General features: G+C 41.0%; 4 protein-coding genes and 1 long non-coding RNA gene across 6 annotated transcripts; 3 read left to right on the plus strand and 2 right to left on the minus strand.

Annotated features, from left to right (window-relative positions):
• The first annotated feature begins 8,443 nt into the window (after positions 1-8,443).
• Positions 8,444-19,201, plus strand: LOC124382699. The gene is made up of 4 exons (XR_006925116.1): positions 8,444-8,496; positions 15,224-15,456; positions 15,558-18,371; positions 18,478-19,201. It is a non-coding gene; the product is annotated as an uncharacterized LOC124382699 (long non-coding RNA).
• Positions 19,202-27,607: 8,406 nt separating this feature from the next.
• Positions 27,608-33,443, minus strand: nmi (N-myc (and STAT) interactor). The gene is made up of 9 exons (XM_046844990.1): positions 33,276-33,443; positions 31,269-31,313; positions 30,888-31,046; positions 30,534-30,650; positions 30,198-30,375; positions 29,932-30,038; positions 29,360-29,546; positions 28,514-28,617; positions 27,608-28,147 (listed from the first exon to the last, which is right to left on the minus strand). Exons 1-9 carry the CDS (start codon positions 33,309-33,311, stop codon positions 27,941-27,943), a joined length of 1,140 nt encoding a protein of 379 aa, XP_046700946.1. The 5' UTR covers positions 33,312-33,443; the 3' UTR covers positions 27,608-27,940.
• A 21-nt stretch (positions 33,444-33,464) lies between these two features.
• parp14rs3 (poly(ADP-ribose) polymerase family member 14-related sequence 3) lies at positions 33,465-50,909 on the plus strand. The gene is given in 27 exon segments (XM_046844989.1): positions 33,465-33,797; positions 34,480-34,658; positions 34,912-34,936; positions 35,035-35,193; positions 35,352-35,585; positions 36,982-37,218; positions 37,325-39,378; positions 39,502-39,592; positions 39,693-39,797; positions 40,724-40,786; positions 41,718-41,894; positions 41,990-42,156; positions 42,240-42,276; positions 42,368-42,472; positions 42,715-42,777; positions 43,279-43,455; positions 44,249-44,421; positions 44,873-44,912; positions 44,995-45,114; positions 45,207-45,269; positions 46,104-46,280; positions 46,486-46,668; positions 46,765-46,983; positions 46,986-47,384; positions 47,476-47,630; positions 48,790-48,964; positions 49,045-50,909. Coding segments are annotated over 27 exon segments (6,045 nt in total). The 5' UTR covers positions 33,465-33,625; the 3' UTR covers positions 49,341-50,909.
• A 1,583-nt stretch (positions 50,910-52,492) lies between these two features.
• On the minus strand, positions 52,493-59,115 carry ubxn4 (UBX domain protein 4). Its single transcript, XM_046842457.1, is given in 14 exon segments — positions 52,493-53,121; positions 53,234-53,454; positions 54,086-54,217; positions 54,462-54,564; positions 55,112-55,173; positions 55,176-55,241; positions 55,327-55,491; positions 55,582-55,636; positions 56,224-56,356; positions 56,508-56,646; positions 56,858-56,976; positions 57,082-57,110; positions 57,214-57,316; positions 58,742-59,115. Coding segments are annotated over 14 exon segments (1,548 nt in total). The 5' UTR covers positions 58,824-59,115; the 3' UTR covers positions 52,493-52,982.
• Positions 59,116-59,260: 145 nt separating this feature from the next.
• On the plus strand, positions 59,261-104,526 carry rab3gap1 (RAB3 GTPase activating protein subunit 1). 2 transcript variants are annotated; one of them, XM_046842442.1, is made up of 25 exons: positions 59,261-59,337; positions 59,459-59,514; positions 61,287-61,362; positions 61,963-62,095; positions 62,235-62,313; positions 62,637-62,756; positions 68,109-68,274; positions 68,522-68,621; positions 72,218-72,299; positions 72,917-72,985; positions 74,599-74,672; positions 75,617-75,709; positions 76,727-76,896; positions 78,787-78,894; positions 81,326-81,498; positions 82,556-82,610; positions 84,090-84,383; positions 88,488-88,625; positions 94,879-95,106; positions 96,346-96,442; positions 96,568-96,671; positions 96,776-96,891; positions 98,944-99,046; positions 102,105-102,125; positions 103,096-104,526. In XM_046842442.1, exons 1-25 carry the CDS (start codon positions 59,320-59,322, stop codon positions 103,339-103,341), a joined length of 2,919 nt encoding a protein of 972 aa, XP_046698398.1. In that variant the 5' UTR covers positions 59,261-59,319; the 3' UTR covers positions 103,342-104,526. The 2 variants fall into 2 exon arrangements, with proteins under 2 accessions (XP_046698398.1, XP_046698407.1); XM_046842451.1 differs by lacking the exon at positions 102,105-102,125 and having other exon boundaries at positions 59,262-59,337.
• The last annotated feature ends 39,653 nt before the right edge of the window (positions 104,527-144,179 follow it).

A 144,179-nucleotide genomic window follows, 5' to 3' on the forward strand; every position in this document is an offset into this window, starting at 1 on the left:
CACGTAACACAAGGGGATGTTTTGTTTGTGTGTTGGAGTGAACCTATGCCGTGATATTGCCAAAACGAGAACATAGATGTAATTTGGTGTGTTCGAGTGTTCAAGCTCTTTGCCATACATCACAGATGGCAATTTCCCGTGACTGGGGATGTAACTATGGCAACAGTCTGTTTTTGTTTTGACCTTAAAAGGAAAAAAAAAAAAAAACACGTTTCAACCCTGCAAGTTGCTCAAAATGCCTTTGAGGCTCTTTAGAGTAGAAAAAAAAGCTGTTTGGAGCGATTTAAAATACAAACCTGGATGACGCAGGGCTCGGCGTTCCCCTTAGACCCTCCCAGTCAAAACCTGGCATCGTTTCTGAGCAGAAAACAACGTTTTGGATGTCATCTGGATGATTGTTTTTTTTTTTCCTGTGTGCATCTCAACTGCAAGTAATAATGGTTATAAAAATTTCATGAGGTTCTGCAAGATCAGTGTGAGAAAAGACTATTGACGGATCATCTCCACCTCGGAAATTCGACCGGATCGACAAAAATTATAAACCACCACTACTACTAATACTATTATTATTAACACTACTACTACTACTACTGCAGCTACTAATACTAGTACAATTTCTGCTTCTTTTATCTCTCCTACAGCTACTACCACCACTACTGTTACTTCTAGTACTTTCACTCGTACTTCTATTAATGTTATCGCTGCTATTATTACTACTAATACTAATATTTCTCCTTCCTCTATCGCCCAAACTACTAATACTTTTACAACTACTAGTATTACTAATATTACTACTAAAAACTACTAAATACATCTTCTAATTATACTATTATTTCTACCACTACAACTACTAATGTTACTACTATAGTTAATGCCAGACTACTACAAGTACTACTTCTACCACCTCTACTATTAGTAATGCTTTTACTGCTACCACTGTTACTTCTTGTACTATCATTACTACTACTATTTTTAATATCATTACAGCTACTAAAAATACTTCTACTATTACTACTACAGCTAATACCACTACTACAAGTACTACTTCTACCACCTCTACTTCTACAGTAGTAATACTTTGACTGCTACCACTGTTACTTCTAGTACTATCACTACTAATACTACTACTACTATTTTTAATATCACTACAGCTACTAAAAATACTTCTAGTATTACTACTACAGCTAATACCACTACTACAAGTACTACTTCTACCACCTCTACTACTAGTAATGCTTTTACTGCTACCACTGTTACTTCTAGTACTATCAGTACTTCTACTGCTTTTACTATCACTACAGCTATTTAAAAACTCCTACTATTACTACTATAGTTAATGCCAGTACTACTACAAGATAAGATAAGATAAACCTTTATTTGTCCCACAGTGGGGAAATTTCTTTGTTACAGCAGCATGAAAAAAAATAAATGCAAATATATAAAAGAATAGACGAATAACTACAAGTACTATTTCTACCACCTCTACTATTAGTAATGCTTTTACTGCTACCACTGTTACTTCTTGTACTATCATTACTACTACTACTATTTTTAATATTATTACAGCTACTAAAAATACTTCTAGTATTACTACTACAGCTAATACCACTACTACAAGTACTACTTCTACCACCTCTACTTCTACAGTAGTAATACCTTTACTGCTACCACTGTTACCTACAGCTACTTAAAATCTCACTACTACTACTACTATTATTATTTCTACTGCAAATACTACCACTAATAATGCTATGGACCACTACTGCTAATAATACAAATACTCCCACTACTATTACTTCTAATAATAATAATAATAATAATAATAATAATAATAGTAATAACAGACAATTAAATCATAAACTGGGCAGTGTTTTGACAAATCAGGAAATATCAGCTTTTTTAAAAGAAAGTGAGCAAAAGAGAAGTAACATGGAAAAATTATGCAGTGCAAATAAACCCAAGCCAATATTTAATCAATTGAGTTAAACAATTTCCTCTTCATAGAGATACATTTCCAGACTGGATTTGGTGGCGATCAAGATGACCATAAACGTTTAATAATGTCTGCCCACTCAGGGTTCTGTGGAACACCTGGGATCCCTTGTTGAATCTTCCACCTAAAAAAAACACCTGCTCTCAATACCGAGTGACAAGCGAGAGAGTTGCGCTCTAATAAACCCGCCATTAACATGGACGAGACTCAACAATACATTGGAAGGTCTTAACAACCATGTGACGTTCCCCTTTCTACCAGAAAATTAGACCAGAGCTTTAATGGGAAATAAATTAAAGCCATTTTCCCTGAAAACTCCAGGCGATAGCTCCACTGATATTCTGTCTAACAATGTGATTACACCACCTGAAATTCCCCCAGCTTCCTTCAAACAACTTCAGCGTCACCCTGAGGCACTCGATGGATTGCTGGGAAAGCGTTGGATTAATTACAGTGTGAAACTACTGTGCTGTAAAAATTGCAATAACTGCCAATTATTCTGCTCGTTTTACTGCAACCCAACATTATTACATCATTCGTTTGTCATGAATATTGATCTTGAATGTTCTATTACATTTACGCAACAGTTTACAGAGCAAATAAAATAAAAGCGAAAGAGCAAAAGAGCATATCCATAGCTGCTTCTGCCACAATCACTGGTTCCATTTTGTTGCTATGCAACACGAAACACATTATCGTTATTTGTTATTATCTGTTGGGTTTCTGTATGCAGAAGTATCATGACTGTGTTCAGCTGCCAGGGTGGAAGAAAATTACATTTTTGGCCTCTCGACTCCTCCCTGTGGAGTGTTTTTATCCCTGAGTTTTCAGTCTCAAACTGATTCAAGTCTCCTTATACTATACTGTATACTCCTTATAATACTGTATTGATGCGGTTTTACTTTTGTCCGTCTTCTAGCAGTAAGAATGATTTAGTGTTTAATCTGTGAGGTATAAAATGACAAAACATACTGTATTTGTTGTTGCCGGTTTGGTTTACCCAACACTGCACAAAACATTAACTGTAGGTTTAAACCACCACCACTGTCACCACCACCACCACTACTACTACCACCACCACCTCCACCACCACCACCACCACTACTACTACTACTACTACTACTTTCACCAAAACTACTACTACCACCACTACTATTACTTCTATTAGTACCACTACTACAGCTTCTACTACTACTACTACTACTACCACCACCTCCACTACCACTACTACTACTTCTATTAGTACCACTACTACAGCTTCTACTACTACTACCACTACCTCCACCACCACCGCTGCTCCTGCTACCACCACTACCTCCACCCCCACTACTACTACTATTTACACCAAAACTACTACTACCACATAGTGTTAGATATTTTGTCCAATCAGATTTTAGCCTCTATGTCCTGCCATGGTAATCTAATCTGCCTGGAGCCTTCAAAGTCAGTACTGCTGGCCTTTTTACCATAGCTTTCTTAAGAAATAGCTCTCTTTCTTTAACCAATCAGATTTCATATTCGTATCACAGGGCAGCTAGCTGGCCTAGAATAGTGTCAGCATTTTTCTGTCCTCTGATTGGTTGGTCAGAGGGAAACTGTGTAACTGTGTAAACACGTGTGTAGCTCTGCACACATTAATACATCTGAGATTGACTTTTTTACGCCTACGGAAGAAGAGAAATTGATTTGGTCTCAGACATAATTAAAAATACATTTTCAAGAAAAGCTAGACATCGTGGGGGGTCGGCCGACCACGAAGCTAGCTGGCGTGTCTCAGCCTGGGAAAGGGTTTGTTCTCCACTTCCAGACCAGTGAATACGAGCGGTACCACTGGATCCTAGCCTCTGAGGAGTGCTGCAAATTATGAGCCTGCATCTCTGGTGAGTAGATTGGATTTTATTTACATTTTTATGTTTTTGTCATGTTATTAGAAAAATATTGATTGTGAACTTCTCCAGATGTTGTAGGTGCACAGTTGTGGTTGTAGTGTAGAGGTTTGGAGTCTTAACTGGGTTTCTTGCTTTAGTAAAATGATATTTACCCCTTTATATGTGAAATGTCTCTCTCTCTGTAATGCCACACGTTGTTATATTGCGTTTTTGTACAGTATTGATGGTTTCTATAATTGCGACGTGATAGTATTGGTATTAAGAGGTGGATTAAGTTGGGTACGTCATCACTGAAGGCCCAGGTATCAAATGCGCGGCCCACCACTGACCACCACCACCACTACTACCAGCGGTGGAAAGTAATGAAGTACAAATACTTTGCTATTGTACCTAAGTAGATTTTTCTGGTTTAAATATTCAACTTTTACTTATTTTTTTGACAACTTTTTACTTTCACTCATTACATTTTTTTTACACAAATATCTGTACTTTCTACTTCTTACATTTTCAAACCAGACTCATTACTTTATTTTAATATTTTTTCTTCTCATTGCGCAGCCTTTTCAGTCCATCAACCTGTTTCTTGTCATTGCATGGCTTTTTCAATCTACCGCTGGTGTATCATTTCCTGTCTCTCACACACCACAGACGTAGACTAGTTTCTGAAGCTCACAATGAGCAGGCAGGAGGCAGTAAGAAGTCTGGGGTTAACGTGGATGAGACAGAGGGAGTCAGTGATGAGAACATGACTGAGAACAGAGACATTCCTGATCACATGATCATCTTTTCTCTGCTTGTGTTCTATATGGTGGATGTTCAGTCTGGACACATTCATTAGGAAACAACAATTAAAATTATTTTGTATTAATATGACGTGAGGTTCAGTTACCAGCCTGACACTAAAACAGGTAGTAATAATGATATATAATAAATAATAATAATAACTACTTTTTACTTAAGTACATGCCTGAATCCAAAATTCTTTACTTCAACTAGTGTGGAAAAGGGTAGTCAGAACATTTACCAGAGTCTTTTAAAATCTTTTTGAGTGGAGGATGTGTGTACTTTTGCCACCATGACAACTACCATTAGTACTAACTACTACTCTGTTTTATGAGTAGAAAGCTAAGAAATGTAAAAAATGTTTAGAGTAAAGGAGTCCATACTCACACTATGTTGAAATCTTTGCACTTACAAATTAATTTATGGAAAAAAAAACACCAAATCTGTATTTATTTTAATGATTTCCATTTTTTTTTTATCAGATCATTGAAACGAACTGTTGCGTACTAAACAATAAAACATGGGCATGCCTGTGTGATATTTCTCTTATCGTCGTCTAACTTGACAGTCAGTTTGGAAATGATCTCACTCCCAGCCAGCTGCCTGCAGTGTATATTTAGCATAGCGAGCGATTACTGAGCCGTGTTCCCGGTCCCGGAAAACAACGAACGTCACTCGTGTTTGTTTGAAGGTCGCATATGTTGTGAGGCAGCAACGAGATGATGGCTGTTGTATCAGGACTGCTTTAAAACGCACAGGCATAAAATAAGCGTTTAAATTGCTTCCAGGGTGATGGACGGGAAATAATTACAGTTTTGTGTAAAAATTTAAAGATGCCGAGCCTCGACGCTCAATGGAAATGAAGTCTGTACACTCTGGTGTGTGGGTCCGTAAATGCCACGGGCTTATTATAAATGCTGGGAAAACATCACCTCGAGGCTGTGATCTGTAAAACGTGTCAGTGGGAATGACATTTATTGCACCGGTGAAAATGATATACAGAATAATTGTTAGAAATGCATTGGTATCTTATGCACAATGCAATACGATGCAACAGATACAACACGATGCTATGAAAAATTCTATATGTTACTGATAGTCCACTTTTATGTCTTGAGTTCAGACTTTGGATCGAATCATCAATTTACTTAAGTGCTGTCTGGCTTCTAACGCATAATAACACGCCTTTGTAGTGCGAAAATAAAACATATTAAAGAAAACCAGACGCTCTTTCCCTGTTGTGACTGCAGGAAGGTACAGCTCTACCTCTGCCATGTTAATCTGTATTCTATGTGACTCTCAGGACACGCCTCGTCCTCCTTAGTGTTGTGATATCATATTTCTAAATAATACAAGTAGAGCGCATTTTAAATGAATATCAAATATTTTTTAAATGATGCATCATGATACAAATGCAACTTGTATATGATGCACACTTTCGTAAATTGAGGCATCACATAACGGTCATGCCAATGCACCAATGCTTTTAGATAACCTAATTATCTGTCTAAAGCTGCTTTGAGACCATGTCTATTATATATATTATACAAATGAAGGGATTATTATTATCATATGATCATTGCAACTGTTATTGGAGACACAGATGGTTTGACTACAATGTATGTGAACGTGAAATCACCATGCCAACTCCAGGGCTGTTTGTTAGATCATACGTTCCCAGAATGGCAGCATGTATGAGTCATGTGGCATCATTTCAAGATTGATCAGAAATAGTTCACATAGACGGTGAATATAAACGCAAAGCTCTTGAGTTTATTAAGATAATTAAACATTAATGGAATTGCTGAGGAGCATCAGGAGTAAGTCTGATTTGCTTCAACGATGATTCTGTGATGTTTGATTTTGAGAATTCGACCTAAATATGTGTAGAAATGCAGAACGGATGAAATATCTGGCGCTTTTACCACGGTGACCATTTGTTCCCCTAAAAATCTGTCAAGGAAAAAGACTCTGTCCATAGTAATTACTAACAATCACCAACCAACCGACACGCCGTTTCCAGAAAGCCAACCACACAAAGTGATAGTATTTTTTCTCCATCGTTCTGGTGCCAAACGTTCCTTCTGGATGAGCTATGATTTCCTGCTCCTCCTGCTAACTGTATGATAATCACATGCATTCTAATGCGGTCTGTTCGCACAAGGCTACAATTACCCCCTGACTCTAGACGGCACTTAGAGCTGCATTACACACTCTAACACACACTCTGCACACTGATCAGTCAAAATAATGGGAGCATTTTTTGGGTTGTTGTGTCTGGACATCCTACATATTTTTGTTTGGTTGATAGAACAGTGGAGGAAAATGTTTGTTGTAACCTCCGTCGTCAGCTAGAAAGGCATGCTGTTTTATTAACTGGGTGGTGCATGGTGGTGGTCACGGTCTCCATGTTGGAATGCAAAGCCAAACGACAAATTCCAACGGATTAACTCGAAAGGGCAAAAATGAGACAATTCTCTTGCATGCATTATGGAGCTTTCCACAGCAATTTGGGCCTTTTGACCCAAACCAAAGCATAATTATTTTGAGATGTTTTTTATATAGTGGGTAACAGTTTGCACATTTACTTCCAGATATAAATACAAATGCATAAGGAAAAATGGTAGAAGTATGAGGATGGGTTCCCCTTTTGAGTCTGGTTCCTCTCAAGGTTTCTTCCTCATAACATCTAAGGGAGTTTTTCCGTGTCACAGTCTGGTTCCCCCAGGCTTCATCCTCAGGGATAAACACACATCATTCACCTTCATTCTTAAATTCTTCTTCATTCTCAAAGCTGCTTTGAAGAACCACATATGGTTAAAATGAACAAATGATCTGTTCATTAGGAAGAATATTGAATTATTCAGGTGCATCACCTGAAGTTTTTGTATTGAAGCCTGATATTTTAAAAAAACTGTAATCTACTGAAACATGACCAGACGATTGAATACGATGAGTTCACTTCACAGGTTGTTCTGAGGTCAGCGTCTTTAATCCTATGTAACGGGAATGAAGTTCTCTTGGAGATTTTTGCATCACACCGAGATGACGTGAACGGTTACCGCATCGGTCCAACGTCGAGCGGGAAAAATTATTCCTATCTAAAGACGAGCAGCAGTAATACGGTCATTTTTATCGGAGATCCCAGTCTTTTTTTTTTTTATGCAGGCTGTTCCAGACCTCTATTTAAGACCTCGCTCCATCAAGGGCACCGACATTCACAACATACCATTTTGCTTTTTTTCTTCGGGTTCCCCCCCCACACGTGTTTCTATTTATCTCGACCATAACCTGTAGATCACGTCAAGAGACTGAGACCCGTAGCAAAACAGGCTGAGACAGATGTTTTTGAGGAAGAACATTTTTCCATAACAGATGCTTTTACTCAGCAGAAAGTGATCTCGACAAATATGGTTTTTCACTCACTTATTATCCAAAGCACATTTTTTTTTCTAATACACCAGAAGTTTGTGGACACCTGAGCATAAGATTCTGTGTTTCTAAACACATAACCTTCACCTTTATAGCAGTCTTGGATGAGCTAGTAATCAGATGTACTACATTCTAAGTTCTGTATATTATAAACAATCTACCGAGTGTTTTCTTTCTAATCTCTATAAATCAAATACCAGCAATAGTAAACATTATTTTTTTTCCGAGTGAAAACAAAGTCATTTTCATGGATCGTTAGCATTCGGGGGAGGGGGGTCTTCTCTTTTGCGGCGTATCGTATGGTAATCCTGTGCTCTGACACACAGAGCGCCAGAGGCTCTTTGTTCATGTTCATTGGGTTGCAGATAGAACTGAGATGATATTTCAATCCTGGTGAAGGTAGGTGGCCTTTCATCCTTCTAAATGGGGAGGGAGATGAAGACTTTGGGGAGGGGAAAGAGAGAAACCAAGCATAACTTTTCAAAGTGGAAAGCTTTTGTATCACAGATTTAAAATGATGGTCTGATTCATTAAAAGTGTTAAAGCTGGGTAGGAATCCAATTCATCCCACATACATACTTTGGAAAAATTGAATTTTTAGAAGTATGGATAGAGATTTGGAGAGAAGGATAGAAGGAAGTTCGGAAAGCAGGAATGCTGTATTATTTTATAGTTAGGCTGTGCATCATAACAGTTTCAACAAATTAGGACTGATTTTTTTTTAAAATGTATGAATCCTATATATTTCTTCATATCCATATCCTAAAAAATCCGATGCAGACTTGTTAATGTCATGTTTCAAAGAGACCTTTTGCGTTGACACTGGACTCTGGCTAAGTAAATGGTTTCCTCGCTCCCCGCGTTATGATGGATGTGCCAATTAACCAGCAGAACAAAGAGGGAAAGCTTTTCAGATCCGTCACCTCATTTGTTCAGTCGCCTTTTACACGTGTCGCTCATTAAATTCTAATTAAAACCCGAGTGACAATTAGGCCGTCTGTACATGACAAAGTAGTGAAATGTCACCTCGGTGCTGTGTTAAGGTCCGTGTGGTGACTGGAAATACTGCAAATGACAAACTGGAATATTGGCAATGACTGTGCAACAAAAAAAAGCGTAGTAGCTGACGAAGGATTTAATAATTACTGGAATGGGTAGATCGAGAAATACCTAGGTTGGGTTGTTGTTGCTCTTTTATAAAAATGAACAAACGTACACAAGTTGCAGAGCCAAAACTGCAGGGCGCATTGACAAGTACCCCCTCAAACTTGTTGACCCGCCCCGAGCGATGGAAATACAACATTACTCAAACTGTCATGTCATAATTAAATGGCGAGTCTACCAGCAGGACCTCCCACATGTGAAATAATACATGAGCTTAACTCGAGCATGGATGGCTCTTTCCACACTGATGGATAGGCCAAAGGACCTATGGAATATGCAATGTATATAAAGGTCATGTGGTTTGATGAGTCCAGATTTACCCTGTTTTAAAGTGATGGACTCATCAGGGTAAGAAGAACGGCAGATGATGCACTGATCATGCCTAACCGTATAAGACTGTGGGGGCAGTGATATGATCCGAGGTCGCTTCCGTTGGCCAAACATTACTCATTTAAATTATACAGTAGGTTCACGTTATGTACACAATGAGGTCACCTGATTACCTGATTATACTGAATGGCCAAGTATTTCCATCCATGGATTTTACACCTTCCAGGACATATAAAAAAAGTGGCAGGAACAAAGCTGGTCTCAAAACGTTTAGATACCACCTCCTATATCAGGAATTGGTGGACATTTATTCTTTCAATTTCTTAATTCTGGAAAAACATAATCTTCAGCAAGACAAGATCCTTTTCGCCTTTCATCACTCGCATCCCTCAACTTACATTTTTTCCATTTTGATTTCGTTGGACTTTTTTCTCATGACGCCAGAAATTTGGTAAAGTTTCATGTTTTCTTTCTTTCATTGTGTGTTTGGTTTTATTGTTTCTACATGAACACTTTATTAAAGAACCTCTGCTCTTGCATCCGCTTCCTGTTCGTTACATGCCAAAAAATCCAGATCTCAAATCTTGGTTTTGTTGTGTAGCCTCGGAGCAGACATATTCTTAGGACTATATAATAGTGGTATACCTTTGACAAGCAAATGTTTACCCAGACTTCTCAACATGTAATTTCCATCTGTCTTCGTGTTTCAGTGTAGAGACGAACGGATGACCGGAAAGAAATGTTCTCTAATTTATGGGGAAAAGTGATCCATGTGAACGAATAGGAGGATTGAAAGAAGATGGCCTGAGAGAAGGAGAGTGTTTGGCATCAGCTAGGTTGTTACAAAATCCAGGCATTTACAAGGAAAACAGGATGTTGCTCCATCGGGTAAAACAATTTCCTGGAAATCTTTGGCCCACAAACATGCAGCTTGTAAATCATAGTAATAATGGCAGGAGCAGAGCAGGTACCTCTGTGTTTTGTGTTTGTCATCAGGCTTTCAGGGAAAACTTTCAATAATTGAAACTGTCCTCCTACAAAAGCTCAAGGTTCTAAATGAAACCCAAAATCAATGAGATTATTACAGTGCAAGGGACTATTTTAAAGGTGATAGTGTGCAAACGTGGATGAATAAAGCACTTTCTTGAAAACGGAGCAAGAGCTTTTTGGGACCACCTCGTGGTTCCATCATGGTTGAGGTCACTGATAGACACTTGAGTGCAAAACTCTTCATAGCAATGAACAAACCCCTCAACTGATGATAACTTATAATGTGTAATATGTATATTAGCTGCTTGAAAAGTAGAACTGCATCAGATAAGATGAACGATTGCTTGGTTCGTTGTAATTCCCAATCTTCTTGTCTTTTGGTTGCTAATCCTCGCCAGCAAATTGGCACCCAGACGCAAGAACGCGATATCGTTTCAGGGTTCATTTGAGTTTATCGACCTGTGGTTTGTGAGTCAGAGACGTCCCTGGCTCTTTTGATGCTTGTCTCGTCACTGTCTGGTGGCTACTGCAGAGGTCAAAATCCACTCCATATCTGAGGTTATGCTTTGTTACAGGTCGTGTTTGGAAGGTTTCCAGCGCTCAAGGAGATCTACAAAGGCATCGAGCAAAGTGTGGCCTGCATTTATAAAAGTCTGGCATTGAGAAGGAGATAAAGACTTGGTCAGGACTCAGGGATGAATTAGAGGTTCATGATGAGTAAAGTAAAATATACAAGGCACCATTAATTAGACATTTTGGATCATTATTTCCAAATAAGTGAAAGTGAGGAATCTTGTTGTTGTTGTTGTTGTTGTTGTTGATGAGACAAACTGATTAGGGAAATATCCAACAAAACCTACAAACTATTTACCCCATTCAAAAAATTGCAAAGTGTACACACGGTTCTTGTCTTTTGTTCTTCTGATGATACTAACGCTTGAATTGCGACGGCCTTTTTTGATCCTTTTGTTTTTATTGCTGACTAAGCCTTTTTAAAGTCAAGCCTAGTGTTTTGCTTTTGACCTTGATTTTAACATCGATTCTGGATTTGTTTGTATATCTTGCAGTCTTAAAGTCTTAGTTTCCTGTATTTACATCTGAGAGTAAGTTTTAAAACTTTTGATAGACTAGTGCTTTTTGCTTGTACCTATCGTTCTAATTTCTGCTTTAATAATTGACTTTATTTCCGCTCTCTTTCTTTTCCCCATGTCGCAGCAACCTGTTATGCAGATTAACAATTCACCTTTAAGTGTTGACTTTTACAATAATACCAGACTGCTTTGATCCTGGACTTGGTAGCATTGTTGTGAGGTTTTTTTTTTTTTTTTTTTTAGCAAAAGTGGCGTAACTGCTTTGTTTGCATGGCAAAGGATTGTAGGGGACCAGCCATCCATCCATGCTTTATAATTCCCTCTCTGCAGATATCTTTTAATGCTATCAGCTCTCTCTGAGTTTCACAGAGTCTTAAACTCTCCAGCAGACACGCCAGACATCCAAACCTGCGACCGGGCATGGAATGTATTGTTGTATAAACATTTGAGCCCATTGTGACTAGGACAAGGTACGGACCGGTTCGGAAAGCTGAAACGTGTCCAAATACGAAAAAGAACACACACACGGTCATTGTATCCTGCGATTTTACGTGCCGTTTCATTTTCTCATAATACAGACTCGAATCAGGGGATATTACAGTATGCAATTATGATGCCAACCATATGCTTTGCATTATTGCCCTGAATTACACGTTTTTTCTTTATAACTAAACATTTCTCAAGTGCACAGTCAGTTGGCGAATGTTTGTGGGTTTTATAGCATTGGCATATTTTGGCAACGTTTACTCATCTGGCTTTGGTTAGGAGCCTCGCTGTCCTGACCTCTGATTGTTCAGACATACTCTCATGCTTTTACCAAACAAAGCTCGTGACTCGTCCATTAAAAGTGTCGAAATACAACCCGTTTCTTTTGTCCCTTTTGGCTTGGTTATGAAATCTGTAGATGTCCTAACATCAATGACAATGAATCTTCTGAATTCTTTTTACAATGAATATGAATAAAACAAAGGAATATAATTTTGCAATATAAGAGATACGAATATAAGATCTCAAGAATATGAACTAGTTTTCCCATCAGCCACTAAACCTTCAAATGACATCAAGTCAAGTCGCGCTTTTCACAACAGACATTGTCTCAAAGCAGCTTTACAGAATTTGAGTGAAGGTGAATGGTGTGTGTTTATCCCTGATGAGCAGCCGTGGCAACTGTGGCAAGAAAATCTCCCTTAGATGTTATGAGGAAGAAACCTTGGGAGGAACCAGACTCAAAAGGGGAACCCATCCTCATTTGGGTGATTTATTAAGAATGTGATCATAAATCTTTCAACAATACAGAACACTGGAGAGAACTAACATGAGCACTGGAATGTAATTGAGTATTGTTCTTTCTGACTCATGTCACTAATTACTCACAGCTTTTCCTTGTCATCTTGTTTAGCACTTGTTTATAGCCTCACCTTTTGGAGAGCTCTTTATCTCATGTTTATTTCCCTGGGGGTGCTTCTGGGCCATAGTCTATGGTGTCTTGATCGGTTTATGGGCTCCGTTGTTACTTTTGGACTTTGTTATATACTATATACAAACACTAAATGGACAAAAACATATGGGCGCCTGATATTTCCAACCATATGTGGTTCTTCCCCAAATTGTTTATTATAATAGTGAATAGGGACTAAATGTGGAATGAGATGTTCATATACTAATCCTATGGTCAGGTGTTTCTCTCTGGTCATTATCTGAGCTAAAGGTTAAAAGGAAAAACAGTCAGTGATGTGTTTCTGCTCTTTGGACATGTGTCTACAAAAAAATGGATGAAGTCCAAATCATTGCCTGGGTCCTTTTATTCAAGAGTTTATCAACCTTTAATCAAATGGACAGTATTATTTCCCCTTTAAAACAGCCAAACAGCCGTGAGCTTTTAGGAGGAAAACGGATATTATTTGCTGGCTGCCTTTCTGGAAAATATTCTCTTTGCCTCTGGAGTCATTGACACATGAACGCTTTGCAGAGAACCACAGAATAGAGGGGAAAAAAAATCTACCTCCCTCCCCAGGATCGAGATTGTTCCCAAACCCAGGCCAATGTGAGCTATATATAACCTGGTACTATTTAATGGTTGTGTTTTCACCATGATATCTTCTAAAACAGTCGGAGCAAGATAGTAGATAGGATCAACCTTTCAACACTCCGGCGTACATTGAAACGAGGTTTACATTTGAGGCTTTTGTGAACCTGAGGAGAAAGAATTGCAAACAAATAATTAGATTTTTTAGGCAAACTGATTAGGGGAGGAAATAAGGTCCAAACAATTTCCATTGACCTGGAGTTCCTTGTTGGTTTTGCTCAAAGTTAAACAAAAAACTTGATTTTCTCTTCATTTATTACATTTATAACGTTGACTTGTGATGCGTTATGTGAAAAGCAAAACAACGTTCTGCAACCTCTACTAAAGTGATAGAAAACCCCAATTATGGATAAGGAAAGGATCTGCTCATGATCCACAAAATATGAGCTCAGCTGGAAAACACAGGGGTGGTAGTTTCATAGGTTGAGCTCTGATGGCAATTTATGGAACTAGCTCACTCATTATCTTTTGATGATCATGGAGCTCATGATGGTAGCAGAATGATATCAGAAGTCGACAAAAACATCGTGTTTATGAAATTTAAATGCAAGATAATGACCACTGCCAAAACATGTGTCTGTGGGTTAACTTGGTTAAAAACCTTTTTTAAAAGAATCAACAGAACAAAACAAGTTTCTCTAAGACGGAAAAAGTATTACAGCAAAATATGCTCAATGGAAACATTGACATTTTGGGGACTTTTCTTCTGTGAATAGACATTGATGCTAGTTTTGAGCTAACCGGCATCGTGTGTAAATAATTCGACCTCAGCAATTGTTAAAATGAAAAAAATCTTATTTCGTGTAATTTGTTGTTTAAGCTCTGATCCCATTTCAAATGCCATTTATTTTTAGTGTGTGGATTTATTGTTGGTCTCAGATCTGTGAAAGATATAAAGAATTTTACTGGGTCTATAGATAATGCAAAGGCTATTCAACCAACATGTTCCCATACTTTTGCCTACACACTTTTGCCACTAGAGGTGCCATATTCTGTTGTTCAACACGTCTTGATAAAAATATTCAAATAAATGAAATATAAGCATAGGATCATATTGTTCCATATTCATCTTTTTTTTATTTCAAATCTTCTATCTCCAGGTCTTTACTTTATATCCAGAACAAAAGAATATACTTTTCCAATACTTTTGAAGTTCACTGCATAAAACATTACCGCCTGTTTTCTTGTAGCCCGAATAAAAAACAAAGTTTGACCTTTTAGCTCCTGTTCTGAACCCGGTGTACGCCGTTCCTAACACAAGGATCTACTTGTTGTGCAGCTCTTTAATGCTACGACTCTTCAATTTACACGATTGATCATTTCACATGTCCTTTTAGTGCGTCCCGTCTTTTTCCATCATAACGTTCTTGTGTTTTGAGGAATGCGGCTGCCCGTGGGAACGTCTGGAGCCTCGGCTCGAGTTTCTGCGTCTCGTAAAAAACTCTACTGTGTGGATTTATTACAGAGAGGTTCTACTTCAGGATCTCAGTGCCAGCTCAGGAAAACCTTCCCAACAAACTTCTCATACACAGACGCAGTTTGACTACAGTTAATAAGGAAACTGGTCACAAGGAATATTACTGAGCATCATGTGTCCAACAGATGTTAAAAAGAAGAATATCCACAACTACAAAACAATAACGGAAAGGCTATTCATCATGATGCTTTCTGGTTTTTCTGTTTTGCATAACGCAAGAGGTAAAATGTGCATAATTTTATTGATTCATAAAGTTGTCATTGTTTGTTCGCACCATGTGTCTGTTATTGTGCAGAAATTCTCTGCTGTTTGTTTGTTTCAGATGCAGAATTATAAGAGACCCAGGAGCTGATGATTTATGAGCGTGTGTCTCTTGTAATGTACTGGAGACAATTATTCAAGTCTGAGTTCATTTATAAGGAGTGTTGCATCATACACTTTACAGTGATGCAAACAGAAGAAAAACAAAACAAAAAAAAAAGTTGGGCTTATTTTACAAATGTATGCGTGTTGCTTCAGGTTATACTTCAGTACTACAGTGATTTTCTATGAATTGCACATCCAGGCTGTGAATCTCTCCGACCATCTAGCATTCAAAACATTTTGCTTTGGGTTTAATGACAGTCAGAATATAGAACAACCTACTTGGGAACCATACCCACAAGTGGTTAGTACTTACCCAAAGTGGTTGGTAGATACCAGAAATGGTTGGTACATAGCAAAAGTGGTTAGTATCTACTGCACCAGAAGTGGTTAGTAGATACTAGAAGTGGTTGATTGATACCAGAAATGGCTAGTTTCTCCCAAAAGCAGTTAGTATCTACACAAAAATGGTTAGTACCTACCAAAGGTTGTTGGTAGATACCAGAAATGGTTAGTGCCCACAGAAATTGGATAGTATCTACCAAAAAGTCAGTTGGTATCTACCAAAAGTTGATAGTACCTACCAGAAGTGATTAGTACCTACCAGAAGTTGTTACATAGCAAATTTGCAGCTCTGACTGTACTACCAGATATAATTCATATCACATCTTTTTCAATCAGAAGCATTGAAAAGTTTAGGCAAAACTGTCAATGTAAAGTTCTTCCATATGGACAAATCTTCAGGAAAGAGGATGTACAGTAAATTTTGATGTCTTGTTAACCAAAGAAAAAAAACACTACAGAATTTGCTCTTATTGAAAAATAATCAACTTCAGGGTGGTAAGTGAGTCACAGCGAAAGCCTCGTCAATGATCGTTTTCCCCATAACACCATACCAGGCCATGTTTTCATCCGTCATTATTTTAGAAAGCTCGATTATTTGCTGTTGCTGTTGGAATCCTTTGCACGTTAACTGCCGGATTGTTTACAGTCCGAGGACATAAAGGTCACGGCGGCAACGGCCGCCCACCCGCCGAGTTCAGCACTGTTCTTTCACCATCGACCGGAGAAAGGAATAACAAACACGTCTTTGAGATTTATTATTCTGAGCAGATACATGACGAACTTCTTCAGGACGGATGCAAGAATTAAACCATTATAATTATAAAACACAGAATGACTTGCACTACAGTCGGGACTGCAAATTTTGCTTTAATATACTTCCAATTAGAAATCTGAACACATATTTACAGCTAAAGCAACACTATGATTAAGTGTAATGTAACCACTTTTTGGAGAGCATTTTAGTCAGAAAAAAACACAAGCTAAGCCAAACCTAATCTAGCTAACTCAATCTGAAAATTCCCTTAGCAGTCTGTGTGAGAGAAAGGGATTAGGACCAAGCCATTCGATCAACTTTATCTTGTGTATCAGTGAAATCATGGCACAACAACGAATGCAGCGTAATAAACTCACTAGACGTAACAGGATATTCATGCTAGTTAGGACTCCCTCAACTCTCAAAGCAACCTCAGTTCTTCATAGCATGAAATTTCCGAAACATCTCTCTGAGATTCGGGTTCATATTGATATGCAAATTTCTGCAGTTTCACACCAAGGTTGTGAATCTCTCCTAGCAACTTCTACCTGTTTGGTACCTTTAACCAAAAGTGGTTAGAACTTACCAGAAGTGGTACCTGCCAGAAGTGGTTTGTATCTATCAGATGTTATGCATAACTAACATGGTTAATACCCATTAACCCATTAAGTTTGGTGCCAAAAGTACAGTAATTATTCATCTATCCAATGTGTTACCTGTCAAAAGGGTTAGTATTTACAAATTAGTGGTACCAGTGGTTAGTACCTACCAGAAAGTGGTGCATGTCAAAGTGATTAGTGCCTACCAGAAGTGGTACCTGCCAAAATGATTAGTTCCTGGCAAAGTGGTTTGTATTTACCAGATGTGGTACCTGAAAAAGTGGTACATACCTACTAAAAGTTGTACATACCAAAATTGGTAAATACCCATCAATGTGTGATGCCAAAAGTACCTATCCAGAATGGTACCTACCAAAAGTGGTGCATGTCAAGGTAAAAGTACCTACCAGAAGTGGTACCTGCCAAAATTTGTTAATTCCCATCAACGCCAAAAGTACCTCTCAGGATTAGTACCTACTAAGGCTCATGCATACCAGTGAAACTATTTGTCTATTTTTTTTTCTGTATGCACTTTACAAAGTACAACTATTTGCAGTTTCAACCCAAATATTGGTTTGACCTAAAAATACATATCTGCCCAAAGGGAATTAACGTTTAGTATTCTGTGCAATGCATTCCACATTACGAGATTACTCTTTTTTTCCCAATTTGATTCTGCTTGCTTCAGGACCTCAAGACTGAACGAAACATGAAAACTCAGCAACAGTGAAGCCCAGCAGAGCACTTTTCACACATCCCAGGCTTGTCTTGAAGTGTCGTATTAGCAGTCTGCTTATAGCAGATCGATTGAAATAGCATGGTCTTCTTGTCATTTTTGTTTTAAATCTGTCATTATATGAGGTTCGAGGTGCCAATTCCTCAAGCCTATATTTGCATCTCACCATCTCATGGTGCTGAGAGGAATGAGTGGGAGGCAGAATGATGTTACTCTACACCCGAGCACAGTGGGGGTCCTGGATATGTGCAACGATACACTGAGAATAGTGATAAACTTTTGGCATTTCCTCAATGATGAAAAGAAACGCTCAATCATCTGGTAGTGGATCATCAAAACGTAAGTAGGACTTCTCCATCAAACCATTGATAGAAATTAAACATTTTGTCCACAGTTGCCTAATTCGTTTGGAATAAACTTTTCTCCTTTCTCCTCTGTCTGGAAGGGGATATTTCCTCTCGAGTCTTGCAGATGATGTTTTTTCTACCTCAGCCGCCTCTCTTCTGAAGGCTTAATGCCAGCCGGGGCTGCTGGGATGGCAGCCACAGACCACCAAGAAGAACAGAGCAATTTCACAGAGGGAAGCGAAGGAAGCACAGGACAAGGTTTAGACTACAAAACCTCCCAGTGCAAGCTTTGGTCTACATCCAGAAGCCCTTGATTGGCTGTTTACAGCCTCTAAAATGGTGAGATCATAACGTTCTTTATAGGGTAAGTTCTGTTTCACTTGTAGTTTCACAGGGTTCAGATTATCATACTAATACTAGAGGATGAAAGACTTGCCAAAGCATCCAAACATTCTTTGCCCCTAAAGGACAGAAGGTTAAGGGCCTTGCTCAAGGGCCCCAAGCGTGGCAGCGTGGCCATACTGGGGCTTAAACCCCCGACCTTCCGATCAAACCCAGAGCCTTAACCACTGAGCCAAAACCGCAGATATTACATATAAAGTGTAACACCAGGAAGGCGAGGAAGCCCGATGTGACTGCGGAGTCAATTTCACAACTGCCATTGATATAGAAACACTAAGGTTCACTTTATAGGTTATTTTATGAAGCTTGCAGCATCGATATCCTCCAAATGGGATTAAAAGTTCTTGCTATGCCGGATGTGTTTCCGCCACAAGCACTTCATTTAACACACTACCTGGGTGGCCAGATATTACATTTTCAGGATTGCTCTGTTTTTCGATTCTGCCGTCGTAAATGATATTAAAATATCAAAATGATCAAAATGATCAAAATGATGTTCCGTTCGATAGTGTGCTCGTGGAGATTTGTGCTCATTCAGAAACAAAGGTTGTAGGTACAGTCAGATACTGATGTGGGTGTTCAACAGGGTAGAGCTCTATTTAAGGACACTCAAGATTTTCCACTCCAATATTTCTATTCCATACTTTCACAGGGCTGAATTTAACAATCTTCTAAATTTAATGCTACCACATTTAAATACGTCCTATACAGTTTTTTGCCTCTGAATTTGTGGTACAGGTATGGGAGAAACCGCATACAGCTGGTGAGATCAAGTGTCCCAATCCTTATTAAAAGACATAGAAAGTATGTATGACCTTGAAGAACATTCAGGAAAAACAGATTACACATCTAGCATGCTAACATGTGAATTTATATGTAATGTCTTTAGAAATATCCTGCATTTTTACAGTTGTCTAAAAAAAGATGTGGCAATATTAATCCACAGTAAAGTAGAATGAAAAGAGGAACTGCGTGTTAATCTCAAGCATGCCAACTCTGCAGTGAAACATGGCTTGGGCATAATGCCAGGGGAACTGACCTAGTTCTCTTTATCGACAGCACCATCTGGATGAATTATGAAGCTTACACAAGCTCAGCGCTGGTCATCTCTTTACCCTGCAGTGGGGCAGTAACAAGAAACATGTTGCTAAAGCAACTATGGGGTTTTTTTAACACCAGAATTTGCCTGGCTGTGGGAATCTTTTGACCTCAACAAGAATAATGAAGATGAAACATGAAAAAACATGGAACCCAAAAAAATGGTTCAATTACAGACTTAGAGGTCTGGAAAAGAGTTTATTGCTACTTCAACTCTGTTGTCAAAGATGAGGGTAAACAACTTGACCACAGATGTTTTTTCTGTAGCCCACTGACACAATTCCTTGCTAATACCTAAGTCCTTTGACAGTATTTAACAGTTTTTTTATTGTTATTTAAGTATTAGAAAATTAGTTTTGTCTAAACCAGGGATGGAATCAGCAAAAAAAGTGTAGAGGGTCAATTGGTGACCTCTTAAGATCCTGATGGTTGCGGTCAGAAAAGTGCACAAGATTTCCAACCTGAATGTAAGAAAAAAGAAATAACCTCCTCAGCTCAGAATTCTTACACAAAAACTTCTGTGCAAATATTAATGGTTTGAAAAACACTCCAAAGCAACTGAGAAAAACTGTAAGATGAAAGGACTTCAGTGGTGTTCATTAGAGGAACAATTCCGAAAAATATGCGTCACTATCTGTATCTGAGTTTTGATATCCAGTTGATTTGACTTCTACACCAATATCGATGACCAAACATAAACTCTGGGCAAGTGGTGAGTTCAGGGACATAATGAGGACAGAACTTGTGTAATCAAGGCACACATTGACAGTCGGAATGATGTGGGCTGGGAACAATGTCCAATCTGATTGCATCAACTGTGAAAGGAGAAAGTGATTATGTTTAGATTAGCGAGACCAGCCTTCAGATTTGGCGGCTTTCCTGTTGCACCTGGTGACACCAATTGCCGAACAGGAAAAACAATACAGCCTCCGCACCTGGATGTCTGACGAGAAGATCAACATTACAACCGAGATCCGTAGTCAGTGTGGAATTTCCGACACCGGCGAGCTACAGAGGTCACCCTCCTGATTACGCGTGGCCTTGAGATAAATGAGAGACTTGTTATTGGAGAATCGATGTGGCTTAAGTGGGGAGATGAGAGAATCGGGGGATTAATCAGGGTCATGCTTATGAATAACTTCAGGGTTCTAGTGTTCAGATATTATTAACATTCCTCACTCAGTATTGGGTCAAATATATCTGGTGCCCTCTGACAGCATCATCGTTTTGTCCTCTGTCCAAAATGTTCTACACAGCTGTTTTGTTAGTGCTTCATACAGATCCTAAAAGTGTTTCCTATTCATAGACGAGCAGAAAAAAACAACAAACAGAAAGCAAGGGATAGAATTGAAAAACCAAATGACATGAAACCAAAAAAAATCTATATAAATCTTACCCATGAGCCTGAGTACTGCCAGGGCAACACATGTTAAAAGCAAGAAATGAAAGGGGCATATACACACCTATACGACCGGGTCAGAGCATCTCCAAAACTGCAGCTCTTGTGAGATGTTTCTTGTCTGCAGTGGTCCGATCTAACAGATGAGCTCCTGTAGCTCAAACTGCTGAAGAATTGCGTCTTCTAGTTGAAAGGAAGGAACAATTCCGATACAGTAATGTGCCTCCAAATCTGTAGAAAAGGTTTTGGGAAGAACCACATATGGCTGGAAAAGTCTAGTGCCCCAATACGTTTGTCCATATCGTGTATATTAGACATCACCCTTTGATGATGCAGTTAAGCCCAAGACACCACTGGAAATCAGTCTCTGTCCAGTGCTGAATATTGGGTCAATTCTGCAAAATCTATCATCTCAATTGTCCAGTTAGCAGACTGCTCCTTGGTAAGAACTACGCCGCCCTGTAATCAGTTATCCCAGCACCGATGTCATAATTTACCACTAGAGCAAGTTGTTTAGCAGGAAAACGAATTGAACCCACCTGGTCATAACAGCTTTGGCTAATGGAGCCAAGAGAAAAAGATTTGGCACTGATGGAGAGTCTAGCCGAGGGCCTTCATACTAAACCTTTACTAGCAACCAGCTTTATCACTTTTCTTCCGTCTACATCCAACGAATCAATCACTTCTCCACACTGGGGTCTGTCCGTTCAAGCGAATTATACTCGGTTTCTATCACCCAGAAACCCACACAGTCTTCAGGCAAGTAGAATTGGGGGAGTTGGGGGGGATTTGACCCTGTCGCCAATTGCATTTCTGCTTTGTAAGCCTAGAATTAAATAGAAACAGGTTTGCATTGGATTTCAGCGGAATACTCTGAGGTGGTGTATTTTTATTTATTTTTTTAGTAAATAAAAAAAAGAGACAGATATAGAGATTAAATAGTTTGAGTGCCAAGCAAGGCCGGTAAAAGGGATGTTCAAAGTCCAGTTTATTTTACTTACCCATGTGAGTGCATAAACAAATCAATTTAGCGTTCGGACTCTCATGGGGACGTGAGTCAACGTGTGCTTTAAGGGAAAAAAAATAATAAAAGATCGCAAGCATTCAAATAAACAAACCTAATGGCATGGTTTGGCCTACATTTGCTGTAAAGGAACGGTGTCAAAGTCTTGCATGTGGAACTCATTACATGGCCGAGGGAGGAAATTCGGGGAGGGTGTGCATGTGTGTATCGGGACCTCGGTCAGGAAGCAGTACGGGTGTAATACCCCCACGTGCTAACGATTACCCGGGGCTTTATCGGAACGCCTTCGAATTCGAGCCAAAAAAGCCAAACGATCAGCTAAAATAATTTTCGTTTTTTAAGAGCCATTTGAATGTTTTATATCTTTTAGGCTTTAAAATAAAAGCACACAGGAAGTAAATTCAGCTTTTTCCATTTGCACAGAACGTTCCTGTCTAGAATATGAGACCTGGATTTAAATCACAAAAGACATAACACTCGGTGCAGGTTCCAAAATTTCACCAGGTAGTGTGGGATATTCACATTATAAGAAGAAGACAAAGGAGGAGGAGCATTCACAGAAGGGAAAAACCTTATTGAGCACCATTAAAAAAGAAAGGAAGGTTTGAGGAGGCGGTATCAAAAAGTTTTAAGACTTACAGTATGGTGGTAACTGGTGCTATTCTGACCACGTCTGCAATTTCATCATGAACAAAGAGCAGATGGATTCTAGCTAGCTAGCTCCAGGATCCTACTAGCGTTTGAATGATATGAATAACGGATAAGCCTAGAAGATACAATATATAGGGGGAAAAAAATGATTGCGACACCAAACCATTGGATATGTTGCCATGAAATTTTGTTCACAGTTCCGTGAACATATGGTTTCCATGGGTTGGAGTGGAACCCTGAACCATATTGGGATGAATTAGAACAGTACCGCAGGACCTCACCTACAGCAGTGCTAAATTACTAAAGCTGCAGGGTCTAAATGACCATAAAAATATTCCCAGAAGATTATTTTTATAGCAAATGGGGATTAAATGTGGAATTCAAAAAGAAGCACATAGCAATCTTATGGTCAGGTGTCTGCAAACATGTTGTGTATTTTAACTAAATGTGAAGACATGACTAAAGAACCTCATTCTGAACAAAGTAGTGGAAACAAATCTCTAGCAAAAGTGTGTTAACTGAATAGCAGGCATACATTTTCGTTCCACCAGTAACTAAGGGTCAGCTGTTGGCATTATAACTGGGCGATTCTTTCTCTGTGTGTGTGTGTGTGTGTGTGTGTGTGTGAGAGAGAAATGATAAGCACTTCTCGTCATGCCAAAAGTGACAATTCCCTCGCAGACATTCTCATTAGCATTTCCAATCTCCAACACAGCAGACTTCCATACATCTGCCACTCAGGAAGTGGAGCAGGCTGCGTTATCAGCCAGTCAGGTGCAAAGATTACTCCATTTCCATTCTGTCTTCCTGCAGTTGCCATGGCAGATTGATCCCCTGTCAATGAGCACTTTAATGATGGGCTCGTAGAGTGCGTGAAATCCGGTTAGGCCAAAAAAAAAAAAAAAAAAGGCCACATTAGCATGTGAGGACGCTGATTAAACCGACTGAATTATGTTTTTTAAACCTAATGGCTAATTATAATTTATAGGAATTAACAAAGGCATTTTCAACCCGGGAAAAAAGAGCTTACAAACTACAAAAGAACGTATTCATCCATTAATCCCGATCACGTTTGAAAGGTTCTCCTTGGCAAAGGCCATGTTTTGGGGGTGAAGTCACTGTTATTCCAAAATCAAGCAAAGAGCACTGAGGCCTACAGCTTGTGCCTAATAGGACCGGCGCAGTCACATGCAATAACACTCCAATGAAACTCGTTTATAATGAGCGCCCTTCCCCGGTGACGGAGCTGTCTCCGCAGACCTATAAACGTCTGGAGGAGGGTGAGGGCCGAGCTCTCTTTATAAGCTCCGGATTATTTTAACTAGGAGTCCGATTTCATGCGAACTACAATCAAAGGGGATTTTTTCTTTTTTTCCTGCTGCCTCTTGGAGAAACCATGGAGTGATGGATTTCTCAAGACTGCCAGTGAAGTTTTAGATCCAAGAAACCATGATGTGTTCGGCTTCAAATGTATTTGAAACATTTCCCGGCTGTATGGCAGGTTTTTTTTGTTTGTTTGTTTCCAGGGTGGTCTTCAACCGATGCTGCAGAAACAGGATTTCTTTAGAAACTTCTTCTATCTGGTTGAAAAAGTGTTTTTCTTTAGTCTTAACACCTTTCATCATGGTAGATATAGTAGACGAATACACTACACTGTTTCTATAGTAACAGCTAATTGAGGACACTTTAGCATAAGATCCCATTCCACATGTTGCTGTTTCTCCACTATTCTGGGAAGATGTTCCATTAGATTTTGTGCTCATTCAGCCACAACTGCATTAGTAAAGTCTGGTACTGATGTTCGTGCTCTAAGGCTGAGCAGAGTGAAGGATGGTCCGAGTGGTCCGATCCAACAGAGGAGCTCCTGTAGCTGAAATTGCTGAGGAAGTTCATGTTGTTAATGTTCGATGGCTCTGGACTGTTTTAGTAGCAGAAGGGGGACCAACACAATATTAGGCAGGTGGTTATAATGTTCTACCTGATCAGTGTGTGCAGTCACATCACAGAATCTGGAGATTTTGGGTTGGAAGCCTCACACCAACCTGATCATTTCTTTCTAACAATACACCCTGTAATGTATGACTTCTACGTAAGTGGTTTATATTGTATGATATGCTGTATAAGGTGGAACAAGTTGCTTTCGCGTGTGTAGGATGAGACTATATAAAAGTGAGTGAGTTGATTGACATCCGGTGTGGAACTTTAATGGCAGGCGTCTGACCCCCTCAAGCTGTCCTAAAGCCAATCTGCTGTTTCAAAATGCTCCACAGCACCTCCCTCATGTGACATCTTCCACTTTGAATAATTCACAAGAGGTCCTTCCAGGCCGTACTGCAAACTCCAGGCTGCGTGATCAAGATAGCTGACTGAACTGCATGGTGGAGGTTTTTCTAGCTGAATCCTTCCCAGTGTTGTGGTAGAGCTCGGAGACTGCGAGTGCAGTCCTTGGAAAGAGTTTTTAGCTCGTACTCTCGGGGTGTCGTGCTGCGTGTTATGCAATCGCGCATTCGTATTCCTAACGGATCGTCAGTAAAAACAATTAGTGGCGGGCGAAGGAAAAAAAAGAGGACCCACGGTGCTTGTTTTCCTTTTCAGCCTAGCCGTCTTCATCTCCGAGACGGAAAGCCGTGCTTTCGACCTTGTGTAGCTTGTCTCTATGGCAACCTTGACTTTAAACATTTTTATGAGATTTACTGACTCATTTGTAAAGGAGAAATGAAAGCGGTACCTCGGGCCAAAGACTGAACCATATTTTACTGCAAAAAATCATTCTCAATAAACCAAAGCGTAGAAAACTTTTAACCGCTTAGTGACAGGAACAAAAACTTCCACTTTCAAAGTCATTCACTACACAAACAAAAGTATTGAGACACCTGAACTTCCTGCTATATGCTGTTCTTCTCCAAACAGTTACCACAAAGCTGGATGCATACAGAACCTGTTCCCAAAAATGGTTCCATGAAGATCTGGTTTGGATAGGAAGATCTTGTTAAGCCTGAACACCTTTAGGATGAACTGGGATGAAGCTGGGCTGCACCCCAGGCCTCCTCACCTCACCTACATCCACCCTTGTGGCTGATAATCACAAATGTCCACAAGCACACTTCAAAATCTGGTGAAACATCTTCCCAGAAGAGCAGAAGGAATTTTTGAGGACATTTACACCAAAAATGGCATTTTAAAAACTCCAAAATCCAAACCTGTTCCAGCATGACCACGCCCCTGTGCACAAATCCAGCTCCATGAAGATATGCTTTACATGGGTTGGACGATGTGGAAGATCTCCGACCGCACCCTCACCTCTTTTACATCAGTACCTTACTTTACTAACACCCTTGTGGCTGAATGAATCTCTACAAAATCTCCATCAAATCTAGTAGAACATCTTCTCAATGGGTAATATAACAGCAAATGGGGATGAAGTGTGGAATGGGATGTTATAATACACAAGCAATCCTCATCCTGCTCATGTTCTACCATCAATCATCTGCTTTGCTTGGTAAATAGCATGCCTTCTCATTTTCAGGATGAACCATAATGTTGGAAGACATCTAATCTTGTCTAATCTGGTTTTCATGAACGGTTGTGCAGGCTCAGAACAGCAGAGGAACCAAATTTCCAAAAAACGGCTGATTCAGTTTTTTCCAGGGGCCGAATTCGATGCTGTGAAGGCATTAAATATTTACACCTTCAGGCTCTTAATCTTATTTAAATGACTGGGAATGGGGTTAAATATTTCATGCTGGGAATTTGACTTTAATGGGACTGGTTGTGCTTTTTTGACATTTCTTGACATGTGTTGAGATTTGTGCTCATTCAGCCATGGAAGTCTGATACTGAAGTAGGTGACGTGCAGTCCGTGTTCCAGTTTATTCCTGATCAGAGCTCGATAGCAGGAGATCTTCCATTCCATCTTATGTAAAGCAGATCTTCATGGAGCTGGATTTGTGCACAGGGGCATCGTCATGCTGGAACATTTTTGGATTTCTTGGTGCAGGTGAAGGAACACCCTATACAAAGTTGTATGTGGTAACAAAATAAAGATGAGCACTGCCACCTAGTGGCAGGAATTATACAGCTACCAGCGGTGGACAGTAAGGAAGTAAATGTAATTTATAACTGTACTTATGGGGCTTTTTTGAATATTTGTACTTTACTGAAGTATTTATAATTTGGGATACTTTAACTTCTACATTTCAAAAACCTAACCGGTCAAACATGCAGCAAGCCACCAATCAGGCTCTGTTTTGAACTCGTTCTGATTGGTGCTCGGTGTATCTAATGATCACCAACATACAGTTCAGCATCAGTTCAACATTAAGCAGAACTTTTAGAAAGGAATAAATGATGGATGAAACTTTTTTTTGGAGAAGGTTTTGGGCTTGCGGTAACTTTATTAGAAATCAGTCAGGTGTTTGAGTATTTTCACATAAAATTAGTTGATTAAGTAAAAAGTCTTGTGACAAAAATGATAATAGAAAATTTATAGCCATAATAAATGATAGAACTTTGGATATTAAGGTACATTCGCAGGCTGGTCTATTTTTACTCAAGTGAACGTTTAAAGGGACACTTTTACTGTCATATTTTACTTAACTCAAGTACACGGTTTGTGTACTTCATCCACAGCTACAACAGATACACAACACCCTGGTTTGGAATAGAATACGGTTTACTTCATGGCATAAAAATTGTCAAGCAGAGAAAAATCCCCATGATTAATAGTGGAAATTAGCATAATTATATATTTTCTCTGGCAGTCCTTTAATACTTTAACATTTAAAAATTAGTTCTGTAGAGAAAAATCCATATGATTATAATTTTCAGTGAAGATTCTCATTTTTAGGTAGTTTTTTTTTAAAGAAAAGCCAATTCATTAAAATTCATAAGCCAGCCATGAGAATAAACCTGAATTTACCCAAGCTGAATACGATAAGATCAAAAATAGCATTGCAATAGGAATCGCCGAGACGCCGCTTGTCTTTGCTTATTGGACTTCCATTTCGGCGATGTCCTCGCTGAAGAAAGCTCTCAGTCTCTTTCCGCTCGAGAGGTACTTAATGCTCTCCACCTCTCCTCCAAAGTTGCTGGGTTTCTGGAAATGGATCTCCAGATGGTCCTGCATGTCTTCTTCGTCGCTCAGATCTTGAATACCTCTGAGTAGTACGGTGCGCTTTGGAACCCCTAAGAACGTCTAAAAAAGGAACGCAGTGAGAGCAGAGCGATCGGTTACTGAGACCATATTGGACCGATTGACCCTATGATAATCAGTGTTGAGAAGGTTGAAAATGGTTTGATACACAATATGGACAAAAGTATTGGGACACCTGTTCCAGCATGGAAGCTCCATGAAGATCTGCTTTACAAGAGTGGGACTTGAAGATCTTCAGTGCCCTGCTATAGAGCTCTGACCTCAACCCTACTGAAGACCTTTTGGAATGAATTGTTCAAAATAAAAAAATACCAATTGTATGGTCAGGTGTCCACAAACTTTTGTCCATATAGTGTATAAAAATCAGGGGCCTTGAACACCTTCTTATCAACATCAACAACAATTTACCTGAAACTTCTTGAGCTGGTAGTCATACAACGGTGCCACGTTGACTTCCATCTCGCCTATGGTGTCCACGTAGAACTTTTCCCTGAGGGCCATATTCTCTGCAACTATAAAAATAATGCAGCTGTTAAAAAAACACACAATTGAAAACACCATTCATGTGAAAAAAAGAAAGAATTGGAAAAGTATTAATGGTTACGAAGAACTATAATTTTCTTAAATAAAACCCGGGAAATCGCTGTAAATTTTCCCAAATCGTTCCCAACCGAGCAACATGTATGTGTAACGTAAGGGCGTATGTTTATCTGTATTTGATTTTAACGCTCCAAATATCACCATTTTATTCCCAATCAGTAAGGTTTTTATTTATTTATTTATTTATCTAATTAAATACAAATACTAAGAAAAATATTGGATTTATTCGATTTATTTGTGCCAATTTAAATTTTTTTTTTTTATGTAATCAATGTAATTAAAAGGTGCATTGCATTTGATTTAGACTTTTATTTTTATGTATTTTTTTATATAAACCAAGCATGCCTTTTATTTAAAATTGTTTTAAAAATTTTAAAAACACAAGCAATTTTTTGTTTAGCAATTTCCATCCTCCTTCTGACATTTATGACTTAAAAACCAAGGTACCGAACCGTGAATTTTGATTGGCCCGTGCCTAATTTACAATACGGATGTTAGAAGTCGATAAACGTAGATTACACTGCCATCTAGTGTTAAAAATCGGCTATAGGAGCTTCGTCTGGTATACGGTATAGTAATAATGGTTATTAAGTCATTGCAAGAAGAACCAAACCCATCGTCTGGTAGACAGATGTAAAAAAAAAAAGTACAGACCACCAGTATTGAGGAAGGTAATCTTTCCCGTTCCGTTCTTCACATCGTATTCTAATCCCTCCACCTCGCCTCCACCACGCCTTGGTTTGGAGAAGCCCAGCTCCAACCGGTCTCTCATTCGTTCATCGGGCAGAACAGCATCAGCATTTGAGAACATAATGGTTTTTTTCGACACCCTAATATGCACCTGTGGAGAAGAAGTTGAGGTCAGAAGCAACCAGATGATACATGTTTGGACAAAAGTATTGGGACACCTGATTTGTGTATAGAATGTTCTAGAAGTTCCAGAATGGCAATGCTCCTATGCACAAAACCAGCTCCAATGAAGATACAATTAACATGGTTTTGGAGTGGACGATCTTCAATGGTCTGCTAAAAACTAGCACCCTTGTGGCTGAATGAGTCTCCACAAGCATCTTCCCAGAAAAGTGGATTTTATTAGAACGGGGTCTTGATGTGGAATGTGTTGCCCAAAAAAAGAACATATGAATCTTATGGTCGGGTGTCCATCAATTTTTGTGCATAAAAATTTATTTTATAGTGAAAGATACCAAAGCGTGAGCTCACCATACCTCGAATTTTGCAGAGGGCTCGAGATTAATGTTGCCTGGCTTCACTTCACTCCTGGTTTTGTCGCAGGCCACGGTGCACTTCGGCAGCCTGAGGATCTGATCGGCCACTTAAAGACGTGGACGAATGGATAAAACGTCAGGTTTTACAAGTTTGATGTAAATCAATTTCAGCTATTCCAACCACTGCCAGGGTTTAACAGGGAATTCATGTCTTTTATTTATTTAAATTTCTTTTCAAAATCTGTTCTACCATTACGGATCATTACCTTTCTCTTCCTCAAACGTGATGAGAGCTTCGCCACCTTTCAACAGAAAGGAAGGTCTCTGGACGATGGTAAACACGGCCCTGATGTACTCATCATGCTCTTGCTCGTCGAACTCATCCTCCTCCGTTTGTTCGACCTGAGTAAATTTCATTTTTTTCTCCGGGATCTGAGCTTTGATCTGAGAAAAGGTACATAGAGAGGAAAAAAAAACGGTATAGTTGGAAATTATCATTTTGGACATAATTATAGAACAAAAAAATCCAATCAAGGCTCTTTACTGCCCCTTGTGTTTTTTTTTTTTCACCATACCAACCTCAAATCCCAACCCTTCAGTACCTTAAATCTCTGCTGTAAATTGTCCATTTCAGTCTTCTTGGCTTTGAGCTGCTCGTTACAGAGCTGTAGTTTGTTCTTCAGATCCTGATTGGTATTTCTTATATGATTTATTTCCGACTAAAAAAAAAATGTTTTGAATTAGTAGCTAAGTAAGCGAGAAATGCTCACACTTTTTCAATGAAGAGTGTTAATAGAATTTTTGGCATATTTTGGTGTATAACAATGAATTTACTACTACTACTACCAATAATAATAATAAATATACCATCCACAAACCAACATCTTAAAGAAAGTAAAAACCCAGTGTATGTAAATCAAAGGCCTAAATAAAGAGACTGTAATATTAAATCCTACCTGTATGTCCTTCATTTTTAGTTTAAAACCGGCTGCAAGTTCCTCCTCAGCATTCATAACATTAGTCGTCTCCTGCTGGGCTTTTTTCTTTGTGTCATCCGTGTCCATTTTCTCCAACAACAACCGAGATTTTTCAGTCTCAGCTGCCTCCACTAGTTTCTATATGAGAATAATAATATTAATAATAATCATGAGCCTTGTGCCTTTCCCTATATAAACACTTATTATAAAGGGTTGGTCAGAGCTAAACGTTGATAAATGTTTGTTTTATGCAGAATTCACGCAAATCTAGTGGATACACTTGAAGTACACAAACATACTGGACGGATTTGTTGTGCATTCTAAATGAAAATGTGGTGTAAGTAGTCATTGTTAACATACTCTCAATTTCTCCAGCTCGCTCAGCTGCTGGGCTGGTGGCACGTTCTGAGAAAAGAACAAGACACATGATGTTAGAAAGGAGGATAAATAGGTAGGTGAGTTCAAATCCCAGCAAGGGCCTTAAACCCTCAACTGCTCATCTGTGGAAATGAGGAAATTGTTGCTTGGGATAACAGTGTCTGCCAAATAGCATAAATCTGAATCTAAATTATAATAAAATTAAGGAATTTGTGCTACAAATGGCTTAACGTAGGCCGAATCTCTCACACACTTACCGTGTAGAATCCACAATCCATTTCCCAAAGCACCCAATGCAAGAAGAGCAAACATTTTCCTCAGCAGTTCACTTTTTTATAATCTTTATTTTTCTTTTGTACTTTCTTGATCATGACTTTCATCCCACCATAATTATTAGCTGATGTCGGACCGTCATTTTATCTCAGGTGAAATACTACTAAATAATACTAAATAATTTAGTAGTTTAGGCTGATATTGGGGTTTGTCTATCATTAAATTCTCAATTCAAATTCTCATTAGATTCCACTTGCTATTATTTATGTTCGTGTGATTAACCTTGTAGGGGACGGCGACATGGAAAATCCAATATTTTGATCAAAATAAAAACCAATTTGTTCGTCCATGATGACGCAACGCTTTCGATGCTTCAGACCAATAAAAGACGTTTCTATTTCGTGGACTTCGGAAAAGAAAATGTCTGTCGAATTTAGTTTATTTCAGTTTGGTTCTATTTTTATGCCGCTTTTAACAATGGACATTGTCCCAAAGCAGCTTGACTGAAATAAATGTTGTACAATTTTTATTTATATGTTAGTGCCTATAAATTTGTCCCGAATGAGTGAGCCAGTGGCAACAAGGACAAGGAAAAAACTTTGCGATAGTATAAGACATTATAGAAATTAAACAACAAAGACTGAGATCTTGAGAATGTTTTATAATCAAGATAAATAAAAAAAAATATTATTGGTTATTTATAGGCTACTTGGCGACAAGTTTGACCGAATCGACCGTATCTAGGTTTTATTTCTTTTTCATCAGGTGTTAGAAAATAATAATTTGGCCACCAAAACCCACAAATGACCCCAAATCACACATTTTAACCTGATCATAATCAGTATTTACGTCTCAGTGGACAAAATGGAAGACGAGGAAGACAAGACAAGAAAATTGCTCATCATTTATAACCAAAAAAAGTAAGTACAATTCAAATAAATATATCAGTAACTGGTCTGACTAAACCTATTGTCTCTTACTAGTTCACTAAAATGACAAAAATGACTAATGTTTGATTTTCAAACAGAATTTGTTTTCAGGGTGTTTTCAGGGTGTATAAATTCATAAAGATTACATTAAAAATAAGTTCGCTAATAATATTTAATTTAATAAACCATTAAATGTCAATGTGGCTGTTACAAGTTCAACCAGAAATATCACTCGGTTTGTGTTTTTTAATGTTTGTTAAGATCAAATTTAATCTTGCAAAAGGTAAATCTTAAAATTTTACCTCATAAAAACATTTTTGTGAGGTAAAAATCGCGTTAAAACATCGAACAAACATTTTTGTGTGGTAAAAATCACGTCAAAACATTGAACATACATTTTTGTGAGGTAAAAATTACGTCAAAACATCGAACAAACAATTTTGTGAGGTAAAAATCATGTCAAAACATGAACAAACAATTTTGTGAGGTAAAAATCAAGTCAAAACATGAACAAACAATTTTGTGAGGTAAAAATCACGTCAAAACATCGAACAAACAAATAAACAATTAACCATATCTAATGCTAAACACGAGTTTCACCAATACACAACTTTTGAAGGCTAACAAGCAAATTAGAACCATTAGAACCCAAATATATGTATATAGTGCATATATTATGGTATATTTTTATACTACAAGTAAAATAAATGACTTGTAAGTACAGAAATTAAGATTTGGTGTCGTTGAAATGTTTTTCTGTGGTGGAGAAAACACACCATGATCTTACCTCATAATCCATGTCCTCCTTTTTATCTGACATCATGAGACCAGCAGAAGACAGTAGCAGATGATTTTAATAAATATAATCTACAGTATATATTAAAAAAAAACAATGTTGAACAAAAATAGTTTGTTGAGAGGGTGAGAGATTTCAAGGAAGTCCGAAGTCAGCGCCCTGAAGTGAAAGTGAAAGTAACATTGAAAGTTATTTATAAAAAAACAACACGCACGCACGCACACACACACACACACACACACACACTAACACTCGGGTACTTTTTCTTCTTAACCTTATTTACTTCATTTAACGACCATGACACGTCTATCAGCTCATATCTAAGTCTTGCTTTAATAATCATGGAGGAGAAAACACTGGTTCTTGAAGGTCTTCCAGCAGACTTGGACGTGGTTCGACCCAAACTTGAGCTTTACTTTAAAAACAAGAGGAAATCTGGAGGAGAGGTCTTAAAAATCCAAGAACATCCTGAGAACAAGAGGAAAGCCCTGCTTATCTACCTCCTAGATACAGGTAGTTGAATACTTTAATTGTATATTAATGAAATGTGGTCTTTTTTCCCTTCATAATCAGAAACACTTTAGCATTTATGACTAGCATTTCTCTAACACACACTTCCTGCCTTGGTTCTTCTAAATAGACAAACCAATAAACCGAATTTTTTTCTGTTCATGACCAAACAAAAACTTTTACAATACGAAGCCAAATCAGAACTTGTGCAACTGAATGAGGGGGTTTCCTCACTCGAGTTCCACCCAGTTACTGATCCAGTCTAATGAATATTTAGCAGCATTGATACTTTTCTGAATTTATTTATAATACATCCTGTTTTTAATAGTCATGGATGAAGTCAGAATAATAATGTGATGATAAAAAAATAAAATAAACATTTTTATACATATATCTATACAATCTGATTATATTGAACAAATCTTAGATACTTACTGGTTATAAATCCAAAATTGAGTGTTCAAGGTGAAATAGGAAGTGATAGATCAGTTGTTAACATGTTGGATTTCTAATAAAAGGTTGTGAGTTCAAATCCCAGCAATACCAAGCTGCTGCTGGGCTCTTTAGTAAGGGCCTTACCTTCTCAGCTGTATAAATGAGATAAATAAGCATGTTAATATTTTAGTTTATAATCTCTGATGTCTGACTTCCATCCGTATTTTTTATTTATTTCCTAAAACTCCAGAGTTGAACAATGTCCTCAAACAAGGAACGCACAAAATCGATTTTAAAGCCCAGGGAGTTGCTGAACTGTCCGTGAAACTCTTGCATGCCGAGAAAGAAATGGTTAAATCGCCTGTTCTGAAAAAAACGAAGACAGAAACTCTTGCACAAGTCAAATCTGTGGCTACTACAGGTATACAGGTGAGGGTTTTTTTATTTCTATTGGGCAACCGATAGCTGGCGATTTACGTCAAGGCTGCACAGGAGCATTCCTACAGGCTTTTCTTTCCAGGTTGTGTTTAAAAGAAAGCTGTGATAAATGAGAAGAATGAGGAAGTGGTTCTGTTTATTAACTCTTTCCTTAAAGGTTTATGCTTATTTGCTGAATAGTTGCTTGTTATGTGCCCTAATCTGTGTGTTTTGTATCTTTCTTGTGTTTTGCATGTAATATAAGACCCCTGGCTCCGAAGATCAAAAAGGTATCGCGCTACACTTCATTATGTAGTGATTAAACGATATAAAAGCAGGCGAATATAGAAGTCTGTCAAATAAAAATTTTTTTTGTGTTTGTCTTTAGGAAATGAAAAACACCCAAAATCCAAGTGTCTTCTTATCAGCAGTGAGGAGGCGGTTGAGAAAGAAATTCTTACAATGTATTTTGAACAGTTTACAGAAAAGGCTGAATTCACAAAACATGGGCAAAACAAATGGATCCTGAAAGTAGCTGATCAGTCAGGTACAGTTGATCTTTTGTATATCTTAAACAGAGCTATATATCGATCAACCACATTCCGAAGACTAAAATGCAGCAGAATTCTTAATCACGTACAATCAAATGAAAAATTATGTCAGTACTTTACCACAGAGCCTTCAAATATTGATGCCGTTCTTTAGATTTATTGACGATCCTGGCCAAGAAGAAGCATGACTTTGGTTTGACTGTGGAGTTGTACAGAGAAGGTTCTGCGGAGCAACGGGACCCACGGCGCTTCATCCTGACTGGGTTTAAAGACAGCTGTAAATGCAAATTAATTAGCATGTTCATTGGAAGCTGCAGTCCAAAGGTATCACACACCTGGGAGATATTAGACGATGAGAGAATTGTGGTCATCTTCAAAGAAGACAACTGTGAGTTTGAGTTCTTTCTATTATTATGTATAACAAGTTTGCACTTAAAGGAGATCCTGGTTCACAGCTATACATCCTGGAAAGTATTCTTTTCGAAAAACCTTCTGCGATTCACACTGGATCAGAGCAATGGTGTCAAAATGGCGACCTTTAGATCTTCATCGTCGGGAAGAAGTCCGCCGAATGTGGCGAGTAGGGTTGGTGCAAAAGTGGGATCATGTATTTTCCGGCAAGAAACTAACGTGTGAGGGGTTTGATGACAGGGTGCGCACGTGGTCAGAATCGCAGACGTGTTAATGCACGTGTCGGAATAGCCCCAGCTGCACAGCTCCCAATGTACACAGGATGGTCTTTTGGCACACCGACTTATGAAGGTCGGTGCTCGCCGTGACTGTGCGTGCAGCTTTGTGCTGCCATCTTTTGCCGTGTTACAAAACTAGTCTCTAAACTTTTTGATGCCAATGTCATTTAAATTGTGAACGTGATGGGAATAAAGTGTCATAAATGTATGTATTTGTAAGTGTAAAGTGTATTAAAAGACTAGATTGTACGACCTTTCAAATTAACACAACTAAATTACCACATCACCAGGAGCTGCTCTCAGTCTGGTCACTATTGATAAAATGATCTTAGGACAACCATTAGACAAAATACAATTCAAAATTTTCCTCAGTGTACCTTCATTTGGGGGAAAAAAGTCTAGTTGTTAGATCCGTTCCCTTGAGAAAGGTCTGGGGATGGAACCCACACTTGAGTGTCTGCTGACATGGTACCCAGTCAGGTTCAGCCCATAATAGTCACGTGATCCCATTTGTCTGCTTACATTTTATAAGATGAAGGATAGCATTCAGGTGTGGTGCATTCAAAGCTAACATAGACCAGACCCATGAAACATAAACTGCCTTTTGAAATATGAACTTGTCACCTCACTGGTGGGATTAAGACCCTGTGAGCATGAGTTTATGTTTGTGATACAGGCAAAGTTATGGGCTGAAGAAAGTTCTGGCACCACACTTCCTGGTTGGGTGGTTTCTCCTCTATTTTGGAATTTCTACAGGAGATCCTTGACCTTGAGACTGCTGAGTCTAAATGGATCATATTTATTAAAAGTTAAAGGTCTCTTAGTGTCTGTCATGGCAGTAAACTAAGCCATAAATGTGAAAAAATAAGTTTTATAATAGTATGAGATATAGAACAATAAACCCAAATGACTTAGCAAGAGCAGCTGCAGAAGTTAAAAATTCCTGAATGTTCTCTGAACGTCGAACGCCCCCCTCATATGAATATATGCAATCTCTGGAGGTTATGAGTTATAGCAAAATCCCTTTCACATTAGAATCTGATTGAATCAAGGAAGAAATTTATATCATTTATTACAATTTAAATTTTTTTACAGATTCAAAATCTTTTATTGAGAAGTGTGCAGCCAAAAAGTTCCAGGACATGGAGATTGAAGCCTCTCATTTAGAGTTGACAGATTCAGTTCTGGTACAGGGGAATATGAGCAAAATTACAGAAGATGCTCTTACGCTGTACTTCGAGAACCATAAAAAGAGTGGTGGAGGTGAAGTCAAGTCATTAATCTGGGCCAACAAACAAACGAGTGCTGTCATATCCTTTCAAGATTTCAATGGTAAGTTGTTTCATGAAGTTTGAAGCGTTATGCTTCAATGCTTCGAAATCCCTTTGTTACTAACATTTAAGATGGTGACCAGATGTTCCTCTGCATTTTTAAACAGTTCCACAAGAAGTTGTGAAGCGGAAACATCATCTCTGCGGAACAGATCTGAGCACTTTACTTTTTTACTCCAATTTCCAGAAGGCTTTGACAGCAGAAACGCCTACGTGGTCCAATATAGCTACTAATATCATCGTTCCTGTTCACGAGTTGGTCCTGGGTTTTATCGAAAGAAATGAAAAGTGCAAAAATGAGTTTGAGAGTAAACTTAAGGTTTTTCATGCTAATGCAGTTTTTGACAAAACATCCCCTGGGGCAATTAACCTTGAAATGGATGTGGACAAAGAATCTTTAGCTGCACTTCGACTAGGGGCAACTTGGGCAAGTATAGCCCAAAGAGAAGCACAAGCCTTTCTAAACAGGTACAGCAAAGCCGAGTTGCCAGCTGAGATCGAGGTCTGGAAAAGGGTAGAGCGTGATTGCCTTGATTTAGTTACTTCTGATGTTAATGTCACCTACATGGAAACCAAAGTTGCAATAGTCGGCCTTGAAACAGAAGTAACTGCTGTCTTGGACAAAATTCGGAACCTTGTTAAGAAAGCAGCTGAAGATTTAGAAGTGGAAAGGAGCACTGTAGAAAAGGTGATTCAGTTTGACTTAGTAGAGACACTTGAGTTGGTAGAGAAGCAGGTACATGCACAACTTCAAAATGTAACAGTTAGAATAAATAAAGCTAACCTGACTTTTCACCTGCAAGGTTTGAGAGATTTTGCGAATACCGCTGAAGTGGTCATCAGGCAAGCACAGGAGAACGTTACCTTTCAGCAACTGAACCTCTCGGCAAATTTGCTTCAGTTTCTCAAGTCGTTAGATCTCAAGAAATTTGAGCAAAGCCATTTTGTACCAAGTCATATACCAGCTTTATTTGTAAACAAAGGCGACCATGTTGGGATTGTCGCAGAGAAAGATTCCATCAAGAAAGCGGAGGACAAAGTAATAAATGTCCTTCAAGAGGAGGTCATCCAACTTACTCCTGATGTAAACGCAGTAATCAACACTGACCACTGGGCAACCTTTTTAAACAAAACGAAACTGGAATTAGGTCACGATTTGCTGAACGTTAACATCGTTTTTTCTGCAGAACAGATTGTCATCTGTGGATTTGCTCAAGTGGTGGCAAATCTTACAAAAAAAGTCAAGGATTATTTGGAGAACAAGACACCGGTAACTGAAGATATCCATCTTAAATCTATGCAAGAAGTCGGCTTTGCTGACTCTTGCCTGAACTTGGCAGAAATTCCCGAACTCCAAAATCTTGGCGTAACCATTCAATGTTGCGTGACAACGAATCCTCCATGTCTGAAAGTTACAGCATCGAAAGAAAAAATCCAGCAGGTACTAGCGGTTGTGAAAAGGCATACATCCTCCATTTTAACCGAGAAGCATACTTATTCTAAAGCTGGAGAATCTAAGGTGATACTTAAACACGAAGCCAACATTCAAGCCAAAGCCAAGGATTGTGGTTGCAAGGCTTACATTTCAACTAGCAAGACTGGGCCTTCAAAAAAATACAGCCACCAAATAAACAGCAGCATCACTTTAACAGTTACAGAGGATGAACTGCACCACTTCCCAGCCGACGCTTTAATTTGCCCCATTAGTAGCAAACTAGCTTTTGATAATCCTATTGCTCAAAACTTTCTTCAAGTCGCAGGTTTGGATATTCAAGTGGTATTCGATAGACTCCTGAAAGAAAAGCAGACTTTGCTTTCTGGAGAGGTGGTCCTCAGTGACCCTGGGAATCTCAATGCCAAGACCCTTGTTTATACCGTGTTGCCTGAGAGTGGCCAACAGTTCAGCTCTCACTACCTGAAGTTATCTGCTCTGAATAGCCTCCAAAGAGCAGATTCTACAAGCAATACTTCTATCGCAATGCCGGCGATTGGCTGCGGAAGTTTTGGGTTCACGGCCAAAGAAAGTTGCATGGCAATCAGAGATGCAGTTCTGCAGTTCATCAATGATCAACAGAATTCCCCAAAGAATATAAAGAAAATTTTTGTAGTAGAACCTGATGTGAAGTTATTAGAAGAGTTCAACAGCAACATTGCTCAACTGGTATGTGTGCTTATTTCCCCCACCCCCTCCTGCCCACCCACCCACACTCACTCCCTTTTTCTTGTTACATTTCATGTTGCTTGGACATTACTGAGGTCCAGAAATCTTCTCTTTTGTCACCAGGGCTTTCCATCTGCCACTCCAACAAGAACAACCTCTCAAGACCAAACAAAGATTCTAAATCTAAACCTTGACCCAACATCAGACACAGAAGGTATGATTTTGTTATTCCCAATTGTAACTGTTTATCTGAGACTTCAGTGTCTGATTGTTCATGCTATTGGTTTTCCTTTCACACATATGATTCTAAACAGTTACTGTTTATGGAGTGAGAGTGTCCGTCAAAAAAGGAGATATCACCAAAGAAACCGTGGATGTCATTGTTAACTCTAACAACAAAGCGTTGGATCTTGATACAGGTATGTAAAACGTCGTTTGTGCCGGTTATTGTTTTCCGTTTGGTCAAAATTTGGGGTGAAGTGACAAATCAGATTTCTGTAATTTACATATTGTGGTCAGTCCTCAAATCTAATATGGCAACAGATTTGGAATCTGTACAGTCCACAACCTACAGCAGATTAAAATTGATCCTATTTGCTAGCTTCATAACTCTTCCAGAATAGTGTCATGTTGGCACTACAGTTTTATATAGTGAGCAGATGTGGTTGCTAGGTAAGCGGGTTTGTAGTGATCTAGCTAAAGCTATGCAGAAAGTAAACCATGTCGCGGTACGGAACTCGTCGGTAATTTGTTACGGAACTCGATTTGACATAAAATGCTCAGAAAGCACAAAACTTGCTGGAGTCGTGTTCAGAGCATGCGACAAGTCTTGTAACATCGTTCGGTTTTCATAATGTGACGAGTATTTCTATATTTCCATCAACAAACTTGAAACTATAGTAGTTGAACAGTCTAAAAAGCTTAAAACTGCAAATTTGTCATTATTTTCAGCCTGACTGTTATTCTCCACTCTTCTGAGAAGATGTTCCACTAGATTTGTGGAGATTTTATGCTTATTCAGGCACAATGGAGTCTGTAAAATCAGGTACTGATGTAGGTGAGGTGAGGAGGCCTGGAGTGCAGTCAGCATTCACAGTACCATAGCAGGAGATCTTCCACTCCATCGTATGCAAAGCAGATCTCCATAAAGCTGGCTTTGTGCCCTGGCGCATTGTCATGCTGAAACAGTTTTGGGTCTCAAAGTTCAAGTGAATGGAAAAGTTTCTTTTACAATTGTGTGTCTCCAACTTTGTGCTAGCAGTTGAGGTAAAATATGCTGAGTCAGTGTGTATTATTAATTGTATGTCTGCCCTGTATATCAAATATGTCATGTTAACTTGTTTAGGTGTGTCTGGAGCCATTCTGAAGGCAGCTGGAAATTCAGTCGTGGATGAATGCAAAAAGCACGGTAATCAATAAGTATATGAGCCACTTTCATTTCCTGCTGAATTACTGTAACACTGATGCTCACCTACAAAGCTAAAAATGGTCCATCACACTCACACTGCACCTCACTTGTGCCAATTGTGTACCACTGCTCTACTGGTTCCACCATCTCTCAGGCTACAAGGAAGGCATTCTTTAAGACTGTTCTCTGTTCTGGCACCAAGGTGTTTGAATGAACTTTCATTAGATCTTTCTGCTGCTAAAACCCATCGTGACCCGTCAAACATTAACAGCATAAACTTCTTGAGCAGTCTGTTGGATCGGACCACACGGACCAGCCTTCGCTCTCCACGTGCATCAGTGTGCCTCGGCCGCCCACAACACTGTCGTTCACCACCGTTCCTTCCTCTGACTACTGCAGATCAGGAATATCCCACAAGAGCTGCAAAATCCTTACGCTATGCCATTTTTCCTGCTTCTAACATCAACTTTGAGGACAAAATGTACCCTTGCTGCCAAATGAATATTTCCTACCCACTAACAGGCCATGATGAAGAGATCATCAGTGTTCTTTACTTCATAATGTTATAATATCATAATGTTATGCCTGTTTGGTATATATCTTCAATCAGACCTTCCAGTAGAACTACTAACTTTATTTAAATGATCACTATTTACTGTATATAAAGATTTTTCTACCTATTGGTATGTACTTATTTAACATCCCAATCCACTAGTAGTACCCTAAATATGCCCTTATAATAACTTCCACTCTTCTGGGAAAATGCTCCACAAGATTCTGGACAGTGCTCCTGGAAATTCATGGTCATTCAGATACAAAGTCAGGTCCTGATGTTGGTTTGAGATGTTCCAGCATTGTAATTCATCCCAGTGTGTTTTGTGTTTGTGTCCGGTTCTTTAGTATTTGATGTGTTATTCTACAACGTTGGCAGGTCCTCAGAAAGAGAACGGCGTGGTATTGACGAGCGGAGGTAACCTTTCATGTCAGCACATCGCTCAGATGGTTGGTCCCAACAATGCTGCTGATATCACTTCCTCGATAGAGACGGTCCTGAAGCTGTGCGAAACTACAGCGGCTGCTACAGTCGCCGTCCCTGCGATAGGCACAGGTAAGAGATCACAATCATAAGATCTGTTTCCAAATGAATTTTACTTGGATATTAATTGGAGATATTGGAGATATTAACTGGAAGTATGTTCACAGGGAGAGGTGGAATTAAAGCAAGTGACTCCATTCAGGCTATTTTGGCCGGATTGGAAAACCATTTGACACGGTCAACATCGTCCAGCCTTCAGAAAATCACCATAATGGCGTTCGAGCAGAAGATTTTCGACGCATACAGTGACTATTTAAAGGACAGGAATAGCAAGGTTAACGCCATTGATGTGTCATTTTGTGGTTTTAGTATTCATATTCGTTCTGGATAAATCACTGGTTTTGTTTTTTCTTTTAGACTACTTCTAATTCCACCAGTATGCCTGCAAATAAAGGTACAACAATCCTGTCCTTTACAGTCCACGAAACAACTATAATATTCTATAGAGGTTCATTTTTAATTGTATTCTTTTTTTTCCCTTATAGTCAGAATTGCAGGTGTGTGGATCGAGATCAGAAAAGGGAGCATCACCAACGAATCCGTCCGTGGTATTGTCAACACCACCAATAACCAAATGAACTTGACAGGAGGTGTGTTGATATGATTTATACTTATGATTTGTCTATAGTCATGCTGTATATTCTGACCTCCTGAACTTTTATATCATATCAAAACAATGATTTTTAGATATGCAACAGAAGTAGAAGAACCAAATTACAAGCTCATACATTCATAATATTCTTAAGACTGCTGTATAAATTTAAGGTCTCATTTAAACTATATAACTTTTGATTACGCTTTTGTTTTGTTCTATGTGCCACCTTTTGTACAGGAGTCTCAGGGGCCATTTTTAAAGCAGCTGGACCAACAGTTCAGCAAGAGTGTCAACAACATGGTGAGTTCCTGATGATCCCAACACAAATTCAACATCATTTCATACAAACTGTATGTTGAAAGTTCCAAAAGTTGCCTTCAAATGTACTTAAGTATCCAAAGTACTATGATTTATTACACCTATAATGTCCCTATTATCATAATTACCATAAGACATTATCATGATCCCAAAACCTTCAACAAAAATCACTCAAAAATGGTCACGTTTGTTGTGGTGAGTTCGTTCATTCATCATTCATTCCTCTCTAAATGTTCTGATTAATGTTGAACTGATGCTAAACTGTATGTTTGTGATTAGTAGATACACCTGGCGCCGATCAAAACACGTTTAAAACAGAGTATAATTTAAATAAAAAGGACCGACTGATTTCACTAAATTTAGTGAAGTTACAGTAAAAGTCTCCTTTATGAGTGACTTAAATACAATAACGAATTGCATTGACTTCATTACTGTCCACCACTGGTCATTTGTGTGCCTTACTTTGATCATTTGTCTTTTAAGGTCCCATTAAGAGTGACACAGTTGCGGTGACCAGTGCTGGAGATTTGCAGTGCGATTTTATCATTCACATGATGGGACCCCACTCCGCTGCAGACGCAAGATTACGGGTAACCAAAGTATTGGAGAGATGTGAAGATAAGCAGATCAGCACCGTTTCCTTCCCTGCTGTTGGCACCGGTACGGATTCATATCGTTCAAATGAATGTTTAAGCGAAGCTGTTGGAGTTACCTTCTGATGCTGTTTTTCGTTCTATTTCTCATTTAAACGAACATCAAATTCAGTTAGAATATTTTACAAAATCGTTGTGTACGCCGTATATGATTTGTGATAGTAGGGTATCTGCAAGAATGAAAGGGAAAGTTTATAGGACTGTGGTGAGACCTGAGATGTTGTATGGTTTAGAGACAGTGGCATTGAGTAAAAGACAGGAGGTGGAGCTGGAGGTAGCAGAGCTGAAGATGTTGAGATGTTCGTTGGGAGTGATGACGATGGACAGGATTAGAAATGAGTTTATTAGAGGGACAGCGCATGTAGGACGTTTTGGAGACAAGGTGAGGGAGGTGAGATTGAGATGGTTTGGACATGTACAGAGCAGGGACATGGGGTATATTGGTAGTAGAATGCTGAGGATGGAGACACCAGGAAGGAGGAAAAGAGGAAGGCCAAGGAGGAGGTTCATTGATGTGGTGAGGGAAAACATGCAGGTATTTGGTGTGAAAGAGGCAGATGTGAAGGACAGGGTGGTATGGAGACGGATGATCGGCTGTGGCGCCCCCTAATGGAAGCAGCCGAAAGAAGAAGAAGAAGAAGTTGTGTACGCCGTATAAGTTCTCCTCCATGTAGTCCTCCATTAGCTGTTTCACTTTGTATGGAACTGGATATTATTATAGTTGTAGGTGTTTATAAGCAGTGCATTCATTTTATATATAATCATGGACACATTTTTCATCTGATTTCCTTCTCCTAAAGGTGGAGGTGGTGTTAGTAATTTGGACTCCATTACTGCGATGCTACATGGCTTTCACGACCACTTGTCTCGATGTTCCTCTACCGCTCTCAAACTCATTTATATCGTCATTGAGCGAGACGAGGTTATAAAAGAATTTCAGCAAGGGCTGAATCAGTGGATTCTAACCTCCCAGGTAGAAAACATCTACATACACATTGATACTTTGGCAAAAAAATCATGTGGACATCGAACTATTACATCGATATGTTGTTGTTCTGCCAAATTGCAGCACAAAGTTGGAAGCACACAATAATTTTAACTGATATTCTGACTTGAGAACTTGAGGACACAACCCCCTTTATAACCACGTAATAGCTCTGGAATGACCTGGAACACCAACTTAACCCTGACATCAGAGCATGATCTCACTAACACACTTCAAAATCTAGTGAAAAGCCCCCCTGGAAGAGTGGGGTGTGTTATTTCAGATCTAGGTCTTCCTTCAATGCTATGAGATGTTTAGCGCACATTTCGGTGTGATGGTCGGGTGTCCAAATACTTTTGTCCAAATTTTAGTATATATATTTTTTTATATATACTGTGTATATATATTGCGAATGACACAGTGTTAACAATATTGGCAGTTCACTGACGATAGTGAAGAAGAAGAAGAAGATGACTGTGGTAAGAATGGCATCGAAAAATAGACACAAGGAAAAATTTCCCTTTTTTTTGGTTGAGATATTAAATTGACCTTCATGTACAGGAAGCATCATAGAAGCGATTATCGGCCCGATCAAGGTGAAAGTGCTTTGCGGCGACATCACAAAAGCGACGACAGACGCGATAGTCAGCAGCACCAATACCAGCCTGAATCTAAGCTCAGGTGACTTACTGATTTGTTGCACTACAAATAGCTACATTCACTTGCAAGATGTAATAGACACATTGACGATCATGAATTTTCATCGCCATTAGGTGTATCAGGTGCAATCATCAAAGCAGCAGGACAGACCGTCGTGGACGAATGCAAAAATCTAGGTATGTTCGTTCTCATTTATTCTGAAACACTATATATTAGAGCTTTACCTCTTCCAGCATTTAAACAGGGTTCCTACACTTTTTGGAAAAATTTGATGGAATTTGAGGTCTTGGTTAGTATGGTATTAAGAGTATTAAAATATATTTGTGTTTCCATACTTTTGCCCTATTAGTATTTTTCAAAAAATATCAAATAAAGAATTGGTACAAATATTTTTCCTAAAAGTTGCTCATCCACACTGACATTCTCAAATGTATCCACTTTGGAAAGCGTTTCCAAAAAGCGACTGTTTCAGTCAACAAAGTCTCGTTCTCAGTGAGGATCGAAGGCCAGAACATGGACATGGCCAGAGTAATGATACAAACAAGATCCGAGGTCAAACGTCTTCAATTGTTTGACTTGAAAAGTATTTTGAAGCATATTTCTGGCATAACAACCAGTAACCAGTTTACACTTGGGGTTTTTCGTGGACTTAGGAGCGGATTCTCAGCGCTGCCAAAAGATCGGCGCTAGACTCGACCTGCACAGCTGTGATTGGTTGTTACATTGTGAGGCAGAAGTTGCCATAACATTACAGCGCCATGGAAATCGTGGTATTGTTAAAATATAGAATCATTATTTCAGATTTTTGGTCTGAAAAAGTATCAAATTTTGAAATGAAACATTGTGTAGGAACTCTGTTTAAAGGCCAATGAAGCTACATGGTCTTTAGGTTCATGAAATCTTATGATGTTTTATGTAGCACCTCGTCCTTGAGGAATGTTGTTTCGTTTCAATGTGCTCTATATGACTGAAATGACGATTAAAAACTCGATTTGTTTCCCCGGATGCAGGTGTTCAACCCGGCGATGGCGTGGTCCTCACAACAGCTGGAAACCTTCCAGTTAAACACATTGTCCATATGGTTGGCCAGACAAAGGAGAAAGAGATCACAGCCTGCATGTATAAAGTCCTTAAGTTGTGTGAGGAAAACAAGATTCAGTCGGTTGCATTCCCGGCTCTCGGAACCGGTAAGTTGGACCATTCAATTTCGATTGAATATCCTTCAGGAGAAGAAATAAAATATGCTCTTGGGAAATTAATCCACACAGGGAAGTTGTTCTGCAGCCTTGTGTTACAAAACCACTCTTGAAATGTTTATTTTCTTCTTATGAATGACAGAATATTAGAATCAATGCCATGATATAAACAAAATGTTGCGTGTGCTCTCTCCAGGAGCTGGAAACTTGGCAGCAGGTCGGGTAGCGAATGCCATGATGGATGCACTGGCAAATTTTTCAATCGACGTGCCATTGTTTTTAAAAACAGTACATATTGTGATTTTCCAAAGCGCAATGTTTTCCGATTTTGAGGACTCCATGAAGAAGTTTAAACGGATTTCCCAAAATCGCTCTCCAGGTAAATTTTCGATTCGGTGAGACTCTTTGATCAGTGAGACTTTTGAAACATGAGGTTTTTAGAAAACAATGTTTTATTTTTGTGCATTCTTGACAGGAAAAGTGTCTAATCCTACTCAACAAACATCAGACTCCACCAAGTTTTGCCTCGCTGCCCAGACTGCTTCAGTGACGTTCCCAGTCACGCATGTAGACCTGTACGGAACATCATCTGCTGACATTGGCAAGGTTAAAAAGTTCCTAGATGATCTAATTTCAGAAGAGTGGATCAGGAAGGACGTTCAGTCCAACCATCTGGCCAACTTTCCTGAAGCCGACAACAAAAGATTGTCGAGCTCAGCCAACGCAATCAAGTGCATGTTTTTGTGGCTGCCAAGGACAAGCTGATCGTTTCAGGGAAAAAGGAAGATGTTTTAGACATCGTCCTCAACATCAACAACTTCATCCAGGCCTCCCAGAACAGGGAGCTCCGAAAAGGTGAAGAAAGGAGGCTGAGTAAAACGTTGCGCTGGGAGGTCGCCGAAGGAGAGACCTGGGTCCCGCTGAACTCCAGCATTAGTTATAAAATTGAGCTTGCGTTTCATAAAAAAGAGCAGAAATTTACCTACAAGGACAAAGGCGAAAGCTTTACAGTCGATTTCAAAGAGATGAAGCTTGTAAACAGCAAGGGGATTACCCGCAAGGTCAAGAGGACCCTACTTGTCGACTCAGACACAGGTAATTATTCAATGTTGGCTCCTTGGACTGAAACCATCTGTGATATTGAGGCGCTCTGGGTTAACACACTTCAATTATTATTTTTTTTTAGCTATCATTCAATCTCCAGCAACCTGGTCCAAAATGAGTGGAAATGACCTAGAGGTCATCGATCTTCCACAAAATTCAGAAGAATACAAGAAAATTGAGAAAGACTTTGTACGCTCGAGTGTACACAAAGACATCGCTCCTGTCCAAGTGGTGGAGGTAAAAAGACCGTTTTGTGTATATACACTACATTACCAGACCTTTGCAGACACCTAGTCATAAGTACGGTATGTGCTTTTTGAGGACTTTGCACATTTAGTCCCAATTTGCTCTTAATTCCCGCCACTCTTCTGGGAAGATATGATATACCTTTATTCGTCCCACAGTGGGAAAATTTCTCAATTTCACATATCCCAACTCATCTGGAAGCTGGGGTCAGAGCGCAGGGTCAGCCGGGGTACGGCGCCCCTCGAGCTGACAGGGCTAAGTGCCTTGCTCAAGGGCTCAACAGTGGCAGCTTGGCAGTGCTGGAGCTTGAACCCCTGACCTTATGATCAGTAAACCAGAGCCTTAATTACTGGACCACCACTGCCCCAGATGTTGTTCTAGATACATGTTTGTTCATTTACAAGGGTGTTAGTAAAGTCACTTACTGGTGTAGGTGAGGTGAGGAGACCTAGGGTGCAGTCGGCGTTCACATTCATTCTGAAGGTTTCAGAGCTCTATAGCAGAGATATTCCAACCCATGCAAAGCATATCTCCATGGAGCCGGCTTTGTGCACAGGAACAGGTTTGGGTCTCGTAATTCAAGTGAAGGGAAAATTTTATTCTCCTGCATCTCTATACAATTGAGCTTTGATCTTCAACCCTGTGGGATACATTGGCAGGTGTTGGCTCAGTGGTTAATGCATTTGACTTGGATCTGAAGGTCGTAAGTTCAAATCCTAGCCACACCTATCTGCCACTTCTGGGCCCCTGAACAAGGCCTTTAACCCCATATCTTCTCAGTTGTATGAATAAGATAAAAATGGGCTGCCAAATGCCATTAATCTTAATTGAAAAGCTGACTGCACTCCGGGCCTCTTCACCTCACCTATACCCAGTATATCAGTACCCGATTTCACGAAGTCTCTGAATGAACACAAATCTCCACAAAATCTCTCTTTCCAGAAGAGCCCAAGTTATTATAACAGGAAATAGGGACTAAATGTGAAATAGGAAGTTCAAAAAGTACAGACTTTTATTGTTGAAAAATTAAATCAAACTCTGTTTTTGCTGTTAAAACTAAACTGGAGAAAAAAAACAAAAAAAAAAGTCAATATCTAGTGGTACTTGACTTGCAATGCTGAATAATGATCAATAAACGCTTTATCATTAGATCTGCAGAATTCAGAGTCAGTCACAGTGGCAACGGTACTGCGTCTTGAAGCAGGCCGTGGACAAAAAGTACCCCAAGCAGAAAAACGAACAGATTCTATATCACGGGACGACCAAAGAAATTTGCCAGAAGATCAACAAGAACGGATTCAACAGGAGCTTCTGCGGGAGAAACGGTACGTCATGAAAAGTTCTTCACGCCCTTTCAAGTGTTTATTCCTCAGGTACTGAACTTACTTCCTGTTTGTTTTCGAAGCCGTCGTACACGGCGAAGGCACCTACTTCGCCAGAGAAGCTTGGTACTCCTGCTATGATCAGTATTCTAATCCAGACGAGACTGGTCTGAAGTATATCTACAGAGCTCGAGTTGTGACCGGGTCACTGTGTAAAAGCCGAAAAGGAATGAAGGAGCCGGACCCTCTGGATCCCAAAGATCCCCGCGCTGGGCTGCACGACTGCGCCGTGGACGATTTGCAAAACCCGTTCATCTTCGTGGTGTTCTGTGATGCAGGGGCGTACCCTGACTATCTCATCAAATTCAAGAATGTCTGACCAGTTGTCATATTCAAATTTTAATCATCAATATTTATATTTCAACAATAATTCAAATTTATGCAATCACTAGACATCATGTTGTGCCTTAACGGTTTACCTCTGCACTAGTTTTTTAACTTTTTTTTTTTTAACACTAGAGTATGTAATAAATGGCAATAAATACTAAATAAAATAAAAAAATACGCCTGATACGTTCGAGTGTGCAGCTTAAAGTTTCTAGAGTTTACAAGTAAGTACTTATTTATCGAAATTTGGGGCGTCGTGTGGGGGCAAAAATGAGATCATGTGGATCGTTCTACGTGCGACATTCATCATGCACGAGTTGCTGAAGGATTTCGACATTTTTAGGGGTTGAGCTCGTTCCTGATTTCTAGTCGTCTTCCAGGGATACCACTTTATATTTCAAGAAATTCCACAGATGTCTATGACCACGTAGACCACCATCATAGCCTTTAGATGTTCTTTGCCCAAATTGGGTTCCTATGCTGTAACTTTACAATTCCCTTTATTTAGGATTAATAGCCCCAAACACCTCCATCTACAGAAGATGTGGAGAAGAACCAAATATAAATGTAAAAGACCAAAGATATGAGTCAGTAAAACTGCATTAGGTTTTCATGACATCATTTAGGGATTGGATTTGGGATATTTTGAGAATCTTTATTAGTTTGAGAAAGCAAACTTCAAATCATAAATGTATTTAACCTTCACAAACCTTTGTAGTGCAAAAAATCTTTTCCTGTCGTGTCTGTGGAAAGACGCAGCTCTACCTCTGCCATGTTGATCTGTATCCTTAGTGTTGTGATGAGTCATATTCACGTAGCAGCAGCGGTGCTGAAAGAACGCACTCGAGAAACGAGAAGAAATCAATCTACGCATTAAATATTGGTCACAAATAAATGATCACTTTCTAAAGAATTAAATTCAAGCGCATCTACTGATTAGATATAAATGAATTGGATACAAATATTTTAAAAACGATGCATCGTGATACAAATGGCAAAAACTTTTTTACATCGATGTCAAACGTTTACTTGTATGCCGATGCACGGATGTGAATCGAGGAATCTCTCCATCTCTAGTTTGGACTCGCAATTCGCAATGCAACGATATACAAATTATAACACAAAACCGATATTTTGAAGTCGAATTATGGGAAATTTAGTGGCTGGACTTTTTAACATTTTGTGTGGGGTTTTTTTTTGTTCCTGATTGAGGAGTTGGAGCTCGTTAGTGTGAACACCTGATGGTTATTAGTGGCAGGGTTTAAAAAGAGTGTTGTGGAGAAGAGCTCAGTTTGCTTTAAGTGGGTTTGTATAGCTGGTGTATGGTGTAACTGATTATAAGGAAATCTGCTTTTAATTAAAATTTAGCTAAGAATCAATTGGTAAATTGTATAGCTGGCTGGCTTGTTTGCTAGCTAGCTGGTTGTCTTGAAGGTCTTGCCACTCCATAATATGTGTAGTGGTTTGAGGCTTCGAGTGCTGCTCTGGAAGTGAAATGAATGTTTCATTTGAAAGTAAATATGATCGTGTGTCTGTACAATAAACTAAAACTTGCTTTTAACATTGTATTTTGAAGTGGGATGACCTCAATTCATGACTTTGGTTCTTCATGTTGCCTTCTAAGATGCTTTAAAAGTACCACAGGACCAGACCATGTTTAGTTACCCTAGCGTTATCTTTGAACAAACCTGATCTATGGAATGGATGTTGTGACATCATTGGCATATAAAATAATATCTGATGGTGCTGAAGGAGGTGAGGAGGACTGGGGTGCAGTCAGTGTTCTCCTTCATCGATGGTCAGTAGGGTTTAGAGCTCTATAGCAGAAGATCTTCCACTTAAACCCATTATCTTCATGGAGCTGGATATGCACAGGGAGCTGAGTTGCTGGAAAAGGTCTGGGTCTCCTCGTTCAAGTAAAAGACGTCCTGTACAATTGTGTGCCTCCAAATTCGCGGTAACAGTTCGGTGAAGAAGAACGTATACCTAGAAAAGCAGTTGTCTCAATACTTTTGTCCAAATACTAAGTGTATAAGACGTTAGAGTGCATCTAAACATCACACTTGGTCTTATTTATTGGAATATCGGAGTCAAATCCATCTGGAGAAATGGAAGCTCATAGATTCAGTTTGATGATAGAAGTTAATTAAAAATCAGTTCCTCGAAAGGAACGAGTGCAACTGTTTAATTTTTTTTTTTTTTACAAAATCAGGACCGTAATTTTGTTTGATAACCAGGACTTTTGAAACCCTGACAATCCAAATCGGGCCTATTCTTATCTTCTTGTAGTGAGACACACACACACACACACACACACATGGGGTTTGCAGCTCCACTTGGAATACAATCTCTTTTTTAGACACACACATGTTGTTTATTGTAGAGAACTTGCACAGAGAAATATGATTAAAACCCCAGAAAAGAAGGGAGATCAATAGTAAGGAAAAGTTTCGCAGCCATAAATTTGTGTGCAAATGCAGTAAGTATCTATTGGTAGCACCATCTACTGGTAGCACCACGCAACTTCATCAATGGAACTGAAAGTCATGGATGGATAGATGGACTTGTAGCTCCATGGTTATTTATTTATCTATCTATTTATGATTTTTCTTATCTAGATAGTTTAGATCAGGGGTCACCAACCTTTTTGAAACTGAGAGCTACTTCCTGTGCCTCTTGTTAAACTTCCCTAAAAATCTTGATTTGTTTTAGATTTCTTGTGATCCAGTTCATCCCAGAGCAGTTCAGTAGGTCGTTCTCATCATCTTGTCAGACGGTGAAGTCGGTTCCAACGATCCGCAGATCCAACTGCACAGCGTGAGGTGAAGTATGGAATGGGAGCCATGTTTTTTCAGGATTCCTTCCACTTTCTGGAACATGCCCTGCTCCAAAACAACCTCAAACCATTACACTTCCGCTTCCTTCCTTAGTGAGGTGGTCTGATCATCATCTCTCCTGTTCAGCACGTTAGGACTCCACTGAACTTCACTCTTCCACTTGTTTACTGTCCAATTGTGCTTTTTTTCTTTTTAGCAAAAAATGCACACGTCTCAGAAACCATAAAAGGTGTTTCCAGATGTTTTTATTGTTTGTTTAAACTAATGGTGTGTCTGACAACAAAAGGGACTTCATGTACAATCAGACTTTCGAAAAAAAATCTTTATTGTTTAGTTAAATGACAGTGTTAAAGTGACTTCCGCTTTCATCGCGTAGAAACATTCGTCTGCCTGGGGGGCCCGAGGTTCCGTATAAAACGCACCGAGACCCCTGTGGACATGAAATCACTCGGTTTTGCTGGAAACCTTTCAGAGCGTCATACAGGTTACAGATGGAATAAAAAGGCAGCAGCTTTTTTTTTTCTCTTCAAGCCTCTATTTTAGCCTGCTTTTGCACATGAGGCGTTACCGTGGGAACACTGCTGGAGAGCAAACAGCAAGGGAAAAAAAGAAATCTGCACGTAGTGGATGTTCGTATAAAGCTTGATCTACCCATGCAAGGGGGAGATGGAGGGGGTTATTTTGGATAGATAGAGGGAAAAAGAATGCAAATTGTAGCCCTAGATCCAAAAAGAGAAGACAGGAAACAACCGAGGCAAATAAACAAAGAAAAAGAGAGATAAAGTGGTGTTATTGCACTACATCTGCTGGGTGGAGTTGCCGTTCCACGTGTTGTTGTCGTCCTCACTGTCCTCTTGGGTCCTCAGCCGGTAGATCTTACCGTCTTGTTTGAAATCTTCCGGCCGCTTTTCCTGGACCCGCTTACGGATCGCTTCTCTGGGAACACCGGGGGAACGGGTCGGTCAAAAAGGTTCCAGAAAGAAACGTTAAAAGACTCGTTTGAAATGAACGCACACGTAGACAGAAAGAAAGAGACAAAGTGGCGTACCTTTTTGGTTCCCCGGAGCTGGAGCTGGAGCTGTTTGAAGGACGCTGTTGCGGTGGGGGGTTCTGGGATGCCGCGGAGGCTCCGGGAGGAGGGCTGGTGAAGAGGATGCCGCTCAGGAACCTCCATACTGCCAGGAGAGGGTAGAAGATGGTGCCCAGAAATGACCAGATACCTCCAGTGCTGGAGGACTGGATGACCGTGTTAGCAGGCCTTCCTGACTGCTGTGGGGTGAAAGAAACAAAACAAATCTTGAATGGAATATTGCCTTCACTTCAACTACAAGACCCAAACCTGCTCAGGCATGACCATGCGCCTGCTTCATGAAGATCTCCTCCTGCTATAGAGCTGACTGCACATCAAGTCTGCTTACCTCCTTCAGTACCTACATTTTCTAACACCCTTGTGGCTGACTGAGCACCAATTTCCACAAAATCTAGTGGAACATCTTCCCAGCAGATGAGAACTAAATGTGGAAAAGAAACACTCAAGTGCTCGAATGTCCACAAACTTTTGACCGCAGAGTGTAAATTAGTGATCGGAATATTGTAGTGAATCGGTTGAGTCGTTTAGTTCATTCGTCTGTGGGAGTCACGTGATGGAAGAACGAACGACTCTGATTGGAAGAGTCATGAGAGGAACGACTCATTTCTGTTTCCTTATACATAACCTTATGGAGATTTTGCGAAGCTTCGAGTAGAAAATGAACGAATCGCTATTTGAGACGACTCGTTCTTTAGAGTCGCATTAAAGACTCGCTCAAAATGAACGAATCGTTTATGGTCGACTCGTGTAAATATGGCGCACGGCGATTTATTTCGTACCAACCCACGTATTTCGGAACTAGTGGCTCACCGGCAGCAGGACGATGGAGGCACTGGGTGCAAGCTCAAGCTCCAGCAAGGTCTTCTCCAGATCTTCAGCCGTGAACTCGCGCCTTGGGAACATGGTGGCCAGGGAGAAGCGGCCGAACCTGTTGCCGACCTCCTGTGAGAATCAAGGTAGTGTTTTTAAAGACCAACATAACGTACAAACCAGATGCATTGATGCTCATAACATTCAAATGCATCTGTTACACTTATCATCAATCCTACTTTGCTAATCAGGTGTGTTCGAAGAAGCAAAAATAATTGAGACCCAATTCTTCAAGATTCTTTATTTCATTAGGACCGTCTACGCTTGTTGAGCAGAAACAGTCACAGGATGGATCTGGATCGATGTATTGACTGACCTGAGCTGCAAACTGTCTGGCCTCCTGCAGCTTCGTCTCAGAGGGAAACTGATTGGTCAGAGAGGAACCGTCAGGTAGGCGGAACTGTATCCTGGCAATCGCGCTGGAAGGGAGGAGAAAAAAAAATGTATAGAAGTGTGTGGACACCTGACCAAAGGATTTTTATTTAACACCCATTTCAGATTTAACTATTTGCAGTTGGGAAGATGTTCCAAAGGAAAATTCTCTACAACAGTGTCTCCAGCTTTGTGGAACCAGCTTGGGGAAGAAGTAAAGGTCGGCCGATTAATCGTTACGATTTTTTTTTTTTTTTTTTGCAGATTAATCGGCACCGATCCTTATAAAATCCATACCGATAGTTTTTCCGGTTCGCTGCCGTTACCAGCCGGGCTGTTTGTTTTTCACAGTGATTTCCTTTAGCACATTTTCAGAATTTTACATGGAGTGTTACATTCGTTCGTTTTTTCATCCAGAATCCTTTTAAAAAACTAATTAAATACTAAAATTAAATCAGCCGCCGGTATCCGTGAAATCCATCAGTCAACCTCTAGGAGGAATCGCATATTGCTGGAAAGGTCCGGTGTCCCAATACCTTTTGTCGGCAATGTGGTGGGATTCGAACTCACGAGCTTCCTAGCGGAACCACTGACCTTCTCTCTCTCTGCGCAGTCTCTTTTTTCGTGTCTTGCTCGGCCTGCCTGGCCTGTAGCGCCCGCCCGCTCTGACCGCATCGACCTCCTCCTGGGTTTTAGCGTAGCGAGCTGCCCGATCTGCACGATCCTGCAACGGCACCACAACTCCGCTCTTTATTACGCTACATAAACGTGCATCCTAAAACCTAAAAATCTCCTATTTTTTTTAATACCTGAGCAATCTGTTGTTTGACCCTGTCTCTGGCCACCTTCTCCTCGGCTTTCTCTCGGTTTCGCTCCTCCAGCAAGCGCTTGGTTTTGTCGTCCTCCTGCTTCTTCTTGAAGTCCAGCATCTCCTTTCCCAGCTTCCGCCGCTCGATCTCCTTCTTTATCTCGCTCTGGCAGAGAGACAGGACTCGGCATTAGTTGTTAAAAAGCGCCCCCTACAGCCGATATGGTGTATAAAAAATATATACACAGATGTTTACCTCTTCTTCTCCCTTCCGCTTCTGTTCTTGTCTTTCTTCCAGTTTCTTTGTTATTCTAAGTATAAAAAAAAGGATCAATGAACAAATATTAAAATGTTTGTCCTACGTGTGCTAACGTTTCTATGGGTCACGTGTCTACACGTCGAACACGTTTGCCGTGACGAACACGTCACTCGAATCCCCTCGCTTTGCTGAGCGTTTGGACAGGTCACATGATTATGTTGCTGCAGTGTTGGGAGTCAGCTGATTTTGTTACCCCATGATGCCTTTCTAGACACCAAGCTTTAATATATGCGAAATTCGGAAAATGAAGAAAATCATTTGCGTCCAGAAGAATGAGATTCTTTTCACAGTTGTTTTGTACGTATTCTTTACTGTTTTTCAGATTTACAGTTCTATGCAGGTGACTCGAGCGGCTCGTATTTCTGCTGTCTGAAACCGAAATCACTTCCTGTTCACTTCCTGTTCTCAGGACCAAAAGCGATGGTGAAGGCAACCTCGGCTTTTCGAATAAGAAGAATTCGGCCATATATAACAATTTTATGCTCTGCAAAATGTCCATATATAGTAAATAAGTCTGTATACGATAAGTAATCCAGATGTTTTTGTTCCATCATGACGCCTGCGTACACAAAAACTTACCTCTCGACCTTGGTGTCCAGCGGTTCCTCCACCTGAGACGCCTGCGATGTGTCGTCTGATGACTGGCTTCTATCGTCTCCTGGAGTCACATGACCTGAAGCCCCTGCTTCCTCCATAGGCATGGACAGAGATTCTATTAAACCCAAAGCGTTTTCAGGTTGATTCAGCATGAAATCACGGGGCGCTTGTGAGACGTGGTGCTGCTTCACCCGAAACCAGGTCATGCAAACCGAGAAGCTGTCATGCAAAAGTTTGATATTTGAATATTATTGTACACGTCTCACCTTTAGACGCAGCAGAAGAAGAAGAGGAGGTGGAGGGGCTTCCTGCTGCTGTATCTGAGTGTACAGGAAGGCTTTCAGATGCTGAAGAACTTCCATCCTGGATGGAGGCCTCGGGAGCGGTGGACTGCTGAGCATGGATCTAAAGAGCGCAAGATCGAAGATCAGTATATTAAATACACGATTTATGCAAAAGCACCATGGAGATCTGCTCTACATGGGTTGGAGTGGAAGATCTCCTGCTAAAGAGCTTTAACCTGAAATCAAATCAAAGCAGACACCAAAATCTGGTGGAACATCTCAGAAGTGTCTCCACACACTTTTTTTTTTGTCCATATAGAGTGTGTGTGTACCTGCTTGACCTTGCTTATCCTGTTCCTCAGTTCCTCTACAGACACACCTCCAGCGACGATCTCCAGGGGAATTCCGTTGTCCCCGATGAAGAAGCTGGATGGGATACACACCACCGGATCTAACAGGAAGTAACGTCAAGGGAACGATAAAAAAACAAAAACAAACAACCTCAACTTTCGCTTTCAAAATAAAAGTCAGCAATCCTGAAGACAGGAAAGGATACAGATCTGTGAAAACTGGACACACGTCTCACTGCAAAAGACAAAAAGACAGAATTCATTTGAATGTAAAAAACCCATAACTGAATTAAATCCCCATCCATCCATTTCCAAAATCTCAGTCTGGACGTCCTCACCTTTTAGCGTCCACCTTAATGGCGACGAAGCAGTTGTTGGTCAGCTCGGCTACACTCTCGTCCTCCCAGCTGGACAACATCTGCCTGGACTGCTCGTCCTCTCCTATTGGACAAACACACGGGACTTTTATATGGCTGAAAAATGTCCCGTGTCCATATTTGGCTCTTCTTCTTCACGACGATGCTCCTGTGCACAAAGTGAGCTCCAGGAAAATCTGCTCTACATGGGTTGGAGTGGAAGATCTCCTGCCTTCAGTGTATAACTTTTTGTGGATCATCACCAAAACCATTTACCAAGGTAGCAACCAGATCCACTAGAACCCAGAGGGATCAACAGACTGAGATAGGAACCGAATCCAGTAGAAGTCAAAGGAACAGAGTGAGGAACCGAATTTATGTACCAACATCGGAACTGGTTTAATAGACGGACTGATGGACAGAGATACGGACCAGATCCACTGGAAACTGGAATAGGAACCGGATCCACATACCCAGATGGGAACTGGAAACTTAAACAGACTACGATAGGAACCAAATCCCCAGAGGAACCTGATTTCTATTCAGTGTCCTTCCAGGAGATCTAATTCTTATCTTGGTCTGTTTGGGTTTCACTGGATCCAGTTTCTTCCTTGTTCCATTCCAGATCCAGTGGATCCAGTTCCAATCTGTCTGTTTTGGTTCCAATGGATCCGGTTTATATGACTTTCAGCGGACTTGATTCCTAACTTGGTCTGTCCAGGTTCCAGTGGATCCAGGTACTATCCATTGGTCCATCTGTGGATCCAATTCCTATCTCTGTCAATTCTTGTTCCAGTGGATCCGCTTCCTATCTCAGTCTGTTTTGTTTCCCATGGTTCCAGTTCCTAACTTAGTCTGTCTGGGTTCCACAGATCCGTCTCCTTTCTCAGACTGTTCGGGATCCAGTGGATCTGATTCCTATCTCAGTCTATCTGTAGATTCAGCTCCTTTCTCAGAGGTTCGAGGTCCAGTGGATCTGATTTCTATCTCGGGCTATCTGTAGATCCTTCTCCTTTTTCAGACTGTTTGGGATCCAGTGGTTCTGGTTTCTATCTTTGTACATACGTTTGGTAATAATCCACAGCTAGTCGAGTGTCGCACGATGTACGTCCTGATCTCGTTTTAGATCATGACCTTATCTTCTCTCTGCTGCAGAATCTCCTAAAAATCTAAACGTCTTGAATCCTGATTTCCTTCTGGACACGTAGTGCACTGCCTAAATCTTACTGCAGCAGGGAAGTGCGTGTATTCGGGATACAGCCGCTGACAGGAACCCCAGAAGTGCTTAAGTGTCCTAAATCACCCAAGTGCACTACAGATGTATCCTACAGGACACGGGGGGTTTATGGAGCGTCATTATTATATACTGGAGCTGAAGTAGAAACATCACTGTTCGCTCACGAGCCCAGATTTAGTGTTGAGCTGAACCGGGGCCTTGCTAGCTGCTAGCGTTAGCCTGCTAGTTACCCAGTTAGCTTGTTTATTTTTTTATTTTTTTTGGCTCATTTACCTGCGATGACCACGACGAACACGGAGCCCTGCTGCTTGGAGGCGGCGATGGCCGCGGGGATGGAGCCGTCAAACCAGCGCATCTTCTCCAGAATCAGCCGCTCTCACTACACTGCCTGTGGCCCAGCTGTCACCGTCAGAGCCGCCGGAAAACCTGTCATCTCATACCGGAAATGACGTAGAGCCAGAGCCTTATGGGATATGGAGTCTTTTGGCAAAAATCTTATAACAGCTTTAATAAAAACACCACATCTTTCTCATCCTCTTTAATATTTTCATACTTCTTTACCATCCTCCTTCACAACCTTCACATCTTCATCAACCTCCTTCACAACCTTCATCTTCACCATCCTCCTTTACAATCTTCATCTTCACCATCCTCCTTCACATCGTTTCATCTTCCTCATATTCCTCATACAGCTTGCTCATTCTTCATATCTTCCTCATCATCATTCTCTCTCTCTCTCTCTCTCTCTCTCTCTCTCTCTCTCTCTCTCTCTCTCCTCCCACCCCCCACACACTCCATTTCCCAGAATGCACCAGGAGGAGGAGGTTCAGAGGAGATAAACAGAGTTTATCATGGCGGCGGACAGTGATGTGAGTGCCACCTCTTCATGTAGATCCTGAATCTAGACCATCTCCGTCATGTTCTTCCATTTCACTTCTCCTTATTTGTCTTATTTGTCTGTTTGTTTGTCTGTTTGTTTGTTTGCTCTAGCCTGAGTCGGAGGTGTTTGAGATCACCGATTTCACCACAGCGTCCGAGTGGGAGAGGTAAAACGCTGACACCCAGCTCTCATACAATTCCCGAAAAAAATAGACAGCAACTGGATTTCACTGTGGACCAGATTCGAGCAGATTTAGACAATTCTTCTGTTTATAGAAATGCACCATTTATTTAGGGCCCTGACGCGAATGTGCTGATGAGAATCCCAGAGGAGTGGCACGTCATGAGTCCAAACGCTGAAGCGATGATGATGATGATGATGATGATGATGTAGTGCACAAGGTCGTGTTTTAATAAACAGCAGCGGTTTAATGTACTCGGGTTTAAAGTCTACACTGTTTTAAAGGTATATATTACAGGCTAAGACGTTACATTTGGTTCTTTAAGTGTCTTGTGTTTGTAAGAAAAACTTTAGAAAGAAAATTGTAGTTTGTCTCTACTGGAGAAACACATACATATAAAACATTTCAAATAGTTTAGTGAGTCATACTGTACTAGTTTTGCATTCAGCCAATGAAATGCTTTCTAGACTGTAAATTCCGCTCCTGGTGCAGTGTATGTCCCACCCCAGACAGTGTAAATCCTGCTCCAGACAGTGTAAATCCTGCTCCAGACAGTTTATATCCCATGCCTAGACAGTGTAAATTCAACCCCCAGACAGTGTAAAACCAACCCCCAGACAATAAATCCAAGCCCCAGACAGTGTAAATCTTGCCCCAGACACTGTAAATCCAACCCCCAGACAAGCCCCGGACAGTGTATGTCCCGTCCCGGACAGTGTATGTCCCGTCCCGGACAGTGTATGTCCCGTCCCGGACAGTGTATGTCCGTCCCGGACAGTGTATGTCCCGTCCCGGACAGTGTATGTCCCACCCTACAAACAGTGACGGGCCGTCTGGTCTCCATCTTACACACGTTCTTTTGTTAGACACAGAAATGTCCCATTTGGACTCCACAGAACTTTCCAGTCATTCATAGTGTATGAAAAACCTTTAGTGGGCCATTAGAAGATATAAAAGAAAGAAAGATAGACAGACAGACAGACAGGGATGGATGGATAGATAGATAGAGAGATAGATAGAGAGATAGATAGAGAGATAGATAGATAGATATAAATTTTTTTTACTGTGTACTGTAACTTCACATCGAGAGAAGAATTCAGTCGTGACATTGATTTATCTTGCTTTATTACAAACCCAAGACATTTTATCAGGAGGTGTGAGACTCCTGCTGTCTCATTATGTGTCTGGAAATGACGAATAATACCCACTGTTTTGGTAAAAACATCTATTAGGAAAGGAATGTTACGGATAAAAGGATTTTATTATCCATTGTGGCATTTTTGACTAAAAACCTCCCGGTTTAGTCTTGTATGAAACGAAATCTTCATCAGATTCGAGAATAAAAAAAAAACCCATCAAATCCGTCTGTCTGTTCACATTATGGGGTCAGTAAACAACAACAATACCGACGATTCAGTGTTTGCTGATCTGAAATGTTGTTAAGAGCCTTTAGACTCATGCACTTTCCTTTGATTACCTTCATTTTTTCCCATTTACTTCATCAGCTTGTAGTGAAAACATCACCCAGACAAAGTGATGCAACCTGTAGAAACATGTTTCCTGTCATTTTGTGAAACATTTCCACCAGGAAAAACTATTGGAATGGATTTTTGTTAATCCTCTTGCCTCAATACTTTTGTCCACATGTCTATAAAGCTACTTTGGGACAGAGGTCATAATTAAACGCACCAAATCAGTAAAAACCTAAATTGAATGAAAAGTGATTCTAACAAGTTTTAACCCTGTGACCTTTTCAGGTTTGTGTCCCGAGTTGAGGAAGTGCTGAACGACTGGAAACTGATTGGTGGTAACATTGGCAAGCCTCCTGAAAAGGTAACTTCTGCAAGATATAATTTGTTCCACAATACTGACATCACTATTAATTCATGGTCCATTGGTTCACTGACTGATTTCCAACTGGCAGGAAAGTTCAGGCTCTAACAATCACTATGTACCCCCATGTTAAACAGAAAAGCATTTCGCAATTCACAAACACGTCCAATTTTGACTTTGATGGGCTACAAGTACAGGAGAACAAGCCAGGTTATTGAGAAGAACAGGAGTCTAGCGTGAACTTGCTAAAATTTAGGAAATGTAAGAATTTCACCACACTTGATCATATTTTTGTACATAAATTACAGGATCTAGGAGATTATATTGTATGTACAAAAATATGTGGAAGAAAAAAAACAGTACTGACTCATGAAAATGTGCTAAAGGAAATAAATATTAATATATTAATTAGTAAATAGAACTAATAAATGTAATATAGCGCTCTCCGTGCGGCACGCAGTCTCTCGTGTAAAAACAAGCAGCGCGTGGTGTCAGTGATTCGCCTCTAGAGGCCGCTCTCGTAATGACAGCTGACCGGAACCCGGAAAAACTATCGGTATGAATTTACAGCAATCCTGCAATTTTTTTTTACTGGCTTAGGGAGAATACACCACAGGAACATGGGAGGAGAAGTCACGCGAGATCAATTTTGCCGATTTCAAGTTTTCCATCACGCATCATTACCTGAAACAGGACTGCGTGGAAAACGAAGGGAAGGAGGACAGCGAGGAAGGTACGTTTCTCTCATTGTCAGTTCTTGTCCTCTGGAAATGTCTTGTGATGAGGTGCGAGAGCTTCTCCAGTTAACCAAAGTTGTTCATAGTTCCGAGACCTCAAATTATCATTACATCCTTTTCTTTTCTTTCCCCTAGATGCTTTTCCTTTGGCCATGCAGGACCTGCTGTGCATGAATAATGACTTTCCTCCGAGGGCGCACTGCCTGGTCAGATGGTCAGTACCGTCATTGAGCTTTTACCCTGAACATCTCGACCATTCTGGATCGTTGTATTTACACAAAGGATTTTTTTTTTAGATTTTACAACTCGGGAGGCAACAGTACTGAATAATGAAATAAATATGATTATTATAATAATATATATATATAATAAAAACAAAATAGCACGTGTCGTCAGTGATTCGCCTCTAGAGGCCGCTCTCGTAATGACAGTCTCGTAATAAAGGACGCTACTCGGAAAAACTATCGGTATGGGTACATTCTTGGTGGAAGTTACAGGATGAAACATGGAAAACTTCCTTGTGTGTTTCTGCTGTAGGTATGGAGTGCGGGAATTTGTGGTCATCTCTCCTGGAGCAAACTGCGAAGCAATCGTCAGCGAGTCCAAGTGCAACCTGCTGCTCAGTTCGGTCTCCATCGCTTTGGGAAACACCGGCTGGTGAGTACTAGGCAAGGCATTAGAACTCATATTGAGGAAAGTCTGAAAATCAGGAGAACTTCTGCTTTCGTTGTTCTGTGAATCGTTGAGGAGCCTCTGTTTGAAAAAGATGCCCCATTCAGGCATCGTAGTGAAGTCAGGTACTGATGTAGGTGATGTGAGGAGGCCTGGGGTGCACTCAGGGTTCCAATTCAACCAATAGGGTTGAGGTCAGAGCAGGAGATCTTCCACTTTAAGCGGAAGATCTTCATGGAGCTGTCTTTGTGCATTGTCATGCTGGGACTGGTTTGGGTCTCCTAGTTCATGTGAACACATCGTGTGCCTCCAGGTTTGTGGAAACGACTGGGAAAAGTCACACTTTTTGTCCGTTCCAGACCATTAGAGTGTTAACAAATGTCTGTATAATTGGAAATTTCAAGCAGGGAACATAATCAATATGACAACAAACCACAGTCATCAGTTACAATATGTGTTATTGAGTGTTGCTGTGTGTGGAAAGTTCTAGAAAATCACTTTAATACGGGTCCGTACTGGTACCGATTCTGTTCCTGTCCACATCCATTATCCTGATATTTAAGCATTAGGATTATGTCCAGAATATAAAAACTAAAACAAAAAAAACAATAATAATAAATATAATATAGCGCTTTCAGTGCGGCACGCGGTCTCGAGTATTTAAAAATAAACAGCACGTAGTATCAGTGATTGGCCTCTAGAGGTCGCTCTCGTAATGACAGCGCACCGGAAGCCGGAAAAACTGTCCATCAGTACGCTGTCTATCGGTATGGATTTTTGACAATAGCTCCAGCGATAAACTGTTGGTGCCGATAATCACCAAAACCAATTAATCGTTCGACCTCTTTTACATAGGATTATCTGTCATCCATTTAATCCATTACCAACATTACCATTAGACTCCAAACCAGTGTAGAAACTTAATGGGACATTTTAATGGTCTCCAGTGGTGTTCAGCCTCCTCACCTCACCTTCCATCAACACCCTTGTTGCTGAATAACCACAAATCTTCACAAAATCTAGTGGAACATCTCCCTAGAAGAGTGGAGGTTCTCATAACCAGAGGGGGATGTTCAGAAAGAGTCCATGTAGTGTATCTTCAGAGCATCAGAGGTCTTGTGGTTTGATGGATCAGAGCTTATTTGGTGGCACCAGGAGCAGGTTCTGATCTCCATCAGTAAACAGTTGCCTCTAAAATAATGGAACTATAATGAATGAATTTTGGGTGATGAGGGCGGGTTCTTTTTGGAGTCAGGTTCCTCTCGTGGTTCCTTCTTCACGATGTCTGGACTTTCTTGCTTGTTCTTAAGTGACAAATACATTTTTGATATTTATTTTAATATTAAATGATCAGCTTTGCATATAAACGGTTCTTTGGTCTCCAAGCGTTCTAACTAGAACGCTCTCCTGGTTAAGTAGAGAACCTTCGGGTTCTCAGTAAAAGTCCATGGAACCTCTTGAATGTGATCTTGCACATGTTATTTTATTGTAACGTTCGGTTACACGCCTGCTCATGTTCAATCTCTACATTGTCTGAAGGTGTGTGTGTGTGTGTGGGCGGGCGACCGGTTTCCAAGAGCAACGCTCTACAATAGGTTACAGCACACATCCCGCTGAGATGCAAGAGGATGAACGCGTCGCCCCCGGCAACTCGCTTTCCTTCTTTCTTTCAGAGGCTGGTAGGGCGCAGGGGGTCACCGCGTTTCTGCAGGCGATTGTTTCCTTTTTTAGCTGCTTTTTTTTCCCTGATATCTGTAGCACTTAGAAAAGTGCATCACGGCACAGCGAGGCAAAGCGCCTTCGCTTTCATCATCGATCAAACGTATGCAGAAACGAAATGCGTCCTGCATGGCGTCACGTACCGCTGGCACACGACTCCCTGCCACCGAGTTCCCCGGGTGGTGTTATATTAACCTCCACTCTTCTGGGAGGATCTTCCACTAGATGTTGTGGAGATTTGAAAGAGAGGTGAGGAGGCCTGGGGTGCAGTCAGCGTAGGAAAAGAAGAAAATCATCCCAGAGGTGTTCAGTAGGGTTTGGAGCTCTAGATCAGGAGATTTCTTTACTCCATCCCATGTAATGCAGATGTGCATGGAGGTGGGTTTGTGCACAGGGGCATCATCATGCTGGAGTTCAAGTTCAACTGTCTGTCTGTCTGTCTGTCTGTCTGTCTGTCTCTCTGTCTCTCTGTCTGTCTGTTAACCCTATCTCTCTGTCTCTCTCTCTCTGTCTCTCTCTGTCTCTCTGTCTGTCTGTTAACTCTATCTATCTATCTATCTATCTATCTATCTATCTATCTATCTATCTATCTATCTATCTATCTATCTGTCTATCTATCTATCTATCTATCTATCTATCTATCTATACATACATACATCCTTCCATCCTTCCATCCTTCCATCCGATCTATGTGTGGAGTGTAATGTAACAGACTCCATGTGATCTTGAAAGTCTGATGATCTCATCTCGGCGCTGCTGCATCCCTGACCTCTCTACACCACCAGATGGCTCTGTTGAGACGCGTTTCGAGACTCGCTCCTCATTTCCTGTGCACTTTTCTTTCCTCCCCTCCATTATCTTCTCCTCTACAACGACGTGGAAGAAAGTAACAAACTACCCCCCCCAAATCATTTCTGTGTTATGATGAAGCGTTGGGCTGTGATGATGATGATAACAGAGCTCGCTTATTGTGGCTCAGCCGACGCGGTCACGCTCACACGACCAGCAGGACGATGGTCCTAATAAACACCCTTCATCAAGATAAAAGTGCTTGGCGTGGCACTTTCCGGAAGAGCTGTTTTTTTGGCGAGGACGGAATAACCAAACCAAAAAACAATTCACATTGGAATTCAAATGGGAGTCAAAGGGAATTTCATTGGAGGCTTTTTCTCAGGAAAAATGTCCACTTTGTATCTTATTATTTATTCATGCATATACTCCAGTAGAGCGTGAGGCAGGACAGGGTCTGCTGTTGGTTTCTTCTGCACAGACCGTGTGGAGATTTTCTTGAACACTTCTGAGAATCTCCAACATTTTATTTTTTATACGACAAAACAATTTTTTAAATGCAGCTATTTTATTTTCAAAACAAACAAAAAAACTAATGTCACCATTTTTTCGGGACAAACGAATAGTCGGGTCAGAATCAATTATTTATTTTTTTATATTTAAAAACAGTGGGTTGTATTGATTCCAGTTTACAGCATATTAAAGATTCGTATCCGAGGCGACGTCCGAGTAACGCTGACGACGATCCGCTGACACGAACCTTTTTTTTTTTTTGTCTTAATATATATATTTAAATGTTCAAATGATTTTTATTTACTTTTTTATATCAAAGAAATGACAAATTTACTGAATTTTACTCAATTTTAAAAATTAATTATAACTGAATAAAACAATTCTAATTAATCAAATTGTTTATTTTAATTAAAACAATTTTTACACCATTAAAAAATATAACAGAAAATACATTTCTACATTTTTGTAAACAGCTTTTTATGATTGTATTAAAATCCATAATGAATGAAATTGTTTATTTGATTTGATTTTAAGGAATATTGCAACTTTTTATATATATAAATATATATATAAAAAAAGCCCTAAAAATATAAAAAAAGAAATCTCTTCATTTTTTTAATGGATTTTTATAATACATTTTAAGTCTGTAATAAATTTAAATGATTTAATGATTGATTTTTATGGTTGAACACAGAATTAGAAAACTCAATATTTTATTATTCAAATTATACACACACACACACACACACACACACACACACACACACACACCTTTTGCCAAATGAGTGGCAAAAACACAGTATTTATGCAATAGATTATTTTTTTACTACTTTTTAGAAAACAATGATATTTTCTTCATCTTTAAGGGAGGAGTGTGTGTGTGTGTGTGTGTGTGTGTGTGTGTGTGTGTGTGTGTGTGTGAATAAAGACAGTAATGCTGCTGCTGGTGACTGCACAATCTGTCAGTGTTCAGCAGGTTTGTGTTTTCCTGCTCTTTCTGAGAGATTCAGGAGCTCAGCAGTGTCACTACTGTTTACACAAACCTCCATATTTCTATTTCTATATTTATCTATTTCTATATTTATTCTTTTATATGGCCAAGTTGTTATTTTCATATTAGGAGTTTTACAGATTTCCTGCTTTCCTTCTTTTTCCATGTTCATGTCCATGTTTCATTTCTTTTCCAGATTTTCATTAAATTCATTCCATTTCCACATTTCATTTCATTTCAATTCTACATTTTGTTGCATGTCATTTCCACGTTCCGTTTCAATTCCATGTTTTGTTTGATTTCCACATTTCATTTTAGTTCAATTCTTTTTCACATTCTAATTCAATTCCACATTACATTTTATTTCAATTCTACATTCTATTTAATTTAATTTCCACATTTGGTTTCATTTTATTTCATTTGAATTCACTCCCCATTTCTATTTCATTCCATTTCCACATTTAATTTCAATTCATTTCCACATTCTATTTCAATTCCATGTTTTGTTTGATTTCCACATTTCAGTTTATTTCAATTCTTTTCCACATTTTAATTCATTTCATTCCATTTTCACATTTTAATTCCCCCACATTCTTTCATTTCATTTCAAGTCCACATTCGGTTTCACTTTATTTCATTTGAATTCTATTTCATTCCACGTTTCAAATCAATTCCTCCACATTCACTTCACATTCTGTTGCATTTCATTTCGATTCAATTTCACGTTGTGGTTTAATTTCATTCCATTTTCACGTTCTAATTCAATTCCACATTCTATTTCATTTCAATTCTACATTCTATTCAATTCAATTTCCACATTTGGTTTCATTTTATTTCATTTGAATTCCCTCCACATTCTATTTCATTTCAATTCAATTCAGAGTGTGGCTTTTTAATTTCATCTTATTTCCACATTTTGTTCAATTTCAATTCAACTCCACATTCTGTTGCATTTTATTTCGATTCAATTCCACATGTGGTTTAATTTCAATTCAGTTCCACATTTCCTGTGTTTCATCCGCTCTGTACTTGTACTCTGCACAGTCACGAAGTTAAATGTAATCTCTCCACATTTCCGATCTTTCCTCCGGATTTTCCTGTCGATTTTCCCTCACACGTTCAGCTCTCAGTGTAAATCTGTTCTTCTCCCTGTAAGTGAGTTGTTCTGAATCCTGTAGTATGGGTTTGATATTTCTACAGTGTGAACTCGAGCTGGTTTTCTCCCGTGGCACAACTTCATGTTCACTTTTAGAATTAACATATGGCCTTCTCACAGCTCCTGACTGTGTGTGTGTGTGTGTGTGTGTGTGTGTGTGTGTGTGTAGCCAGGTGCCGCTGTTCGTGCAGATCCAGCAGAAGTGGAGGAAGATGTACGCGGGCGAGTGCCAGGGCCCCGGGGTTCGCACCGACTTCGAGATGGTGCATCTGCGCAAAGTTCCCAGCCAATACAACCACCTCTCCGGCCTGCTGGATATCTTCAAAGCCAAAATAGTGAGAGAGAGCGATAAGTTTTCCGACGCCGAAAAAGAACGAATGCACATCTCGTTTCTCTGAAGGGCAGCGGGGGGAAAACGAGTGCAGCCAAATAAAGGCGTCCGTGTTAATTAAGATGTTTTAAGCCGCTTATATTCGGATTAAAGCCTCGAGGTGTTGGCGCTGAACTTTCCACACTCGTCTTTTCTCTCTCCATCTAACTTTTCACCTCTCTGCTGTTTCCTGTCACGTGTGTAACCCGCAGGGATGCCCGCTGACACCGCTGCCCCCCACCAACATCGCCATCCGCTTCACCTACATCCTCCAAGACTGGCAGCAGTACTCCTGGCCCCAGCAGCCGCCCGGTAGGTGTTTCTCCTCCTCGTCACACTCGTCTGATCCACACCGGGAAAGATTTCCATTCCGAGCTGCAGCTTTTCATTTTCACCCCCCAACCCCCCCACCCCCCCATCTGATTTCTTTCCTTTTTTTTTCCATTTTTTATTATTTCCTTTCCATTTCACTTTTTCTTTCTTTCTTGTTTTTGTTTTATTAATATTCTCATTTTTCTCTTCATTCTGGTTCATTCCATCGTTTCCTCTCCTTTTTTTCTCCCTCTTTTTGAAAATTTTGTTTTCTAATTATTTTCTTCCCCTTTCATTTTATTTCCTGCTCTTTTCATTTCTTTCTCCATTTATATCTTATTACATTCCTCTTGTTCTTTCATTACCTGCCGTGTCATTTCCTGTTCTTCCCTTTTCTTGTTTCTCATCCTTGTTTACTTTCCTGTCCGTTTTTTTTTTTTTACATAAATTTTCTTTCCTCTTTTGTCCTTTTTCCTCTTTTCTTTTCTTTTTTCCTTTTGTCTTTTTCTGTTCCTTTCTTTCCTCTTCTTTTTACTTTTCCTTTCCATAAATTTTCTTTTCCACTTCCCCTTTCCTTTCCTTTGTTTTCTCCTTTCCTGTCTTCTTTCTTCCTTAACTTTCCTTTCCTTTCTTATTTTTCCTTTCCTTTTCTACTCCCCTTTCATTTTCTTTCATTTCCTACTCCTCCTTTCCTATTTTTTCCATTTCCTTCCTTTGGTTTCTTTCCTTTCCTTTCCTTTTCCCCTAACTTTTCTTTCCTCTACTTTTTCTTTTCTTTTCCGTTCATTTTCTACTTCTCCTTTCCTTCCTTTTGTTTCTTTTCTTTCCTCCACTTTTCCTTTCCTTCCCCTCTTTTTTGTTCTCTTCTTTCCCCTTTTCTTTGCTTTGTACTGTTTTCCTTCACTGTTTTGTTGGTATGATGGCTGTTCACACCTTCCCTTCCTCCTTAAAGCCGCCTCCATCACGTCATCGTCGTATCTGTCTGGTCGACGTGGAGGAAGTTCAGAACCTGTTTTTTGTTTTTCTGATTATTGAATCTGTTCATCATCTCAGGTTTCCTGCATCCGGTTGGTCAGAAGGAGTTGAAGAGCAGTTTTGACAGAAGTTTCAGCAGTGAGCTTGTTTCTATAGTAACGGCCTACACAGGGACCTGTATTCCAGATGTTCCACATAAACACTGTGTGCTGATTTCTTCTTTCTTTTATTCGTTTCGTTTCGAGAGAGAGAAAAACCACGAGCTGCCACCGAGTCATCGCTAACCGGAAGCTGACATTCACTCCGTCAGCGATATTGTGATTTATTTCACGTTTATCTGCTTCTGATTCATTCACTTATTCCTCGATACTCAAAATGGTCTTGAAATATCTTCTGACTCACGCTGCTTTCCTTTTCCTGCTGCTGCCAGTCACGAGACACATCACAGCTGTGTGTGGTCAAATCATCTGTGGGATATTTATGGCCTTTCAGACCTGATTTTCAAAAAAGAAAGCTTTTCCTTTTCACATGAACCACAGTGCAGTAAAATTCATTCCCACGTCTCCTCCCGGCTCGAGCAGAAGTCTTCATGTGCTGCTCATGAAGCAGAGACGGGGTAGGAGGGGCGGACAGGGGCAGTGTGGCTTCAAACTGCCACTGTGGCTGCCCTCAGTGAAGGGCTTCTTCTTCTTCTTATAACTGCCCCCTCCACCTACACCACCACCATTACCACCATTAATACCACTACTATGACCACCATTACCACCATTAATACCACTACTATGACCACCATTACCATTAACACCACTACTATGACCACCATTACCATTAATACCACTACTATGACCACCATTACCATTAACACCACTACTATGACCACCACCACCTTCTTTCACATTATTTCTTCTTTTCTTACCTTTTAGTTTCATTTTCTTTGCTTGAAATTCTTCCTCTTTTCTTTCTTTCTTTCTTTCTTTCTTTCTTTCTTTCTTTCTTTCTTTCTTTCTTTCTTTCTTTCTTTCTTTCTTTCTTACTCTCTTTCTTTCTTTCTTTTCTTTCTTACTCTCTTTCTTTCTTTCTTTCTTTCTTTCTCCTTTCTTTCTTTCTTTCTTTCTTTCTTTCTTTCTTTCTTTCTTTCTTTTTACTCCCTTTCTTTCTTTCTTTCTTTCTTTCTTTCTTTCTTTCTTTCTTTCTTTCTTTCTTTCTTTCTTTCTTTCTTTCTTTCTTTCTCTCTTTCTCTCTTTCTTTCTTCTTTCTCTCTTTCTTTCTTTCTTTCTTTCTTTCTTTCTTTCTTTCTTTCTTTCTTTCCTTCTTTCTCTTTCTTTCTTTCTTTCTTTCTTTCTTTCTTTCTTTCTTTCTTACTCTCTTTCTTTCTTTCTTTCTTTCTTTCTTACTCTCTTTCTTTCTTTCTTTCTTTCTTTCTTTCTTTCTTTCTTTCTTACTCCCGTTCTTTCTTTCTTTCTTTCTTTCTTTCTTTCTTTCTTTCTTTCTTTCTTTCTTTCTTTCTTTCTTTCTTTCTTACTCTCTTTCTTTCTTTCTTTCTTTCTTTCTTTCTTTCTTTCTTTCTTTCTTTCTTTCTCTCTTACTTTCTTTCTTTTTACTCTTTCTTTCTTTCTTTCTTTCTTTCTTTCTTTCTTTCTTTCTTTCTCTCTTTCTTTCTTTCTTTCTTTCTTACTCCCTTTCTTTCTTTCTTTCTTTCTTTCTTTCTTTCTTCTCTCTTTCTTTCTTTCTTTCTTTCTTACTCCCTTTCTTTCTTTTTACTCCCTTTCTTTTTCTTTTTCTTACTCCCTTTCTTTCTTACTCTCTTACTTTCTCTCTCTTTCTTTCTTTCTTACTCCGTTCTTTCTTTCTTTCTTTCTTTCTTTCTTTCTTTCTTTCTTTCTTTCTTTCTTTCTTTCTTCCTTTCTTTCTCTCTTTTTTTACTTTGTAAGATAACAAAAAAATACAGTTTATGAAAAGAAAATGTGGAAATCAAAGGAAAAGAAAAGAGAAAATAGCAAAGGAAGTAAAAAAGGGAACGTGGTGATAGAAAAAAAATCCGATTAAACCCAAAATATAATTAAAAAAAAAACACTTTTCTTTACTGATTCCTTTTTGTTTTTTTCACCCTTTTTCTTTCCATTTCATTTCCTTTCCATTTTTCCATTTTAATTCCTTTGCGCATTTCCTTCGTCTTCTCTTCTCTTGCACTTTTTCCTGAAAGGTCTGATTGGATGTTAACGTTAAACTGGACATCACCTCTGCTTCACTCCTGCACCTTCATCCGAGCTGAATTCTTTATTTTATTGCACCCCAAAGCCTTTTTTTTTTTTTAATTATTTAGTTTTTTTCCTCATTGTTGCCATGGAGTCGTTCGTCTCCGCACCCTCGGTTCGACGCGTCCGTAAGACGCTGTTTACTCAGCGGATTCATCAAGGCATGAATGTTTACCTCTGTATTAAGGTGCACTTGAGATATTTATTCAGCCTTAATGATATTCTTCCAATTATACCTTAATGGATTAATGTGGGAGGAGCGCGAGGGCACACGAGCGCCGTGTTATTATCCTTATTATCGCCCCCCGCAGGAGAGATGACGCCACCAGTCACAGCTCGTTTTCTTTTGGTTTGTTTCGTTCACAGATTTCGACGCCCTGCTCGCCGGAGAAGTCGGAGGCGTGGAGTTCGGAAAACTTCCGTTCGGAGCTTGCGAGGATCCGATAAGGTTTTATACAACACACACTGTGCTTCTTTTTGATCTTCCAATTCCAGATGTAATCCCCATGAATCATTATAATAAATCTTGGTGGAGCGCACCATCTCAAATCCTCAGAGAATCCAGAAATCCAGTGGTCATTATGATACACAGATTTAGAAACGAGATTATTAGAGGGACGGCGCAAGTAGGAGAATGCTGAGGATGGAGCCACCAGGAAGGAGGAAAAGAGGAAGACAAAGGAGGAGGTTTATGGATGTGGTGAGAGAAGATACGCAGGTAGTTGGTGTGAAAGAGGCAGATGTAGAGTACAGACACGGATGATTCTCTGTGGCGCCCCCTAATGGAAGAAGCCGAAAGATGAAGAAGATACATGATATACAAATGTGTATGGTTTGGTCTAACAGACAAAAACATGATGACGAATAGAACATGTGGCTTTGCACGGTTACACGTCGTACAGCTGCTATCACTGGGGGTGTACTCACTTTTGTTGGCGGTTATTTAGACAATTATGACTGGATGTAAATCTGTACTGCTGTACAAGCTGCCCATTGGCTACTGAAAAATATATCCAAGTTTAATTTTCTACGTTAATCTAAGTTTTTTTCCACCCGACCCTTCAGTGAGCTTCACCTCGCCACCACCTGGCCCCACCTGACCGAAGGCATAGTCGTGGACAACGACGTCTACTCGTAAGTACCAGATGTTTGCAGCTGCTTGCCGAAACACCAAACCGACTTCATGAAGTTTATGATCGAGAAAAAAAAAAAGTGCTGAAATGTGAGCGATGTGGTAATCACCGGTGTGTGTGTGTGTGTGTGTGTGTGTGTGTGTGTGTGTGTGTGTGTGTTGGGGGGCGACGACGCATGAATATGCAGCAGGTGCGAAAATTCAAAACACCCCGATGATCCGTGTGCCAAATTAATTTTTTTGTCACCTCCAGAAGAACCTGTTACCCATAATAATTTTTCGCAGCTCGAGCACGGTGTTGGAGAAGGGTGAAGATAGGGTTTTGTGTGTGTGTGTGTGTGTGTGTGTGTGTGTGTGTGTGCGCATGCTGGGTTTGAGCCTCGTAGCTCGGCGCCGGACGCCGCCTGAGCTGCAATTAATTTGCACCGAATGATTTGACGCTTATTTTTTTCCTGCGCTGCTGCTCAGTGAGCCGTTGCACGGCGTTAACGCTGTTCTTCTGCTCTTCCTCCTCCTGTCAGCGACTCAGCAGCATGTGAGTCACAGACACTCACACTTCTGAAAAGGGCCCTTTTTTTGTGGGGTCTTTTTTTTTTTTGTAGTAGAACAACAAATACTTCACCTGCAGATAAGGAGTGAGAGAATAATGAAGGGCGCTCGAGCAAACAATGGCGCCGTTCTCCATGAAAAATCCTCTCCCCTCAAATCATTGCGGCTTCTTTAAACCTTTTCCTCCTACGCTGTCCGTGCTTGGGGGGCGTGATCTCGCAACCTTCTGGGTTTCTCAAATCAGTACAATTGCAGGAGATAAAAGGTAAGGGTTTGGTAGAAGATTAAATGGTCTGTAGAAGATGGCCATTAAGGATGTGGTAGAAGATAACCATTAGGGATCTGGTAGAAGATAATCATTAATGATCTGGTAGAAGATAACCATCAATGATCTGGTAGAAGATAACCATTAATAATGTGGTAGAAGATAACCATTAATTATCTGGTAGAAGATAACCATTAGGGATCCGGTTGAAGATGACCATTAGGGATCTGGTAAAAGATAACCGTTAATGATCTGGTAGAAGATAACCATTAGGGATCCGGTTGAAGATAACTAGGGATCTGGTTGAAGATAACCATTAGGGATCCGGTTGAAGATAACTAGGGATCTGGTTGAAGATAACCATTAGGGATCTGGTTGAAGATAACCATTAGGGATCTGGTTGAAGATAACCATTAGGGATCTGGTTGAAGATAACCATTAATTATCTGGTAGAAGATAACCATTAGGGATCTGGTTGAAGATAACCATTAGGGAAAATAACCAATAAATGGTTGGTAGAAGATAATTAGGTTGGTAGAAGATAAGCAGATGATCATCATTAAGGTTTTGGTTTTCAGTATCGATGTCAGTACTGGAAATGAAATCATGATATCGTGTCTACTTGAGTGAAAGAACCCAATAGGAACGGAATAAGCGATTCAGTAATCATCTCACGGGTCTGTTTAACGATCAAGTTTGAAATTTCTCCTTTAAAGGTTCTCATCGTTTGCTTGAATTGTGCATTGCTGGATTTTTCCCCTCATTCGCTGAGGCTGTATATCTTCTTCTTTCTTCTCTCAGTGATTTGGACCCCCTCCAGGCTCCCCACTGGTCCGTTCGGGTGCGAAAAGCGGACAATCCCCAGTGTTTGCTCGGTAAGAATATCGCACTCGCGCTCGTAAACCCTGAAACCCGGCCGTTCCAAACGTAGCTTCAGGAGAAAAAGGTTTCTTCCTGTAAACATCACAGCAGGGCAGGGCGGAGGTGCGAGGAGAACGAGTGGATGAGCGGACATGTCATGAGGCCGTGTGGAGGAGAATATATACGAGTTGTGTGAATTAATGGGAATTCCTAAAATCCTTCTTAATAACCTTGAATTAGATTCTCAACTTGGGGCCTTAAAAATACTGAAATGTGATAAGCTCTGTAGCAGAGCTCAAAAGTCGGTTAAAATGGCCGTCTCCCATGACATCCGTTGTCCTTCGAGACTTTTAACTGTTACAAAGCCATCGAAACCGTATAACGCAATAACGCGACGAGACGGAGACAGTGGAACAGGAACATAGTTGGATGTTTGTGCACCAAAAACAGCAATAAAGCCTCGGTCTGTATCGAGTCACCACCAATTAGATTCCCAACCGTTTACCTTTTTTCACTATTTCACAGAGGTCCACCTGTCTTCACCAGAGTACCCATAATGCCTTCGATATTGTAGCAGGGATCTTCGGGTCCCGTTCATCCGTCTGATTGCTCCCCGCGGAGGAATTCGCCGTCTCGTAGTGCTGAGTGCGCGAAATTAGAAGTGTTTAAAAAAGTTTCTGTCGACGCGACTCCTCGGTCTTCACCCGAAAGCTTGTGATCTCAAACGCCTCGATGTTGCTGAGCGTTACTTTTTTATTTCTCAAATTATTACAAATACCTTTTATTTGTTGATTATCTCGAGGTTTGCTGTCGTGCAGCACGCTTGGACTAATTCCAGGAAACCCTCGAGCTGAAAGACGGCTTTTATCAATGGTTCAATGGTGCTCCGATGCGGTTGAATAAATTGAATGGACTGATTTGATGCCAGGAGTTTGATTGACACCTTTGTGAACCGCAGGCGACTTTCTTATGGAGTTCCTCAAGCTGGGCAGCCGGAAGGAGTCCACAGAGGAGATCCTGGGTAGGAGTTCAGCCGAGGAAGAGGGCAAAGGTCAGTTTCTGCGTTTTTGTTGCAGTGTACAGGGTGGTGCATGGATTTTAGAAATTTTTGTCAGGTACATTGAGGATTGTTTAGAACCAACTAGACTCATAGTTCCAAAATAGTTACTCTGTCTGTCTATCTATATTTGTCTGTCTCTGTCTGTCTCTGTGTCTGTCTGTCTGTCTCTATCTATTTATCTCTCTGTCTGTCTGTATTTATCTATCTGTCTGTCTATCTATATTTGTCTGTCTGTCTGTCTCTCTGTGTCTGTCTATCTGTCTGTCTGTCTCTGTATCTGTCTGTCTGTCTGTCTGTCTGTCTGTCTCTATCTGTTTATTTGTCTGTCTGTCTGTCTGTCTGTCTGTCTGTCTGTGTTTATGTCTGTGATCATCAACAACACTATTTGCTGCACGTGTGATGGGTGTGAGTTTTGAGTATTTTCAATACAAATCCCAATGAATGCACAATCACGCAAAAGTATGTGCACCCCATAATCTAATCCGATAACATTATTTTAATTACTGTTAAATCGCGATCAGAATTTTGTGCATCTGTGCTCTTCTAATATTTAAGCTTTTGGATTTAACTGCTGACGCTGTTTTTTTATTTTATATTCAGATTTAGTTCAGTTCACATTAATTTGTATTTCTCGAGCTCTTTTCACAGTGGATATTGTCTCAAAGCAAACTTATAGAATGTTACAAAAATGTATTTACCTGATGAGTAACTCAGGCCTTGATGATGTAGGTTCTACCAACTGCTGATAAAGGAGGTGTTTTCATGTTCTGGTACACTTATATTTAAATTGCGAGAAAAACCTCCCTTAGTAATTTCACATTTCAACGTTTTCTTCTCCATTACGTCCAATTCATCTCACACCTCTCTGAGCTCACATCTGAGCTTCCAATCACAATCCTCTAGTCAGACTGACCAAATATGTACATTTTACTAACATAAACATAAAGAAATTGCATTATGCAGATATGATATACATTTTTTTTTTCCTACACGTGTTTGATTTCTCAGACAACAGTGACATCACGCAAGCGCTGTCCAAGCTGACGGAGCCCACGGCCGTGCCGATCCCCAAGCTGTCGGTCTCCAACATGGTGCACAGCGCTCGCAAACGCATCAGCCGCCACCGCCGTAACGACCAATCACCGCTCAGTAACGATGTCCTCAACTCCATCTTACTGGTATACACACACACACACACACACACACACACGATTGCACTCGGTGTCATGTACTATAATGAATTGCACTCTATTGGCAAAAGTATGTGGACACCTGAGATTGCTATTTGCTTCTTTTTGAACATCCATTACCATATGTAGTCCTCAGTGGCAGATGTTCGACTAGATTTTATGGAGATTTGTGGAAATTCATTCAGCCAAAAGGGTGTTCATAAAGTCAGGGACTCACGGAGGTGAGGTAAGAAGGTCACCTCAAAAAAGGGTTGAGCTGCATCATAGGAGATCTTCCTCTTCACCCCATATCTTCATGGAGCTGGTTTTGAGCACAGGAGCGTCATCAAGCTGGAACAGGTTTTATGCTGTGTAGGAAGCGGCAGCTCAGTGGTTAAGATGTTGGACTTCTGAACAGAAGGTCATACGTTTAAATCCCACCACCACTATGCTGCCACTGCTGGGCCCTTGAGCAAGGCCCCTAACCCTCACCTGCTCAGGTGAATGAATGAGATCATTGTAAGTCTATCTGGATAAGAGCGTCTGCTGCATATGTCAGTGTTGGGTAAAGAATCAAAAAAGTCACGTGTCCCAACGCTTGTGGCCACGCAGCATTACGTGCATATAAACGTGAATTCATTTAGGTCAGAATGTAAACGTTTTCCCTCCCCTCTCTCTCTCTCTCTCTCTCTCTCTCTCTCTCTCTCTCTCTCTCTCTGCCATTTCCATCCTACGAGTGAGGGATAAATCCTCAATATGAAGCTCCACACACACACACACACACACACACACACACACACACACACACATATCGATGTCTAGTCACTGATATTATCTTTGCAATGAGCTTAAAGCGCTATTCAGCTCAACCGTTTTCATCCGACATGCTGGAAATCTGAAATGGCAGCTATAAATATGTCGTATTTTACAGTAATAAAACCCAGACTTCGCTTTTATACTTTATTTATTTCTTTTTGACATTTTCTATCGCGTAGGATTGAGTTTCACAAACGAAGCCGAAGGAAGAAAAGACAATCTGCGAAAAAAAAAAAAAAAGTGTAATCAAGGTGGTGGGGATAAAAAATAAAAACACTAAAACTCAAACTGTGCGGCCAAAAGTATCGGGACACCTGCTTTTCCCAGTATGTGATTTCGTCCTGTAGGACGTCTTTGGTTGCTGTGGCACGAAATTTTCGCCTTCACTTGAACTAGGAGACCCCAAACCTGTTCCATCATGATCAAACCCACCTCCATGACCATACATGGGTTGGAGTGGAAGATCTCCTGCTAGAGCGCTCTAGCCCTATTGAATATATAGTACCTGAACTTTCTCAAAACTAGAGGAACATCTTTCCCAGAAGAGTGGAGGTTGGAAATGAGGACTACATGTGGAATGAAATGAGAGAGAGAGAGAGAGAGAGAGAGAGATGGATGGATGGATGGATGGATGGATGGATGGATGAATGGATAGATAGATACTACATGGCAAAAATTATTGGGACAACAGACATTCAGAAAGAAATAAATTACACGGCCAAAAGTATTGGGACACCAGATAGATTGGCTGGATGGATGGATGGAGAGAGAGAGAGAGAGAGAGAGAGAGATACTACATGGCCAAAATTATTGGGACATCAGACATTCAGAAAGGACTAAAATAAACTATATGGCCAAAAGTACACTATCAGGACACCTGGTAGATAGATGGATGGATATATAGATGGATAGATAGAGAGAGAGAGGAGTCACAGCTTTGCCCCCCCAGCACCAGCACCCAGCTGCTCAGTCTCATCCCACCTGCCCATGTAGTTGATCAGAAATCTTCTGCTTATTTCCTTTCAGTACAGAAGTTGAAGGTAAAGACGTGCTCTCTGATTAAATGCAGGTGTTTTGTGTTAGTATCTCTTCCCAGATGCAGCGCTGGACAAATCGGACTCGAGCGAAGCGAAAGCGCCGCACTCGAACCCTGGAGTAAAGACCGACCAGGACAAAGACACGGAGGACCACGTAAGCCCTTCTTCGTTCTTTAAATCATCAAATGTTTGTAGATTTTGTAGATTTAGGTGAGATGTGAAGTCCTGGGGTGCAGTCAGCATGGAAACTGATCTTAAAGGTGATCAGCAAGGGGTTCATGATCATGTAAAGCAGATCTCCATGGAGCTGGGTTTGTGCCCAGGTGCATTGTAATGCAAGAACACGTTAAGGTCTCTTGGTTATACACTTAAATGTCTTCAACTTTATGGAAACAGTTTGGAGAGGATCCACATACGGCCGGGAGCGTCCCAATACTTTTGTCTACGCCACGTACGATTCCATTACTCTTCACTAATAGAAATCGATGCGCTGTGTCCCGGACGCAGTGGGCGATAACGATTTACACGCCGCGTTCCGAGTCTCCCGCCTCGTTACTATTAAACGGAGCAAATGGAGTGTAAACACGGGGTTCAGACGGATTTGATTTATACGGATTTTTGAATATAAAAAAAAAAACGTGAATCTCTGCTTCAACAATCGACGGAACCAAAGTTTGATTGATGGTGTCACTGCACCAGTTAATAGCAGAGGGCATTTGGGTTTGGCTGTAGACATTAAATTAATGAAGCTTCCCCGTTTTCTTTTTCTTTTTCTCTCCCCCGACTGTAGAGCGTCCACATTGAGAACAGTGTTAGCAATAAAACCAGGAACGAAAACGTAGCCAACTCTCCGTGAATTCAGTCTGTGAACAATCTGAGATCTATAAAGGTTCAGGCGTAACACCATGCAGAACAATACGGCTTTAGAGCTCACGCAGAAGCCATACAGTTAAAAAAAAAAAACATTTACACGTCAAAAACACGCCTACAAACGTGATTCGTGCTCGAGAAGGCCACACGATTGGGGTGATAAAAAACTAATTTATTTCAAATATTTTTGTTTGATCAATGATGATAATTAGACGATATTTTGCTAAATGTGTTATATTGCTGGTACATTCAGGACCATGGACAGCGGACCCCAACAATCTTGGATATTATTGTTCATATTCAGTTCACAGCAGTGACACTTCAATCTTAATAGGTTTAAATAGATTTTTTACATTTTATGGGCATTTTTTTACCTTTAAATAATTATTTTTTAAAGTGTGCATCATCTTTTGAGTCAAATTCTTACATTTAATGAGTTACACTTTTTGGCTGTTACCAAGCGAATGAAATCAGTGTCAACAAAATTCATCATTCATTGCAATGCAGAGGAAACTAAATCTGCATCTGAAGTGGCGTTTAGATGCATTTACACACAATTTAATGCAGCTCCGAGGGACATGTATTGCTATTATTGATATTTGAGAATATAAAAAATGAGAAGATACTTTGAATGTAAAATGAAAACCGCCAGCAGCAAATCACTGTTAATAAGCGAGTCATTTGCGATTGAACCGAATCATTTTAAACGGGTGATTCGTTCAGGAACGAAACGTCATCATGTTGCTCAGAGATGCAAAACAGTGCTGTGCCAACAGCCAATTTGAGCAAAATTCACTTAATATTAAATGGAACTGTTGTATAAAATCAAATCGTGGTGATTTTGGGGGGAAAAAAGAAAAATGAGCCTTTTATGTGATTAACTGTATGAAATGATATAAATGTACACATTTTCTGCTCCTGTATCTTGAATTTTCTAACCATTCAAAATTCACTCTAAATGCACACTAAAGTACTAGACTTCTTTACGTGAAAAACGTGTTGTTTTCTTTTTCCACTTGTCCAAAGTAGCTCCATTGAGCAACAAACTCTTGGCATTCTCTCATTTAAATTAATTTGACATTTCTTGCCTTCTTTCTATGCTTTCAACCATTATGTCATTCATAGGAAAGGGTGAGTACAGAGTCAACAACCTTAATTAGTGCTGCTACAACTACTGTACAAATCCATATTATGGCAAGAAACAGAAGAAGGAAAGAGGAAAAACATTTAACATTTATTACTTTAGGAAATGAAGGTCGCTCAATTTGAAATAGCGCAAAAACTGTATCAGAACCATCAACCACTATGATGAAAAAGGCTCGTTTGGGGACCGTAACAGCAAAAATAAGGACCAGGAGCTACCTCTGCTGCAGAGGATAAGTTTATTAGATTTAGAATCGACAGCCTCGGAAATCGGGGATTTCTCAGATGAGTGGCAGACTATTTGAGTCAGGTGTTTCCGGCAGATTTGCAGCAAAGAAACCATTATTTCAGAAGAAGGACATGCACAAGAGATGTGATGGGGATGAGAAACGGAAGGAATGGACGTTAGATCAGAGGAAAAACGTCCTTTGGTCTGTTGACTCCAAATGAGAGATTTTTGGTTTTAACAATGTTTTTAAGAAATTCTGTTTTGTTCACCAAAAAATTCCACACGTGTATTTCCGTCGTTTGGATGTCTTCATGTGCATGTGTGGTGTGTTTCTCCTGGGCAGAACCTGTTCAGCGTGCTGAAGTCGGCTCCGTGGGACTGCCTGACCTACAGACTGGCGTTGTGCGTGTGTTTGGTGAACTTCTACCACGGCGGTGTGAGAGCCGTGGCCCACCTCTGGCAGGAGTTTGTTCTGGAGATGCGCTATCGCTGGGAGAACAATCATCTCATCTACGGGTAAAGTGACTTCACACGACGTCAAGCGAATCCAGACGCCAATCCTCAACTTTCACTGTTGCTATGGTGATGTGATTGAGATTGTGATGGAGTGTGTGCTCAGATTTAGTGTGTGTGTGTGTGTGTGTGTGTGTGTGTGTGTGTGTGTATCTTTGTGTTTGACTTAAAACCTGAGATCAAAAAGCAGAAGCAAGTCGGGGCCCTGATGACTTGATACGCAACGTTTTCGAAATGTATTAGTGTAAAATATTTATTAAATTCTCCATTCAAAGAAACGTTTTGATTTAAAAACCTTCGCAACACGTGATCACGTGTACAACACCACGCTTCATCCCTCAGACCAAGCGTTCCGGGATTAAATTCACCTGGATTAGTTTACATCCTGGCGCTTTAAAGGTTAGCATTTTGGCGCGTTTATTGTCCGCATATATTTATTTGTTTGTTTGCGTGCAAACAGATTTGTCATACTTGATCATTTGGGTTCGACATCAGATTTGTCATATCACACGTTCCGCCTGTGCGCCGATGCTTTTTTGCTAATTGCTCCCTAGACCCGATGCGGACCATCTGCCATTTACATCAGTGAGAGGAAATTTACACCATTTTGCATTTTCTCCGTTCAAAACCGGTCGGTTTGTAAACGATATTCGATGTGAATGTTGGTAACCCCAAATTCCCACAAAAAAAATACATTTTTCAAATAACTCACTAACGAGACAGATGGCACTCGACTTTAAAACGACCTCAGTTTGGACTTAAGTCTCCACGTTCAATTATTTTGGTGGCCGAATGGGCAATTAAATCTCAGAGGAGCCTGACGAGCGCTCCGTACCCGTCCTGCTAATCGGAAAACGGAACAATACGCCGCGTCCCTCCGGTTTTCCAGACCTGCCATCTCATTGTGTGCTAATGAGAGGTGGGAAAAAAACAAAAGGAGAAATGCAAACGGATCCATTGTTAAGGTTCTCGTATTGTCTTTGTATTAATGGTTATTCGACAGATTGTTTCCGCTATTCAATTCCTCTCCCTTCTTTGCGTCGGCTCGTGTCGTTCCCAGGTTGCCTGCTGGGCCTCCGGATCTTCGATGCTGCCTTCTACACCAAAAACTCCAGGTAACCCTTTATTACTGTGATCTTTTCTTATATTTGTTTATATATTTATCCATTTCTCCGAGTCGCTCCGTGGCTCGAGATGTGGCTAGGGTTGCAAAATTCCGGTTTTCTTTTTCAAGATTTTCATTGGAATTAATGGGAATAAACTGGGAATTTACTAAATTGCAGGTGAAACTAGAACAGGGAACAAAAGAAAAAGACAAATTCCTATCCAATTTGATCAATCACCCCTTACTGCAAGGTTACTGAGGCCACGCCCATTACATGCATTTGAGCACACAAAGTATTGTAAAAAAAATTCTTCTGGGTAAAGTTTACACATAATGTACATAAATATTACATACATTTATATTTGAAACTTCCTTGTGCTGTGTGTGACAGACAAGTGATGCTATTTTTTTATCTGTATCATGTTGAATGCATGTCGGCTTATGACCGAACCAAACGTTTGTTTGTATATGATAGTTTTTATAAATTTCCCCATATTTCTAATTAATTCCCATGAATATTACGTAAGTCTCCGACTTGGAATATTTCCAAAATTCCTCCGATGAATTTCCTTTTGAAACTTTCCGGAAATTGTACGCCCCTCTGTGACCCTAGACCCCTGATGGCCATTTCATAAAGTCATACAGATGGAGAGGAAGGAAAAGTGAAAAGAAAGAGAGAGAGAGAGAGAGAGAGATGGGAGTAATATCTGTATGAGTAGCTGAAGCAGAAAGTGCCTCTTTATCTGCAATCACCTCAATAAAATGAGGCACCCAGACGGTACCATGGTCATAAAATAAGTGGCAAACCACCATTACCCCCCCACCCTCTCTTTCTCTCTCTCTCTTTCTCTCTCTCTCTCTCAATTTGCTATCCATCGGCATGCTTTATTCATTTCTCCATGCATGTATAAAGTTAGTGCCACTCGATACAGTAGTTTGTGCATCATATACCATGAGACTGCAGGCTGAATGAGAGAGATGAAAGAAGAATTACAAGACTGGGTGAATGGATTGACAGACAGACAGACAGACAGACAGACAGAATGAGCAATTAGATGAGAATTATCGGATGGATGGATAGATAGATAGACAGAATGGGTAAGTGGATAATAGGGGGGTGAATTGATAAATAGGTAGATGGGTAGATTGATAGGTGGATGGATGGATTTAAAAGATTGGCACAGATAAAGGTGGATGGATGGATAGATGGCATTGACAGACAAATGGACAGATCTAAAGTGTCATTTGTCCAGAGGACGTTCTCCCAGAAATGTTGTGGCTTGTATGTATAAATTTTAACAAAGAAAACAATTAGTCTGACCCACCAGACTCCAATTATACATTTGTGGCATTTGGAAGATGCCATCTTAATGCATTTCTCCCATTCACCACTTTTCTGTGGGCTCCTACAGATTTGTTCATCCCTGTAAAATAAAAAAAAAATGCTTATATAAAGGTTTCATTTCAACGAGTTCTCTTTCCTACACAGATGCTCAACTGCTGCATCGAGCACAAGAAAGTGAGGGACGAGCTCCGGAAAGACGTGTCCAGCGATAACGGCCTCCCGGTGCCTCAGGTGTCCCCGGGGAAGTCCTGCGATTCGTGGAGCGACAGCGAGGACGAGTTCTTCGAGTGCCTGAGCGACGCCGAGGACATGAAGGATGCAGCTTCGGACGGGGTTAAAGCAGCAGTAGTTAAAATGAAGCCTGAGGGTCGACTGCAGCCTCATGGCAAGCTGACTCTGCTCAACTCGAACGAGCCGCTCTACATTCCCATCACGCAGGTGAGTCAGGAACACCGGCGTTCGACAAGCCGTCATTCACCTCCTCTCATGTCCCCTAACAAAGCCAAAAAAACTTTCATTTTTCGAATCGTCTTCACTCAAGATTGTACAAGTTATATAAATGTGCTGAGTACCGTATAGCCGATTGTGGGATCATCGTTCATGAGCGCGGAGGTTATGTGGGAGGGGAACTGGAAGTAATAAGGTTGGTAAATAATTAAGTTGGTAGGTTGGTCAATAGGTTGGTAGGTAAATAATTTGGTTGGTTGGTTGGTCAGTAGGTTGATAAGTAAATAATTAGGTTGGTTGGTTGGTTGGTTGGTTGGTAAGGAGGTTGATCAGTAGGTTGGTAGGTAAATAATTAGGTTGGTTGGTAAGGAGGTTGGTCAGTAGGTTGATAAGTAAATAATTTGGTTGGTTGGTTGGTTTGTTGGTAAGGAGGTTGGTCAGTAGGTTGATAAGTAAATAATTAGGTTGGTTGGTTGGTAGGGAAGTTGGTCAGTAAGTTGGTGGGTAAATAATTAGATTGGTTGGGAAGTAAGGAGGTTGGTTGGTTGGTTGGACAAGGTACTGGGACTTTTCTAGCCATATGTCCTGACCGTTACCTCAAAGTTGTAGACACTCAGTTGTATTGGCAAGAAATGTTCCCTTCACCTGAACTAGGAGACCCAAATGAAAATGGGTTCGACTTTTGATTCTGGTTTCTCTCAAGGGTTCTTCCTCATGCCAACGTTTTTTCCGTGCCACAATTGCGCCGTGCTGCTCATCAGGCATAAATACACATAAATCATTTACTTATATCCAAATTTTACTTATGCCCACTTACACAAATCCAGCTCCATATGCTTTACATCGATTGAAGTGGAAGATCTCCTTCTATAGAGCTCTGACTTCAACCCTATAGGGATGATTTTTTCACACTGACTGCACTCCAGGAGCCTCCTCACCTACATCACTATCTTACTCTCCAAACACACTTGTAACTAAATGAATCTCACAAATCTCCACAAAATCCTGTGGAACATCTTTCCAGAAGAGTGGAGGTTCTCATAACAGTACACGGAGACTAAACATGGAATGAGGTGTTACCATTACATACGATTATTTTTTTGAATAATGCATACTGCTGTTATATGCAGAATGATACAGACGTCTTGGTTTCTTTTCCAAACTAAAGTTTTGTTTGTTTTGGAACATCTGCTCAGATACACAGTCGCTGGCCCTAAAAAAAAAAAAGAAGAAGAAAGGAAGTTTTCAATATAACGATGGTGCCGTGACGTCAACGCGCTCCAGCTCGAGGTGTTAAAAAAACAAGTCTTGTTGCAGTTAATCAGAATGCGAAAGTAGGGCACAGATGGGTAACAGTGCGTTCTGCCAGCACCTCGTGGCCGTTTTTCACAACTCGAGCCGTAAATCGAGAAGTTTTCGACTAAAATAAGGCGCCGAAGAGTCTCGAAGGCGTGCAGCCTGCAACACCTCTGCATCCCCGACCCAGAGATATCGGCTTTTATAGATCACTTTATATATAACCAAAAGTTATTCTGACTTCTCCCAGACTTCTGCTTCATCCTGAGATTCTACAGACAAGGAAGCACACGATTTATATCAACGTCTTTGGAAGTGGAAGCATGATCTTCTCTTTACCTAAATGAGGAGACCCCCAGACCTATTTCCTGTTTCTGTGCACAAAACCAGATCTATGTAGATACTCTCACCATGGAAGACCGGAGTAGAAGACCTCCTGCTGTAGAGCTCCGACCCTCACTGAATGATATCAACATGACAAAGTATGTTTTAAGGTATTTGGAAGATGCCAGTTGAGGGGTCTTGGTCAGGGGGGTCCAGGGGTCAGCTTGGAGGTGCTGGGATTTGATCTCATGACCTGCTGATCAGAAGTCCCAATTTCTCACCACTGAGGTGCCACTTTCCTGGTGCCCTTGTGGGTGAACACGCACAAGTCTCCTCAAGCACCATCCCGAATCTGGTGGAACGTCTTACCAGAAGAATGGAGCTTCTGTGGAGGTGGAGTGGGATGTGCATCTAAGTGCTCAGGTGTTTTGTCTGTGAGAAATAAGAGGAAAAGAGAGAGGAATGAAAAAGTGTCAGCAGATTTTCTTTTCATCTGTTCTTTTTTTTTTGCTATGCCGTTTCTCAAATCTGTACATTTTTCTTTTCTCTCTTTTTTTTTGTCCCCCTCTTTTTTCCGTTTGCATCTTGTTTGCCGTCTGTCACGCTTCTGCCTGTTCTTCTCTCTCTCTCTCTTTCTCTCTCTCTCATTATTGCTATAATTTTCTCCCTCGCTCCCTCAACACCCTTTTCTCAGCTCTCCCTTTATTAGATCTGAAGCGCTCCCTCCTTTTTTTTCCCCTTTAATAATCTCTCTTTTCACTTTTTTTTCTGTTTTTAAAGCTCGTCTTGTTGCATCTTATTTGTCAACGTCTATTTTTTTTCTCGCTCTCAAGTTCTATTCTTTTCTCTTTTTTTCTGTCATCTTTTCCTTCGCTCCGGGTCCCCGTGGGGGCCTGAATGGGCTTTCAGCTTATTAGAACCAGGACGAAGGAAGAGTAGTTTTTCGAGGTCCGAAGCAGTTTCGAGGACTTCCTGCGCTTCCTACAAAAGCTTTTCGGAGGTCAAATGTATCAGGACACCCGACGTCTCCGCTCTCGTGTGGTTCTTCCTCAAAGTGGGAGGCGTACGATCGGATTCAGATGCAGGAGCAATGATATGTTCCCTTTGCTTGAACTGTTCCAGCATGACGATGCCCCTGTGCACATCGAGAGAGCTCCAGGAAGATCTGCTTCACATGATTTGGAGTGGGAAGATCTTGAAGCCACTCAATTCCATAGTATCCGTCTTTGGATCTGGTTTTTAGCAGCAAGACTCGAACGTGTTCAATGACAAACAGAGAATGGGTGGGGAAATAGTGCAAGACAGTTGTTGTGTGATGGAGTGAGGGATGTCCTGAAGAATGAAGTGCAATAATGGCGTGAGGAATTGGGTGGAGAATGGAGAAAAGAGTGAGTGATACGATGGAGAATAAAGTGTTGAATTTGGTGGAGAACGGCTGAGGAACTATTGAGCAAAGGCTGAATTGGTTGAGGAATGGGATGGAGAATGGACTGAAGAATAGCATGAAGAATGGAGAAAAGAATTGAGTGAGGAATGGGGTGGAGAATGGAGTGAAGAATAGCATGAAGAATGGGGTGGAGAATGGGTTGAGGAATAGGGAAAAACCTTCGAGTGAGGAATCTCCTGAAGAATAAAGTTGGGGTTGGTGAATAATGGAGTGGGGAATTGAGTTGAGAATGGGATGAGGAATAAGGTGGAGAACTGGTAAAAAATTGAGTGAGCAGTGGAATGGAGAACAGAATGGAGGAGTGGGATGGACAATAGGTTGGAGATTGGAGTGGAGTGTGGAATAGCGTGAAGAATGGAGAAAATAATAGTGAGAAATGGGGTGGAGAATGGAGTTAGACAATGGAAAGTGCAGTAGAGAATGAGGAATAGGTTGGAAATTGGAGTGGAGAGTGGAGTAAGGAATGGAGTAAGAAATGAGATGGACAATGGAGTGGAGAATGTAGTGAGAAAATGAGCGAAAGCATTGGTGAAGAATGTGGTGAGGGATGTGGACTCCAGTGGAATGGAGTAAAGAATGGAAATAGAAATGGGGGTGAGGAAGAAAGTGGCCATGAGCGGCATGTAGGTCTTCAGACATCCATGTGAAACAGAAATACCTGTAATTGGGCCGGCATGCGTGACGAAATATCTAATAAAAGCTAGTTTGTGGTTTCTGTGAGAGCTCATGGTGTCTGGTTTGGTTCCAGTCTCCCTGTAGGTGCAGCTCAGAGGTCATTAATTTAAGCCTGAGACGTGTATCTGGAGGTTCGGAGTGCTGAGGGACAGCAGGATGTAGTAACGAGTCTGTAAAACTCGTCAACTCTGAATCTGAAGACTGACAGTCCCATTAAGCTGAGCTGATCTTCTGCCTGGGAGAAACAAGTCCCATTGTGTGACGTTAGAGGCCTGGACCTCTCCAGGAACTCCGTCCCGGGTGCATCATCGTGTTCGCTAAGACATTGGTTTTTTTTTTCTTCTTCTTCACAGGAGCCGGCGCCGATGACCGAAGACGTCCTGGAGGAGCAGTCGGAGGTGCTGGCCAAGCTGGGCACGTCGGCCGAGGGAGCCCATCTCCGTGCCCGCATGCAGAGCGCCTGCCTGCTCTCGGACATGGAGTCCTTCAAGGTAACGACCCGGTAGAACATGTACCATCCATAATTCAGCCGAGTTAGGAACGTTTAGGTCTTATTATAGAATAAAAAAACGCCCAAAACACTTAATTTGTCCAAAACTTTTGTTCAACATTATGTATAGCGAGATGTATTGGGACACCTGACTTTACCAGCCATATGTAGCTCTTTAACAAACTGCATGCGGTGGAAGTTCACGGGAGACACAAAAACAGCTTTATGAAGATCTGCTTTCCATGGGATGGACTGGAAGATCTGCTGCTATAGATCTCTAAAAACCTATCGAACACTTTTAGAATGAATTCTTCTCACGCTGACCTGCACCCCCCAGGCCTACGTAGACTTTACTAACATGCTTGTGTATGAAGAAAAACCTCCAACATCTGGAACATCTTCCCAGAAAAGTGGAGGTTATTATAAGAGCAAATGTGGAACGAGACGTTCAAAAGGATCTTACGGCGTTTTTTGTTTTTTAGTTTTTTTGTGAGTTAAAGAATATTAATAAATAAAACAGTCCAAAATTAAATATCACAAGAAGAAAAAATCAATAAAAAGAAGGATTTTCGCAAACCAGCGCGTTCCCGAGCCGGTGCTGGTGTTCTCACTGCGGGCATAAACAAAGACCTTTAGATCTTATTTGCATTGCAGAAACGAGGATAAAATGCTGCAGCAGTATTGTCTTAGGTGAAAAAAACAAGAAATATGAACACGCCTTATTTAAATAAATAAATAAATAAAAGCAAACCGTACACATGATTTTTTTTTCTTTCAGTGAGGCTCAATTGTAGGTTGTTAGCCAGCAGAATCTATAAATGGGAACATCTGGATTCTGGGCGTGACTGAGGGAACGTACCATCATGCCGGCTTACGTAATATTACACAGAAGCATACATTGTAGTGGGACAAGCCATATGTGGGACCATATATATATATATATGGTGTATATATATGGGCTTATATATATATATATATATATATATATATATATATATATATATATATATATATATATATATATATATATATACTGCGGCTTAAACAACGTAGCGGCTAATTTATGGATTTTTCTGGGTTTTTCCCGGTTTCACAAGCAAAAAACTGAGCCCCATAACATTAGACCAATTAAATTGCAGAACGGGTTCAGGTGAACCAATGAAACTCTTTATATTAAATCAGATGCGCTCCCACTGAATCGGGCCGCACCACATCATAAATATGGATGATGTTCCTCTGACGTTTGACCTGCCGCTCACTCGGACTGTCTACAGGAAATGTGAATCATTCGTCACGCTGAAAACAACCGGGCATGAAAACACACTTCACCTGTGTTCTGAGCTGCACGGCATCGGGAGAAAAGCTTCACCGATGGTGATTTTTAAACGCACGACGATGCCAAAAGATAAACTCCCGAGAGAAATAGTTGTGAAAGGAAGGAGGAAGACAGTGAACAATGACTTTCTTGGTAGGCTACTGTTTAGATACAAGCCGTGTAACAGACACTGTCTTTCATTAAAGCCTGTGTAAAGTTCATTAGTTTCAGTGTAGACTTATTTATGTTCAAAATAAAAATCTTTGTCAAATTCAGTGGGTGCGGCTTATATTTGGGTGCGTTTAATAGTCCGGAAATTACGGTAAATAAATGTGTAAGAGCCGAAATTAAAACCTTTGCGCGACACACGTTTATTCACGACGTCCCTTTCTTTACTCTGATATTAAATAATTATAATAATAAACTCCACCGAACTTTAATTAGACTCACTAAATATGTGTTTTACTGCACCAAGTCTTAAATCAGGCACCGAAATCCGCCCTGGCGCACACATTAAAACCGTCCGTGTGGAAACACAGCAAAAGTTCCATCGATTTACGCCGTTTTAAACACTTAGATTTTAGGAATATTTAGTCTTCATGGTCTGTGTTGAGTTTGGTTTGACGAGTAATAAACACAAGTTTGAATAAAGCACCATATTTGTCCATGTTGATTCGAGTATTAAACACTTTGATATTGATATAAAAGTTTAAAAAAACCTTTGATATTGATATTTGCAGCAGTCCAGATTTAAAGTGTGGTAAAGTTCACAGACCAATCTTCATAAAGTCTGGTGAAACATCTCACCAGAAGAATGGAGGAAATGTGGATGTGAGCATGAGTTGACCTGGAAGATCTTCAGTGGGATGCACTGGAACACTGATTGCACCCCAGGCCTCCTCATCTCACCTCCATCAGGATTTTACTAATGCACTTGTAGCTGTATAACCTCGAAGTCTCCACAACATCTTCCCAGAAGAGTGGAGGTTAATTATAAAGGGTAAAATACGAACTTGATTAGGAATGCAAAATCCACTCGGGTGTCCACAAACTTTAGCACCTATATGTGTAAGAACATCTTGCTCTGCGTTTCTTTGTCTTGAAGGAACATCTCCAGCGTTCACAAGGTCGATCTCACCTCTCTGTGTGAACGAACCTTGTAGCTTGGCAACAGACCCACAGGCTCGTCTCAGTCTCCGAGTGAACGTTCTTCTTTTTCAGACCGAGGTCACGTTAACTCTTTCCGAACGAGCATTTCTTTCTCCGTGACCATCTCAGAGATCCAAACACACACACACGAGTGGATAAATGTACATACCGCTTTTGTGTGCTTAATTTAATCGTGTGTGATATCTCTGTCACCGCCGAGGATTCGGCTAATTAGCAAAGCGCGAACGTTCGAATTGGATCAGGGAGTTGGCGTAATGAATTAGCGCGCGGGATGCTGAGGTGATTCGAGGTAAGACATTAAGCTGATTAAGCTACATTACGCAAAGTGTGGGTTTTTTTTTTTTTTTCTGCGTCTTTTTCATTCCTGCAATAAAAAAATCTGTCGCAAAAATATTCACCAGGCACCAGGAAAAAAAAACAACTCGCGGGATAATTTTTTTTTTTTTTTTTTTTTTTTCGCTCAAGCGTTTTTATCGTCTCGTCGCTCCGAAGGCCCGAGTCGAGTCGGAATGCCGCCGCGAGAGAACATCGTTCCACATCTCGACACTGACGCGATTGTAAAAGGCCGAGATCAAACATCCGTGTTTTCTCGTCCTGCATCGGGTCTCGATCTCCGGAGTTCGTCATCTTTCTAAAATAAAAGGAATTCAACGTTGGCGCTTGTAAAAGCTCAGAGCTCGAGGTTTCCTCCCAACCCCAATGCAGGACACCTATTCATCTTCGTAAGCGCCTTATCCCACCCGCTACATCCTCGCATGTCGGATAACGCGGATTTATCCCACAATGCTTTTCTCCGCCGTCCCGGGAGATGAAAAGAAATTAAAACATTTCGGAAAGAACAAGAGAAAAGCGTTGGAAGCCCGGCGACGAGTGCGGCCTCGTTTCCTCGTTTCCCCATATTGTGTCATATCTCAAATTTGGCGGAAAATTTGTATAGGAATTTCAACTGAAGAATTTTGGAAATTTACCAGTAATTTATGGGAATTAATTCCAAATGTGGGGAGACGTGTATAATCCGTGTCGTATACCAACATAAATGTAAACAAACTGATACAGATTTTTTTTTCAAATGACGTTTTTTGATTTAATTGTTAGCGCAAGTTTGTTGCACAGTCACGTTTTACGTGTACACGCGTGTAATATTTATAGCATTTACGTAAATACTCGCCAAGATAGACAACATTTTAGGTGCAGAATTGAAGGTGTAACGTTACGGAGGAATGCGCGGTGCCCGTAGGGGGCGTGGCCTCAGTAGCCCTGCGCTAAGTGTGTCAGGTGCATGTGATTTTGATGAAATGTTTGAAAGACCAAATGCGTTTGTGTTCCCTGTTTCTTTTCGGCTCACCTGCAATTTTGTAAATTCCCGCTTTTGTTCTCGTTAATTCCCATGCAGGTTTCCACAGAATTTTTGCAGTTCTAATCATATCAACCTCCAGGGGGCGTTAAGCTGACGAGGAAACGGCACCAATCTTTTCTACCCTCCCGTCCTACAAAATGCTCTAATTTCCCCCAATGTTTTTTTCTTTCTCCTCCCCCCCCCCGTTATACTGAACTCTCTGAGGCTGCTGAGGACGACTGCTGCGAGCTCGGCGATTGCACTAAATGGCCCCCTTAGCTGAGGACGGCCTCTAAATTTAGCCACAGCGCCGCTTTTAATTGTGCTTAGCCAAGCATAATTTGGCATTTTGGCTTTAATTGCTGTCTCCCTCCGGCTGGAGAAGGGAGACTCATGGATATGATGAATGGGACGACTGAACAAATGACAGCGCTTTGAACACCCCCTCCCCCCAACCCCCCTCTATCCTCCACCCTCCCCGAGAGCTCTTCACACCATCAGTGTGTTCCTCAGTCACTCGGGGGCTCTGTGATACAGAACAGGGTGCGACACACATCTGTTATGTTACCTGGATATGGCCTTGCAAAAGTATTGGTACAGCTCTGTGCTTGGTTTTTCTTTTTGATTGAACTTGGAGACCTGAGCCAGCTTCATGGAGATCTGCTTTTCATGGGGTTGGAATAATAGATCTCCTGCTATAAAGCTCAACCTGCTCAAATACATAAATACCTGACTTTACTCCACAAAATCCAGTGGGTCTTTCCCCCAGAAGGGTGAATGCTCTACATGGGTTGGAGCGGAGGATCTCCCGATTTAAAGCTCAGACCTTAACACCATTAGACTAAATTCTCCTGTCCTTAATTACGTCAGACTATGTGGAAGGTTGTAGCTTAGTGGTTAAGGCATTACATTTTGGGTCGGAAGGTCATAAGGTGAAATTTCAGCACCACCAAACTTCTGGGCCCTTAAATAAGGCCCTGAACTTTAAATTGCTGGATAAGGTCCTCCCGAGTCCGGGAATCATCCTGCGATGGAACAATCCTTGTAGAAATCTTCTTCCTCCTTTCTCTTTCTCCGTTCTCGTCTGGTTCCCTCGAGTCTTGGCAGCGCCTCGTTTCTGTAAAACTCGGATCATTATGTCTGGTTGCTCCGTCTCCCGGTAATTATCGAACGCGCAGGACTTCCGCAGACGGGCGGAAAAGGTCACGGCGAAAAAGAAAGTTCGCCGCTGGAATTTGTCAGCCGGCTCATTTACAAAGGCAGCGACTTGACGAGGCAGCGCGCTCGCGGCTTCATCGCCGGGGGAACGTTCACGCGCCGATCTCTCTCTTCACCAATAAAGGAGTAAAATAGATTTATATATGAAAAGATCATATAAAAGATGACTTTTATTTTACGTCTATTCCTCCTGTTTGGGTTCAGGTTTACAGGATGCCGCCGTGTCTCAATCCGGGTGGGATCGAAGGATCAGAGGCTTTTTATGAACGAAGCATTGATTCCGTTTAACGGCACGATAAAGGGATAAACGATAGCGCCGATCGCGTCTGTGATTCATGAGTGGATCCACAATGTGATTCACAGGGAGATCTTTCAACCGCTTCCTTTGTGATCGAATGTAATTTGGAGGAGTTGATCCCAATAGGCTTGAAGTTCTAGAGCAGGAGATCTTCCACTCCAACCCATGTAGAGCAGATCTTCATGGAGCTGGCTTTGGTACAAATGCATCTATATGTTCATCCATCCATCAACACCTTCCGTTTGAGGATGCTCCACAGATGCTCAATAGGGTTCAGGTCTGGAGACATACTGATGGCCATTCCATCACCTTCACTTCAGAGCAGTTGTCATCTAGGCGGTGTGTTTGAGGTCGTTATTATGTTGGAAATCTGCCGTTCGCCCAGTTTCTTGAAGGGAGGGCGTCATGTTCTGCTTCAGAAGGTTGGAATCCATGTTTTCCTCAATGAACCGCAGCTCCCCAGTACCAGCAGCACTCATGCAACCCCAGACCATGATGCTGCCACCACCATGCTTCACTGTAGGCACGGTTTTCTTGTTTCTCCTCACCAGGGTGTAGCCACACATTCTGGACATCATCTGAGCCAAACAGGTTTATCTCACGTGCAGCTGTTATCACAGGGTGTACTCACTTTTGTTCCCATAGTATTGCTCCTTAAGAACATATAATATATCTATCTATTTATTTCTATTTCTAAGCATCTATCCATCCATCCATCCATTATGAGAAAAAGGGTGTGTGTAGTGTGTAGTAACTTAGTAATAATAGAGACTGGGTTTGGGGTGTGAATACTTTTGCAAAGCGTCCCGAAATAATCCACTGTCCAAGTCAGAACATCAAAAGAGTTTGCACAAGTTATTTTTATGTATATGTATGAATATTTTCTCTGTGTGTGTGTGTTTGCGAAACTCCCTCAGGGGGCCAATCCCGGCTGTTCCCTGGAGGATTTTGTGCGCTGGTACTCGCCAAGAGACTACGTGGAGGAGGAAGTGAGCGATGAAGCGGGCAGGACGCTGGTTCAGGGATCGCTGAGTGCCAGGATGAAGATCCCGGGCAACATGTGGGTGGAAGCATGGGAGAGCGCCAAGGCCACGCCAGCACGCAGGCAGAGGCGGCTGTTCGACGAAACTAAAGAGGCCGAGAGGGTGCGTATCTTCAGCGCGGCCCATAAGTTCTGCATTATATTGTGCGTCTCATCATATTAAGATGAATATGAAATCTGAAATTCGCAGTATTGCGGAAGACGTTTATTCGACAGACTGTGGTGCGAGTGTACATCTGGAGCAGCCGAACAGCTTTTATCTCTTTAAAATGTGTATATAAAGCAGTCCTGCACCATCCCTATTTCTTTCAGGGACTGTGTTTACGTGTGTGTGTGTGTGTGTGTGTGAGAGAGAGAAAGGGAATCTGGCTAATTGTTATCGCTTTCTCAAATCCTGCAAACTGCTCCTTCAGACTCAAGGACTCTTTGAAGTCCTGTCCCATCTGCATGCCACCTGCACGATGAAAAAAGAAAAAAAAAAAAGGAAAAGAAATCCGTACCCGCTTGCTGCAGTGATCAAATGCAGGCTCGAGCGAATGTCCCGAGCGAATGCGAGCCTGCGAAGTGGGTCAGGACGCGGAAAAAAAAAAAAAAGAGGAAGCGTGGGCAAGGTGTCCTTTCCCACGCGCCAAGTTGAAGGCGAGTTCAGGAGAACTGCTGCCAGCGTGAAGGTCGTCGTCGCCGCGTGTCCTTCAGCGAGCTCTTTTGGGGAAAGTCGAGGGTTTGAATTCGTTTACGGATTTAATTTCGCCTGTGACGCTTTCCGTGGCGGTCTGGAGTTGCCTCCAGCGGGTCACCGTGACACTTGTATTTTATTATTATATATATTTTTAGACATATAGGTGATTAAATGGGGATGGGAACACCTCCAAGACCATGCAGAACGGATTAAAGTCAACAATACGATACATTAAAGATACATACCGGTGCGATAAGATTCACCACTAACGCGGTTCCGATCCGATTTGGAAAAAAAAATAGGACACGGTAGACTTTTATTTCTTCACTTCGGCCAGACAGCAAATCATCAAACTCAAAAAAACAGACGTTCTTTTCCTGTTGTGTCTCCATTAAGACGCAGCTCTACCTCTGCCATGTTAATCTGTATTCCATGTGACTCCCAGGACGCGCCTCGGTCTCCGTAGAGACGAAGAGAAATCAATCTACATATCAAACATTGCTCACAAATGATCGGTCGCTTTCCAAATAATGAAATTAGAGCACGTTACTGCTAATTATATAGAAATATTAAAATGTTTTATTGTCACGAATACAAATGGCGACTTGGTGCCTATATATATATAACGTTTAAAATGTGTGTGTTGATCTGTGAGCTGTGTAGGTGCTGCAGTATCTGGCAGTACAGAAACCCTCTGACCTCACGCGACACCTGCTGCCCTGCATCGTCCATGCAGCTCTCCTCAAAGTGAAGGAGGAAGGTGAGTGCGCTCAAGGTGACTCCCGTGAAGTGTTTGCGAGTCCCTCATCGTATACATGTCAGAGGGAGCTGGCGACGTTTCAAATAGTCACCTTGTTTCTCTTTCAAACACACACACACACACAGAGGCGGTCGAGGACGTCGGCACGGTGCGTAAAATCATCCCGCAGGTCAGCTCTCACGCCAGCAAGCTGCTCCGTCATCCCAATCCCGATCTGAAGAAACTGGAGGTGAGGCGTAATAACGAGTCAGCGTTTTTTTTTTTTTTAAAATAGAGAACACACACACACACAATTCGAATACCAGAGCTAATCTTTGGAATCTTTCTTCGCAGGATGTTATTAACCAGATCACAATGCTGGAGGCCACGGTCGCCCGGGCGCGCTCTCTCAGAGCCAAGTTCAGCCTCGGGAAAGCAGAGCGAGGAGAGGACACCGAGGAACTCGAGCTGTACGTATTCTTATTTCTTATATTTTTGGTTCGTGTGTGAGAGATAATCCACGGCTAGGTGAGCGAGAAGCGAATCGGAAGCTCGTGCTCCGCTGCTGGACCCTTAGCGCGAGGCCCTTAGCCCCTGATAGCTGTGTAACTGAAATAACTCTGTATAAGGACTGTCGCGTATCTCGCGGTTTTCTACCTTCCAGCCAATCAGAATCCACCATTCACACAGTAATTCTGTACATTGTACACACTTCTCAATATTGAAGCAAATATAAAAAAAAAATAGTAGGTTTTTATATATTAGGGTAAAACATGAAGATTTGGCAACCCCGTACTTCCTATTAGTTGCTTTATTTCCTACGAAACGCGTTTGTAGATAACGAGGATGAGGCAGCGTGAATCCTGCCCCGGTGGACTCTAACGTGTAGTTTATTGAGTTTATTAAAAGCATTATATATATATATTTTTTACACAAACCATTTATTTATTTATTTTTTATTTATCGAGCTGATGTTCCATTGATCTCCTTCTGAAATCTAGAGGTCTGTTGAGCTTCATTGATTTATAGTAAACTTTAAGCAGCTCTATTCATGAAGGTCTATTGGGGCAGGATTGATGCTGCCTCAACTGTGAAGAACATAGTTCGCAGTAAAACAGTCCAAAAAGCGTAAGTGTAATCAGTGAGTCTGTGATGAACAGAACCGGTTCTGTTCTGGGGTGTGAGTATAGGATTCTAGAGTGGATCAGGTCTGTCAGCAGTGTTGTGTGCACCACGTTGACCTTGTTTGCTGTAGAAAGGCAAACAGGGTCTTGTCTAATCCTCGTGTGCCGTTTGCAGAGGTTTCGTGTGTTGTGGGATTTTGGGAGCTTTGCGGAAACCTGGCAACCCGTTTTAATGAAAGGTGCAGCTATATGATTTGTATTGGTTTTTTTTTCTCTTCTCACAATGGACAGAAGAGAATGGATTACGAGTATAAATTGTAAATTATTCCCAATAAGTTTATCCAGGAAAACTTTCCCTAGACTTCATGAGGAAGGAAGGATGATACAGAATGTCCATTCGTTCTAGTTAGAAGACTCTGTGTATGTTGGTGACCTTTTTGTTATGGTTTAAAAAAAAAAAAAAACTAAAGCTTGTAGCACATCATGGTGTTTTATTTTCTTTTCTTAGCTGCAGCTACATTTTTGAGTCAAAATAACAGCGATCAACAGATTACTCCAGAGTCCTGGAACCACAATATCTCCTTCCGAAGAGCAATTTTGTTTCAAAACCCCCGGCAAAAGCTACCAGATAAAACTTCTTTAATAGATCCCTGTAGTCGAGCGGAATCCCTTTAATAGATCGGGGCGAGCAGGTGCTGGAAGGATAGAGATCATTATCGATGCCCAGGTCTGCGTCTCAGAGTGTCAGCGCCATGCGTGTTTGTTCTGCACGAAGCAAGACCCAAAATAGATCTGGCTTAGATGTGTAGGAGGAGGCGACGCGGCCGGTGACCTGCCCGGAGCCTTGAAGTCTGGAGAAAGAGCGGCACGTGGTTTTGACGGGTTCAGCCCGGGTCATGTCACACGAAAGGCTCTCGGGCCTCGTTAGATCCCAGGGGCCAGGGGGTTGGTGGACAGGAGAAGCTCAGCCTGCTCATTAAGGAGAACCTTACAGCTCCCTGGGAGGATGTCGGAGAGAGCGAGTTAGGATGTATGATCTATAGGAGAGGAATTTTAAACGCTTCAGAATGTGATGTGTTTAAAAAAATTATTACATTTTTATATATATATATATATATATATATATTTTTTTTTTTTATAATTTATTTATTATATATATATATCTCAAAATATAAATAAATAAAAACACACCAGGCACAATTTCTCTTGAGCTACAGAAGATCTCTTTCCAGCCCAAGTGCAGTTCTAAAGTATATTGTTTTTAATCCAACTACATCTCAGTTCATCTCCAGTCACCTCGATCTCAGTCTCGCTCGGATTTCTCGACACCTGTGTGTTCACCATGTAGAAAAATGACGTTTCCTGTTTCTTCTTGAATGTTTCTTTACTCCGTCTCAGGTTCGTGAGCTCTCTGTTAGAGGAGCCGGAGGTGGGCGTGACCGGAGCGGGGCGGGGCCCGGCAGGCACTATCATCCATAAACTGTTCGTCAACGCACAGCGGGTAAACATTTATCTCATACACACACACACACACACACACACACTGTCTCTAGAGAACGTTTTCCAGAGTCCTGGATTCGCATGAGACCGTTGCAGCCTCCGGGTCGAGGAAAAAAAAAACCTCTAGCAGAGGTTTATTGATTAGCCGTCTGTAAGGGGCGGAGCTTAATCAGCATGACAGCCTTCTAATGCTACTGATTTGCACCTCGATTCAAGCCGATTGCCTGTTTCTCTTGCAGATTTTCTTTGCGTTCTGTTGCTTGTGTGAAAAAAATAAGAAAGTCACACACACTATACGGTCAAAAGTTTGTGTACCCCTGAGTATAAGACGGATTTAGTGGAGATTTGTGTAGGAGGTCACTGTAGGAGGATGTGTGGAGGCCTGGGGTGCATTCAGCATTCACATGCATCCCAAAGGTGTCCAGTAGGGTTGAGATCAGAGCCCAAATCATATCTTCATCTCATGCTGGAACAGGGTTGGGTCTCATAGTTCAAGTGGAGGGAAAAAAACCACAAGCGGGTGGAAACTTTTGGCATCAGTTTGTAGCTCACAAATAGCATATAGTAACCGATTCTCAAAAACTACAGTCGGAGAGCGAAGAAAAGAACGAATCGTGCTCTCGCTGTTTTTAGCTGTTCGTCTTAATGAACTAAATGAATGAAATGAAGCTGATATCTGGGTTTCATTCCGAGCGCTTTAATGCGACACACAGGAGATTTAACACGCTGGACGAGCTGCTCGGTTAAAAACAGAAAAAAAAAAGAAAGGAAAAACACCCACCCACTCTTTTTTTTTATTAAATTCTTTGTTTAAATATTGTTGTTTTTTTCCGCAAAATAAATACGGAGGGTTTGATTGTTTTTAAGATGAGACCTCCGAGATAATAGCTTTTGTTCCTTCCTTTCTTTCTTTTTTGTTTCTTTCTTTCTCAAGGGACAGAGTATAAATACGTTCGCCGTGTTCGATACGCTGGATCAGAGGAATTAATGCTCCTGATTGAATCAAAAGATCTATTAGAACCTTCACCTTTATAAAAAAATGTCTTTGAACTTTTGGTCAAAAGTATTGGGACACTTTTTTTTTTTTCCTCTTCAAAGTTGAAAGCATGACGATTTCCCCGCACACACAAAAACCTTTGGGATGAATTGGAACGCTGGTATCCTCACCTCAACCTGCATCAGAGGAATGGGAACACAAATCTAGTGTAACATCTTCCCAGAAAAATGGAGGTTGTCCACAAACTTTTGACTACATACTAAAATACTCGGGATTCTCAGCTTGAGCATCTGTTCAGGGTTCACATATTTCTTTCGACTTTTTCAGAAGAATTCATACCACTTCAAGAAATGAAATACATCAGAACGAGCTCTCAGGAGTCGTGAAACTTCTACAGGCAGGTTTTGAAGCGTTTTTTATAGACGCTCCAATCCACAAATTCAGCACTTGCTTGTGAGGTTATTTTGTATTAATGTTAAATTGTGGCACTTTAATAAGCATGGATGCTTGAAAGATGACAAAAGAAAAAAAAATCCGTAAATGTTTTTTTTTTTTAATAACGTGACGCCGAAGCGGTGCCGTTTATCAGATTAGAGGAGTTTATCAAAGATCTAACATCGAAGATCTAACGGCTGCAAACTCTCGACGGCGTTTGCTCTTCGAGTTTGGATCCTCGAGGAAAATCGGCCTACGAAGATTGCCAGCGTCAAAAAAAAACCCCAAAAACAACGTAAAGTGTGACGCGTAAAACAACACGTCTATTTTTATTTTATTTTTTCTTCAAGTAAGAACTCTCTGAAATCAAGTTTGTTTGGGCAAACACTCCCTCTCTCTCTCTCTCTCTCTCTCTCTCTCTCTCTCTCTCTCTCTCTCTCTCTCTCTCTCTCTCTCTCTCTCCCTCTCTCTCTTTTCTCTCAATCAGTCTTTTCTTATCCTTTCACTTTTTTTTCGTTCTCCTCTTTTCTCTCTCTCTCTCTTCTCTTTCCTCCGTCTGGAAGATGTATGTGTGAGTGTTAAATTATACCCTGTGTGTTGCCAAGCTGGAAATAGAAAGGCAATAATTATCCCAAGCATCCTCATGTAAATCATGTGAAATCAGGGGATTCAAATGAGGTGAGCTTTCTTGGAAAAGAAAGCGAGATAAACAGAGGAGGAGGGGGGATTGGGTGGGTTGCAGGGAGGAAAAAGAAAGGGGGAGGAGGAGGAGTGTAGCCAGAAGAGAAGAACAAAAGGGAAGAGGCGGAGAGAGAGATGTTGGACGGGTTTAAAGACAAGCCGACAGGAATGACACGGAGCTGCATGCGCGTGTGTGTGTGTGTGTGTGTGTGTGTGTGTGTGTGTGTGTGTGTGTGTGTGTGTGTGTGTGTGTGAGCGCATGCATGCATCTGCATCGGACGCATATGCAGAGTTTGAATACCGTATCTGCCTTAGCTGCCATTGTGGAGAGCATGGCATGCGAGAACATTCCTAAAATACACTGGAGATACATACGGTTTAATACACACACACACACACACACAGCACAAAAGTTTGTGGACACCTGAATATAACATTGGTATGTACCTTTTTTTTTGAAGAACATCATCTGGGAGGATGTTCCTGTAGATTTGGTGGAGATTTGGGTCAGTTAGGTGAGATGATGAGGCCCATAGGGGTTTCAATAGCTCTATAGCAGGACATCTTGTAATCCACCATCCCCATATCTTCATGGAACAGGAGCATCATCATGCTAGAACAGGTTTGGGTCTCCTAGTTCCTCCTAGAGTTCCTCCTAGAGTTCCTCCTAGAGTTCCACCAGGCAACTCGGCCTTTGTGGTAAAAGTTTGAGGAGGAACCATATAAGTGTGGGGGATGGAGTCAGGTGTCCCAATACTTTTGCACACAGACTGTATGTAATGTAGACTATTCAGGTTGTTATGTAATAGAGGACGTGAAAAACATTTTTTTTTTTGTGTGTGTGTAGTTGTTTGTGTGTTTGATTTTGTTATATTTGTTTGTTTGTTTATTTGTTTATTTCATTGTTCTCTCTCCTAACACGGCTTGCTTCTCACCTTCTGCCAAGCTGGCTGATTCCAGTGATGAGGTAACCACAAGCAATATCCTCTCTCATCTGCTTCTTCCTGCTTGGATTTTATTATTATTATTATTTATTTAACTTTTTTTTTTGGACTGTTTTGGCTACGACGGCTTTCTCTCGTTGCCAAGTCAGGAAAAAACCCCCGCACTGATTTATTGAAGTAATGTACATAATGAGTTATCAGAGGTGTAGGATGTCGGTAATCGGCGCTCGGTGACTCGGAGCCAAAGTGCTGCGCGTTCGCATTCGTCTATTTGAACCGTTTCCTTTTCATTCCTCCGCCGCCTCTCAGGCTCATCAGTCGTTCTTTTTTTTTTTCTCCAACCCCCCCCGCCCCATCCGTCCATATTCGTCATCTCTCTCCCAGGCACCGTTTAACAACCAGGGTTTTCTCCTGGACGTGGAGGTCAGTGTCTAAAAAGTGCTCCACAAGCCCTCGTGTTTCTCCTCCCGAACTTCACCGTCTTTCCTGGTCTATTAGAAGGAAGCAAAAAAAAATTGTCGTCTTTCTTTCTCCTGGCCTTTTCACATCGCCTACACGTCCGTCTTTCTCTTTTCTCCCAGCGAGCCTTCAGACACTGTCTGTTCAGTGTTTCCTTAGCGGCTCTCCACTCCTTCATTATCTTGTGACATCTTCTGGATGCGCTAAGACACTCGCTAATTTGCAATCAGCCCGCTAATTAGTGAGATTTGTTCCTGTACTGGAAAAAAAAAAAATAAATAAATAAATTAATGACACGACTTTGCTTTGGTTTCTTCTCTAGTTGGAAAAAAAAAATATATATTTTTTTAAAAAGCCGTCCGAGTTCATTTCATTTGCAATTTCGACAGCAAGCATGTTGGACTCATTAAAGTTCATCCTGAAAATAAACAAATTAAATAAAAGAAGCCGCTCGAAAACTTCTTTATCGTTCACAAGTTTGATTTCTGGTTGTCTCGCAACCTCAACGCCGTCTCTCTCTTTCGCTCCACGCAGGCGGCTCTGCTGACGCCGTTAGACGAAGACGCCGGCCGAGGAGCAGGTGGACCAGACGCTCGCAAGCCGACAGGAGGCGGAGTTCCGGATTTCCCGCCCCCGGCTGGTCGGGAGATCCTGCTCCGTACGTGCGTCCCGCGCCCGGCGCCGTACTCCAAAGCCCTGCCGCAGCGTCTCTTCTGCGTCCTCATGAGGGAAGAATACCGGCTCGCCGGAGCGTTCTCGTCCGACACGTCGTTCTTCTGAGGAGAACCGCCCGAGGAACCCGAAGGTGAACACGAAAGTGACCCGGTGGAGATCTTTACCGCACGCATGAACGCAGGTGGGGGGTGGTGGGGGTGGCAGAGGGGTCTGAGGATGCATCAGTACTCTAATTGTTTTTTTTTCTATATAAAGATCTAATGAGGAAGAGTTAGTGCCAATTCAATTAGAGGAGCGCGATTGGTTCCTGTCAGCCCCGTTTCTTTCTCCATTGGAATACCATTATTACCTCTGATGGATCTTCAAACTCGTTCACTTCTCACTAATATCAGCCTGTCAGCTTTCCTCCATATTTTTCTTCCATATATCTTCTCCTGAAAAAGCTTTCTAGACGCTGTGTTGATGTGTGTAGGAGGTTCTTATCAAATTTGTGGATATGAATATAAAAATATATATAAATGTATATATGTCTACCTCTATATGCACTATATGGACAAAAGTTTGTGGACACCTCACCGATAAATTGGCATGTGCTTCTTTATGAGCATCCCATTTGCTCTTATTATAACCTCCACTCTTTCTGAAGAGATGTTCCTCTATTTCATGGAGATTTCTGGAGACTCAACCAAAAGGTGTTCGATAGGGGCAGAGCTCTGTAGCAGGAGATCTTCCACATTTTCCATACATATAAAGCAGATCTTCATGGCGCTCTCTTGGTGCATCCGTCATGCAGGAACAGGTTCGGAGTCTGGCAGTTCGAGTGAGGGGGAAGAACCTCATACGGGTGGGGAAAAGTCGGGTGTCCCAATACTTTTGGCCAGATAGTGTATATTAGGGTTGACTGAAACGAGAAAAAGGTCATGGAGTAACTAATAACCAATGTTTCTTGTGAAAAGAAAACCAGGAGGACTTTTTTTTTCTTTCTTCAGAATGGTTGTGCGTGTTCATCGTTTCTCTGTACGTGTCGCTCGTATTGGACCAATCACACGCTCCGGTTTACGTTAGGACACAAAATATAAAAAAAAATAAACAAATGTAACGCTAATAAACATCACGCAGATATAGATTAGGTCCACATTTCATTAAAGTGCACATCTCCGTGTTCTGTTCTGTCGCTCGATCGGTTGTATGAATTTAATAAACGTTTAGAAAACGTGTAAACGGATATGAACGTGACGTCAGAGTTAAACCTGTTCTACACAATCAAATAAAATATTTTATTGTCCCGAATGAGACGAGGCCTGGACTCAAGTCATTTCACATCATCCTTCTGTTTTTCCTGGTTTATTTATATATACATACATACACACATACACACATACATGGATGGATGGATGGATGGATGGATGGATGGATGGATACACATACAGACATGAATGGATAGATATAGATTTAGATAGACGGATAGATGGATGTGGTTATATAGATAAGTATGGATGGATATAGATTGATTGATATAAAGATGGATTGTGTGGAGAGATGAATACAGATAAAAAGACTGAAATACAGATAGCTATAGATGGGTAGCAGGATGGATAGAAATACATCGGTATGGATGCTTAGACAGACAGACAGACAGACAGACAGACAGACAGACAGACAGACAAACAGATAGATATACATTGATTGATAGAAGGATATAGATAAATGGATACAGACATGGATGGATGGATGGATGGATAGATAGAGATGGATGGATGGATAGATAGATAGATAGATAGAGACAGACAGACAGACAGACAGACAGACAGACAGACACAGACAGACATTGATTAATAGTTTGATGTATGCAGATAAAAAGATGGATGGATAGATGGGGGAAGGAAGGAAGGAAAGCTAAAGATTTTGTGGAGCAGACTGCAGGAACAGTGCCCTGGTGAACAGTTGGAGAGTTTGTCTGCTTCTTGCTCCCGGAGTCGATCTAAAATAATAACTGATTCTCCAAATGCCAGGAATAATGACACGTTTGGACGCCGTCCTCAGCTCATGCATTATGACAAAAGGACTCTGCACCTGAAGACACAACCTGAAACTTTCCTTCTCAGCACTTCTTTGGAAGCTCACCCCACCCCCCAACCCTCTCTCTCTCTCTCTCTCTCTCTCTCTTTCCTGCCTCCTCGTTTTCTTCAGCTACAATTGTGAACGCGAGACAGCTTGAGATATCGTTGGTTTGGCACAATGAGATCAGTGATGTGGGAGAGCGATTCACAGCTTGAATCGATGGCTGCTGCCTGGTCCCGTAGCGTTTCCCTAAACAGAGATATGGCTGAGAAACGCTTTAACACTCCTAGCGCCGCTTATCATTCACCCTCTCCTGTTGCCATGGCAGCACTCGGCACTTCTCTCTCCACCCCTCCTCGGTTTCCAACCTTTTGACTTTTTTTTTTTTTTTTTTGTCTCCTTACGATTTTATACTGGCACACACACACACACACACACACACACACACACACACACAGGCTCGAGAAGTCGAGAACGGAACGGTGTGGGTGGCATCGCATACACGCCCACCGGTGGCTCGGAGACGATGGACAGATTTTTCACAAGAGGCCTTGTTATTTTCAATTCCCTTTCTGCGTGCCGAGCGCTGTCCAAAATCAAACGGCAACATGGTGCGCAATATTGAGGAATCCAGAACGCGCTTATATATAAAATAACGAGGAAAAAAGAAGGTTCAGAAGTTTTTCTTTTCTTCGCCGCTTTGTTCTACTTTTGAAAGACGCCTTCTTTTTCCCTCTTCAGTGCTGCTTCCAAGCCAAACAAGTTACTACAACAACTTTGGCACTTATTTGCAAACCCGTATCTTTCCCAAAGTTTTGCTCTACTTTCGAACGGACGGATCTTCTTTTTTTTTCCCCAACACACACACCAACCTGCCCCCCCTCCCTTCCCCCCTGAAACCAGATAGGCTTGTCATAAATCAAATCTGACTCAGTTCTGCTGAAATAAGTTCAGGGAGGAAGACAGATGCAGGCCGGATAACGGCAGATTACACGCTCGCTAGCGCTTGTCGCTCCGTAGTGATCGAGCGCTGCGGTAACAGTCAGCCCTCGCGGCTTTAACTCGGACGAATCTTTACGACTCGTCGCTCCGCGGTCAGAGTTACAGGTGGATATCGGTCCGGAGATCGAGACGAGCCGTGACTCCTTACTCAGGCTTACAGTCAAATCTGCCAAAGAAAAATAACGATGAAGGAAAATTGGCAAACGGTGATGCATTTCTGCTTGACACACATTTTTTTAAATGGAATTCGGCTTTTAGTGTATGCGTGAAATTTAGATATTAGAAGTGTAGAAAAGAATTCACGGTTCGGTGCGTACCCGGGTTTCGAGTACAGTTTGGGGAAAAGAAATGCGAAATAAATTTTTTGATATAATAATGTAGTATATAATTTTTTACAACATTCTTTAATAAAATTCCTGCTTGGTTTTTATTTATATAAAACAATATTTTATACAAAAAAGAAATTGAGTAAAAAATTGTATACATTGAATTGATGCAATAGACTTTTATTATATTGATTCAATTGATTAATCGATTAACTTGGCAAAGATGTAATCAAATAATTTGTTGAACCCCATTTGGATACACCCCAGATGTGTGTATATAAGTGTGTGTTTTACATTTAATATTTTAACTTTAAATCTACTGTTCTATTTATTTCAGCAGACTTTAACACGTCTTTAATACTTCCATCCTTCTTTCATTCACTCCATCGACATGCGGAATTATCAAGTATTTTTTTTTACAGGTGAAAATCTTGAAGCTGGAAATAAAACGCTAAAAAATCCATATTGCTAGACTGTCGGAAAACACACTACAAATCGTATTTCTGGTACGGAGACGCTAGTTTTGTGTGTTTTCACGTTTAATAATAGAAGAAGAAAAAAAAAGTGACACTGCGCTCAAAGTGCGAGGGCGGAGACTAAACAGACTTGAGGTACGCCGTTTTAATACGTTTCCGAGGGACGTACTTATTACTGTACTTAACTTTTTCACGTGTCTGTACTTCACTGAAGAATTTCCATTCAGGGAGACTTTTATTTTAACATCTACATTTTAAAACCAAATATCTTTTCCCATAAACTGAGTTGATTAAGCAAAAGAGTCTTACAAAAGTTGTAAAAAATTTGTACAAAAACGTACACATTTTCTAGTTTTACTGGAGTGATATTTTTTCTAGTTTTAACTCAAGTCCATGGTTGGTGTATTTCGTCCACCACTCGTGTGTTATATATATATATATATATATATATATATATATATGTAACAGTAATTCTATTCATAGTCGTCTATTCTTAGCCACCGATCGCACTCAGGGCTTCGTACAGCTTCCGGACATGTTCACTGTCAAATGTAGGTGTTGCAAAGTGGCATATCGGCTCATTACCATCAGAACACCATCCTGGATTTTTATTCCTCTCTTTATTTATTTATTAATTTTTTATAAACCAGAGCACCATAAATGAGGCAAGTATTGGGTCAGCCTTGACCTCCTGTACTACAGGTCTAACTTTTAGTAAAGTTCTTCTCGAGCTAACGGTATTTGAAGCTCTTGAAAAGCATGACTCCTACATGGAAAAGAAAATTGCACAAGGTCCTGGAACTGCCGAGCTTTCAGAAAGTGCTCGAGTTGAGAACGTCCTAACTTGGAAGAGTGCCTCGTTTTTGAGGCGGCGGAGCTTCTGACCCGTGTAGGGGAGCGAGAAGAATGGATCCATCGAGCAACTTTTTTATTTTTATTATTCGGTTTTATTTTCGCACGGGATAGTTTTTGCTCCACGGCATTGAATTGCGTAATTCGAGACCTCGTTTGGTGATGGCGAAGCTACACGAGGCCACGGTTTCGACTCAGAAATGGCTCGGCTCCTGCCTGATGCTCTCTGTGAAAGGCGGACGTGCAGATTAGTGTCAGGATGAAATGATTCCTGAATGGAGACAGATAGGACTGCGTGGGGGGGAGCACGCTCCCTCCGGTTAGCGACGCTATGGATTTCGCAGCGATACACCTCAGGGGCATTGTGCGAAGCAAACTTTCCATTATATAAGCAAAGCGCTGTGTGGTGGCGTTGGGGAGGAGGGGGGGGAATTACACAACCGTGCTTGTCCTGAAAAACCGCGAACGGAACGGTCGTACTCGTCAAAACGCTAAACAAATTTCTGCAGTTTGCCGATATTTAATGCACTGCCTATTTTTTCGTAGGGGAAGATTTTATTTTCTCGAGCCTCCAGAAAGAATTCAAGCTAAATTGCTTGTTTGCTTGTCTTTTGGGATAAATATACAACAGTTTATATGGAAGTGCAACTCCTGCACTCATTGGCCGATCATCTAGCAGGAGAAAAATGCATAAAATTATGAAGGTCTTTGGTTAATGTTCATATCAACCATAAGGAGGTCAGACACAAGTTTTTAAACATGGTTTTTGATGAGCTGGTTTGCATGTTTCAGAACCTGCTGGTCGTCTGTGAATTTCAAACCCAACAATAAGTAAAGTTTCACTCAGAATGGTGCATAAAACAAAAAACATCTGGTAAAAAAAAAACCTGGTGCTGTTGCTTTAAGAGTAGTCTGAGGTGAAAGGCTTCAAATGGAACAGGAATAATGATCGTTTTTAGTGGTGCTGAACAGAAAAGCATGTCCAGAAACATTCCATTCAATTCATTTCTATAGCGTCTATAGACGGTATGTGGGCAAGAAACCTTGAGAGGAACCAGACTCAAATGGGGATCCTCCTCATCATTCGGGTGACACCAAGAGTGTGATTCTAAAACATTAAAACATTACAAACACTGAAGAGTGAGAACTATCATGAGCACCTCATAGTGTGTGATTATGAGTCGTCCTTTCTACAGTCGGAAATCTTCATGAAGTGGCGCTGGTGCATCTCTAGATGGATCAGGATCCTCACAGGGTCGTGGTTCATCTTTTTAAAGGTATGAAATTTACATGAGTTGGGATTCAACTGAGCTGGCGCAACCTCTACATCCTTGCGGGGTTAGGGTTCTTTTAGTACCTTCACCAGATGTCTAACTACTGGAGCTGGCCCAATCTTTGGATGACTCGTGATAGGTTGAGGAGCAGTGAAGAGGAATTATCGTAGCTGCTGTTTATATTATTATGACAGATGCCGGGCCTTCCGGAGAAAAGCACCTTGGATTCCTCTTTTTGAAAGCATTGCTCTATCAAATTTTGATGAACGTTCCTGTCCATGGATTGATCATTTTGGAAATGCTGCAAGATCTTCTGGTTTAAAGAAAGGCTTCTCGGGATATTCGGGAAGAAATATATATTGATTAGGTCCGCCGTCCCGTTCTGTAGCATTAGAAGTGAAATGAAAGTGTCTGTCCACAGCTCCAGGGGGTCGCAAGGTGACCGCTTGGAAATCCCAAAGCGGGTCATGCGGGCGTAAACGTTGACATTTCGAAGCGCACGTCAAACCCGGTGGGCCGATTCACCTCTTTAGACATGGGTGCCCCCAGAGACGGTTGCGATCGATCCTCATTCTGGAGCACAGCGCCGGTAATTGGTCGGCACTCTGCCGACCGAAGGGTCGAGAGACACCACTGACCGTGAAGTGGCAGTGAGTGGGAGGAACCACAAGATCACCACAAGAACGCAAAATTCCCTTGATACCTTCCTGAGCGCAAAACTTTCCATCTAGGACTAGACTTCAGTGCATGGTCGTGGTCTGTACAAATAGTATTTAATATCAAGTTGTTTCCTCGAAAGATATCACATGCTCTCAGGCATTGATTTTTTGGGGAGCGTTTCTCCTGCTGGCTCTGCAGTGAAATGGCGAGCAGTGGCACAGGAGGAGTCGTAATCACTGCAAGGGGACACGGAGGGTAAAAATCAATCTGGGTTATACCAGACCCTAGGATCCTATTTCTTTCCAACATTGGCTTATCCCATGAAGTCTTTCTCTCTGTCTTTTTTTCAGTCTCTTAAAACTCTGTGTCCTTTTGTTATGTTTGAGGATCTTACAAATTTGCCTCACTGTCACACGACGCTCCGACACTCTTCGCTGGTTGTCTTGCCATCGTCACTGGTTTTTTCCTCGAGGGAATATGTTCCACGCTGTTCCAAATCGTTTATCTTTTCCCAACACAAAGCAGCAGAGAAGCGAGAGGCTGCGGTGACGTTTCTTTGCCCCATCTGTCAGTTCCCGTTTGCCAGCTTTCCAGCTCCGTGCTCTTTTTCCTACCCTCGTTCCTGTTGGTTGGCGTAAACGTTTTGGCGCTAAAAGCGTTTTCAAGGCTTGCGTCAAATGTCAGACAATTGTCAGCTCTTTGAGTCACGCTCTGTCGCTCTATAACGTGTGTCTGCACTGTTCTGATACCCTGACTGCAGGCGTATTTCTTTCTTCATTACACCATTTTTACTTGTTTCCCCCTGGTGGTTTAGTTTGATCTCCAGTTTTTCCAGGATTTCTCTAGTGCTTTTAGCATCTTTACTTTGGTTATCAAAATGAACATCTAGCAGGTCTTCCAGAATACTCTGGCAGAGTGGGATGTTTTCTGATCATAGACCTTCAGTGTTTCTGGTCGTCCCGCTTTAAGGTCAGGAGGCTTGGACTTTCTTGTGGGTACTAGAGCCTCGGGTCAGGAGGTGGGGGTCCAAGTTGATTTTATTGATAGAGAACTTACAACCCACTGAAAACTCTGATCTTCCTTCTCGTATATTGTTGGATTTATTGAATTGTTTTGTTTGGGTTTTTTTTGGCAAAATTGCTACAATGTACCCCCCCCACACACACATTTTATATATATATATATATAAAATATGTATATATATATATATATATATAAAAATGAAGATTCAAGAAAAAAAATGTGTAAAGCTTTCATTTCCCCCCTGCAGTAACAGAGCTGCATCGATGCTCTACATTACTCCCAACAACAAGCAACAAAAAACTTTCTTTTCTTTTTTTTTTTTTTTGTTGATTTAAACAATGTCTAAAAGTTAGTATCGAATTGTTTGCGAAGCACCTTTTGTTCCAGTAGCTGCACTCAGCTTTTGCTTAGACTAGTGAGAGCCTATTGACCTGCATTGCTGCTGTGAGTTCCAGCTTTCTCAGGAGCCCCTGCTGGCTCTGCTCATTGTTTCACTTAGACCACCGTTCCCCAGGAGGGTGTCCACCTGCCATTTACCTCTTTACCACTTAAACACACTCTGAGCCTTGCAAAGACCTGGATTTTTCACTGGTTTTAGACTCTGACGCAAGTCATTTTCTTCTCCTTTGCTTTTTGCTTGATGCTGTACTTTAATTTACAATATTTATTATTGCCTCTTTTGTCTTTTAAGAATTTTCACCTGACATTGTTTCGGCCTTGTTTCCACCTAGCAACCAATCAGGATTCCTGACAATAGGGATGTGAATCTCCATATCCTAAGCCGATGTGATTCGCATCTCGATGAATATTCAACGATACGTTGACATAAAGATACATATGAAGCAGCTACCGATGCTATGCGATACGATTCCCCCCACTACGACGGTTCAGACGGACTTCTAACGCATGGCCCTTTCACAAACGCGATTTTGTAGTGCAAAAAGATGCAGCTCTACCTCTGCCATGTTAATCTGTATTCTATGTGACTCTCAGGACACGCCTCGGGAGAAACAGTTTAGCGAGAAGAAATCAATCTACATAGAAAAGATTGGTCGCAAATCCTACTAACATCTACTAATCCTATATAAATAAATTGGTTTTGCTGATGCAAAAATAAAAAAAACGATGCATCTTGTTATAAATGCCAACTTTTGCAACTTTTTTTTTTATCTTATTTTGTCCATATCGCGTATGTATAGATATTCTCCAACATTCATTACAGCTCTGAAAAAGTTTCTCCTTTCTTGAGCTTCCAGAAAGAATTCAAGCTAAAAGGCTCGAAAAGGCTCCAAGCTGTAGGTGGAGCCGATCTCACAACCACGCTGTCTATTCTTTCTCTATAAACGTTGTCTGGTGTCTTATTTTGAAATGTAATCAGGCCCCCATGTGATCTTTTGTGGCAGCAGAGGCTTGAAAGAGCAAACAGAAATAGGGCTGATGTTGGTCCTTCGCATGCCTCTAAAGTATATTATAGTTCAATATTGAACTGTGCGTCGAGATATGAGACGTGTTCGTCAAACACTTCTATATTGAGGATCATTTCGGGCTGCTTATTGCACTCTGGCTACTATGTGAGAAGGGCGTATTGAGTCAGGCGTTGTGTATGTTATTATTCACGGCCAGACGTCTGTCGAGATGACGTTCGTTCTGCAGTCACCTCTGTGATCTTCTGACTGTTCTCTATGCAGTTAACAAGACCTGTGCGTTTGTACATTTACAGCATTTGGCAGAGCGACTTATATTTATCTCGTTTGTCTACTGAGCAGCTATGGGGTTAAGGGCCTTGCTCAGGGGCCCAGGAGTGGCAGAATACTGCTGCTACGTCAATAGTGAATGTGACGCATAAACTATTACACTATCACAACACTACTGAGACCGAGGCGTGTCCTGAGAGAATACCGATTAACATGGCAGAGGTAGAGCTGTAACTTCCTGGAGACAACATAAAAAGAAAAAAAGTCCGCCACTTGGATCAACGTGTTCCTGAGCAGTTAAAGTGACTGGAGCATTTTCATGGCCCTTAGCTGGAACATGATCACAGAGAGCGATCAAAACTTCTACACCGAGACTTTTTTAAAGCTTCTTGATGGCTCCTGAAACAGCATCGTTTTGAAAGAAATGGGAAACACAACGACGAGGAAATGTTTTGTTACAAGGTTGAAGAAGTAGCCGGAAAAAAAGAAGCGCATCAAAGCAGATGTCCGTGTGACTGTTTGAATGTTGTTGGGTTTTTTTTTCTTTCTTTCAGAGCAACCTCATGAAAGGGAGATGCTCCTTCTTCAAAGGGGACGGAGCATTTGAGTGCTGGGAGGATGAAGAGAAAACACATGAAAGGCCAGAATTGCCTTTGCTTTGGCCCGAGGTTGGACTTCGCTCGCGGGGGTCGGGCGGGGGGGTGGGCTTGGAAGATTAGAGAGAGGCCTGACATGGATAATGTGTAAATTGAATTTGGGTGATTTTCATCAAACACGACGGACGAGTCATGGTCTTTTCTCTGGCTTTGCTCTAGGGCTTGGATTTCTCAATAGAAATCTCACGTATGAATAATCCTGTTAGCTCTCCTTTACGTCCTGAGCGACCCCAAATAACGTGTATAGCGCATGCGAAAAGCTTTCGAGAGATGTTCCTTGTCTGTTTCTATGCAATATGAAGATTTCCTTTGACCAAACAAATCTAGAAATCTACAGATTTTAAATGAGAAGCATGAAGAACAGCTTCACGCATTTAACAGTTCAGTCCAGATGTTCATCTGAAATACTTTTCTGTGGCTCTTGGAAAACTTGTAGAACCAAAGGTGGTGTTTGTTAGGTAAATATTTCTTTTTTGTGATCCGGTTCATCTCAGTGCCGTTCAGAAGGATTTAGGTGCTGAGACTGGGCCATTCCACGATAGATAAATACTCCAGACGTCAGCTTATCCACAGCATTGGTGGAAAAGCATCTCAGAAGTGTCAAATCCTGAGCGGGACGTGGACCAGAGCAGAAGAGCAGAAGACCGGATCAGGTTCCACTCCTCAATGCAAGATTATGAAAGTGAGGCTTCTCACTCAAACACAGATTGGACAAAGGAGAAGAATGAGCAGGTATAAAGTTCCTCATAATGTTCCTTGTTGAAATGTATGTATATGTGTATATAATATATATCATGTATAAGGATTTTCTGTTCATTGTGTATATAATTAAACAAATTTCTGCAACACCTTTTCGACTTCCAAAAACTTTTAGAGCTCACAGCGTTAATACCTTTTCCCTTAGCCAGCCATCACAAGGTTTCTTCTGCACAGTCAAATAAGGTAATTAACCCGCTTGCCCTGTTCGCAGGCTGACATTTCACTGTTTAAATGTCTTCTTCGAGTTGTCACTGTGTGCTCAACCGATTGTGGGACAAATTACAGAAAAAAAAAAGCTGAATTCCAAGATTTTTTTGTGTCTCGTTGTTCAAGTTGAATATTTAGAAACTGGGGACGAATGAAAAACATGGCTGCAGGGATAATAATAATAATAATGTTAATAATAGTAATATGAATAATATGAACAATAATGATATTAGTAAAAATAATAATATGAATAATAATAATATTGGTGTTCAACTCAAACCGGGACTTTTAATGTTACGAATATAAAATGCATGCTAGTGTGGCTACGTGCACTATTAAGTGGCTATTACTGCTAGGTGGCGCACATGTCGCCAGTCGGTCTGGAGACGTGTACGTTAATCAAGACAGCAGGCGACAGCCCGCCGTAAGACATCTGAACGGCATTAACGTTTCAAAGATGGGCGTCGTTGACCATCACGATCTCGGTTCAATGAAGAAGAAGTGAAGAAGGATGCCTCTGGATGGTTCAGGCAGTGACGAATCTTTCGATGGCCAATAATGTAAAGCTGGGATAAGTGTATGCAGGGGAGGATTTGGGAAAATAAATGCAGTTTCCGTTCTTGAAATGTGTTCTTTTATTTTCTAAACTCAAAAGTCCATGTTTTACTTGAACGCCACTCGTAATAATGATAAATAAAAAACCTCAATGGTTGAAATGTGCTCTCAATATTTCTCATTCTTTAGTTTGGCGACTCGTTTGGTCGTCATATTGCTTTTTATCATCGATTATTCATTTTTGGCGCTGAAACAGTGCACCTAGTGGAAAAAACCTTGTTTGCGAAGTTGCATCTTCCACCTCCAAGTACGCAAGCAGCCTTCTCCCCCAGAAAACATGGTGAAACTGTATCATTCTTTCTCTTTCTCCCTTTTTCTCTGTGCACTCTTCAATCCCATCCTGTTTCCTCAATCCATCCTCCCACCATTCCGTCCGCTTTTTTCTGCTTAGCCCGGGAGGATTACGCCATTCTTCAGAGGGCTATATCATAGCGAGTAGGCAGCCGAGAGCAACAGCCAGCCCCTTAATGACACACTGACGCCCACATGTGTGCAAACCCAATTTTACTCGGACAAAAATAACAGCCGTTCTACGTTCCGTTGCATAGAAATCGCCCGGTCGATACCGTCCACCGCCCGCCTCGACTGACCCTCACGCTTCGATTTATTATATTTCTCTCTCGCCGTCTCTCTTTGCTCTTCTCCCTCCAGCTGAAGTCATTTGAAGGAGATTAAGTGAGCCTTTTTTTTATAATACTGTCAGCAACATCAGATCGATGAGAATGACAACTAGTGCAATAAACAAGTCTGATACCCTCCTCAAACTGGAAAAAAACCCGAGCCCTGGTAATGCTCGATTTCCGCCGCTCTCTCGTAATCCCATTAAGAACCTGAATGGCTCTCTTTTGAAAAAGATCCGATGCCAGAGGAGAGGAAGGGGGAACGTGTCGAATCGGAACGCCTATCGGATTAGCATAATCCGACGCCGTGTGTTCTGCGCGTCTTCGTCGGAGGGCGACGCTCCGTCTCTTGTGGTGTTACTGATAAGGGGTGCTATCTCGGATTGGACGATTTTTGTCTTTATTTCGTGCCATCGCTACTGTTTTCCTTTGCAAAAATAAATAAAAAAGCTCTCAAGCAGGCCAAGCTTATTTCAATCCTGCACATAAGGCAGATTTCTGCCCAAAGGCGGCAGATTAAACAAATTTGGACAAGCGGCTATTAAAGGATCTTTTGAATCACCTCCCAAAGCAAATTGACGCGCATACATACGTGCATACGTGTAAACGAGCCCGACGTGTGCTGCGGCGTTATTTCCATCCGCGTGTTTCTAATCCGTTTAAAACCTTGTGTATATTTTTTTCCCCGTTCTCTAGCGAGAAGTTGGGCAGAAAGTTGAAGCCCACTCAAGATCCTGAAATCTTGGCCGTTTCTTATGAGAGAGAGAAAGAAGGTGAAAAATAGACAAAAACAGGAAGGAGAAAAGGACAAGAATGTGCTTTGACACCTAGCTTTTTCTGGCACCCTTTTTTTTTTTATTTTGGAGACAGATATTGTCAGTGTCTCAGCTGCTATAGAAACTTTTGGGCGTGGGAGATGCATGGCATCAGCAGAACGAGGTGCGCTGGCTGTCACGGCAGACATGAGCTGAGCTGTGCCAAACGAAGGCACTGCTGTTCATTAACGCGCTGTTCAGAAGCTCTGAGCCATGGCAGATCACGCCTTCATGTCTCCCCATATGTCCGTCTCTTCTGGTCATTAAGTCTAACCTCTGTGTCAGGAATGTCCATAGGCAGCAGTGACTTTGCTCTGTTGCGTACCTACTGTGAAACATGAGGACACGTCTGACACGGTGGGAATATAATGAAATTTCTCAAGGGAAAGAGAGAGAGAGAGAGAGAGAGAGAAAGGAAGACTCAGGTCAGGTAAGGGTAGCGCCTCTGAGTTTCTGTTCCTCAACACTGCAGATTAGTCATTCTGTACAGAGTTAACATCAGCATAGAGCAGAAACACATCAACAATAGATGGAGGGGTGAATGTGTGGATAAATGAATATAGTAATTAGACACAGGCAGACAGGGACGGATGGACAGATGGATGGATAGATAGATGGATGGAGGGGTGAATGTGTGGATGGATGGATGGATGGATGGATGGATGGATGAATATAGTAATTAGACACAGACAGACAGATAGATATGGTGGATGATGGATGGATGGATGGATGGATGGATAGACAGGTGGTTAGATGGATGGATGGATGGATGGATGGATGGATGGATGGAGGGGTAATTGTGTGGATGGATGGATGAATACAGTAATTAGACACAGGCAGACAGATAGATATGGTGGATGGATGGACGGATTGACTGATCGATAGACAGGTGGTTGGATGGATGGATGGATGGATGGATGGATGGATGGAGGGGTGAATGTGTGGATGGATGAATGGATGGATGGACAGGTGGTTGGATGGATGGATAGATGAATGGATGGATAAATATAGTAATTAGACACAGGCAGACAGATAGATATGGTGTATAGATGAATTTGATGGATGGACGGACGGACGGATGGATAGATGGAATTGTAGATAGATAGATGGATAGATGGATAAATGGAAATGGTGATTAGACAGAGAGAAAGAGAGAAATTTTGGTTGGATGGATACATTGGACTGATGGATGGAAATGATGAATGGATGGATAACTAGATATAATGGTTAGAGAAAGATTTTGGTTGCACAGATAGATGGATAGATAGGTGGATGCATTTGCAGACAGACAGACAGACAGAACGCTGACGTCCCCTAGAACAACCCTGCCATCTAAAACAAAACAAAAAAGATGTCCTTGTGCCCCTTCAACAGTGTGAACTATGTGGAGAAAAGGAAAAGGAATCGGAGCTGCTGTGTGCTGCTCTTATTAAGACTTTATAAAAGCCAGAACAGCATTTGGATATAAAACCCTTCTGGTTCTGGTTTGTTCTCTTGAAGCTGCGAGAAGCTGTGAGGTAATTGCTCCTTTCCGTCGTACGTATATTTGTTCACCATGTGCAGTAGCTCCATGATCCCGTGAGCATAAAGACCAGCTGAGGATTGTGTATTCCACGGCTTTACGAGTTCTCAGAAATCCAACTTACTTCATGAAGATCAGGGTACAGGTGTGTTCTCCACCTGCTGCTCCTTTCTGAACCAACGGATGGTGGATTTCTACCCTGTAGCATTGTGTAGGTTTTTCTGCCGCATTTCTTTCTTATTTTATTTATTTAGAGGTTTTTTTACCCTTGTATTACAGCTACATCTTGACTAACGAGTCTCTCGTTAAGATGTTCTTGTCTAATTAAATACACCACACAGCAGGTGCTTTTCTTGATTCAGTCTAGCATTACTTTATTCTGACAAATGTTTTGTTTGGTTGGAAAAAAAAAAAAAAGGTTTGGGAAAAAAAGCGTTGACGCAAGAAAAGAATAAAGCTGAGTTATTAGAAAAAAGCAGGAGCTCATTAGCAGGCGGTTTGTGCCGGAGAACATCTGAGACACTCTGACATTCAGGGCAGAGATCTGGCATTTTACCTCAGCTGTGAACTCCAACTAGGATTTAGTGTTTTTTTTTTTTTTCATTTCATTGTAAAAGTTTTTTCTTCCTCTCTGTCACTTGGTCTCGACGATCACCCAGATGATTGAACATTCTTCCTATGCAAAGCGTTCTCACCTCGGCTGCGCTTGAATATGCACTAAATGGAGCCGTAACCGCACCCCGTCCTGAATCACGATGAGAGACGGGATCTTGCTTTTTGACTTTCTGAGCCTCAGACAGAGTCACTCGTGGGCCAGAGAAGTGTTAGCTGGAGGAATTCCGAAATTAGGAGGAAAAAAAGGTGAAGGAACAGTCAATAGAAACAAGTGCTCACAAGTTTACAAGTGTTTTATCATATATCATATCATATATCATATCATACCATATCATATCTATCTATCTATCTATCTATCTATCTATCTATCTATCTATCTATCTATCTATCTATCTATCTATCTATCTATCTATCTATCTATCTAAGCTCCACTCACTCTTCTGGGAAGATGTTCCTCTGGATTTAATGGAGATTTTTGCTCATTCAGCCACAAGAGTGTTACTAAAGTCAGGTACTGATGTAGTCATGACTTTTAAATTAATTCCAAAAGTGTTCAAGTGGGTTTGGAGCTCTATAGCAAAAGATCTTCTACTCCAACTCTCCCATATAAAGCATTTCTTCATGGAGCTGGTTTTGTAGACAAAGGCATCATCGTGCTGGAGCAGGTTTCAGTCTCCTGGTTAAACGAAGGGAGCATTTGGAAAATTCCGATGCACATCCGATTGTGTGTCTCCAACTTTGTGGTCACAGTTTGGGGAAGAACCACATCTAACTAGAAAAGTCAGGTGCTCAAATACTTTTGACCACAACATGTAGATGATCAGTGGTGGATGAGTGATAATATGAAAGTTCTCAGTGCTGAATGAACTCCTGTGTTAAACGTGAATGTAGTGATCTGTGAGAGCACTGTGGGAATCAGTGATGCAGTTCAGGGTTTCATTCTCTCTCTCTCTCTCTCTCTCTCTCTCTCTCTCATTCTCTCTGTTGACTTTGTTTCTGTTTATCTGTTTGTCTGTCTTTAATTTTTCTTTTGTGTATCTCTGTCCCTCTGGCTGTCTTTTTCTTTCTCTCTCTGTCCTTCTTTATCTATCTGTTTATCCTTCTGTGTCTTTATCCCCTCTTTTTCTCTCTTGCTCTCTCTCTCTAACTAGCCTCAAAGATTAACCCTATACTTTGTGTAGGAAAGATTTTTCTTCTTTGTGTATAAAAACCCGAAGCTTGAAGTAAGGCATGGTAATTTGAGAGAGTCTGAGCCCAGTCGTCAGGCCATTAGTGGCCATTAAACCCCGTCTGCTGAATGCTCTCCGGCTTCCTCTGAGAGTGCGGAGGCGAGTGACGGGCAGGGCCAGGAATAATAGAAGCCATGTCAAATATCGTTCCATTTTTTTACCCTTCTCTTCCCTCCTGGCTGGCTCGCCTCGGCTTCTTTTAGAAAGAGGAGTGAACCTCGACACGTCGGAGGACATCTGCAGGGAGTTGAAGGTGTTAATTGGAGTGTTGATAGCTGTGCGCCGAGCGCTTTACATGCCGTAAAGGACACCTCATTCATTCGACATGACCCGCTTCATCCTCCCACGCACCGCACCTCAATCTTTCAGCAATCCTACTGGACATCGCTATTTATTCTCTCCCTCTATCGCTGTTTATCCACTTTACTGACCTTGTTCTTCCAGCTCAATGTCTGAACCTTGCTCCTTTTTCCCCTTTTTCCATTTAATGTGTGTGTGTTGGTGTGTGTGTTGGATGTCAGATGTCTGCCGTGGTCATTCTCTCACTCCGGCCCCCCCTCCTGTGTGCACCTGCAGGGTGTGAACTGACGCCAGACCTTCTCTGGGCTTCAGCGCGAGGATGAAACCGACTCTGCGTGACACTGGCAGCTCGTTAGAACACGACCTTGCATGACCTAGAGCTCTCGCGCTTTAGCGAAGCGTATGCTAGGTATCTTTTCACCGATCGTGACACCCCAGGCAGTTTGTTTTGCTTAAACGTCGTAATAATTCATCATAACATCTCTGACATCCGGACCAGGCTTGAACGTCGACGCTGATATCGGTCGGGGGAGGGGAAATCAATCAAACACACAAATATAATAAGCCATCTTTGGCGGTTGGACGCTTGAGCACTTGTTTAAATACATAAATCGATACGGATTTCAATCCATCGAGCGAGAAAACCTCAGTGTGTTCTTTCATGCTCTTGGAAATAATAATCCCGCATTTATAAAAACATTTATAGCACCGGAATCGTTCAGACTAATCGACTTCTCTGTAGCGACGTTTTTATCGCGCATTATTTTTCCGAGCTTGAGCCAAACACCAGGGTGTGCATTACGGACAATGGATTACATCGTTCCAAATGAAAAAAAATCTGTTTTGCGGAATATTATCAGGACGAGTTTTTAACCCCAAACCATGTGAGTCAGGTGGGGTAAATAGCGGATAATTCTTTCTCGCTGCATTTAAGACCGTGTGCTAAAACCTGGGTTGGCTGAACAGTAGAAACGTGCAGCAGTTTATTGCTCTGTGCTGTTAAACATCCCGTTCCATATGTTTCCTCTTAATCTTAATAAACGCCACTCTTTTGGGAAGATGTTCTACTAGTTGTACTTTAGTAAGCTTGGGTGTAGATGTAGGTGAGGTGAGGAGGTCTGGGGTGCAGTCAGCATTTCAGTTCTTCCAGCAGGGTTGATATCAGAGCGCTTTTTCAGAAGATCCTCCGGTCCAATCTTCATGGAGGTGGGTTTGTGCACAGGGGCATCATCATGTTGGAACAGGTTTGGGTCTCGCAACAGCATTCCAAATTAGTGGCTAATTTTGATGATAGAAGACCACCATACAGTAGATCCTGGGGTCGTCAGTACGAAACAAAATCACTTCACCTCAGAAATAGGTGCAATGTAGGTTTTAGGGTAACTCTTGAACATTGAGGTGCGATCAGACTTCTCTAGATGTTTCACTCCAACCCCCCATCCATGTAAACCATCTTGAATTTGGCATTGTGCATAAGGGCTTTGTCATACTGGAACAGGTTTGGGTCTCTATAAAAAACATATACGTGAATTTGACGTATCACAACACTTGTTTTGAGAGTCAAATAGAATAGAGATTAACATGGCAGAGGTAGAGCTGCATCTTCCAGGAGACAGAACAGGAAAAAAACATTTTTTTCTCATCTTTTCTTTTTTGTACTTAAAACAGTTAGAAGTTAGAAGGCACTTAAGTAAAAAAAAAATAAAAAATCTGTACCGTATTGAATTGCGTGGTTAAGTTGCGTAGATTTGAATCGCAATCGGATCGCACTGCTTTTGTAGTAGGGGTGAAAATAGAGGTTATGTATCGTTGATTATGCATCAAGATGTGAATCGCATCGGCCTCAGTTATGAAGATGCACATCCTTACTGCATAGTGATTGTTTCAAAATCAGGAGGTGTTTTTTCATTTGGAAGAACCACATAATGTTGGGGGGAAAAAAAACCCTGATTGCAGTAAAGCTGATTTGGAGTAAATCGCCTGCCAGGATTACGAGCGTAGTGACCAATCCGGAAGAGAAAATAGCCCCTTCACGATGCTGTCTACTAATCCAGACTTAATTACGGAAGAACTTGTGCTGGAAAAACAAGCATTTCAAATTTGCCAATCATTTTATTTGCCTCATTTATTTCTTGTTTGCAGAAATTCTTTATTAACCAGTTTATTCTGCGTCCCGCTCCAGTTTATTCATCACAGCTTTATAACTATTTCTAGTACGCTCTCACACGATAATTAGCTTTAGATGACTGCGGGCTCGTTGAAAGAAAAAAAACAATTCTCGGAAGACGACTTAAAGCGGAGTCAAGAGCCGAGCTTGCGTTCCTGACAAAAAGTCAGGGTCTATGTAGGAACCTGAGCCTGTAGTTGATCCGGTAAGTAACACACGTGTAACGTGACTCCATCTGGCTTTGAATTGTTCTACTGCATGACTGGTGAAGGGTTTTGCCTAATATCTGCTAGGATCCTCAAAGCTTATTGTGCTAACCCAATGTATAAGATGCGTAGCATGTTAAGTCAAATAAATTAATAAAATCCTGGCTGTATGGGCATCCGTCATACATTCATGTTCTGTCCACCAGGTACATTTGTTCCTGCCATTTTGGGGAATCCCAGGAAGGTTTTATAAATAGACAGAAAGCTATTTATGTCCTCATCCAGAGTGACTTATTTATCTGAAACAGCTGAGCAGCTAAGGGCTTTGCTCAGGGGCCCAAGAGTGGTACTTTGGTGTGGCTGGGACTTTAACTCTGAAGCTTTGAATCCAATGCATTAATCACTAAACTACCACCTCCCCCTCGAGAGGGTTCATCTTCTGTTGGCTTCCTCTTCTTCTTCTTTATTATGTACTTTTGGCTGCTCCTGTTAGGGGTCACCACGGCAGATTTCTGTATTAGTAATGGGTCATTCATTTTGAACAAGTCTTTAATGTGACTTAGAAGAATGAGTCGTTTCAAAGAGCGATTCGTTTATTTTCTACTGGAGACGCATGAGCAAAGCGTCACAAAATATCCTGTAAGTCATGTAGGAAACAGAGTTGAGTAGTTTATTTCATGAGTCCTCTGTTCCAAGTCAGAGTCCTTTTGTCACATGACTCCCACAGATGATATGAAGATGATTAACAGATTAAAGAAACAAAAAGTTTCATCCAAACCCCCTGCATGTCTTTCCTCACCACATCCATAAACCAGCTCCTTGGCCTTTCTCTTTACCTCCTGCCTGGAGGCTCCATCATCATTATTCTTCCCTGAAAGTTCTTGTACTCTCTGTTAGAAGCTGAAAAAAACCCTTAACCATCGGAAGAAGCCCCTTTTGCCCTTCATCTTGTAAGCAAACAGGCAAATTCTACACAGCTACAGATTTATTTGAAGGTGTTTGGAGAGATCAGGACCCCTAATTTGACACACCGCTGGAAAACCGTCTCCCACGAACGGAGCAGGTGTTTCCGTGCGACAATGGACGCTAGGACTCTACAGCTTTACATTCCTAAAGCGCCGTCTTTTTCCAGTTCGAACGGAACGATAATATGTAAATGAGCAGATCAGTCGATGAGACGTGCCCTCGAGGAGTTCCTTTTTTGCTGTTAATGAAACAAATTGAAACCGTGTTCATGGAGAGATCAAGGGTCGTTCTGTTTCACCCCTGTGAAGCACCCCAGAGCAATGAGAAACACCTATATGTGCATGCTGAGATCTTTCAAAGAGTCATGTATTGACGTGTTTGTGTTAATTAGCACAGACATCGTTTCCTTTCCGTCCTCTCAGCACAAGCTGAGCGACTCCATCGCATCCTTTACAGTTATTGTGAGGCGACTAGCTCAGGGTATCTACTGCCAGATTCCTCAATTGCACAATGATTCCAGTAGAAGAAGAATTTGTGCCACCACAATGCAGGGATTTGGCTGAGAGTTATAAATAGTAGTTTGGACAAACAGCTTGTGTGCGCCTGAGCTCTGTGATACATGTTCTAGCTAATAGGATGAATCACAAGCACGCCGCATGCTTTCTGTTGATGCCTGTGTCACTTTTGCACGTGGCCTTACCAGATGAAACATCCAGATGCGTGCTGTCTAAGTGCTGAAAGCAGATGCACTGATGACTTATTGTGTTATCTTTGGCATGCCCTAGTGATTTGTTAGCTAATTTATACATCTATGAGAAAGCAGAACCTCGGTTCTAGGAATGCAGTATCTAGGCCAGGATGTGGGGCTGAACATGACCACAAAAAACCCAGGTGTCCCCATATAAGCAAGGTGAATCAAACCTTTATACCCGTGGTATGTATCTGAGTGTCCTTCGCCCACTTGTGGGATCTAAACACCATGCTTACCATTTTAGTCTCACAGAACAATTTACTGAAAAATTCGCTCCTCGGTTGACAACTCCATAGATCCATATGAATGTCAGCTTCCAGCTTTTTAGATTCAAGGCCTCAAGAAAGTTATTGAAAGCTTTGTCAAGAGTGGTCATCTTCTTCTGTACGGCTCAATACAAGGACCTCTATTCAATGTACTTTCTTGTTCAGAAGAACAAAGACAATGGTCATCAAATTCTTGATTTGAGAGGGCCGAGTTGCTTCTGGGGTCACTGAAGATCACTGGATGAATGAATGTAGCTCAGTGGTTGAGAGTTTTGGTTACTGAACAAAAGGTCAGTGGGTTCAAGCCCTGGTATCACCAAGCTGTCTCTCTTGGGGCTCTTGAGCAAGGCCCTTAACCCTGTATCATGGCTGACCCCAGCTTCTTGTCATGGAAGTAAGATTTGATTGTGCTGTTTCTTTTCTTCTCTTCTGTTGATGCTTCAGAAGTTTTATGTAATTTAACAATTAGAACATAAAGCCCTGTTTGTGGTACCTGGCAAGATCTTGGTATTCAGTAATGCTCTTGCTATAACAGAACCCCCTGACAGTTGAAGCAGATCAGCTATCCATAAACGACAGTGAAATTTGGTAGCCTCATCTGCCGTAGACATTAATGTCCAAGGTCCCTTGGCCCAGATGTTCAACAGTCTTCCATCATTCTTGCCTTTATCCCATAGTCCCAAACAGTTCCCAATTTTGATCTTATGCAAGTGCAAAAGTAATTTTGGGATCAATCCTTTTTTACTTTCCATCCAAGCTTCCAAATGTAATAATCCTATCTTGAGTCCAGGAACTCATTATCCTCCTTCCAAACCTTTTTAAATGGATCCATGCGGCATTCCATGATGGAGAACCTGCACAGCTTTCTCCTTGCCATGACTGGTAGACACCCTATGCCACTATTTAGACTGGATCATGTCTATTCCATCCTCCAATGTGCTGTTACAGAAAAGAGAAAGAGCTCCTCTGAAGATGAGCTAAATCCTTTGCATCTCCTGTTACATGCCATTCTGAAAGCAGCATTACTTCCTTATAGGCATGATTTTGAGTACCGCTCCCTCAGGGAGTTTGCGTTCAGAGTGGTGTAATTGCAGCGGTCATGTCTGAGGACCTTTCGTAGCAGTCTAGATAACATAAGATATGTCCCTCATATCGTTGTTCCAGGAGTTTCTCCCCTGCTGGTTCAGAAACTGTATGGTTTATGAATTAGCCCTCATATGCATATGTATCTAGTGGTCTTATTAATGTTGTATTTAATCATCTCCGGGTTTTTCCCCAGCGACATTAAGCTTACACATCAACTTTTCAAGCTGTGAATGTTTTTCTGTCGAGGCTTCACATGGAGGTAGAGGAGGAACAAAAGGCTCACACTGGCTTTTTTTTTCCTTCACTGCACTGCAGATTTGCTGCTAATTGTCTTGAGCTCCCCAAGAGTCTGACTCTCAAAAGGCCAGAATGTATATGGATTTTTGAAATGTCACCAGAGTTTCCCTTTAGAGAAAACCTCGAGTTCTTGCCATATCTAAAGTCGAATGGTGAACGGACAGCTCTTCCGATATTAGACGTTTTTCTGTCTCCCTGCCGCCAGCTAATCAAGTCATAGTGTGCAGATTTCGAGAGGACAGAGTGTCACAAGGATTTCCTTACAGCATGACAAACTTTGAAAGCAGCAATCAATTCTGCTCCGAAAATTTCATTTCAGCTCGCTCTTTGCTTCTGCATATATTTGATCATTTCTAATAGCACCCTTATGGCAGGTGGAAATGAGCAAAAGTAAGTTAAGTTAGTGCTGCAGTGGTCCATATGTTTCTCAATACGTTTTGCAGTACCGATGGTACACACGTCATCGCAATAACCTCGTTGCATTGCGACTTATCCAGAGCGACTTATCCAGAGTGATCTCATTTATAGAAAAGAACATTTGAGGGTCTTGCTCAAGGGCCAATCAGGGACAGCTTTGTGGTGCTGGGATTTGACCACATAACCTTCCTTTTAGAAGTCCGAAACCATAACCATTGAGTTGATGGTACTTGCATCTTCACCTAGACCCTGCAGGTTTGTGGTGCTGGGATTTGAACTCATGACCTTTCTTTTAAAGGACTGAGCTACGATTTTTCTTGCAAGGCCAAGGTATTTGGACCTCCATCCTGCAGTTAGAAAGTACATCATTTATCCATGTTTACACCCTATACCTTCAAAATAGTCCCCTTGCCAAACAGCGCTCCTAGTGTTCCTGCCAATTCTGCAGTGTGTCCTGGAAGTCTCCTTTTTGAAGCATGTCCTTCTGCGATTCGCCCTGGATCTCTACAGTGGTGTCAATACGGCACTCTTTAAACTAGATCTTTATCTTCAGGTCCGCAGGAGCCAAATGCGCCAAGTAGGGTGGCTGGAGAAGTGAAATGGTGTGGATTGTTCTCTAACGATCATCATCAACAAGTTGTCGAACAGTTTAGACATTTTTAGGGGTTGAGATCGTTGAAGGTTTTCCTGATCTCTCGGGTTGATGTTCTTGCGCTTTTGAAGCTCTCGTGCCACCCAAACACCTCGAAGGACTCATTGCAGCATCGCCTCATGTCAAACGTATGCCACGTCAAATGTTTCTGTGGCAGATTCGCCCAGTTTCATGCAGAATTTCACATTTGCTCTTTGTTCCAAATCACAGACGTGGTAACGCACGTGGTCAGAATAGCATTGTCAGAACTCCAGTATAGGAGTTTAGGTTTCTGAAGCTGATCCATGACAATATCACTATAAATTCAAGTCTAGAAGGATCTTCTGTTGCGATCATCTGTTGTGATTTCTTTCCGTTTGTTGTAATTTTGTCAGGGAGCTGAAGCAGGTTGATTTACCTGAAAGCGGTTACAGTATAGACATTAGTCATGAATGTACAGATGATCCAACACTAGGAAAGCCAGACATAGAGACTGATGCGATACTGCATGAGGAATTTGTAAGAATTCACTACAAAGTAACGCTTCAGAGATACAGCGAGTATGAGCGAAAACAATCACATATCGAGAGACTCCGTCTTTGTGCCTAATGGGTCTTAGTGACCGGTTCTGCAAGAACAGTTCTCAAACTGAGTCGAGCGCACGAGTACAGAAAAATAGAGAGGTTTGCAGAACCCAGGGGTAATGAGTCAGGAAGTGCAATCTTCAAGCTGCCGAACTAGAACTACACCTTAGTTCTCCTGCAAGCACCTAGCGTGATTGTCGGCTTCAATTTCATGCTCTTTCCTCCCACCGAGAAGGTATTAAAGGGGAAACTAGATATCACAATCCACATCTGTGACACCCGAGAACAGGACTTGGAAAAAAAACGAAATCAAGAAATGATTTCGCTTCGAGCAAATCCGGTATTGTAATATTTCTTGTCTTACGATTCCAGTCCCAACATTACGTGCAAACCGGTTACAACAAATTGAAAAGCTGCTATGTTTGTAACTGTTGTATACTCTGCATTTAGGCCTACAGTGATTACGATTTGCAGGGTTTAGAAGGAAGTGGGATTCTCAGTGTATCCCAGTACCACCAAGTTGCCACTGCTGTGCCTTTGAGCAACGTCCTTAACCCTTTACCGCTCAAATGTATAGAAATGAGATCCCGGTAAGCCACATGTTGTAAATGTAAATGCACTTAGAAGGCTAATAAGCTGTGTGTATTCGGGTTTTGCTTATTCTTCCTGTGTCCATATTGGCCAACTTGGACTTCCTCCCAGTTCTTTGTTTTAATCCAAAATCTTCAGATAGCTATAAAATTGTTCCTGAGTGGGCCCGTGTCTGATCCAGGGTATGGTCCTGTATCCATTGTTCCCAGGATTGACCCTAGATTCACTGAACATTGACCAGATTGGAGGAATTTTGTTCCTCAGTGAGATACTGGGATTTGAGGCCGCAGGCGCACGTCGGTTGACGCTGCTACTACTTCCAGCGGAGGTTATACTCGTAATCATTTTTACAGCAGCGCCCCCTCTGGCATAAACTTGCAAAAACTGATGGTAGTTGAATTTTATTCTTCCCAATTATTAAAAAAAATCGCTGAAAGTGGAGGCATTTATTTTTATCTATGTTTATTCATTCTGCCATATTTTTTTCTTTTTCCACTCATCTTACATGTACAAATGGTCTATAAACCGTCATCCCATGCTCACTTACCCTGCTTGTGTTTTTGCCCAATTAGATAATTAGCATTTCTCTGTTTTCTTTTTTTTTTCCTTCCACTTCATTGGCAGCTTTTCAAACTGCTCCTAATTTGGCAAGACAAAAGCAGCAAAATTGCTGCAGAGGTTCTGAATTCGAATACAAATTATTTGTTTGGATCTCGCACCTGTTTTGTTCCCTTTTTATTCGTGGTTTTTCATTGTGGAGATCGTCACTCATAACACCGATGCAGTTTCTTATTTCGCTCTTTCGCATAGAAACGTATTTATTAGGGCCGTAATTAGATATAAACTACATAAATATAAATTCTTTTGACCAAAACTTATGGGACACCTCCGTTTTCCAGCCGTATTTGGTTCTTCTTCGGAATGTTACCGCGAAATTGAAGGCACGCAATTTTACAGTCTTTGGATGCTCTACCATGAATTTGAACTCGGAGACCCAAACCTGTTCCTGCATGACGATGCGTCTGTGCACAAAGATGTATGCTTTACATGGATTAGAGTGAAACATCTCCTGCTATGGAGCTTCAACCCTATTAAGATCCATGTGACTGCACCCCAGGCCTCCTCACCTCCATCAGTACGTAATTTTACTAACACCCTTGTGGCTGAATGAATCTCCACAAATCTTCACACAATCTAGTAAAACATCATCAAGGAAGAGTGGAGCTTATTATGGGGGGAGAAAATGTGTAATGAAATGTTCAAAGAAGCAAACGAGGTGTCCATAATCTTTAATCTGTACACTTATTTATTTCGATTTATTTTTAATCATAATTCGGACAAATATTTCATCCTTTTGATTTCCATTTCGAAGTTTTCCAACTCGGAAAAGCTTTCGTCTCTTCAACAGGTGTGTAGAAGTTCGTCAATTCGTGTGAGCTTGTTGACTTTTTTCCGCACGTAGTTGAAAATGTTGCAGAGTTTCCTATTTCTTTTCCCCTCTACAGTAAACTTTGACATGAAGTTCGAGAAAAGTTGGAATTGTTTCACTGCTTGAGACAGAGTAAGTTCCTCGCTGGGTGTTGCAGCGCCCGGAATGTGCTTGCTGACAGGAAGCTTAAATCACCTCTTTCTCCTGCTTCTGGACATTTTTATATTTGGCAAAAGCCAAAAGATGCCTTCAACCCACTAGGATCTGCTGCCTATTGTTAACCACGGGGGCAGTCATCACATCCGGTGATTGGTTTGAATGGTAAAGGGGTAATTATAAGCCTACGTAGTGGTTTTACTGTACCGCAAATTCTTTCTTTTGGCTGTTCCAAACTCGCTTGTGCTGAACAAAAGTTTTGCACGTCTAGTTACAGTCTGATCCGTTCCATCGCCGACATACGGGGCTGGGAAGCCGTCCGATTTAAACCACAAGCTTGTATTTTACTACGTACCGTATGACATTTGCAGACTTGTTAAATACCAGTATTTACAACACACCCTGCCTGGCTGAAGGCTGATCTTTAAATACTCTGATTCATAAAAGTGAAAAACTAAACAACACCAGCAGAAGAAAGTTTGGATTGGACGCTTTTTATATCCAGATACACTTTAAACACTACATTTTTAGACACCAGACTTTTGTGCTTCTTCTCAAAACAATTGTATAGTATCTCTTTAAGCATGAAATTGTTCCTTCACTTGAACTACGAGACCCAAACCTGCTCCAGCATGACGATGCCCCTGTCTGGCTCCATGAAGATCTGCTTTCCATGGGTTGGAAAATCTCCTGCTCTAGAGTTCCGACCCTATTGAACACCTTTGGGGATGAATGTGAACGGCACCCCAGGCCTCCTCACCTCACCTACATCGGTACCTGACTTTACGAACACCCTTGTGGAACATCTTACCAGAAGAGTGGAGCTTATTATAACACTGAATGTGGGACAGAGTGTTGAGAGTTGTTATGCTCAGGTGTCCACCAAAGTATGAAGGACCATAGCTTGAATTTCAGAACCGGCTCCTTCTCCTTGTTTGCAGGGGAAAGGGATAGAAATAAGGGCAGATATAGTAGATTTTCTACATATTGCATATCTACATATTGATTGCAAGACATAACATAAAAGCAATTAAAACGCACTCATACACTCAGTTTTGGTAAAAAATGATGGTATATAAATCCGAGATTAGACCATGATCAAAACCACAATGAGTTTAATCAAAGGAGGCGGAATGACGGACTTAGTAATGACGATCAATCAAATTTGTGATTTCATGTTTATTATCAAACAAGCTCTGCCACACAATTCAGAAACCAGTGTTTGACATTGTCCTGGGGCTCAAGTGGATCACGCATGTGGTGGAATCTGATGTCTGACTTGAGGCAGAAGGCTCAGGTATCTGCTCGTCACGTTGTTCCATACAGTATGATTCATGAGCCGGAAACATCGGAAGAATGATTTCTCTCGGCTCGAAATAATCTGCTATAAATAAAAGGTGGATTGGCTATAATGTGTAGGCCTGCAGCTACCGAGTAAATGAGCTTCTGTCTATAGCGCGTAATAGATATTTAACCGCTTGACATTAGCTGGCATTTTGCTGGACTGTGTGTGTGTGTGTGTGTGTGTGTGCGTATGTTTTATTGCTGATGGTTGTCAAAACATTTTTAGTAATGTGTTCTGGGGAGAATACATCATTATACCAGTTTAGTGGCAGCATCTGCTCAGACCTCATCATACAGCTGCTAGAAAGAGAAATGCAGATCGGATCGGATCGGATTGGAAAGGATTGAAGGTTCTCATGAGTTCGATATTGGTCTGGAGTTTTCACATCATTTTGTCAGGGTTCTGTAGTGAATATTAATATTATTAATAGTAATAAATTAAATTTCCCATCTCTTACTGCTTAATGAAAATAAAAATTACCTCTTTTTTTTGTGCTTATCAAATGACGTGTGTGTGCGTGTGTGTGTGTGTGTGTGTGTGTGTGTGTGTGTGTGTTATAATATTTTTTACAGTATTTCTACATTGATTCATTTGTATCGATGTTTCTATTTTTATTATATTTTAATTTTCATTTTCTGTTTATTTAATTTCATTTTATTTATTTGTAGTATTTTTGATTTATTAATTTGTATTTGGGGGAGTGTTTTTGTGCAGCTAATTTCAATTTCTAATAATTTTTATATTGATTTATTACATTATTTAGTTACTTATGAATATTTATTAAATTTTATTCATGTTGATTTATTCATGTATCATTTAGGTAGTTGCTTATATATATTTAATTTGTATTTCTGTTAATTTTATAATACATTTTGTTTAATTTGTTGATTTATTTGTTTATAGATCAATAGAGATGTTATGTTGCATTTTCAGCGCCATCGGTTGAACGTAGGTTTCCTCCGTTCTCAGTGATGAAGACGTCCACGGCGATGCAGCATGGGCTCGAGTGTGTCCCCTCCCCCGCTCTCGAGAGGCAGCCGGGTCTAATTTAAGAGCACTATTGAGCCCACACAGCACATAATGACAGGTTATGATAGTAGCGAGAGGATGATATTGATGAGCGATGGAGCGAATTAGGCGTGTAGAGTGTGCAGCTGAGATTGCTCTGAATGAGATCGGTGCACGTGCGTTTCCAGTTTCTGGATATTTGCCTTGTTTGATAATGAGATTGTCTGAATGGGAAAATGCAAAGGGGAAAAGTGGGGCTCCATCACCTCTGAAATCCACCCCTTCTTTCCTTTTTTTTTAACATCCAGCATTCATTTTTTTTCCTTTTCTCTGTGCTGAAGAGCACGCTTCCCCGGTGGACTCCTTCGTCTTCAGGGCAGCAGCACTTAATCCAAGGTGACTTTGGGCTTTACGTCTACGGCATATAAAGCGCCTCCTATAACCCAGTTTTTTCCCTCTAATGAGTAATAAGTCAGGGAGAGAAAGAGTCCATGCCTCATCCCAGTTCTATATTAGGAATGCTATTTGCCATCGGTAATTCTCACTTACGGCCATTTTTCAAACTGATATATATACACACAAGACTTGGGGTTCAGACAGAGTGCCCAGTGTGACTGTAACCACCGTCAATTATGCAAATGGATGGAGAATACACCTAGAACAAATTCCTGAGGTTGCATGAACAGTGAGAACATGGTGACACCACAAGCATTTTTTAAGTTGAAAAACTATTATACACTATTAGGAACACAACGTTCTTCTGGGAAGATGTTCCACTAGATGTTGTGGCGATTCGTAGAGATTCAGGTACTGATGTAGATAAAGTGAGGAGACCTGGCATGCAGTCAGCATTTAGATTCATTCATTAGGGTTGAAGCTCTATAGCAGGAGATCTTTCACTCCAACCTATGTAAAGCAGATCTTCATGGAGCTGGCTTTGTGCACAGGGACACTCATGCTGGAACAGGTTTGGGTCTCCTAGTGAAGGAAAATTTCACATCCACACACTTCGAACAAGGAAACAGTTTAAAGAACCACATATGGCTGGAGAAGTCAATTATCCCAATACTTTTGGTCGTGGAAGAAATCACACACACTGGACGAAGTTAAATCATACAGTCCCGTTTGTAGTAACAGTTTTTTGGAAAGAACGACGTATGACTGAAAAAGGTCTGAAGTCCCAATACTTTCGGCCATATAGCGTATCAAAGAGTTGTAATTTGCAATAACAGGAGACAATCCAAGCAGTGACATTTGCATATTAATACAATTGCCCTTTGTGCTCTTATTGCCAGAGAATGTGACGGGTAATCCCAGCAGATCAGACTCAGGATATTGGAGAAGACAAAAAAAGCATAAAGCACAATTCTCCTTTTCATTTCCAAAAAGAAAAATCGAGGTTAAATTAAGACTAAAGCAGAAGTTATTAGGTTTTGTGTATGAACCCCGGCCTCGGATATTCCAACAGCTTTAATGAGAGTCTGATCACATGGTATTTATCAACTGCACCTCGGAGCTGAAACAATGCGATGTAGACTGAACATGCAGATAAAAACACGAGGTAGAGTAGATATTTATTTATCAATAAATAAATATCCGTTATCTGTTTTTATTTATTTATTTATCAGTTTTTGTTTATTGCTCTATATTTATTTTTATTTTTTTGTTTCAGTTTTTGTGGTTTCATTTTATTTATAAATTTTTTTAAATTATCATCTATTTATCTATTTTTTTTATTTATTTGTGTTTGTTGTAATTCATTTACTGTCTGTCTGTCTGTCACTTTCTATCTATCTATGGGTTTGCATTTATTTAGTTATAGTTTATTTAGTTTATAACTAAATATATATATATATATATATATATATATATATATTTCTTTCTATATTTTGAAATGTAATGTATTGTTTACCTGTATTTTTTTATTATTTATTTTATATATATATATTTTTTTAGTTTTGTTTGTTTGTGTATTTATTTATTTATTTCACTGAAATGTTAGGAGCTGAACCAGCCGCTATCGATCAATAGAAATGTTATGTTGAATATTCATGATGAACCTTCAGCACACAGACATAAATCTACACATGACCCTTTTTTTCCCCTTGAACATAAAAAACACACAAACAATCTTCTGTATTACGCCGTCTCCTGCTCTTCATCTGTCCACTTGAGAGTAATGAGCCGAAATCGACAACAAACAAAAACTACAAATTACACACACACACACACACACACACACACACACACGCTTACATATATATACAAATACTAATTATATGACAACACACCTGTTGTGACTTTGCAGATTAGTTAAATTTCACCCTGAACTGAGTGTGTAAGTGTACTGGAGACTCTAGATCAAATTTGTCTGTCTGTCTGGTAACCCTATCTGTCTGTCTGGCTGTCTGTCTGTCTGTCTGTCTGTCTGTCTGTCTGTCTGTCAGTCAACCTTGTCTGTCTGTCTGTCTGTCTGTCTGTCTGTCTGTCAACCTTGTCTGTCTATCTATCTATCTATCTATCTATCTATATGTCTGTCTGTCTGTCTGTCTGTTTGTCAACCCTGTCTGTCTGTCTGTCTGTCTGTCTGTCTGTCTGTCTGTCTGTCTGTCTGTCTGTCTATCTGTCTATCTATCTATCTATCTATCTATCTATCTAGTTTTTAAATCCTCTTAACAGAGTTGTAAGCTGATGGTTAACTATGTAAGTAATCTGGAGAACCGGTGTTGATTTATTTATTAATAGAACTTGGAAGCACTTTTGTACGTCGCTCTGGAAGAAGGCTTGCTGCTAAAATGCCGTAAATGTAAGACGTTTTTTGGATGCTTTACTTAAACTTAGAGACTCAAACCTGCTCCAGCATCACAATGTCTTAAAACAAAATCTAGTGGAACATCTTCCCAGAAGAATGGAGGTTATTATATCAGCAAATGGGTTTAAATGAAGCCGTGCGATTCGTTCTCCTGGAACGTGCTTGGAAGCCTCAAGCTATTAGGAAGCTACGTGACTTAATCTGCGATGGAAAACTTTGCTTTTGCCTCTGCTCCAAGGCGCTGATGTGTCACTGCTGTGAAACTCGCAGGCCTCATCAGCACTCCTCCAGCGAAAACTTTGTGATTGACACCGAACCCCTGCTCCGTTGTCTTTTCGCAGGGTTAAAAATATAACACCGCGCTGATGTCGCCACGGCGATATGGGTTTCCAATCAGATGTCTTCCAGCTGCCAGGTTGTTAAGGAACATGTGAGAGACTTCGAGTTCTTAGTGCCTTTCTGCTGCTCTGGGCATGTCACCTAGTCTGGTTTGTGAAAAGGTAAGCTTTTTTTTATTATTATTATCACCTTTCTTACTTTTTTTTCATTCTTGGACTCGTTTGGAAACTTTTGTGACATTTTTGCTAAAGAATCAAAAATGATTAGCGAGCATGAGGATGTTCTGGATTAACAGGGTGATAAAACGGGATGACGCTAAAAGATGAAACATTTCTATGAGGAAAACAGAGCAACAAATAATACATTCTTGCACATTCTTCTTTTCTCCTTTTGCTTTTCTTTTCCTCATTCTGAAGTTCTGAATTGGTTTTACTGCAGTCGAGTTATTGAGGGGAAAAAACACTATATAGTGAAAAGCAAGACGGCCTGTTTTCCCAGCATGCATCAGCCTCAGCTGAGGTTCAGATCATCTTCTCAGATGCGTGATTGTGGCCTCGGCGAATTAACAGCACTCCGACTGTAGCGTGTTCGAGTGGTCTGGAGTGAGATTTCATCCTGTGAGAAGGTGAAGAGGTCTTTACTATGAGGTGTGAAGACGACAAGGAGGAGACAAAGTGAGTGATTCGAGACACCTGCTGAGAAGAAAACTATCCGAGTAGTGAACTTTCGTCAAATTCTGATTGATATCTATTAAAATGATCATGAGCCATCGTATATAATCACAAAATTAATCAATCAAACGCTATAACGCGACGTGAGCCGACACATTTTGTGTCTCTGTGATATAAACTCGCTCAACGTTGCGTCCCAATTGAATTATTTAATATTTTGAATTATTTAATTATTTAATATTCTTCCACTCCAACCCATGTTTCTTCATGGAGGTGGGTTTGTGCACAGGGGCATTGTCATGGAACAGGTTTGATTAAAATGAAGAAAAATTTCATGCTTTTCTCCAATTTTGTTGGAACAGTTTCGCCAAACGAACACACATGGCTGGAAAAAATCAGGTGTCCCAATATCTCCACAGTTGGTGTAAATCGAATCAGCCATGATGTCCGGTTCTGATACGAAACTAATAAGTACCCTTTATTGGTTATTGGTTCCGAATCCTAAATTCCACATCGTTAATCACAGCGAGAGCTCGCGAGGTGAGACTGTGTACTTACTTCCTCTCCTTCCTCTCTTGCAGACAGAGAGAATGTCAGAATCTGCATTTTTATGATACTATAACTGTCCTGGCATGTCCAGTGGGAAATCAAGAGGCTTGTAATATCACCAAAAAAAAGGACTGGCTGGTTCCTCTTACTGAGGGCTACACTGTCTACAGGTCCTGGTTTCTTCATTATACCAGATAAGAGGGAAAAAGTGAAAGATCTCTCAAAGGAATTGAATTCACTCTGCAAATACGAGTCGTAGATCTCCGACACGCGGTTGCTAGGTTTCTACGGTTAGGGGTATACGGTATGAAACACGGCAGAGGGAGTCAAAGGAAGATGATAACTGGATTGTGTGATTCGTCAAAATAAAATTAAATGGAAAAATATAAATTGTAAATGTATTACAACCTCAACAGTTGTTCCCTTGCCGTGTCTCATTGGTGCAAAGTTCTCTGTTCTGTGATGGAAAACTTTCATTAGTACAAAGCACCGACACTGGAGACTCCTTCCTTTTCATTTTCAATTACAGATTTTCTCGGTTGCTTTGGAGCGTTTCTCAGATCAGAAATCAAATTCACAAAAATACTTGTTCAGCTTCCTCATCATTTAGTCACATGTGCACATCATAAAAACATTACTTGTTGCTTTGATGAAATTTAATTGATTGTGTTCGAGTGTCTGCTAATATATAAATATATATAAAATAGCTTAGGGCTCTTAGTGTGTGTGTGTGTGTGTGTGTGTGTGTGTGTGTGTGTGTGTGTGTGTGTGTGTATGGTCAGTTTTCTTAATTAAGAAATAATTGAATAAACGCCTTCCCACCAATCAGATTTTAGAATTTCTGATTACATCAGCATAATCTTAATAAACTCGAGCATCAGTGGGTTTGCGTTTGCATTTTTGATTTTCCAGCTTATTCAGTAAGTCGATTTACTGGAATCTGCTTCCCGTAATCCAGAAAAAATGTAAGAAATGAATAAATAAATAATCCAGGCACCTCTCCAAACCAGCTTTCTGTGTTTTAATTATTTTTTGTAACTAAGTAAAGTCCACAGATGTTTTTTTTTTTTTTTTGACAGGAAGGAAAGATGAAAGCTTTACCTGACGATAATGAATTAGCTGCTTGGCTGACATCTTATAAATCAGAGCCTCTGTGATGATGAAAAAGGTGTGATTGTCGTGTACAAGAGGAAGAGCGTGGACCATGTGGCGACAGCAGCTTGCAGTAGGTGATGTTCTTCCTCTTTCGCAGCGTATTTCAGCTTGGCTGAATCCAGTGTGTGTGTGTGTGGGGGGGTGTTGGGATGGTGAATTTGTAATTAAGATTACTTATATGGAGAAATGACACGCAAATAAACATTTACGTAGGAATTTACATCATTTGTGGAGAAACGTTTGTGGACATCTCAACATAAGATTGATATGTTTTTCTTTAACATCCTATTCCACATTTAGTCACCATTTGCTGTTGATGAGCTCCACACTGGAAGATGTTCCACTGGATTTTTTTTTTGAGAAGGTACTGATGGAGGTGAGGAGGCCTGAGGTGCAGCCAGCATTCACATTCAGTCAATGTTAATGGAATTGAGTTCAGAGCTCTCTAGCAGGAGATCTTTCACCTCTTCCAACACTTATAAAGCAGACCTTCATTGAGCTGGCTTTGTGCACAGAGGCATTGTCATGATGGAACAGGTTTGGGTTTCATAGTTCAAATGAAGTCAAAATTTTATGCTCCTGCATCCAAAGACTTTCTAAACAATTGTGTGGCTTCAACTTTATTGAGAAGAACCACAGAAGGCTGAAAAAAGGCAGGTGTCTCAATACTTTTTTCCAGGTGGATATCGTGTGTAATTACACTTATTAGCTGAAGGCAAATTTGAAAAATGGCCCATAAGGAGTCATTAAATTTAGGGCATTGCAAGCTTAGCCATGAGTCTATTTCAGAAAGTGTGTGTGTGTGTGCGCATTGCCTGAGCTGCAGCCTGGTTGCCATAGCTGCCTTTTGACTGATTGGCAGATAGCCCAGAGTCTGGCAGGACAAGCAGATGTCCTCTCACCATGGCAGGACAGAACTGTGTGGTGCTGGCACACTCTTCCAGGTGAAGGATGGAGGCCGAGGGCGAGACATTTACTCGTCCCTCACACTTTCACATTCAGAAGACTGAGATCTCTGAGGCGTTGGATGTAGAGGTGGATTACACCATCACTAGTCTGCTTTACACTGGTACAATTTTAATATAATAATAATGATTATTATTTTTATTATAATTTACTTTTTAATTATTACTATTTATTATCGTTATTGTTTTTTTTCTTATTATTATTTTTTGTTATTTACTGTTTTGAAAATTCCAGAAAGCTTGGTAAAATATAAACTAAATTATTAATTAATTACATACTGAGATATTGAGAATAAAATGTAATCTTGCATACAATAATTTTTTTAATGATATTTATACAGTTCTATATCGATAGTTTATTCTAATGACTAGCCTCACCCTTGAGCATCTGCCAGGTTGATGCCCACCTGACCATCCTGCCCATATGTTCCAGTTGTACTTCCCATTCCAGATTTACCCTCTGTTTGCTCTTCTAATAAGCTCCACTCTCCTGGAAAGGCTTTCCACTAGATTCCGGGGTGCAGCTGTGAGGATCTGTGATCATTCATGGAGTATAAGAACATCAGTGAGTCCTGGTACTGATGTTGGGGTTCGTTTGATGGTCTGTTTCTTTCCAATTGAGGTTGAGGATCTTGAGGAGGTCACGGAGGTCAGGGCTTTGTGCACTGGAGTTCTTCCATTCCTGCCTCATGGTTTCATTGAGCTTCTCAGTTTGTGTAGAAAGCCATGCTAGAGCAGGTTTTGAATCTTTTATGTCCTTGTATTTCTGTAGCAACAGTTTGGATGTGTGATGGTCTTGTCCAAATAATTTTGGAGATTATTGGTGATTGGAAAATTTGAATGCAGCAGTGCTGTGGTTTAAAATGCATTAATTACGTATTATAAATGATTGCATTGTGTAACACATTTCTCTTGGGTTGAATGCAGACTGCAGGAATAAATCTCCAGTCCAGTGTTATACCCTGTGACCATTCAGTCCATTGAGGATCGACTTGAATCTGCACAAAAAAAGTCTTTCTCTGGGTGCAGAGTCACAGCTAAGGACGTTCACACCTCCAAGGGCGCTAATGAAGCTCTGATGAGCACCCAAGGAACTCGTCTCTATAGCCCTCCTTTTAAATAGCCAGGCGTGCAGGTGGAAGGTCCGTGATTAAAGCAGAACCTTTGCTTGTAAGATTAGGTGAGAGTTGTTTAACACATTTTTTTTCATCCTTTCCTTCTCGGGGTGGATGTAAGCTCTGATGAATGAGGTTTCCCATAGCAACGTTCTCGCTGAAGGGATTTTCGACTCGGATGAATGGCTTGATGCATTCTTGCTTCAGAATCGATGGGACAATGCCATCAGACATTCAAAGCTCGAGTGAGCATTGGTCATCCTTAAGGTCAGATGAACATCGTTGCTAGGACGGACTCTTCCATCACCATGGATACTTGCAAGCACAAGTCACCTTGTTTATGAGATGTTTCATACACAGCCTCGGTCGTATCATACAGAGGTTCTGGCTTGGGACCGCTGTCACCACCTCAGCCTCGGTCAATCCTACAATAGATAATCAGGTCAACGATTTGCTGCGCGCTGCACTCAAAGCTCCCCCATCGATTGATAAACACCGTTACCTCCAGAATGGAATCAATCTTGTCCAAGTAACTTCTTAACCTTTCCAGGGTCGGTCTGTACACTTGTTCTCCACTAATCAAGCTGCTTTGCACTCAAGTTTCTCGCCACGCAGTCCGACCTGATTGGAAGAGCGCCGGGGACGCTATATTTAGTCTTCTCTTCCCGCTAATTGGAGGTGAGGAATGCAAGAGTGTGACAACGTTCGCATGGGGAGGTGTGATTGCGCACGTAGCCGCAGACACCTTTTTTTTTTTTTTTTCCCACCACCCTTCTTCCTTCTTTTCTTTTTTTTCACACCTTCCTGGCATACCATTAACGGCGTGTTGAGAAGATTAGTTTCCTGAGTTGAGGAGCAAAGCAGGCCTTGTGGAGAGGAGGCTCACGCACATGGTGCTAATAACACAAGTCTCATCTGTCTCTCGTTCCAAGGCTTGACTTTCCTCCATCACTTTTCACTCCCGAGACAAAACAAGAGGTGTGTGTGATGGTGGGTGATGCGACACAAATAAAACGGTGACAACTGGAGCAGTGGTACATTTTTCAGTGAAAATTATACGTCAAGAATGAGACCTGGGAAAGTTGTCAGCGTTTTCTGAATCTGCAGTTTGAACGGAACAGGAAGTAACGCGAGCAGGAAGCCCAAAGATTTCGAATGAACAAGCCGAGAGTTGATTTACATCTCCTGGAAGTTCCTTGCGTTCATTTGCATTCTGTCCACGTGATGTTTTTCCGTAGACTTGCACCCTGTCTTTAAAAACAAATTAATTTAAACATCTGCTGTTTGTCGTTGTCCGTGCGAATGAGCTTCAATGCGCGGTCACTCGAATGAGCCGTAATTGCTGAGTTCTTGCACAGAACGATATCCTGACACGCTTGACATGCTTCATAACCAGCCGCGGTTGAGGCTTGCGTGAACATCCCCCAAGTCGGCTCTGTTAATCAGTGCATCGCCAGTGAGGCTAAGACAAGCAGGCAAGGTGGCTGTAATTGCAGGTGGTGGTAATTGTAGACGGCAATGATTGCCTCGGGTCCTCACGACAGCTCAGCAGCAAGTCGGAATCAGGGCTGGGCAACAAGTGTAGAACTTTCCCTGCTAACATAAAGTGAACTGAAGATCCATTTCTACAGATTCTCATCCACGTCTGTCTCATTAGCAGGCTCGACCGAACTTCCTATTGTTTTCCCATATCTTTTAAAGATCTTTGCTATCAATTAAGTGCACCTCGGTTGTTTTTTTTGTGACTTCCTTCCTTCAAAGTTTCCTTTATTTCCACGTCAGACGTGATCGTTTTATTAAAGGCGTGTGCTCCGATAACGTGAATAGACCCATATATCACTTCTAGTGCTTTTAACTCTAGTGACACTCGAGTGGGTTGTTATAAGACTTCCCTCGATCTGACACCACACAGTACGTGTTGTACTGCCGTTCTCACGTCGTTTTTCGTGAATTTTAATTGAATCGGCAAAGGAATAAAAAATACCACACAATGCATTTGGCATGTCTCTCAGATTCAAACCATTGTGTGCCCCAAGTGCTCCCATGAAATATCACACGCCATCTTGTTTGATAATGAACTCATTTTGCTGGCATGCGGGAGAAAAAAAAAACATAACGCCTGTGTTAGCACTTTTTTTATTTTATTTTTTTTAAATAACCTCATGTCTACCTAGCGTGGGAGGGTGTAAATTAATCAAAAGTGATAATGCCATATGCGGCTCGCCTTTCACGAGGCACTTGCTCAGGAGTTTGAGAAGAGCGACAAGAAAGCAGCGATGCATTGCAGTTTTTTTTTTTCCATTTTTGACACACATTCATACACACTCATACACACGTGTGCTTGTGAGGCGCACGCCGAAAGCGTTGCCTGCTGCTCCCGTCAAGCGATCTGATGCTGACAGGCAGCTGTGAGACTGACATGCTCACTGAGGCAAGATTTAACACTTGCAGGTGCAGGTGGCGGCTATAGGCTCTATACAGCACATCCGAAACGAAATCATTACTCAACCCTCGAGTTCTCGGGGAGGGAATGGAGCCGAATATAGTCCATGTGTACATCTGAGATGTCTAAAGGTTTTTTTAGCTTCCACAAGTTTATTGTTATGTTTGGAGTCCTGGGTATTGCTATATCAGCTATACACTTTTATTCATATCAGTCCAATTTGATTTGTATAGCACTTTTTGAACCAAATATGCCTGGAAATGTCAGGTGTCCCAATTTCTTTGGCATTTATGGCATTTTATGATTCCCCTTATACAGAATGCCTTATTACCTCATTCATCCAACTGAGTTCTCTGCAGTTGCTTACTGGATTTGAACTTAGGACCTTCAGATCAATGCTTTAACCACTAAACCACCACCTCCCCCACTGTCCATACTAGTATGTTATAACTAAGGAGTTCCTGGCTATACTATCATGTGGAACATGGAGGTGTATATTCCACAGCATAAAGATATACAGCTCCAAAATACGTAGACTTTACACATTTAGTGGTAGCTCAGTGGTTAAGGCTCGCAATTACTCATCAGAAGGTTGGAGATTCAAGCCTTGGTATCGTCAACCTCCACTTTGGGCCCTTGAGCAAGGGATTTAACCCTTTGTGCTTCAGGGGTGCTGTATCCTGCCTGGCCCTGTGCTCCAACCCCAGCTTCCTAACATCACTGGGATATGCGAAGAAAGGATTTACAACTTTTCTGATGGAAGAGATTTTTCTCCACATTGATTCTGCCATGTGCCAGTTAGTCATCAGTGCTTGTCAAAAGAATATGACCAAAGACACACATTGTTCCTCTAAGCTACCACCTCCTTCACTGTCTATACTGGAATGTTATAACTAGAGGAGTTCCTGGATTTCTTTGCACCTAGAACGAAGAAGTGGGATCTTACTGGTTAAGGCATGGGACTTTGTAAGTTCAAATCTCAGACACACTAAGCTGCCACTCCTGGGCTTCTAAGCAAGGCCTTTAACCCCATGTAAAAATTAGATTAATATAATTGCTCTGGTTAATTGTGTCTGTGTAACGTCATAAATCTGATTGTCAGAGTTGAAGTTTGGGGTTATACCATTGGCCTTTGGACCTGAAGGTCCTGAGTTTGAATTTAAGCCACTGGGCCACTGAGGAAGGCCCTTAAACCCATGTATAAATTAGATTAATGTAAGTCGCTCTGGATAAGGGCATCTGAGAAACGTTGTAAATGGAAATTTAACTACTTCCTGAGCTGATGATACAGGATTCTGGCCTTGCTGTGGTATAATCCATAAAGTAGTTATCAAAGTTGCTTCTTGCTCCTCCACCATTCAAGCTTCACATGACATCACCCGAACAGCTAAGCGGTGTCGGAGAGTCGGGTCCGCGATGATTGCAGGCAGCTGGCGCTGAGGTGAAGTGACGTGTCTCGAAACAGCGGCTCAGCGCTCGCACTGTGACTGACAACCGAGGGAATTCTACATTGTGTGCATCTGCTTGTGCAGGAAATGTTGACTGTTGGCTCCACACACTGTTTTCGTGCAGTTTGATTCTCACCGAGCACAGGAATGGCGCAAGGGGACACGAACCCCCACTGGGCGGTGAGTAGGAAACAGACGGAAGGAGCGAATGCCGATAAGTATGTTTGAGGGTGAAATTTCCATTAACCTCCTGTGGACTGAGAAATAGACAGGGTTCGGTCAAACAGTTTTTATTTTTCGTGGTTTTCGCCTTAACTCGGCTTATCACGCCCGGCCGCGATGTACGTCACGCCAGACCTCCCTCTCGCCTCTGTTAATTCATGCTCAGTAGGTTTATTCGGCTGTTTGTTTAAGGGTGCTTGTTTAGGTGAGATATCGCGATTACCTGTAGCTTAATCCCCTCTCTACTTCCCATCGAAACCCGGGAGAAAATTTGTTTCGTTTAACTCTGGGTTTTTATTTCCCCCGAAGCGAGCAGGCAGCGAACGGAAATGTTTTAGCCTCCCTGGGTTGCTATGGAAACCACTTCAGAGAATAACGGATGGCTCTTGAGGGGAAAAAAAAAAGTTCTGCAGGAGGATGAGAAAGTTTGCAACGAGTTTGCATGTTGTCGACAGCTACACTCGCACTATACCACTTCACCACACCAGTGTTTCTTCTTTATACAACAGACATGGGAGTGAGCTGTGTGGCTGTGTGTGAAGGTGAGAATTTTTTTCCAGCAGGAAAGGCAACTGTGAATCCATGCATTTTCCTTCTTCACAATATGGAGTAGTTTTA

The sequence above is a fragment of the Silurus meridionalis genome, chromosome 3, assembly GCF_014805685.1.
Source record: "Silurus meridionalis isolate SWU-2019-XX chromosome 3, ASM1480568v1, whole genome shotgun sequence".
NCBI lineage: Eukaryota > Metazoa > Chordata > Actinopteri > Siluriformes > Siluridae > Silurus > Silurus meridionalis.

Coding starts and splice junctions, on each gene's coding strand:
- nmi (XM_046844990.1), bottom strand. CDS start 33,311: ATGATGTCAGATAAAAAGGAGGACATGGATTATGAG. Junction 30,651..30,887: donor TAAAAATGAAGGACATACAG/GTAGGATTTAAT, acceptor TTTTTTTTTTAG/TCGGAAATAAATCATATAAG. Junction 30,376..30,533: donor ATTTACAGCAGAGATTTAAG/GTACTGAAGGGT, acceptor ACCTTTTCTCAG/ATCAAAGCTCAGATCCCGGA.
- rab3gap1 (XM_046842442.1), top strand. Junction 62,314..62,636: donor GCGCACTGCCTGGTCAGATG/GTCAGTACCGTC, acceptor TTTCTGCTGTAG/GTATGGAGTGCGGGAATTTG. Junction 62,757..68,108: donor GCTTTGGGAAACACCGGCTG/GTGAGTACTAGG, acceptor GTGTGTGTGTAG/CCAGGTGCCGCTGTTCGTGC.